This window comes from Pan troglodytes, chromosome 11 (genome assembly GCF_028858775.2).
Source record: "Pan troglodytes isolate AG18354 chromosome 11, NHGRI_mPanTro3-v2.0_pri, whole genome shotgun sequence".
NCBI classification, from domain to species: Eukaryota; Metazoa; Chordata; class Mammalia; order Primates; family Hominidae; genus Pan; species Pan troglodytes.
Window position 1 is genome coordinate 44,734,652 of NC_072409.2, and position 126,843 is coordinate 44,861,494.

General features: G+C 50.7%; 1 protein-coding gene across 6 annotated transcripts; it reads right to left on the reverse strand.

Moving 5' to 3' along the window:
* Positions 1-16,891: 16,891 nt before the first annotated feature.
* On the reverse strand, positions 16,892-120,854 carry PHF2 (PHD finger protein 2). 6 transcript variants are annotated; one of them, XM_016961190.4, is made up of 22 exons: positions 120,566-120,854; positions 66,131-66,216; positions 59,652-59,766; positions 50,393-50,553; positions 46,961-47,102; positions 42,808-42,994; positions 41,598-41,760; positions 40,143-40,230; positions 39,569-39,675; positions 37,929-38,020; positions 36,565-36,654; positions 35,605-35,973; positions 33,123-33,242; positions 32,512-32,630; positions 30,279-30,457; positions 30,083-30,153; positions 28,902-29,062; positions 22,626-22,903; positions 21,466-21,561; positions 20,697-20,806; positions 19,508-19,892; positions 16,892-18,883 (listed from the first exon to the last, which is right to left on the reverse strand). In XM_016961190.4, the coding sequence occupies exons 1-22, from the start codon at positions 120,661-120,663 to the stop codon at positions 18,795-18,797; spliced, it is 3,306 nt and encodes a 1,101-aa protein (XP_016816679.2). In that variant the 5' UTR covers positions 120,664-120,854; the 3' UTR covers positions 16,892-18,794. The 6 variants fall into 6 exon arrangements, 5 of the variants coding, with proteins under 5 accessions (XP_016816679.2, XP_024201529.1, XP_063643733.1 ...); XM_024345761.3 differs by having other exon boundaries at positions 28,902-29,065; positions 120,566-120,738; XM_063787663.1 differs by having other exon boundaries at positions 41,598-41,655; positions 120,566-120,731.
* Between the last annotated feature and the right edge of the window lie 5,989 nt (positions 120,855-126,843).

Below are 126,843 nucleotides of genomic sequence, written 5' to 3' on the forward strand. Positions count from 1 at the left end.
AAATTTATCCCTGTGGCTGTGCATATCAGCAGTTCATTCCTTTTCGTTGCTGAGTAGTATTCCATTGTATGAATGTATCTGAGTTTGTTTATCCATTTACCTGTTGCTAGATTTTCGGGCTGTTTCCAGTTAAAGGAACGTAAAGCTGCTATGGCCAGGTCCTATGTGGCCATAACCTTAGATGGTGCTTATGGTAAGTACATGTTTAACTTGATAAGCAAATACCAAAATGTTTCACCCAGTGGGGAGCATTTTATACTGCTACCTGCTGTGTGAGAGTTCCAGTGGCTCCACATTTTCTTTAACACATGGTCACTCACTTTAATTTTAGTCATTCTAGTGGAAATGTAGTGAGTGGCACCTCATTACAGTTTTAATTTGCATTTCCACAGTAAATAATGCCAAGCATCTTATCATGTGATTATTGGCCATTTGAATATCCTCATTTTGAAGGGTCTTTCAAACATTTTCCCCCATTTTTATTGTGTTTTTTTGTCTTCTATTGAATTTTAAGAGTTCTTTATGTATTTCCAACAATATATTCCGTTTAGATTTTTTCCTCCAAAGTGTGGTGCCTTTTTCAACTTTTTATTTTGAAATAATTGTAGACTCAAAACAATTTGCAAAAAATAAAATGTATGGGGAGGTCCTATACACCCTTCACCCAACCTTGCCCAATGAAAACATATTGCATAACAGGAGTACAATATCAAAATCAGGAAATTGACATTGGTAAAATCCACGGGACCTATTCAGATTTCTCCTGTTATGCATGCACTAATTTGTGTATGTGTGTGTGTGTGTGTGTCAGTATAGTTCTGCGCAGTTTTATCATGTGTAGCTTTATGTAACCATCATCAGAATCAGGATCCTTAACTACACCATCTCCAAAGACTCCCTCATCCCAGTCCTATTATCCACAGCCCTAACCCTGGGCAACCTCTCATTTGTTCTCCATCGCTGTAATCGTTATTTAATGAATATTATATGAAAGGAATCACACAGTCTGTGTCCTTTTAAAACTAGCTTTTTTGTTGCTCAGCATAGTTCCCTGGATTAATTCACATTTCTGGTGCATCAATACTCATTCCTTTTTATCACCAAGTTGCACGCATGGTGTGGATGTACCTCTGCATTTCGACATTCACTTGTTGAAGGTCAGTTGGGCCTTTTCAAGATTTTGGCTATTACAATGAAAGCTGATATGAAAGTAGCTGTTCATTTCTCTGGGATTAATGCCTAAGGATTTATCTCTGGGATACATTTCTTCTCAGATAAATGCAATTTCTGGGTCCTCTAGTAAATCCATTTATAGGCTTAAAAGGAACTGCCAAAGTACTTTCCAGAATGGCTGCACCAGGAATGAATGAGTGATCCGCTTTATCTGCATCCTCACAGCATTTGGTGTGGTCACTATTTTCTATTTTAGCTGTTCTGATAGGTGTGTAATAATATCCCATTGTGGGTCTAATGTGCATTTTCCAAATGGCTAGTGATGAGCATTTTTTCGCTTGCTCATTTGCCATCTGCATATCACCTTCGGAAAAAGTCTGTTCAAGCATTTTGCCAATTTTCTGATGAGATTGTTTCTACTGTTAGGTTTTGAGAGGTTTTCGATCCTAGTCCTTTGTCAGATATGTGGCTTGCAGACATTTTCTCATGGATTGTGGCTTCTTTTTATCCTCTTAATGGGTCTTTCACAGAGGAGCAAAAGTATTTATTTTTTATTAATTTTTCTTTTTTGGATTGTTATTTTGGTATCAAGTCTAAGATCCTTTTTATTAGTCTAATCCTAAATATTTTATTCTATATTTTCATCTAAAAGTCATTTAGTTTTACATTTTACACTTAAAACTATGAGCCATTTTGAGTAAATATTTTTGTAAGGTGTGAGGCTTGTTTTGTCTATGAATGTTTAATTGCTCCAACACCATTTATTGGAAAAGCTGTTCTTTCTCCACCATATTACTTTTGCACCGTTGTCAAAAACCAGTTGGCTGTACTTGTGTGGGTCTTTCTGGGATCTCTGTTGTATTCCATTGATCTGTGTGCCCGTCCCTCCAACAGCACCATGCTGTCTTCATCACTGTAGCTGTGGAGTAAACCTTCATATTAAGTACAGTGATTCCTCTCACTTTATTCCTCTTCCACCAAACTGCTTTAGCTAATTATATTATGGATAGTGGGCTAGGACTGCCATAACAAAGTACCACCAACTCAGTGGCTTAAACAACAGAAATGTACTGTCTCATATTTCTAGAGGATGAATGTCTGAGATCAGGGTGCCGGCAGGGTTGGTTCCTTCAAAGGCCTGAGGGAGAATCTGTTCCGGGCCTCTCCCTTTGGCTTATAGATGGTGGTCTTCATCTTTCCTTGGTGTTCTTCCTGTGTGTGTGTCTGTCTCCAAGTTTCCCCTTGTTATAAGGACACCAGACACATTAAATTAGGGCCCACCCTAATAACCTTAATTTAATTTGATTACCTCTGTAAAGACCCTGTCTCCAAATAAGGTCATGTTCGGAGGTACTGGGGGTTAAGATGTCAACACATGAATTTGAGAGAACACAAACATTACTTTAAGTCTTGTGCTTTTCCATATACATTTTGCAATAAGTTTCTCTATGTCTACCAAATGCCTTCTTGGGATTTTGATATGAATTGCATTAAACCTATAGATCAGTTTGGAAAGAACTGACTTCTTTACCATGTTGAGTATTTCAATTCATGAACATGGTATGACTCTCCACTTATTTAGGTCTTCTTTGATTTATTTTATCAACATTTTGTAATTGTCAGTGCTTCAGACCCTGTACATGCTTTGTTATGTTTATACCTAAGTATTTAATTTTCTTTGGAGTGAGTAAAAAATGGCAGTGTAGTTTTAAGTTTCAGTTTCCAGATGTTCACTGTTAGTATATAGAAACACAATCGACTTTTGTATAGTGATCTTTTATCCTTCAACCTTGCTGAACTCACTATTTCTAAGAGTTTTTGTTTTGTTTTGTTTTGTTTTGTTTTATAGATTCCTCTGGATTTTCTACATAAACAATCATGTCATCTGCAATGGGAACAGTTTCATTTCTTCCTCTACAATCTATCTGCTTTTTTTCCTCCTTGCCTCATCACAGTAGCTAGAACATCGAGTACTGTGTGAAATAACAGTGGTGATGCAAATATCTTTTCCTTGTTCCCAAACTCAGAGGGAAAACATTCAGTCTTTCACCATTAAGTATAGTATTAGCTATAGGGTTTTTGCAGATTTTTTTAGCGAGTTGAGGGAGTTCCTCTCTGCTCCTAGTTTGCTTAGGTTTTGCTTCTTATGAATTGTTATTGGATTTTGTCAAAAGCTTTTTCTGCATCAATTGATATAATTATATTTTTCTTCTTTAACCTGTTGATATGGTAGATTGTATTGATTTATTTTTAAATATTGGACCAGCCTTATATACCTGGAATAAATCCTACTTGATCATAGCGTAATTTGTTTTATACTGCTGGATTTTATTTCCTTCTATTTTGTTGAGGACCTTTTAAATCTAAGTTCATGAGAAGTATTGGTCTGTCATTTTCTTTTCTTGTAATGTCTCTGTCTGGTTTTGGTATCGGGATAATGGTGTCCTCATAGAATGAGTTAGAAAGTGTTTCTTCCTCTTTCATTTTCTGAAATAAATTATGTAGAAATGGTGCTAATTAAGTGTTTGCTAGAATTTTCCAGTGAACCATCTTGGCCTGAAGATTTCTTTTTTTAGAGCTTTAAAATGATCAATTCAATTTATTTAATGGCAATAAGACTATTCAGTTTGCCTTATTCATCTGATTGAATTTTGGTTACTTGTGATATTTGAGAAATTGGTCCATTTCTTCTAAGTTATCAAATTTATGAGCATGGAGTTGTTTACAGTATTCTCTTATCACACGTTAAATGGTTGCCGAGTCTCTTAGGATATTCCCTCTTGGTATTGGTGATTTGAGTCTTCCTGGTGTTGGTGATTTGGGTCTTCTGTCTGTTTATCTTAGGTTTTTTTAAGAAGATTATCAACTTTAATAATTTTTTAAAATTAATTTTATATATTATTTTTCTGTTTCCAGTTGCACCAATTTATGCTCTTATCTATATTATCTCCTTCAGATTGCTTTGGAGATATTTTGCTATTCTCTTTCTGATTTCTTGAGGTATGAATGTTGTCTTAGTCTGTTCAGGCTTCTATAACAAAAATACCATAGACAGAGTAGCTGAAACAAGAAACATTTATTTCTCACAGCTCTGGAGGCTTGGAAGCCTAAGATCAATTTGCTGGCAGATTCAGTGTCTGGTGAGGTCCCACTTCCTGATTCACAGACTGCCAGTTACTCATTGTATCCTCACACAATGGAAAGCAGCAAGAGAATGCTCTGTTTCCTTTTATAAGGGCACTAGTCACATTCACAAGGGTCCTACACTCCTGAACTAATCACCTCACAATGATCACACCTACTAATATCATCACATTGAGAGTTAGGAGTTCAACATACGAATTTTGAAGAGACACAAGCATTTAGTCCATTACAAATACAGATTATGGTTTTGAGAACTTTCCCTATTTTAATATAAGCATTTAATGCTATAAATTTCCCTCTCAGCATGGCTTTTGCTGCATACCACAAATTTTGATATGCATTTTTTTTTTTTTTTTTGAGATGGAGTCTCACCCTGTGGCCCAGGCTGGAATGCTGTGGTGCGATCTCGGCTCACTGCAACCTCCGCCTCCTGGGTTCAAGCAATTCTCTTGCCCCAGCCTCCCAAGTAGCTGGGATTACAGGCGCACGCCACTACACCCAGCTAATTTTTGTAGACATGGGGTTTCACTATGTTGGTCAGGATGGTCTCAAACTCTTGACCGTGTGATCCACCTGCCTCAGCCTCCCAAAGTGCTGGGATTACAGGCGTGAGCCACCGAACCCAGCTGATATGCATTTTAATTTTTACTCAGTTCTATTTATTATTGATTTTTCTTTGAGACCTCCTTTTTGCCCCCATGGATTATTTAGAAATGTGTTGTTTACTTTCCAAGTGTTTGGAGATGTTCCTTTTGTGTTTACCCTCTTGATTTCTAAGTGATCATTGATTAAATCACTGACTGTTGATTAAATCAAAATTGTCAGAGAACATTCCTTGTATGATTTCAACTTTTTAAAATTTGTTAAGGTTTGTTTTATGGCCCAAGTCTATCTTGGTAAATGTCATGGCTATTTGAAAAGAATGTGCATTCTTCTGTTGTTCAGTGGATTGTTCTTTCAGTTGCTAAGAGTTGAGTGTTTAAGTCTTAACCATAATTGTGGATTTCTCTCTTTCTCCTTTCAGCTTTATCAGTTTTTGCTTCATGTACTTTGAAGCTCTGTTGTTTAGTGCATAAATATTAGGATTGCTATATCTTCCGGATCAAATGATGCTTCTATCATTACGTCCCTCTTTGTTCCCAGATATTATCGTTTTTCTAAATTCTACTTTATGTGATATAATTGTAGCCACTTATTCTTTTCTCTTAAATTAATGCTTGCAATGCATATCTCTCCATTCTTTTACTTTCACTTAGCTATATAATTTTGTTTGAAGTGAGTCTTTTGATGACAGCCTGTAGTTGAAGCATGTTTTAGTCACACTGCCAGTCTCTGCCTTTAATTGATGTATTTAGACCATTTACATTTATAGCAATTATTGACATGTTAGGGCTTAAGTCTGTTACTTTATTATTATTTTCTATTTGTTACTTTTGGCTTTTTATTCCTCTATTTTTTTTTTTTGCCTTTCTGTGTGTTACGTGAACATTTTTGAGAGTTCCATTCTGATTTATTTTTAATGATTTTTAATAATATAGCTCTGTATAGTATACTTAGTGATTGTTCTAGATATTACCATGTACATACATTATTTATTTGCAATCTAGTGGTGCAGATGTTTTACCAATCTGAGTAATTTCTAGAAATCTTACTTCCACTTAGACTTCATTTATAGTCTCAACTTTCAAAATATAATGTTCCTAATTATTTCCTCTACATATATTGAACACCATATCTGAGGATACTATTACCTTTTTTCAACCACAAAATATGATTAAAGAAACTCTTTTGAAGAATTTACTTCTATTTTTAACTATTTCATTTACTTCTATTTTTGTCTTTTTAATTTTTATCTATTTTGTTGTTGTTCTTTCCTTTCTAAAGGTCCCAGTATTCTTGTTATTATTTTCTTCTTTGCTATTTTTTTAAGAGTGGATGTATTAGCAAAAAGTTATCTTAGTGTTTGATCATCTGAGAGTGTCTTTATTTCCTCTTCATTCATGAAAGATAGTTTCACTAAGTACAGGATTTGGGGTTGACAGCTCTTTTCTTTCACTTGAAAACTGTTGCACCACTTCCTTCTGAACTCCATGGTTTCAGATGAAGAATCTGCTGTTATTTGAATTGGTGCTCCTTTGTAGGTGATGTGCCATTTCTCAGACTTTTTTCAAAAAGACATTGTCTTTGTAACTTTCATAAGTTTAAATGTAATGTGTCTTGGTTGGTGTGGATTTCTTTAGGTTTATCCTATTTGAAATTCATTTAGCTTCTTCTATCTGTAGGTTTATAGCTTTCCCATGGCTTACCTTTTAATTTTTTTATTAGAAACTTACAAAAAAATGTATTTTGAAGTCCAGCTTGTCAATTTTTTTATTTTATGTTTTGTTCTTTTTGTGTTCAGTCTAAGAAGCCTTTGCCTATACAAGTTTATTAAGATTTCTCCTATGTTTTCTTCTAGAAAATGTATTGCTTTAACATTTAAGTTTAGGCCTTGAATCCCTTTGGCCTTAATTTTTGTGTATTGTATGAGTTAAGAGTAAAAGTTCACTTTTTTGCCCTTAGGCAGATATCTAGTTTTCCAGCATCATTTGTTGAACAGACATTCCTTTTCCATATTGAGATGCCCTCATACCTTTGTTAAAACTCAATTAACCATATGCATGTGAATTAATTTCTGAATATTCCATTCATTTGCATTTTTCTTTATCTACTACACTGTTTTATTTACCCAGCTAATAAGAAGTCTTTATAACTTTATATTCACTCTTGACATCAACCAGTGTAGTCCTCCAAGTTTGTTCTTTTGGAAAATTATTTGTTTTGGATGTTCTAGGTCCTTCATATTTCTATGTCAATATCTTTCAATTTCTATCAAAAATATTGCCAAGATTGAAATGCAATAAGTGAATAGATTGGTTTGGGGGAAATAAAATCTTAAAAATAGTGACTCTTCCAATTTGTAAACACACTTTGTCTGTCCGTTTAAAGCCTTCTTCAGTTTCTCTCGACAGTTTTGGTAGTTTTTAGGGTATAGGCTTTGCAAATATTTTTGTTAAATTCATCCCAAAATATTTCATCTTTATTATGCTATTATAAAAAGTATTGCTTTATAATTCCATATTCCATTTGTTCATTGCTAGCCTATAGAAATACAATTGACTTTTTAGTATTGAACTTGTATTCTATAACCTTGATAAACTGGCTTTTGCCAATCTTTCCAGTCTTATTACTTTTTCTCTTTGCCTCCTCCTTTGGCCATTACACACAAAACTGATTCATGCTCCAGGTCTTTGCTCAAAACAGTTCCAGTAGCTCTTTACTAGATTCCTGAGGAATTTCTACAAATATAATAATGCCATCTGTGAGTGCCATCTAAAATGTATTTTATAATTTATTTTTCTTGCCTTATTACATTGGCTAAGTACAAAGCTGAATAGAAGTGCTAAGAGTGGATATTCTTACTTCAATTCTGTTCTTGGGGGAAAGTGTTCAGTCTCCTTACCACAAAGTATGCATCGATGCCCTTTATCAGGCTGAGGACATTCCCTTCTAATTCTACATTTCTGGAAACTTTTGTCTTGAATGGGTATTCAGTTTTATTGAGTGATTTTTAGTCATATGGTTTCCTTCTTTATTCTCTTAGTGTGGTTACACTGATTGATTTGAGATAAACATCACTTCAACATGATGTATTATCCTTTGTATATATTGTTGGATTTAGTTTTCTAGTATTTTGTGGAGAATCTGTGACTGCATACATAAGAAATGTAAGTGTATAGTTTTCTTTGTAATTTATTTTTAATGCCTATAATTTTGATACCAGGGTAATGCTGGCCTTGTAAAATGAGAGGTTTTGCCTCGTCCTCTATTTTCTGAAAGAGTTTATATACCATATCTTTATAAAATGTTGGAAGACATTTAATTATGAATTCAATTTTAATATGGCAAGAGCTAATCAGATTTTCTATTTTTGCATCAGTTTTGGTTACTTGTGCTTTTCAAGGAATTTTTCCATCTAATTCATCAAACTTATTTGTATAAGCTTGATCCTAATACTCACTTGTTATTCTTTTAATGCCTGCGGGATCTGTAGTAATGGCCACTCTTCTGTTTGTGATAATAGTAATTTGTGCCTTCTACATTTTTTTCTTAATCTTTCTAGCTAGAGGTTTATCAATGTTGTGGATCTTTTCAAAGAACCCATTTTTTGTTTCATTGATTTTCTCTTTTGCTTTTCTATTTTCTGTTTCTTTGATTTTTCACATGATTAATTTAAAATTAAATAAAATTTAAAATTTTGTTCCACAGATCTACTCAATTTTGAAAAAAGAGAAAAAAATTAAATTCATAACTTAGTCACACTAGTCACATTTCAAGTGCTTGATGGCACGATATGAACATTTCTGTCATTGCAGAGTGTTCTACTGGATGGTCCCGCTCTGGGGAATGGGAGGTCTGTTCCTCAGTTGGTTTCATTTCTCTTAGCTAGGCATTTTCTCCAAGCTTCCCAGGATTTATAGGAGGACAGGTGGCTCTCAAATCTATGCTGTCCTCTTCACGACTCTGGCCTTGGCCCCAGCTCAAGACTTGTTAACCACCTCCCTTCTTCTTGGTCCCTCAACCCTTACCATCTGTTCCCACTTCTGCTTCTCGAAGGAGCTTCTAACTCAGTAATCCACCCTGAAGCATCCTGCTCAAATCTCAATGCTCTCATTACCTGGACTTCCACAGGGCTTCCTAGTGGGGGAGGATCTGTCTCTCCCACAAGCCTGAAGTATGATTGCTTTTGGATGGGCCATGAGAACACCCATGTCACTTGGTGTCACTTGGCCTCAATTGCCTACTATACTGCCAGGGGATGGGGGCCATAGACAATAGCTGACAGCCTCAGAGCTGTGTTCCTACTTCTCTTTGGTTTGGTCTATGGCCTCGGACCCAGAGCTAAGACTGAGGCCAGAGGGGAAATCTTTTCTCCAGGCCCCATCCCTAAGGCTGGCCCAGGAAGGCAGCTTCCAATTCGCAGTCTAGCTGAGTTTGGGCTGAGCACCCAGGATAGACATAGGCACCCTCAGAGGAGTATGGGATGGAGGGCCAGAGGCCACTTGTCTGGCACGGGCTGTGGTTGGGCAATCCCAAGCCTTGCCCTCTGCCATCTAGACTTCCAGGAGCCCCTGGCCTGCCTGGTTAGGCCAGCCAAGCCCACTGTGGTAGAGGTGGCCAGACCCAGCCCCCTGCTACCTGACCATGCCCCTGACTGCCTGCCTGTGCACCCTCAGGCCATGAATCTCTGGGGTCTCGGAGGAGGCAACAGCGATAACCACAGACCCCAGAAGGGCCACTTGGATACATTGTGTGTCCTAATCCACATCTGCAGGGCCAAGCTCAATGCAGCTCCTTCCTCCATCCCCACCTGCCCCAGGACCCTGTGCAGCCTGGGGCCCAGCCCCTGCCCCATACACGTCGCACTTCTCCAGCAGCCTGGCCAGTCGCCAGACCTGCCCCCTGTCCTTCCCTGCTCTCACTCTGGACCCTACTGTGCACTCATGGGTACCTCTGCCTGGAGCCCCTTCCTCTGACACTCTCTTTCCCCACCTGGAATCACAGTCTCTTCTTGTCAGACTCCATTCTGGCACTTCCTCTTCTAAAATTCCCTGTGTGCCCCTCCTTACCTTGGTCTCCAATCCTTTTCTCCTCCAGGGTCCCTGGCCATTCCTTTCACCTTGCTACCCACTGACCACTGAGGCCCTTACCTGCCCAGGAGCTGGGGCTCCCCAAGGGGAAGACCACAGCTGGCTCACCACTGTGGCCCCAGCGCCAGCTAACATGAGGTCAAATGGAGACCATCCTCAGGGGTGAAATGGGCCTGGGGAGGCCTGATGACTGCGCAAAGGATGCCCTGCTGGGGCTGTGAGAGTTGTAGTACAAAACAATGGAGGACACAGAGTGTCAGGATCCTGTAACAGTGAAGAGCCACAGATGGTGGTTGAGCAGGAAAGTGACCAGAGGAAATACTGTTTCAAAGCTGAATTTGGAGCAATAAAGAAGGGAATCAGGAGACCTAGACAGGGCAGGGCTGGTGTAGGGGGTCCTGGGAGATTGCACACCCCCCCCACCCCATGACCCGCCCCAGAGTGAAGTGGAGAGCTAAGCCCAGAGAATGTCTGCATTGAGCTGGGGGAAAAGGGAGGGTTTGACCAGGAGATCGCACCCCTCCTCCCTGAACAGGGAAAGTGGATGCAGCCTGAGGTCATCAACAGCCTTCAGGTTTGCTTCATGGGTTTGCAGCTCATCAATCCAAGGAGGACAATAAGGATCTGGTAGATTGGGAACATATTCCGGCATTGCACCTGGAAACCCTGGACAAGCAGAGTCCAGACATTGATTAAACTTTTACACCGGGAAAATCCCATCCGCAGGGAAAGTAATTTCTGTGTATTTATGTGCCACAAATACCTGGATACCAACGGGGAATATATCAGGGCGATCCCAGTGCTCTGCAGCAAATTACAATACATCCCAGTGGAGCAGAGCTGCGTGGTTTAAAAAGTAAATAATAAGGAAACAGGACTGTCTTTTTCCCCAGATTTAAAGGTGAAATAAATGGCTTTTTTGAGCAATGATAATAATCCCAGTAAAACATCTGACACTGAGCTAAGGTGGCTTACCTCTGTAATCCTGATGGCACTGGAAGGTAAGATGATTGTCCCCACTGGGGGCCCTGCCAGCCCAGGGAGCAGAGCAGAGATGCCGATGGCCCCCTGGAGGCACAGACATGTAGTTTTCCTAAACTCTAACAGAAAGGAGCCCAAGACGGAAGGAAGGAAATACAAATGTACTCCTGGGCATGTCGCAGACCAAAGCTTCCTCTACCAAATATGTGGGTCACTGCACATTTATGTAAGATTTCCCTTTGACAAGTGGACAAAACCTCACATTGGTGTACACACATGGTACTCCTGATTCTAGACAACACATGGACAAAATCCTTCCTCTTCTGGATAAAAAGATATAGGTAACAACATGGAGGTGGCCTCACACACTTATTAAATCAGCCACAATGAGCAGAAATCACCCAGCACCACAGTGGGCTGCTCCCAGGCAGGGTGTGCTGACAAGAGGGCTCTGTGGAGCTGCCGGCCCCTTTGGCAGCCCACCCTTCCCAACCAGGCAGCCTGAGAGACTTGTCCCCAAGAGCACACCAGGCAGGTGGAATCGTGGCACACCAGGCCCTCGATTCTCATTCTCACAAGACCCTCAGGAAACCAGGGGTATTGCTGTATTTTACAGGCAGGAAGTCAAGGCCCCAGGTCATACAGTGGGCAAAGGCAGCACCAGGACCTCCACCACCCACATCAGCACCAGAAGTGGGGTGCACGCTCTCTTTCTGCTCCTGCCTGCAAAGCCGGCGCGTCCATTGTTTGGTAAATGCAGTTTGCAGGGGACAAGGAGGATTCTGATTTTGGAATAGCACTGGCTGGACAGTGGGGCCCAGGGCCCAGCCTGGCCGGCGGGAGGACGATTAATGACAAGGATCCTACTTGGAGGCCGGGCAAGAGCCCAGCCAGCACCGGGTGTTTACAGCTCGCTCGTCTGTTTGGGGCCTGCAAATCCGTGTCAGATGTTAATGGAACAGCATCATTTTTCTACCGAGGTGGCATCGCTGGGGTTGTTTGGATGAGGCAACGGTGGGACTCGGCCTGGAAGAGGGTTCAAGGGCAATGGGTGGCTCAATGGGGCAGCTGGGGCTTGCCAGGGGGCATCCGTCAGGCATCCACAGCCCAGCTGGGCCCCTGAGGGCACCCCACTTTGCACCCCAGTCACCACAGCCAGTCCCTCTGGCCACAGGGCTCTGCAGACAAAAACTTTAAGTTGCGGCCAAAAAAAAAAAAATTTACTGCAAAATGTGAGAAAGAACCGAAAACTGGAAATCAGTAAGTGTTTAAGCATCAGTACAGGCCTAAGGTCCAGGACGTGGTTTCCCCTGCACCTCCTACTGTGCTTCAGTGCCAGGTCCACCCACGGAAGCTCTCGGGCCAGGCCTGGTCGCCCAAGGCAGCGCTGCAGGCCATCACCACTCTCGATAAGGCCTAGAGGGCAGAAGTCAAGGCCTGGGTGAGGACACCTCTCCCCTGCCTCAGCTCCAGTGGGAACCTCCCCTGCCCCTCTGGGTGGAGGCAGCCTTGCCGTCAGCAAGGCAGAGGGAAAAAAAGAGGCCCAGAGAAGGAAAGTGACCTGCCCAAGGTCACACAGTGAGCAAGACCCTCTGAGCAGGGCTTGCAGAAGGGTAGAAGAGTGCTCCACAAGGGGCTGTTGGGAAGTGGGGGGGCACACAGGGAAGCGTGGGCCCTGGAGCAACTCTATGTGGGTCAGCGCCATCACCCCCACTCTGGAGATGAGGAGGCTGAGGCTGTCCTCCAAGGCCACACAGCCAGGCTGGGCAAGGACCTGCCAAGGGCTTGAGGGGATGAAGCCTCCCTCTAACCCTGGCCCTGCTGGCTCTCAGTGCCCTCTCCTCACCTAACTGCCTCCTGGCTCTTCCCCAGCAAGCTGGCTCCTGCCTGAGGGCCTTGGCACAGGCTGTCCCCTCTGCTCACACTCTTCTCTCAGGCTTTCAAGGCTCTGCTCAAAGGCCCCCCAGGCCAGACTGTCTAAGCCTGCCCAGCCCATGACCCAGCCCTGTTCCCTCCATGGGCCGGGGCTTAGGGAGCATGCTAAGTGGTCAGCCAGCCAGAGGAAAGCTTGTAGTGCCCTGCATAGCACACAGTAGGTGCTCAGGAACTGTGACCGCACTGGCCACAGGGTCACTGGACAAGACCAGCGGTATTGGACCCGGATATCTGAGACCTTCCGTCTGAGTACTTATGTCACCGTCACCACTGGGAATTATTATTAAGGAGACTGTTTTCGCGAAGACTGGAACACAGCTTGGATTTTAAAATCAGCAACATCTCTCTCTCTCTTTTTAACCCTGTACCGTAAGCCCTCTCAACTCTCCCTTCCACACTACCCTCCAGCCTCTTGATACTGCGAACAAGGAGGGCAGAGACCCTTGGCAGCCATATGTCTTTGACAAGACCTGCCTCAGTGTCACCATCCACAAATCAGGCTCCTTGCCCAGGGCTGTGCAGAGTCTGGGATGGGCACAGAGCTCAGGCTAGGCTGGGGCAGGCAGGGGAAAGAGACCTGCCTATCTAGGGGAAAGGGGTGGGCCACTTTGCAGCCCGTAAAGAGAGAGCCGCTGTGGAGACAGCGCTGGTGCCCCTTAGATGAGCTCCGAGCTACACCCTGCTCTTCCACTGGCTCAGGCCCTCGCTGCAGCCATACACCTCAGGGCCTTTGCTCCTGCACCTCCCCTTGCCCCACACCCACAGCCCTCCTTCCGCAGGCCTTGCAAGCTGCCTCCTGGCTGCTGGCTGCAGAATGTCTCTCTGCAGGTCTCACTTATAAGCCCAAAGGCCCTGGAGCTGACCTGCTTGGACGTAAATTCCTGCTCTAGCAGCTGAGAGACTCTGTGCCTCAGTTTCTTCATCAGTAAAATAGAGACGCTCAGGGGATCTCCCTTGGGGGGCGACTGTGAAGCATGAACAAGGTAACAGAGCACATGTGCATCAACGACTAAGCTGAGCTGATTTTTACTGTCGCCTTCCTTCCCAGCACTCACAGCATGCTTGTTTTGTTGTTGTTGTTGTTTGTTGTTGTTGTTGTTGTTGTTTTGGCCCATAGTTACCATCACGCCTGCCATTAGCCCTTAAGTCCCAGCACCCGCCCCAGCCCCAGGCACTAAATAACCTCACACAATTGTCCTCCTTGTTCCCGGCCCTGCCCTGCCCCCCGGTGGTTATTCTGGGTATGGCCCCAAAGGTTCGCAAATTGAACCCTGTTTTGCCAACTGCAGGTTCAGGGACCGGCTCTGGGTCCAGCCGGGGCCAAAGGATGTGGGCACATATATAGGCAGGACCCTGCAGAATAGACTGACCTGGCCGAGTTTCTGAGCTCCCCACCAGGCGTGGAGATGATGGGCACATGGCAGGGGCAGGGGAAGAGTCCCTTGCCTCTGGCCAACCAGCAGCAGGCTGTAGTCCTGGAGAGCTCACTCCACCTGCTCCCGAACTGCGGGGCTCCCCAAGGGCCTGACGCATCCCTCCACTGTGAGGGTGGCCCCAGGGCCCTGCTCTGAGCCGCTGCAGACTCTCCTTTCTGTTCAGCCCACAGGGCCCATGTCTGACAACCCCAGGGTCTTGCTGCCTGCCTCTACCTCTGCTCATGTTGCTAGAAACATCACTTTCTATGGTCAGCTCCAGGGGCCCCTGGAGACCTGCCCTTCCCACCTGGAGGCATGTCTCCCCCACACGCTGTCCTGTGGTCCTGTGATCCTGTGGTCCAGGCAGCAGGTGTGGGTCCCGCTCTACCGTGAGCAGCGGGTGCCTCTTCTGAACCTCGGTGGACTCCTGGGCAGAACTGGCTGATGATAACACCTGCCCCAGGTTGTCAGTCATGGTGAAGTCTGGGGCAGGTTCTCCACACAGTCTCGGACACACAGTAGCCACTCAGTAAACAACTGTGGAATCCAGCGAGCTTTGGAGGGCGGGACCGGGGGCAGTTTGCTTGTGTGTGTTCACTGCACTGCGCACTGACCTTGCTCAGGTCAAGCTGGGCAGGCTGCAGGGACAGACAGGCCTGAATCTCAGAGGCGTGACCCACAAAGTCCGCTGCTGGTCGGCAGCTCCCTCCCAGACCTCACCCTCCCAACTTCACTGTCATAGGGCAGTCAGCACCGACACCAAGGTTAGGGGAAGAGCCACAGCTAGGGGCATGCTTGGGGCCACATGGGCCCCTGGCCTCCCGGCTGCAGGCACACACCCAGAGATGCATGTCCAGGTCTGTGTGCCGCACACCTGGGCAGGATCCTTGCATGACACTTGGCTCACAGGCTGCCTGGCACTCAGTGGGGGCTGGGCTCGAGACACCGGGCAGGCCCGAGTGCAGCACAGGGCGGAGCCTGGGCTCCAGGAGATGCTGGGCAGCCGCAGAAGCCCCTTCCAGGGCCCAGGGTGCTCAGCTCCTGTGAGTCCTAACAGCAGTGCTTGGTGGGGGTGGACCCAACTAGCACCCAGACAGCTCCACCAAGATCCAGATGCTGGGCCCAGGGGGCCGGCCAGACTGAGGGTGGTTGGAGCTCCAGAGCCCGGGCCTGAAGGGCACTGCACACTTTATCTCAGTGGCTGCGGGGCTGAAGGTGCAGGGACTCCTGGGGGAACCACAGGACAGTCTCTAGCTGGACCTGGCAAGGACAGGCCAGCTTCCCAGGCAGCCTGGGGGTGTGCAGAGGATACCCAGCTCTTGTGGAGTCCAGCGGAGTGGCTCAGGCTGTGGGAGTGCCCACAGCCCAGGGGCATCCAAAATGCCTGGCAGCCTGGGCAGCCCCAGCATGGGTCCCAGGCATCACCTGGGGGCAGCACTGGGACCCCGCCCTATCCTGGGGAGCCCCCAGGTCCTGGAGGGGTTCCTCCTGGGGGCTCGACCACCATGCCTGGTGGGAGCATCCCCCGGAGCACCCAGCAGGGACTGGAGGAAACAAAGCTCAGAGCGAGAAAGGACTTGCCCAAGGGCAGCCTTGGGTTAGTTTCCTGTGCCACATGACAAACTGCATGGAGTGAATGACCACAGGCCTGCGGGTTGACAAAACCCCTAGAATCTTGCAGTGGTGGGTCAGACACCCAGCACGGCAGAGCCCTCTGCTCAGGGTCTACTGGAGATCCTGCTTCCTCAGGGTGTTGGCAGCCACGGCCGACCCTGCTCAGCAACCTGCAAGCTGAGCAACCTTGGGTGACCCAGGCCAAACTTGTCTCCAGCTTATCCCACTCCCAGCTCCCATCCCAGGGCAAGACCCCATGTGTGGGGGCCTGGGCCAGTCCAGCCGTCATCACACCCCTTGATTCTCAGCATCTGCCTGCCCAAATGGCCCGAGGTTATTCGTGTTTCTTCAATAAACGCCAAATGGCCTGTTTATCCGTGGTCCTCAACATTGTCACCAGCACCTCCACGCATGCACCCCCACCAACAGACTGACCCAGGCCTCACCTGTGTCCCAGCAGCCCTGCCTGCCACACATCACGAGCAGCGACCCCACCCCTGCGCTCAGCACCCTCCCTGGGCTTGCACCATTTGAGTGCCTCTGTCAGGTAAGGGCTGTTCCTGGTAGTTAGCTGTAATCACATCAGACTTAGGCTAGAACCGTGCAAGGGACTGAATGCTTCTGGGTGTGCATCCGTGCTGGGGTGCACATGTGTGTGCCTACTGGACTCAGCCAAACACCATACCCTTGAGTCCAAAAGAAGGTTCTAGAGGCTTCCCAAGGACATCCTCAGGGCTGGGACTGACAAACGCTGCTGCCACCCCTGCAGCCCCCGAGGGTCTCTTCTGTCCACTCCTGCCAGCCAGCTTGGGGTGCTGTGTGTGATTTGGCTGAGCAACCCGAAGCTTTCCATGAGGAATGCAGGTGGCTGGAGCCTCCCCACCACCCTCACTGCCAGGGTGAACAACTACAGTCGAGGCAGAAATGACACAGACATGGTTCTGTACAAAACCTGAAATATTTTTACTTTTTTAAAACTTTGATCTAAGTTGCCTTAGACCTCATGGACTCGATACAAGAGTAATATGAATTGGGAAATAAAACACTTTAATAGCCACGATAAACTTTGTTAGAAATGTACATGTTGCCAAAATAATAATAATAAAATTAAAAAAAAGAGAGAGAGAGAACAGCTTGATGTCCAGGTTAGATTATATAAATGTTCAACAAGGGCAGGGTAAAGGAAACTTTAAAAACACCAGTTCTGAATAAGCCTGGGGCCCCGCGAGACTCCCCGTCTCCCACCCAGCCTCGGGCCCTAGGGACTGCGTCCCTCCAAACAGGACAAGTGGGAGTGGATAAGGCCTCCACCAAGCTGCCTCTCCCCGTGGACAAAACATCCAGGTAATGGGTATATAAACAAAGCTCATAAGAAATGTACAAATATAAAAAGCTACAAACATTAATAAATTACAGCATCACAAAACACGGAAACACTTCACAAGGTGCTAGTAAAATAACTGTATCCCCCAATCCCCTCATCATACAAGGAAAACAAAGAGCTGGTATTAAAGTTGAAGATTCATCTTCAAAATGTGTCTGAAATAGATCTTTTGTGTACTATTTGCTTCTGTAAAGACAGAGTGTAAGGCTGCACAGACATCACTTGTTTTTCAGGCAATACCTTAGTTCTTAAAAGAAAAAAAAATAATAATAAAAGGAAAGGAGAAGGAAAAAGCATCAGAACCCAACTGTCCATCTGACTCAGCAAAAAACTTGTATAAATGTTAATGAAGAACTCTATAGAAAGAAATTCCTAAAGATACTTTTACTCTTATAAAAAAGAAGTTATTTAAAAAGCTATTTACACGCTACATTCTATGAAAAATATGCTTCAGGAAATACATCTAAAATTAAAATACAGGATTGCCTGAGAAACAAATCCAGCCCCTCCGTGTCGATGGTGGACACACCATCCAGGTACGACCCATGCAGGCGACACCACACGCTGACACGGGAGAACAGAGAAGTGCCAACTGTAAGTCCTCGGGCCGCCTGGCCGCTGTCCCTGCCCCTGCCCTGCCAGTCCCAGGGCAGGGGTGCCTTGGCTGAGAAGTGCTTCTCCAGAGTGTGGCCAGCAGGGCAAGACGGTCCCTGCCACATGGCTTAGCCTGGGCCTCCCAGACCCCAAGATGTGGCTGAGCCCTTGCCCTTTCCTGGGGACCCCACAATGGCTCCCCTGCCCGCTAACACACCAACCCAGCTGCCAGTCTTAGCTGCCCCCAAGAAATGCTCCTGGGCATTCAGGCTGAACACCCACCATCCTGCTGCCACCTGCCAACCAGAAAGCTCGGGGCAGACCCTTCCTCACCCGCCGAGCACTGTCTGGACTTGGCTGAGAATCACTCAGGAAGAGAAGGGGGGACATAAACATCCCACTTGCTCCTCCTCTTTCTGTGTTCTTTGCCTTTTTTTTTAAGCCCCTGGAGGCTGCCAGCCTGTGGCCAGCTCTGACTCTGGGGCTGGTGAGCATTGGCTCACTCTGCCTTCCTTGAAGGACTCATGCTCTCAGCAGAGCTGCAGAGGCCCTGCAATCACACCCACGCTCAGGGGGCCTGAAGGCTGTCCTTAAAGTGGAATAAGCGGTCCTCAAACTTGCAGGGCCGCTTTTCTGGGACAGGTCACTCTTAGCAACTTGAGAAAAGACGTCCATTTTCAAATTGAGGGGCCACGCTGGGCTCGCTCTGCCGGCTGAAGGGACAGACGCTTGTTGGGGAGATGGCAGCCGGGAAGAGGCAAGGCCCTCCCTGGTGAGGCAGCTCGGCACCCTCCTGGGAGGCAGATGTTTTCGCGGGGCTCCGGGGGTCCTGAGCGGAGCAGAAGGATCCTGGCTTTCCAAATCTTAAAGGAGTAGTTTCCCGTTCCGATGAATTTTCAAAATTTTCCCAAGCCTCTGCTTGGCGGTCGCCATGCCCTTTTTCGTACGTTTTCCTAGGGGAGTCGGGGAGGGGACACAAAAAGGGAAGGTAAGCTAGATGGCAAGGGGCGTGGCATGCCGGTGGGGGGGAGGGTCCCGCTGACACTAAGGGGCAGCCTGCAGTCCCCCATCTGTAAAATGGGCCTATGAAGCCCCAGCTCCGAGCTCAGCACCCTTCAGGAGTCCGGGATCACTGGCAAAGCCTCCGCCTCAGAGGCCGTGTCCTCAAGGGGCCCTGGCAGGTAGGATGGACATGGGCTTGGGGATGGCATTATGAGGAGGACATGAGGATGCCTGGGCACCACCCCCAGTAACAAGGCCAGGAGCCACTGCCAGCACCCCGTGCTGCATCACTCAGTCTCCACAGCTGGCCGGCCCCACGGCTGGGGTGCAGGGGTGCAGGCAGATCAGGGGCTGAGCACGCCCACTGAGCAGAAGGATGAAAGCACACGTCCTGTACTGTGGGATACGCTCACACAAAGATGCAACCAACTTGGACCACAGCACCCTGCCACCCAAGGCCCAGGAGCCCTCCCAATGTGCTGCCCTCTACCATGGGCCGAGTCTGCATGTCTGGGGCTGCCCATGGGGGCAGGCAGGGCAGGCGGGCTGCAGGCTCCCTCCAGCAGGCACAGTACCTTTGGCAGCGGTGTTGTTGTTTGGAGACGATGCGGAGGGCCGCCTCTGTGTGAGAAAGACCCCAGGGGCCATGGGCTGGGAGGCGCGGCCAGCCTGGGCCCCGGTGAAGGCGCCAGCGGCTGTGTACTCATGGTCCGCCAGGCTGCTGCTATGCGACTCAGGCGGGGGCTCTGGCGAGCTGCCCTCCTGCGAGGCCTGGCTGCTGGCCGTGCTGGTGGAGGCCGGGGTGGTGGAGGCCGGTGTGGTGGAGGCAGGGGTGGTAGAGGCTGGCGTGGTGGAGGTGGAGGTGGTGCCGGCAGAGATGGAGGTGGAGGTGGAAGGGGAGGTGGTGTTAGGAGTCAGCTTCCTCTTGGCACTCTTTTTTTTCTTGCTTTTCTGCTCCTCCTTTGAACAAAACATGCAGGGCAGCCTCAGACGCACAGCCCACTTGGACCAACAGAGCAGGGAGCTCCCGGCATGGCCTTGCCAGGGGCCCTTGAGCACAGCAGGGCTGGGCAGCAGGGGCCTGAGGCCTGACTCTGGGCCGCCGGGGGCACAGGATGCACAGGGACAGGGCGCCAGCACCCACAGCAGCTGCCTGGCCTCCCTGTCAGTGTGAGTTAACCTAGCAGTTGAGCCTGTAGGATGGCACTCCTACCCCATCACCCCAATCAGTGGCCATATACATCTCCCAGTTCTGGAAGAATATTCACTTTGATCCTAATAACTTCCTTGTGTGCCCAGATGAGGTTGGGCCTGGTTGGGAGGGTATGTGAGGCTCTAGGACCCTCCATTTCTGAGCTGGGAGGAGCTAAAGGTGGGAGATGAGATTTTTAGGAGCATGTAGAGACAGAACACCTCATTTCCCAACTGAGGACAACTCAAAAACACCCGCGTGATGGGGGGAGGGGAAGGGGAGCTCCCTCCAAGCTGCTGTTGTACCAGAGAGTAGCCCAGCCTTGGCACGAATAGGGCTGTCCAGTGTCAGGGCCCCAGTCGTCAATTCCTAGCTCCCCCAGACCCCACACGGGGAATTTAGGGCCTGGAGGAATAGGGCACTCTCTAATCAAATGTCCCCAAGCCTGTGACCACCCCTGGCTCAGTGGGTCTGTGTATGGGGTGGAGAAACAGGTGCCTTGGGGAACCTGAGCCCACCAGGTGGGGGAAGCAGGGACCTGGCTGCCGTGTGTCCTTCTCGCTCCTCCTCACCTGCTGGGACAACTTAGCTGCAGCAGCCGCCAGCCCAGTCTCGATGGAAGCCACTCGTGTACCCTCACGCACAGGCCTGTCCTGTCTTGGCACCGATGGGCCGACCCTTGCTGTGGAAAAGAAGGGCCAGCCCCCTCAAGCTGTGGGCCACAGCCTGTCCACCCCTCCTGGTTTGGGGCTACGCTGCCCCCACCCCAGCCTGTCCCCCTGGCCAGGCAGGCCTAAGCACAGGGATTCCTGGCTGTGAAGCTGCCTCACAATAGGGCAGGGTCAGCTGCCCCACCCAAGGGGGAAGATGCCACAGTGGGGTCTGCATGGGGCAGAGCCCAGGAGGCCCAGCAACATCAGAGAGTCTGGGCAGGCGGGTGAGGGTAATGTGGAAGGTGGACAAGGCCTCACCCCACTGGCTGCCCCAGCAGGTGTCCCTCAGCCACCATCAAGTGGGTGCCTCCGGTACAAAGGTGACCCTCACAGAGCTGCCCATTGAGGAAGAAACCAGAGAGGAGCCGGCCAGAGGAGTGAGGGCTTTTGAGTTGGGGCTGTGTAGAAGCACATCTGGGCTCCCAGGCCCCCAGAAGCAAAGCAGAAGTGAAGCCCACGGCACTCCTGCAAGCAGCTGACCAACCCCAGCGGGACGGGCTGCCCAGCCCTCAGGATAGGACAGGTGCAGAGCTGAGCCCACATTCTCAGGGGCTGGAGGGACCACAGACAAAGTCACAGCTTCCACACTGGGTGTCAGGTGGACCCCCTACCCCTGTCCCAGCACTACCTGTTGGGCTGTAGGGAGCGTCGTCTGAGCCTTTCCTTTTCTTCGACCGGGACTTAAAGATGGGGTTGTCTTCATCTGACTCCAGTGAGGGGTAAACTAGAGGGAGGCAGAGGGAAGGCGTGGCCCGCTGAGTGCAGGGCAGGTCCACGGAGGAGGGCGGGGGGGTACAGGTGGCTGCAGACCTTCCTCGCCAGCAACCCCAGGGCCTACACTAAGGCCTGCCACGCTGTGTCACTGTCAGCTGTGATGGAAGCTGCCCATGGTGAGGACACCCCAGGCATGGGCACAGGCCCCAGAGATTATCCAGAGGGGCAGAGACTCTCCAGACAAGAAGGCACCTGCATCTACCTGCCCAGCCTCATCTGTGCAGCCTAGCCCCAGTGCCTGCAAGCCCCTGGCCTCTAAGGGCTGCCCTCCGTACATCTGTTCACGGAGCTTGAGATCCCCAGAGGCCCCACCTGGAGGAAGCTACAGCAGAGAGTGGGGGACCAGGGAAGGATGGGACCCCACAATCAAACTAGGGCATCTCAGTTCCTGCAAGAGAAACACTTTGAGGCTCCAGGAAAGGTTCTGTTTGGTGAAAACTCCTCACAACTCCTTCTGTTGCTATGAAAAGGGAAAACGTCTAACGTCCATGGAGGGTGGGCTCTGACAGCCCCCACCCTGCCTGGCGGGTCTAGGTGGAGGGGACATTGTAGGGCATGACCTGTGGCTGGTGGGGAGCTGCCCCAACACGGTGAGGCGGTGACCCTGTGACCCTCAAAAGCCAAGTGCCACCCTACACTCACTGCAGGTTGTGGTCCTTCAACCTCCGGGGCCTGTCGAGGAATGCCCAGGACCCAAGGTTCAGGAGGAAGCAAGATGGCGCCCGGTGCCACACACCTCCAGAGCCCAGAAAACAGGAGTTCACTTTGCTGTCATTCTGTTTGTCAAACTAGAGTAGGCCCCACCACGAAGCCCAAGCCTGTCCACCAGATGTGGGCCCCGGCCAGTCTCGCTCACAGGAGGGTCTCCCGGGACAGCAGTCAGAGGCCGAGGGTTTTGCTGAGCTGAGGCCTGCTGTAACTTGGAGAGCTGCATGTTTATGCTACTGTCTCCATTCTCAGCCAGGCCTTCTAGGGCTGAGCATGGGCCCTGCCCCACGCAGGAGTGACACTCACCGTAGTCTGAGTCCTTGAAGCAGGCATCCAGGTGGTCCTGCTCTTCCTCGTAGTCGTCCAGGTCGACACTGTTCTTGGCAGCCCTCTTCAGCAGTCGTTTGCCTGCACTCTTGCCACTGCCACCCCCATTCTTCCGGGCACCATGGGCAGCCAGCGAGCTCCCCTTGGCCTGGCCAGCGCCCCACGTGGTCTGCAGGCAGGAGTCGGAGGCCTGCAGGTTGGCCATGGACAGCATTCCCTGAATGGCTTCCTGTGTGCTGGGGGAGGCCGGGGGCTGGCTAGGGGCACAGAGAGACAGGCACTCAGCCCAGTGCTCTTGGCCTGCAGCCCAGGCACTTAAACAACAGCCTATGGCCTGCACGAACTCCTGCACAAACTCCTGGCCCAGGTGGCAGGCAGAAGGCGTGGAGCAGAGAGGGTGGCAGTGAGCTGATGACTTCTCCCTTGGAAGAGGCCAGCCACTCCCCTCATCCAGCTCTGCTCATCCACCCATACGCCACAGGGAGGGCTGGAGGCCTAGAGACAGAGATGGGCATGGAGAGGAGACGGAAGACAGCAGATGGGAAGGAGGGTCCAGACCCTCATATGGTCACGCACTGGTCTCTCACACCTTAAAGCCAGCAAGCCGACTCAGTGACCTTCCTCCTGCACCCCAGCCACTCTGTGTACCCCCTCGGTCCACCCTGTGCCTCTCTCCCAACTACAAAACTAGCCCTGGGCATTCCTTACCCCACTTTGTAGGGAACCTTCCCATGTGTCACCCTGAGATGGGGCAGCGTAGCCCACTCCCTCCCATGGCACACGCTTTCCCCAGTGACCTGCAACTTCTCTCCACACCCACACCTGTACCCACACCTGCATCTGCACCTACACCCATACATGCATCTACACCTGCACCTACTCCTATACCCATACGTGCATCTACACCTGTACCTACCCTCACACCTGCACCTGCATCTACACCTGTACCTCCAACCACACCTGCATCTACACCTGTACCTACCTCCACCCCTGCACTTGCATCTACACCTGTTCCTACACCTACACCCATACATGCATCTACACCTGTACCTACTCCTATACCCATACCTGCATCTACACCTGCACCTACTCCTATACCCATACGTGCATCTACACCTGTACCTACCCTCACACCTGCACCTGCATCTACACCTGTACCTCCAACCACACCTGCATCTACACCTGTACCTACCTCCACCCCTGCACTTGCATCTACACCTGTTCCTACACCTACACCCATACATGCATCTACACCTGTACCTACTCCTATACCCATACCTGCATCTACACCTGTACCTACTCCTATACCCATACCTGCATCTACACCTGTACCTACTCCTATACCCATACCTGCATCTACACCTGTACCTACTCCTATACCCATACCTGCATCTACACCTGTACCTCCAACCACACCTGCATCTACACCTGTACCTACCTCCACCCCCGCACCTGCATCTACACCTGTGCCTACACCCATACCCACACCTCCATCTACACTGGTGCCTACACCTACACCCGTACCTGCATCTACACCTATACCTACCCCCACACCTGCACCCACACCCGCATCTGCACCTGTACCTACACCCATACCTGCATGTACACCTGTGCCTACTCCCACACTCACACCTGTGCCTACTCCCACACCCACACCTGCATCTACACCTGTACCTACTCCCACACCCACACCTGCACCTGCACCTGTGCCTACTGCCACACCCACACCTGCACCTACACCTGTGCCTACTCCCACACTCACACCTGCATCTACACCTGACCCTACTCCCACACCCACATCTGCTTCTACACCTGTACCTACATCCACACCCACACCTGCATCTACACCTGACCCTACTCCCACACCCACATCTGCATCTACACCTGTACCTACATCCACACCCACACCTGCATCTACACCTGACCCTACTCCCACACCCACAGCTGCATCTACACCTGTACCTACATCCACACCCACATCTGCATCTGCACCTGTGCCTACTCCCACACCCGCACCTGCACCTACACCTGTGCCTACTCCCACACCCACACCTGCATCTACACCTGTGCCTACTGCCACACGCACACCTGCATCTACACCTGTGCCTACTCCCACACTCACATCTGCATCTACACCTGTGCCTACTCCCACACCCACATCTGCATCTACACCTGTGCCTGCTCCCACACACCTGCAACTACACCTGTGCCTACTCCCACACCCACAGCTGCATCTACACCTGTGCCTACTCCCACACCCACACCTGCATCTGCACCTGTGCCTACTCCCACACCCACAGCTGCATCTACACCTGTACCTACTCCCGCACCTACATCCACACCTGCATCTGCACCTACACCTACCCCCACACATGTACCCCCACCTGCGTCTACACCTGCACCTACCCCCACCCTGCACCCCCACCTGCATCTACACCTGCACCTACCCCCACACCTGCACCCACCTGAACATAGACCTGCAGCTGCATCTGCACCTGAACAGACACAGCTGCACCTCAGCTCAGTCCAAGTTCACCCACTTCTGGCAGGCTCCACACAGACTCCCAGGCTTTCTCTTTGCCCTGTCCGCACCCCCGCTGCCCTCAGCTTCAGGTGGCCCCTCCCATAGCGCCCAGCCTGTCTCGCATCCGCATCCTCCTCCTCTGCCCCATGCCTATGCACACACCTCCTCCTGTCTACACTGGCTCCCCTCCTTCCAGAAGAATCTTCTGAGACACCCAGTGTGTGATCAGCCTGTCTAGGCTCACAGAGTGGTGAAATGGGGTGACCACTGTCATCCCACAGAACCAGGGGCTTGGTGCTGCTGGACAGCAAGGACCCCCAAGGCCAAGTCCTGGGCTCCTTGGGGACCTCCCTGCCAGGCCCTCCCATGGGTTGCAGCCCTGGCCTCTTCACAGGGCCCTGCCCCACCGCCCACAACCCCCTGCAGCCAGGACCCTCACCTGTCTGTGCACCAGAACTACCTGGGAAGCTTTATAAATGTCAAGGCCCAGGCCCCACCCAGAAACTCTGAGTCAGGGGCCTGCCCTGGGCTCCAGATGCTGTATGTAGCCAGGACAGGTGCCCCAGGCTTCCCCACCACTCACGTTGTCCAGCCCAGCAGGTACACCCTGCAACGTCCCTTTCTAGTCCTCACCCCTGCCCACTTCCCTGTGGCCCAAACCTGGCCCCAGGACAAGGCAGCCCACCCCACCTTACAGGGGAGGCCCAGCCACACCTGTCACTGCATCTAGCCACTCCTGGGCCCATACTTGGGGCACACAGGGTGCCTGCCGTCCTCTCCCTCTGCTCCCTGGACCTGCCCCTTCAGGACTCTTGCATCAGCATCACTGTCTCTCGAGCTGCCCATCCCCTCTCCACCACTTCCCAGAAGCACTGGAGGCACTTTCAGTAAAACCATTCAGATGAGAGGGGCTGGGAAGCCTGTGGCTGTGAGCACATCCAGGCACTGTAATGGGGGCTTGTATACCCAGAACCCCTTGCCAGAGACAGCACACATGTGAGACAAGAAGGAAGAGGCCAATACAGTGGCAGGCGGGCCACCCAGCTCTGCATGCCTGTGCCCACCTCTGTTACCAGACACAGAGACTGAGGCACCCAGGGCAATGGCCCCACCAGGACCAGTCCTGGTTCAGAAGCAAGAGGGCTCCCAAGACTGAGGCTCTGCTACAGCAGGACAGGGAGAGGAAGCTGCCACAGGGAGCCCAGACACAGAGGGAGTCCTAGGGCTGGTGAGGCAACTTGGACAAAAGTTACCCATGCTGGACAGTGCTGAGGCCCGAACCCACTGCTCTCTGAGGGTCCGGCAGACTCAGGAAGATGCCCAGTGCCGGGGCAGGCGCCCTCACTGCAGCCCTCACCAATGCCACCTCCCAGGCCCTGTCTGAGACACACTGGACTGCGTTGCATTTTGGGTTTCACAGGGACTGAACAGGATTGAGGTGTGAAAGCCACAACAATGGGAAATCAAGCATGGTCAGCCTCAAGCACTCCTCAGAAGGCACTGCCGGGAGCTGCCCCCACAGTGCCAGGACCACACTGCCCCTGCCACACAAGCTGCAGCACTGAAGGCCTGCCTAAGTGAGCGCAGTCACTCCTGCCCTCACTGACATCTCCGCAGAAACAGGCTCTCCCAGCCCCAGCTCAGGAGCCAGCCAGAGCACGCAGCTTGCCCTGCATCCTCTGGCAGGCCCTGCCCCGACCCCTCAACTGGCCTGCAAGGCCCAGACAGACTGGAGGGCGGGGGCCTGCACCTAGCCACGGGGGGGTGGGGGGTGGCCAGGGACACCCACTACGAGGGTCCATGCCATGCCGTCTGGGCAACCCAAGAGGGTGAGGACTGCATGCCCAGGTCCCGCAGGGTTGCTGGTGAATCAATGAGCAACGTCTAACTAGTTGGCATGGAAAATAATACTTTTAATCCACCAATTATCATACTCAAATCCTTTCCTTTTCCCCCAGCAATAAACACTGAGCAAACTATCCACAATAAATTAACATATTTTCCTCCATTTTCTTCAGCAGTTTTTTCCAAGCAGCCGATACTTAAAACAGAGCAAATAGACCATCAAAAACTGACCTACGCTCCAAATGGGAGACTTTGGGAGAGGAACTGCCTGCAGCGGGCTGAGGGGGGCCGGCGGCCTCAGTGGCCCCTAGCAGGCACATGTGCACGTGCACACTGCTCCGAGGCACGGGCTAGTTGTGCGGGGCGGGGAAGCTCTGGGTCTTTTGTTATCAGTGTGTCCACAGATGGGCTGCCCCACTCCTGGGCTCAGATTCACAGCCGGGAGCCCAGGACACAGCGCCCCCTCACAGACCTGAGCACAAAACCCTCCCCACCTCTGTCCCCATCTCCACTCCCCCTGCAAGTCCCAGGTGCCCACAATAAAGCACCTGGTGGCCCCCAGGCTTTTGGCCCTGTCTGCCCTCATCTTGGGTGGCCTCAGACACCCCCCACCCCCAGGAACCCCAGGCCTCTCCATGGACCTCGGGAGGGGCCTAGGGTGTTTAGGGGCCTCTCCTGCCCCTGAGGCCAGTCACTGAGGTGTCAGCTAGTGCATACTTCTTCCCAGAAGACAGGCATCCCCCAAAGAGCTGTGTGAAGCACCACAGCCTCCGACAGGGAGGAGGAGCTCACAGCCAGGTTTCATCCCCAGCCACAAGCACATCTCTGCAGCAAGGGGCTTAACATGGACAGGAACCACCTAGTGCCAAGCAGGAAATCTGTCCCCTAAGGCACTATGGAAGCCTCCTGTCATGCTTCACTCCCATTAAAATAAAAGCACCTTACAGCTGGCTTTCTGATCAATATTACATGAACATAATATTGCATGTAAAATAGTAATATATGAAAGAAAGTATGGCCAATTGATTTAGCAAAAGCTCTTTTCAATCAAGCCCTTAATCTACCTTGCCCAAGCCCCCCATCTGTCTAAAAGCAGGCCTCCACCTGCCCACTGAACAAGCTTGGGGCTGTGTGGAGCAGCTAGCAGCATGGCCCTGGGTTGCCCATGGATTCTGGAAACCACAGAGTCTCTGAGGCACATCTTGGGAACTGAGCAGGACCCAAGCACAGGCTCCATCTTCCTCAATCCAAATCACTGCTGGACAAGGGACCAGCCGCACACACCCAGATATCACTGCCCAGCATCAGTCAACCCCCCAGGACCCCCAAGCTCAGGTTCTGCAATCAGGCAGATGGAAATTCTGGGCCTGCCTCTGCTGCTTCCTAGCAGTGTGGCCACGTGCAAGTATAAGCCCTCAGAGCCTCGGTTTCCCCATCTGTGCAATGGGAATCTGCAGCTGTCAAGAAGACCAGGAGGGCTGTGCTCCCCATGGCAGCTGCAGCCCCCGACATGGGCCCAGGGGCACCATGGAGGGGGCTACACCTCTGCCCCCTGAGTTACCCGTCTGTAGTACATGTGGAAATTCCCAAAAGATTTCCACGTGAAAAAAAAAACAGTCTCGGCACATAAAATTGAAAACCTGTGGTTCTGAATTTACCCGAAAAATTAAAAGAAAAAGAAGCCCTTGATTGAAAGCAAAGCCCCAGTGGGACGAACCAGTCCGGCATCTGTACCCTGAGGTGTGCCCTTCTGCCCAGGCCCAGGGGCGGCTCAGCACTGGCTCCAGCTGTGCGTCTGCCTCGCAGGCTCCCACCATCATGGCTGAGGGCCAGCCCTGGGCCTGCCTGGTCCCCGCTCTTGGGTGCTGCTGGGTGGTGGGGCCCACCTGCTGGGGTTATACTCCAGCGCGCCGACCTCCTCACTGGCCTGCAGCAGGTCCAAGATGCCAGCTGCCGAGCTCCCGCTCTCCTTCTTGACTCTGGCATTGCGGCCGGGCTTGGTGTCTGTGTCGATGTGCAGCGAACCCTCGTCCGAGGAGTCATCACTCTGCTGCGCGAGGGACAGGGCTTCGGTCAGGGGAGGGTCTGGCCATCAAAGTGGCCTGGGAGTTGGGAGGAGGATACTTTTTCCCTTCAGGGACTAAACTAGGTTTTTTAACATTTTTATTTATTTTATTTTTATTTTTATTTATTTATTTAGTTTTGAGATGGAGTCTCGCTCTGTCGCCCAGGCTGGAGTGCAGTGGTGCAATCTTGGCTCACTGCAAGCTCCGCCTCCTGGGTTCACACCAGTCTCCTGCCTCAGCCTCCCAAGTAGCTGGGACTACAGGCTCACTCGCTCGGCTAATTTTTTGTATTTTTAGTAGAGATGGGGTTTCACCATGTTAGCCAGGATGGTCTCAATCTCCTGACCTTGTGATCCACCCACCTCAGCCACCCAAAGTGCTGGGATTACAGGTGTGAGCTCTGCGCCCAGCCAGTTTTTTAACATTTTTAAAGAGCCGCTGCCCTTCTAATGAACATTGCTGGGGTCAGACAGAGGCCCCTGGAGCCGATGGGCTGGATGGCCAACACACGGACACACAGGGCAGACGTGGGTGCCAAAGCTCTCTCAGAACCACAAAGGACCAAACTGTCTTCGCACTGTGCACCATGTTCACAGAGGAACTCTGGTTCAAAGGAACCCTTACACAAGACAGCCCCAGTGTGTAACACATGTAAAGAGACACCGCCATGGTTGGAAGGAGAGGCGGGGGCAGGGCCTGCAGCCCCAGAGGGACCTCAGGCTGGAGGAAAGCAGTTAATACACTAGATCCCAATAACCTCCCCCGGCATGAGGCTCAGTGGGGACACACCCCTCGCACGCCCAGGCAGAGATGACCACTGTGTCTTAGAGTTGGATGTGACCTTAGAACACTCATGAAAGGGTGGGGTGAGGGTAAGGGGCCCCTTCGCCATCTCATGCAGAAACACCCCCAGAGACCGCCCTGGAGTCACTCAAACCATGGCCTTGGGGACTGCCCAGAGATGCCCCCCGAGACTGAGGGGGGCCTGTAAGGCAGCTCACCTTGTACGCTGCCGAGTCCAGCTTTGGCTTCGTGACAGGGGTGGGCAGCACAGCCTTCTTATCCAACAAGACTGAAAGCACAGCAGATGGCAGTCCAGCGGGAGGCCTTGCGGGGAGCCAGCCACCCTGGGAAGACCTCTCCGGGGTGGGATGGGCCTCTCCCACACCCCTCCCCCAACACCCCCTCCCAACTCACAGGACAAGTCCCTTTTCGGGGCGTTTTTCTTCCTCCTGATGGGAAACTCGTCGATCTTGAGCTCACCGTCGTCCGACACGTACTCATACTCATCCCGCACGGGCTTGGGCTTGTCCTCCTTGAAGTTCTGCAAGGCCCCGAACACACCAGGGCTCGTCGGGGGCCTGAGAGCCTTGGAGCTAGGGCAGAAGCGAGTGGGTCAGCAGCATCCACATAGCCCCACGGCCAGCGGACAGGTAGGACCTCCCGAGGGGTCCTCTGCCAGGGCCGCGGCAGGATGGCCTCCAGGAGGCAGGTGACGTTGCCACTATTTGAATTTCCATCCGAAGAAGCCTCAGGCCCAGTTGAGATGGGAGGAGCGTAGAGGGCCCAAGCCTCTGCAGACAGGAGGCCAGGCTGGGCCTTCAGTCCCCACTGTGGGAAGCTATCTGCCCACAGGAGGGGACACTCTCCAACCCCATGGCCTCCTACACAATGCTGTGCCTCCCCACACACCACATTCAGGCAGAGAGAGCCCTTCCCCAGGCAGTTTAGATGCTCAAGACAGTGACCCCCAACTGTCCCAGGGCCACTGGACAAGCTTCAGCCCTGCCTCGGGCCTGCCTAGGAATCCTGGCACATGCTGAATTGGTCTTTAACCGGAAAAGGATCCAAGTTTCCTGGTTTTTTTCTCCATAGCTATGTTGGAAAAATAAACTCAGGGCCAGGGCTACAGGATAGATGTAACAGTCTAAGAAACAGTGTGTAATTTGTCTCCCTGCCTGGGTGATGGAGGACTACTTCAGAGCTTGGCCTGCAAGCAGCTCCAGCCTTTGCCTTCCCAGGGGTTTGAGGACAGGTTTCTCTCTATATAGTAGCAGGGACAACAGGCTGAGGCAGAAAAGTCTGGAACTTCAAACAGACACAGCTCCAATTCTGAGCAAATGGAAGTGCAGACACCTGGATACAGTGCCTAGGTGAGGCGGCTTCCAATGCTCTAAGTGAAGGGGTGGTGAGCCCGCTGCCTTACGGGCTGGGCCACAGAACACACATGTCCACAGGCTAGAGTCACACCGCTCTTTCTCATCTCTATCGTCAACTCCCTAGCACCGTCACAGAGTGAATGCCGTTTAATAGCTTCCCAGGAACCTAGAAGCAGAGCTTCAGATAAAGCAAGTGACACGCCCAGGGCCATGAAGCTGGGCAGCCACAGGACCCCGCAGACCTGCCCCTTGGCTGAACGGCCTCGCGTGTTGCCCTGAGCTCCCTGACACTCACAAGACTCTGCCTGGGCACTGCTCCCTTTCTCCACCACCCAGAAAGAGGCCTTCTCCTCTCATCTCTTCAATGAGGAAACTACAACCCGGCCAAGTTAATCAGTGGCTGCTGCAGAAAAGTGGCCGCCCCTCCTGCTGGGACCTGTCTGACTCCGGCCAGGCCTGGGGCCTCAGCAGGTGACATGTCCCACGCACCGGGAGCACACACAGGCCCAAGTGTTGCCGCTGGAACCATGAGGCTCTCGAGGTTGCCACCGGGCTCACAGCCCTCCGCACCCCTTGCCTCACCCCGAGGCTCATCCAGCATGCCCACACCACCCAAACACACCCCCTAATCTCTGCTCAGTGCCATCTCCAGGAGGCCCTCCTGACTCCCAGGTGGGTCACGTTCTCAGCACCCAGGGTCCCATGTTGGGTTCACACCAGGCCCTCCCCACTGGCCACCGGGCTCTGAGAGCCAGGACCCTGTCCCCCATGCACGTCCTCAGCACCAGCTCACAAGAGCCACACATCTAACACTCATGGAGTCCCACGGCCTCCCTCCCTGCCTGGGGGGCCATCCCTCACTGCAGGCTGGCTGTATCTTCCAGCCCAGCCCCAGCCAGGCATGTCTGCTTCCTCACACCCACACTACAGGTGGAGCGTGGTGGGAGGCAGGGATGTGGCTCTGCTGGTGTCTAGGCCTGATGAAGACGTGCCAGGAACAGGGCTGCAATCAGTGAGGTCAGCAGCTCAGAGGGAGAGGAGTCCCCAGAGGTGTGTCAGCCAAAGGCTGTGTGTGTATGGGGTATGTGTTGTGCAGTGTGTGTGGTTGTGTGTGATGCAGTGTGTGGGGTGTGTGTGTGAGATGCAGAGTGCATGCACAGTGTGTGTGTAATGTGTGTGTGGTATAAGGCAGTGGGTGTGATGCAGTATGTATGGTGTGTGTGATGTCGGTTACGCGCGAGGTCACCCCTCCCATCCAGGCACTCACATACCCGAGGAGTTTCTTGTTGGAGAAAGAAAAAGAGAACTTATTGTCTTTGTTTCCAGCTAGAGGCGACTTCTCTAGCTTCTGCTCCTCTTCCATCTTCAGTAAGGAGTCAGGTTTGCTGTTCTGAAAAGCAAGACCAGGGCCGTCCCTGAGCCCCACACAGAAGTGGGGGGTCAGGACCCCAACTAGTGTCAGTGAGAAGAGGCAGCTACTGGGAACACGACTAAGGAAAGTCACCCATAGCTCTGGTGGCCACCCGGGCCACTGCGGGGTGCTCAGGGGCCTGCACCCCATGGACTCAGTGCCTCGATGTTGCCTGACCCCCATGGAGTGGGAATGAAAACCAGTGTGTGGACCGTGAAGGGAAACACTGTCAACATACAGGGTGTACATTCAACCTCTTGCATCCCAACCAACTCAGAGGAAGATGTAGTCCATGGGTGGTCACACACACCTCAGACCCACATAAGCACACCCCACAGCACTGCCTACTCAGGACAAGCAGACACATGTCTGCACATTCCTTCACACACACAGGGCCTCACAGATTCACCTCTGCTCACACTCACCAAGCTGACACACACACATGTGTGCATGCATATGTGCACTTCTCACCTTGTACTTCCACTTGGCCTCTGACTTGCTCTTGGTTTGCTCTCGAATTTCCAGCCTCTCCACATCATTCTGCATGTGAACCACATCTTTGTTGGGCACACTCAGGACACTCTTTGTGGCCTAGAAAAAAGGGCTGCTGTGACCCAGAGGCAGACATAGAGGGCTGGTGGGACTCCCTTGAGCCACAGATTCCCTGTCTTCTTCTGGCCCATGTGCTTGCAGCTCAAGCCTCCATCCATCTACCCATCCACGCATCCATTCACCCACCCATCGATGTACCCATTCACCCACCCATCCATCCATCCATTTATTCATTCATTCGTTCATCCATCCATCCGTTCATTCATCTGCCAACCCATTCATCCATTCATTCATCCCGTTCATTCATCCACCAATCCATCCATCCACTCACCCATTCGTTCATTCATCCATCCATGCACCATGCATTTGTTCATCCATCCATCCATCCATCCATCCGCCCACCCATCCATCCATTCGTTCATCCCATTCATCCACCCACCCATTCATCCATCCACGCATCCATTTATTTATCCATCTACCCATCCATTTATCCATCCATCCATTTTTTCATCTATCCTTCCATCCATCCATCCACTCATCCATTTATCCATCTCCCCATCCACTCATCCATTCATCCATCCATCCATTTGTTCATTCATTAATTCATCCACCCATCCACTCACTCAATCATCCACCCATTCATCCATCTACCCATCCATTCATTTATCCATCGATCAGTCCATTCACCCACCTATCCACCCAGCCATTTGTTCATCTATCCATCCATGTATCTGCTCATCCATTCATTCATCCATCTATTCATTCCTCTATCCATCCATCCATCTATTCATTCCTCTGTCTATCCATCCATCCATTCATTCATCCATTTATTCATCCACCCACCCATTTGTTCATCCATCCATTCATCCACCCAACCAACCATCCATCCACTCATCCATCCACTCACCATTTGTTGATTCATTCATCATCCACCCATCCATCCATTCATTTATCCACCCATCCATTTGTTTGTTCATCCACCTTTCCATCCATTCATCTATCCATCCATTTATTCATCCATCCATCCATTTTTTCATTCATCTATCCATCTACCCATCCATTCCATCCATCCATCCATTTGCTCATCCATCCATCCATTTATTCATCAATCCATCCATCCACCCACCCAACCATCCAACCATTCTTTCATCTATCCACCCATGCATCCATTCATCTATCCATCTACCCATCCATCTTATGCACTCATCCATCCATCTACCCACTCATCCATCCATCCCTTCATTATTCCATCCATCCATCCATTCATCCATTCATTCATCTACCCATTCATTCATTATTCCATTCATCTACCCACCCATTCATTTATTCGTCCTTCCATCCATCCATCCACCCATTCACCCATCCATCCATTTATTCATCCATCCATCCACCCTTCCATCAATTCGTTCATGTAGCCATCTAGTCATTCATCTATTCATCCATTCGTTAATCCATTCAACCATCCATCTATCCAGCCATTCACTGATTCATTCATTCATCCATCTGTCTGTTCATCCATTCATCCATCCATTCATCCACCTATTCATTCATTCACCCATTCATCCAGCCATTTAGCCATCCATTCATTTGCTCATGCATTCATTCATGCTTGCCCTGAGAAAGAGAACACAAAAGTGTCCCACTACACCCCTGTGATGCCGGCCCTGAAGTTTCCTGGCCCCCAGGAAGCAGGTAACGACCTCCTCCTGGCAGAAACTCACACTCAATGGTGCTTCAGGGGTTCATGGTCCCTGAAGCCCAGACCTAAGATCCTCTAGTCAGAGTGGGTCTTTAGGGCTGGGCCCATCTCTTCACTGTCCACAGGGGCTCAGACTATCAGGGCAACCCTGCTCTTGTCCTCACCCCTGAACCCCCTCCCCTCCAATGGCATTCTCCCTGTTGTTTCTGCACAGACACCTCATCTACCTTCAGGTTTCAACCTCAATGTCTTGGCCCCAGGGAGGACCCAGGGCTTCTTTGTCCCCTGGCAACTGCTCATCTGGCTAGGAAACCTAAACTAGACATCCCCTCCTGGAAAACCACCATGCCTCCTCCACCAGGTGGCCCTCTTGGGTGCCACCTCTGCCACAGCACACACACATTGTGTTGCCTTCCTCAGTGAGGGCCCCTCTTCAGGCCCACTGCTCTGTGGCTTGTTGGGCAAAGCCTGTCCACTCTGGGGGGTCTGGGCCTGGATGCTGCAGGACTGGGTCAGGACCAGGCAAGGAAGTGCATCTTCTGGGCATACAAGCCCACAGCAAGAGCCCAGACCCCCACATCTTCTCAGGGGCCCCTGGGGAACAAGGACAATGGGCCCTAGCTGTCTCCATGGGACTGGCCCACAAGAGATGCTGCAGCACCTCTGGTGATAAGGTGGGGAGTCAGGGTGAGGGGGTCCCACCTTGCCCTTCTTGGGCGGCTCCATCTTGGTCAGTGCCTCCTTGGTGTGGGCTTCGAGCAGGTCCAGGTTGGGGATGGTGGGTGAGGCTGACTCCCGGGACTTCTTCCCTTTCTTCTTGCCTCCATCTTTGAGCTTCAGCGTTTTGGGGGGCCTTGGGGGCTTAGGGGGCTTCGGGGGCTTGGGGATTTTGGACGGCTTGGGCATCTTCACAGTTTTGGGAGTCTTTTTTTTGGACACTTTCTCCAGGAGGGATTGAGGCGGGGTGGCCTCAATGGGAGATGGGGGCTCTTCCTTCTCCCGGTCCCCGTCACACACCTCATCTGACGAGGCGACAGTATTCACTTCCGGTCGGACGGCTTTGGAGGCATTCTGGGATACAGAAAGGAGAGGGTCACATGCTGCTTCTGCCAAACTGTGGCCCAGAACGGTCTACACACCAGGATGCTGGAGACACTCACTGCCAGGCTGGCGGGGAACTATCAGCCCAGAAAGGCTCAGCTACCCCACACCATCATGTGACACACTCACACCCAACCCATGCTATTGTGTGACACACTCACACCTGCGACATGCCATGAGTCACTTGCTCTCCCCAAGGCTCTTCTGTCCTACCCCAGCACAGCGGCTGAGGGCTCATCCAGGAACACACAAGCTGGGACTGCAGGGGCTGAGTCAGGGGCTCCTCCCACAGAGTGCCCTCCCCATGGGAGTTTCAGAGAGGCTGGTGCCATTTCTCAGTCCCTACACACTCACACCAGGACACAGACCCAGCCAGAGACCTAGGACCCTGAGCCCTCACAAAGGCAAGCTTGCCCAGGAAAGGGCAAGGAGGACCATCTGGGGCACTGGCCTTCCCAGACCTGGCAGCTCTGTGTTAGGCTGGCCCCTGGACCCAGAGAAAGACAGGTGGGCCCTCCCCAATCCCCAGGGGTCCAGCCCAGCACCTGGACACGGCCCCACCTCACTGAGCCGGATCTCTTTGGCCAGGTCTTTGATTAGCTGTGAAGGTTTGAAGTGCTCCGGGAGCTCATCCTCATGCTCTGCCAAAGCCTGCAGGACAACCGGACCCAGGGTCAGCACCAGACACCTCCCGTGGCCCTGACTTACCCCTGCATTCTTGCAGGCTGTCGCCTGACTGCCGAGCCACTCAGATGAGCATGAGGCGAGGGGCTTCCAAGCCAAACTCTGCCCTGGCAAGAGGTCTCTGCTGTGAGCCCCCATCAATAGGTGGACAAACCAAGTACCAGAGAGGACAAGCTTGCCTGAGGCCACCACCAGCAGGCTATGGAATGGACATGGGTCCCATCCCTTCTTCCTGGTCAGAGGCCACTCCACCCAGCCATATGGCTAAGGTGAGGTGGCAGGGGCGCCCTGGACTGCCCTGGGCCTTGAGGCCTGACGGAGGTGGTGGCTGCAGGATGGCCCTGGGAGTGCACTGGCTGCCTCTCCTGCCTGGCCCACCCATGAGAAAGGCAGGCTACACATGGTATTCCCTGCAGCCTGTATTCCCTGAAGGCTTCCTGTAAATCTCCACTGGCCTTCTCTGGCCTGGGAGAGGGTCCTCCTCCCTCAAGAGTGGGCATAGTACCTCTGCACAATGAGCCCAGTAGGAAACACTGTCCCAGAGGGTGCTCGAGGCTGGGCCAGACCTTCCCCTCCCTTCTGTAGCCAAAACCAAGGGAAGATGCTAAGCAACACAGTAAGTGGCTTCTGTGGGGGCGCGCACAGCATGGTCATCGGGAAGAGTCACAGGGAGGGGCTGCCCGGGTCACAGAGCAAGGTGGCTGGGGTGCTGCACCTGCAATCAGGCAGCTTAGCTTCTGAGCTGATGCCAGGGCCAGCCAGGAGGAGCCGACAGGGTGTCCCCAGCACTCCCTGTCCTGGGGCCAGCCACTCCCCCAGTCCTTCCCTGCCCCCACCAGGTTCCAGGCCTTTCTGTGCTCACACAGTGTCATCCCACCATAGGCCATCTGTCCCCCACCCACAGACCCACCTTCCTCCCAGGACACACCAGCACCTGCTCACCCTCCTCCCACCAACTTGTGACTAAGCTGTGAGCCCCTGATGGAGGGGGCTCTGCATCTATATCTGTCCTCCCCCAGCCCTCAGGTGGCCCAATCAGTGGACAGCAGGGGACGGACCCATGGGGTGTCTGGGGCAAAGGCACACCCCAGGCCAAGCCAGGCAGGGGAGCACCACCGTCCTTCCCAGGCTGGATCTCACTGAAGCAGGACAAGTCCTGGACATTGCTGCTGGGTCTCCGGGGAGGTCCTCCCGCCTGTCACTGCTCTCCTGCCCTAGGGCATTTGTGACATGATTCCTACCTGCTTCTTCGTCCACGATCGGAAAGCACCATTGAGAATTTTAGCTCCTTGGACTAGATGTGGGGGCAGCTGCTTCCCAGATTTGTGAGAGCCTGGGAAGGAGACACTGGGTGAGGTGGGTGGGTGCCCGCTGCCCACAGGTGCCTTCATGCCCAGCCACATAGCCAGACCGGGGGATGCCAGGTCCAGCCTTCCAGAGGTCTCCCTCCGCCCATGGCCACCAGCTCAACTGCCAACAGTTCCTCTTGGAACCTGGGGGCGCCCATCCTCCTGGTGGCCTGCCCTGCTTGAGGAAAGATTGGCCCTCCCACCATCCTCCCACTGTCTCACCCTCCAGGCCCCTAACACAGGCTGCCTGGCTCTCCTCACTCTGCCCAATACCCCAGCCCTACCTGAGCAAGGGGACACAGTCAAGCCAGGACCCAGGCCACAGGCTGTCCATGGGCCCAACCAGGCATCCCCAAGCATCTCTTCCCACCTCATGGCGCCCCTTAGCACAGTGTAGGGACCAACTACATTTCAGCTGGGAGGTGTGCTCCTGCTGTGGGCCTCCCCTCCCTCTTCCCATTGAAGAGGGCTCCAGGGCTCCAGGGCTCTGACGCACCAGGACCATGGCAGCTCCCTGGGTCCTCTCAGTCCTGGGGGCCAACTGAACTGTCGTCCACTCAGAGAGGGAGGGCCAGGCAGAGAGGATATGGCCACAGTGGCCTAGCTGGCCAGTAGTCAGGCTGGCCCTGTGGTGTGGCTTCCCAGGTGCTGCCCTGATCCCTGCCTCCCTGGCACCAGTCCCCTGAGGGCAGGGTTAGACTCCCATCTTGGGCACTTCCTTCTGCCAGAGTCAAGCTCAGGGCTCCAAATTTGGGGAACAGTGGGAAAATCTTACCGAAACCTGGCCAGCCATGACTAAGGACCATTTTACCTTCTCAAACTAGGGCCAGAGTACAAAGGGTCTGCATAAAAGAGCTCTTGGCCGCTATTAGAACCAAAAAAGAGCAACTAAGAGCAACCACACTGAGAAAGGAAATCACGCATAAATGCAAACTCTCCTGCAGGCTCCCTCACGCTGCTGGGCAATCTGGAGGCCTGGACAGGGTGGTGGCTGGCAGGAGCCACCTGCTCTCATCTCTGAGGGTGTGGCCAGGCAGGACCTGGGACAGAAAAGGGCGGCCCGGGGATGCCAAAGTGCATCCACAGAGGGCCACCGAGCCACAAGCCTGCCTCACGGTCCAGTTGCCAGGCCCCTGAGGGAGCCTAAGGGGACCCAGAACCCACTCGCACCCACTCCTCAGCTGGTGACAGAGCCAGGGCTCCACCTTCCCAATGGAGGCAAGTGTGGAGGGTGGAGCAGGTGTGATTGATACCTGCACTGAGGCCATGCACACTCACCCCTCTCAACCCACAGCCCAGTGTTCGTTCTAAAACAAGGGACAGTCCAATCGGAAGGAGAGGCCCAGCCTGTTCAATCTAGTCCTGCATTATACAGATGGGGAAACTGAGCCCCAGGGGTCTGAGTCCCAAGAGAACTTGCTCAGGCCACAGGAAGGCGGCACTCACACCCAGACAGTCAGCCCTGACCAGGTCTGGCTGCCCCCACAGCCAAGAGCCCCAGGCTTGGACGCCCACCCCGGAGTGACCAGTACCTTTGAATGCCTCCAGCAGGTGCTTCCCCATGTACCAGCACGCAGTTTCAAAGTTGGGAAACTGAGTCAGGCTGCCCAGTTTCAACCTCCTTTCCACTTCATATGCTCTAGAAGCCACCAAAGAGCAGTTCTCAGTGCACTGACCATCAAGCAGGCGACGCTGGGCATCAATCCAGGCCCCAGACACACCAGCTCAGGCCTCCCCACTGGGCCCTGCATAGCTAAGGAGGACCAGGGGAAAACTGCCCTGGTGGCTGCAGACCTCGGGGCCCATGGGAGTTCTGTCAGTGCCCAAGAAGAGAAGGCAGCAGCCTTTTAAGCAACCCCAACCCCACCAAGGGCAACTACAACCGTCCAGCAGCCAGGTCCCTTGAGGAGCCGGCCTGCATGAACCCAGGGCCCACCTCCTCCTTCCCTCCACATCACAAAGAGGCCCACCGAGGCTGACGGTCATGTCCAGGCCACCCACAGGCGGGCTGTGCCAGGACTCAGCCCAAGGCATCCAGCACCGACCCAGCTAGAGGGAGGACGCTGCTCTGCGGAGCCCGAGGGCAGACAGCGCGGCAGGCACTACCTCATCTGCATCTCCACGCTCAGGCTGTGGAGGAAATGTCCCGCGAAGGCCAGGCAGTCCACAGGGGTGAGTGTGGCATAGATCCAGCCTGGGAGAGAGACAGGAGTGGCTGGTGCCCCACCTTGCTCCCATGAACGGGCTTCTCATGGCTCTAGATCAGGGAGCGGCGGAGACCAGCACAGGCCTTTCCCGGCCCAGCCCAGGCTCCAGCTCAGGCTCCAGCTCCTGCCCGCCTACACCTTGGTGCCCTGTCCGCCTCTGCGGCTTCACCAGCAGCCTGGGGCCTCCCTGGGAGAAGCTCTCTGGCTCTGGCCCAACCCCAGCCTCCATGGAAGGGGGTCAGGGGAGAGGCTGTGTCTGAGACAGCACAGACTAGTCAGTCCAGCCCTGCACAGACAGGGAAACCAAGGCCCAGAGCTGAGGGGACTCACTCAGACCACTTGAGGGGGCAGTACTCAGACAGAGAGAGGAAGCCCCAGTCTGTGTCCAGCTACCTGGCCTCCCAACCACACTCAGGAGCAGGAGACAAGGCTGGGGCAGCTGCATCGCGGCTGGGACTGGTCCCCAGGTTATCCTCGGAGACAGAGCCTGGGCCAGACCCTGGGAAATCCACAACTCTTTCCTAAATAGCTGCGACTATGAGGAAGCCAACGGAGGGAGGAGGGACCCAGAGATTACAGAAGATTCTGAGCCTTATAAATCATTAAAATATGAGGGCCTCAGTTTGATACTTATTTAAAATGAAAAAAAAAAACCAACCCTATAAAACGATTTAAAAATCTGAACACCAATTGGCTATTTGATGATACCAGGGAAATGCTGTTAATTGTTCATTTTTCAAGGTGTGACAACAATATTACAGCTATGTTACTTAGAAGGAAAGGAAGCCCTTCAGAAATAGTGGAATATTTAATGAAACAGAGGAATGTCTGGGATTTGTTCTAACGTCATCTAGGGGCACACAGTGGCTCATGACGGGCCTTCTCCTTCAGCACAGACTCAAAATGCCCCCTACTATTGTCTTAATTAGCAGCTAGCGCCCTCCTCCCTCGCTGGCTCTGATGTCGTGGCTGCTGTCTCCACACAAGGCTCTCTGAGCTGGGTCTCCAGCCATGGGCTCGGTCATAGTGAGCCCAGCCAGGATGAGAAGGCGGGTGACTGGCTGCGCAGCTCCAAGGTGGCCTCGGTGGTGAGGAGTGCCCATGCTGACAAGACAACACAAGCCCCATTGCTGGCCCCTCTGCAGGGACTGGGCTGGGGTGGCGGTAAGCTCCGGACAAGGGAGCTGCCCAGTTTCAACCTCCTTTCCACTTCATATGCTCAGGACAAGGGAGTAGGCATGCCAGGGATGCCGAAGAGACCCCATGGTGGGGACACGGTCCAAGGGACAGGGCAGTAAGCTTGATGAGGGCCGGCAAGCCCTAGTACATGGTCCCCAAAGCTGCCCGCACTCACCTGAGGGGATGAAGAGGGTCTGGCCCTGCTTGACGATGCACTTGTAGCATTTGTCGACCTGGTCAGCAAAGAACATCTCGCTGTGGTTAGAGGCAGACCGCCAGCGCTCATACAGGGAGATGTTGGCCGAGGCCGGCCTGATGAGATAGAAGGTCTTCTCCCCCTGCCAAGAGAGCCTGTTGGCAGAGCCGCCCATACTGGGATGCGGGGGTCGGGGGTGCAAGTGACAGGTCCTAACGTGAAAAGTACCCTGCCCAGGTCCATGACTCCTGCCTGCAACACTGAGGGCACAGGTGCTTTGCAATTCAGAAATGTGCATGTTAGGAAGGTTCTGGGTATCTGGGCCCTCCGCACAGTTAAGAGCTAAAGCCCATAATCCCACATTACATTGTTTCGAGGCACTACAAATGGTGTGGGTGCCCAGGCTGCAAATAAAGCTGCAAATGACTGTCAAAAGCATTCCAGGTAGCTCCACTCTTGAGAGCCACTTGGATCTCAGGCTGGGTCAAATGATGCCACTGTGTCCCAGGCAGTCTTATGGCAGGCCCCAGGAGGGGTTCTGCACCAGGAGCAGTGAGACCCCTGTCTTACTGCAATGGGGCCAAGGCAGGTTCTGAGGATGCCCCAGTGACTTGCTCAAGGCCTCCCAGAGGTGGGATCAGCATGTGCACCTGCCCGCCCCCAGATCCAGGTCCAGCTGGTCTGAAGAAGCTCAGTTAGCAGCTGGGGGAGCCCACAGCTTAGGGTTTCCTTTGTTTCTGTTGCTATTTACGTCTCATTTTTCTTCTGGCTTCCCTCTCTCAGCCTCGATGATGAGGCTCCTAGCCTTCCCTGCCCACTCAGATGCCCCTATCCTGCCCACTGGCTCCTGTGCGGGGCCCTGGCTATGGCTGGCCCCTCTTCCAGGATGTTTTTGCAACATTCCCCTTTTTCCTCTAAGTGCATGGTCACCCGGTGGCCTCACCCAATTGTTAACGAGCCTGAATCCCATCAGAACAAGGAGACACTCATGCAGTTCTCTGGTCCCACATGCACCCCTGCCCCTCCACCCAGAGATGTCTCCAGAGGCCTCCTGTCCCAGGGATGGACAGTCCAGGGGCCCTCTGGGGAGTCACATCCTGGCCAGTCAGGGCTTGTGGGGACTGCAGACAATCCTGCAGATGGGTCATGGCCATGGCAAGGCAGAGGTGCCCCGAGGGGCGTGGCTCACCTTGAGCACGTGGTACCAGGCAGAGGCGCCCCCAGAGTCGATGTGGAAGTCGGTGTAACTGTCCTTCACGCAGATTAGGCAGTACTTGGTCACTTTGGGCTTGGCCAGCAATGCATCATCTGGCCAGTAGTTTTCTACCCATGACAGTTTCTTCACAATGTCAGGTGGCTCCACGAAGCTGGACATTCTAGGGGTGGGAGAGGAAGGTGGTGAGGGAACCTGGGACTCCCTTTTTTATTTCCCCTGCAGTGGGAAACATGTTCTGTGAGGCATGTCCCACGCTCTCTCACCACCTGCGGGCCACGGGTCACAGCTCCCATTTCACAGAGGAGCAAACAGGATCACAGAGGGCGGAATGAGCCCAGGCGCTGGCTGTGGCCCTGGCAGGAGACTGGGTCTGACGCTGGCCTCCACCCCCAGAAGATAATGAGAAGGCCCCAAAACCATCTACCCCTGAGAGGGAACCTCCTTTCCTGGGAACTGGAAAGCGAGTCTTTCCAGACTGGCCACGTGCCATGTGCTGTGGCACACTGGGCTGAAGCATAGATATCATTTCTCACACTCAGCCCGGCACCTCTGGCGTCACCTGGATAACAGCCACTGCTCTCCAGAGCTGACAACAGGGTGCCCACGACCCCTGGCCACGTCAAGTCACTGTCAAATCCAGCCAATTCATATCCAGGGAAGATAGGGAGATGCAGAGGCAGCCTTCGATTCAATGACATGTCACTGTCCTGGATAAAATGTGTTAAATTTCATCAAAAATGTCAAACTAGGCTGGGCACGTTGGCTCACATCTGTAATCTCAGCACTTTGGGAGGCCGAGGTGGGCGGACCACGAACTCAGGTGTTCGAGACCAGCCTGGCCAACATGGTGAAACACTGTCTCTACCAAAAATATAAAAACTAGCTGGGCATGGTGGCATGCCTGTAATCCCAGCTACTTGGGAGACTAAGCCAGGAGAATCACTTGAACCCAGGAGGCAGAGGTTACAGTGAGCCAAAATCACCCCCACTGCCCTCCAGCCTGGGCAACAGAGTGAGACTCCATCTCCAAAAAAAAAAAAAAAAAAAAAAGTCAAGCTCAACAGCACCTGTGCAGTGACATTTCAGCTGCCACTAAGAACCAGATCTGGGGGTTCTTGCTGCCTCCAGGAAGACAGGGTCTGTCATGTCTCTGTCATCCCATCTGCAAGTGCTGTTGTCTCTACTCGAAGGCCACACCAACCTAGACAAGTTGTCCCCGGACAAGACTGTCACAAATCACAAGCAGAGTCCTGCCGCCCTAATCCCACCAGCCTCAGTCACAGACCTCACCTTTAAATCTCCAGCACGTTCCAAACTAGCACCCTTCTCCATCCTCCAGGAGTCCTCATTGCCCCCATTCATACCCACTGCCAACCTCTGAAACCTCAGCAGTCTGGGCACATCACGGCCCACAGGAGAGGGTTCCCTGCCACAAGGGCCCTCATGACCCATCTCCAGCCATGTCCTTCAAACACCACACACCACAGGGGGCCAGGCTGTCCCTGCCTCCCACCACAGCCTCAAACGTCCTTCTTTCCCTTGCTTGGCCTGTTTAGGTGCAAGCCACACCTTTCTCTGAGTTGGCGGGAGGAGGTCCTCAAAGCCCCCATGGACACGCAAGGCCACCATGAGCAAGAGTCCAGATGTGACATGTATCTGAATTACCAGCAGTGGGAACATCACCCTAGACCTGCCACAGAGCAGGCATCTCTCCGGTCTGGGGGAACATTGGTCACTGTGGGCACCCCCGAGGCAGCAGGCCCCAAGAGCTACCCCAGACAGCCCATGGTGTCAGGCCTAACCTTACCTGCTTGGCCAACATCCCTGGGGACAGACTTAATGATGAAGCAGAGCCCACTCCATGGACCCGACCCAAGCCCATGTGAAGGCTCTGGTAGGTAAGTGCCCAACAAAAGTTGCAAACAACCCCCTAATGATCCATGGACTGGGCCAGTGGAAACAGGAGGCAAAGGGGTGGCCCTGAAAGGCCCAACAGAAAACCACAGGCCAAAGTACCATCTCTCCCTAGCTCCATAACCTAGACATCTCTCTGTGAGAACCCCTCAACCCAGGCAGGGCAGTAAATTAAGTTGATGGAGACATGACTCAGTTATGTTGTTTGGTACCAAAGCAATACATACCACTTTCTCTGGTACCATAACCCACTCCATTTCCCTTTTTGTCTTTGCTGTTAGGAAGCTCAACCAAAATGAATGCCCATTACCTTTTTTTTTTTTTTTTTTTAATTTTTAAAATAAAGACAGGATCCTGCTTTGTTGCCCAGGCTGGTTGCAAACTCTTGGCCTCAAGTGATCCTCCTACCTCAGCCTCCCAAAGTCTTGGGATTACAGGCATGAGCCACCATGCACAACCATATTACCTTTTTGTGGCTCTTGGCATAGTTTTGTATTCTCTTTCTTGGTTTTAGATAATTCTTTTGTTTCTCCCTACCTGCCCCTTTGCACGTGTTATGTGCTTTCAGGAAGTAGGCATGACGGAAACGATGAAGACTAAAGCCATCCTTAGCCACCCGTGCCTTACGGTGAGTGAGTGTTCTGGATCTTTCCCAGGGGCCAGCTGGAGGGCAGAGGTGATGTGATGGAGAGGGGGTGAGGGGTGGATCCAGGGCAGGCACTGACCACACCCAAGCTGACAGCCTGCGGGGAGAACAAGGTCAGAGCCACAAAGTGCAGGGCCAGCATCTCTGCCACCAGGAAGCCAGGCTGGTGTAGGTCAGCCCTGACAGAGGATGCCCCACCCAGTGACCACAGGGCTGACGACAACTAGTGCCAGGAACTCAGGGGGACCGGGCCAACCAAGGTGTATCTGTGTGGGGCCTGCCCTGCCTGGAAAGCAGGGAGGCAGGTCACAGCAGCCGCCCCTGCAGGATCTCATGTGTGTGAGTGTAGGCGTCTACATGGGTGTGTGCAGGTGTTAGTAACTGTGCCAGGGATGCGGGTGTTAGGAGTATGAGTGTGCCAGTGAGTTAGTATCTCAGTGTGTCAGGGATGTGTGTGTGTCATAAGCGTGTCATGAGTCTATTGTTGTGTTTGAGTGTGTCAGTGTCTGTGTATGAGTGTGCCAAGTGTGTCCATGAATACCCGTGGGTGTATCGCATGTCTATGTCATGTGAGTGTGTCGGTGTGTTGTGAACGTGTCACAGGTGTGTTGGCGAGTGTGTCCATGTGTGAGTGTACCCTGTGTTGGTGAGTGCTAAGTGTGTATCCATGTGTCTGCTAGTGTGTCGTGTCTATGAATGTGTCATGAGTACGTCCATGGGCGAGTGTCAGTGTGTTGTGAATGTGTCTTGTGTTGGCGAGTGTGTCCGTGTGAGTGTACCACGTGTTGGTGAGTACTGAGTGTGTGTCATGTGTGTCCATGTGTCCACTAGTGTGTCATGTCTATGAATGTGTCATGAGTATGTCTATGAGTGTTGGTGTGTTGTGTCACGAGTGTGTTGACAAGTGTGTCCATGAGTGTGACTGCACCACACGTTGGTGTCTGTGAGTAGGTATGAGTGTGTCATGACTGCAGGTGTGTGACATATCTATGGGTGAGCATGTCATGGGTATGTCCATGAGCGAATGTGAGGGTCAGAGTGTCATGAATGTCTCATGCATTGGAGTGTCCATGAGTCAGTGTGAGTGTCATGAGTGTGTCCACGAGTGGGTGTCACGAGTGTTGGTGTGTCCATGAGTGTGAATGTTGTGTGTCCAGAAGTGGGTGTGTCATAGATGTGTCTGAGTGTGTCATGAGTGTGTGCATTCTGGAAAAAACTACACATTGTTACCAATGGTTCTCTCTGAGGAGTGGGATGGGCAGGGCCAAGACCAGAGGAGGCTTTGCCTTTTTGCTCCTTATTTTTGTTTGAATTGTTCTCAATACGTCACCTTCATACTTTAAAAGAGAAACAGTCAGCTGTGGGCCAGTCTTATTTTAAAAAAAAAAAAAAAAAAGGAAAAAAGGAAAAAATTTAAAAGAGAGAAACAGGAAAAATCAGTGTGTGCCATGTGCAGTATTCCAGACTCTGATACCTTCGACCTGTGCTTCTCAGGCGACTACCAAGGACGGCACAGCGCCCCTGCCCCAACCCCAGCCCCCACACCCCCAGGGTGGTAGCACTCACCGGGTGTCAGAGAACTCGAGGTTGGTGACGTTGAGGACCCGCTTGCGGTTGGTGCTGTAGTAATAGTCCACAAACTCCTTCAGCTTCATCTTGCAGTCCTTCTGCTTGGTGACATCTGTCACATCCACACTCCGCTCCGGCCCTGGGGAGGTGGTGGGAGGAGCTTGAGCACCCTGGGAAGGTGGCACAGCCTCCCTGAGGCCAGGACGTGTGGAGTGGACACACACTCTTAGCTGCCCTCACACACAGCAGGAGCTGCCAGGGGCTGGATGCGGAGGCTCTAGGTGCCAACGTCGAGCTTCACCTGCCTGCTTTTCCCCTGGCTCAACTCTGACCACTCCTCTGACCTGGTGATGCTGTGAGGCGGCCAGGTCACAGGCCTCAGCGACGGTGGCCAGATTAGCAAATAAAAACACAGGATGCCTGGCCTGCCTGAATTTCAGATGAACAGCAAATACATTTTAGTGTTATGTTCCAAGTAATTCATGAGACATACCTACATTTTAAAAATTAAGCTATCAAAACCCCTGCATTTCTAGGGCACCAATTCATTACTCTGAGAATTGGCAGACTGATAAAGGGAAAAGCCTTTTCTGTAGTTGACAAAGAAAAGTTCAGGATAACCAGATGAGCTGAGGAGGAAAATTTCTTTATAAAAGACCCATGACTGATAGAGGGAGGAGGACAGAATTGCCAGTCGCCCTTTGCAATAGTTCTCCATGGCTGCTCTGACCACAAACTGCAAGGCCATGGGGTTTAGTGTGGACAGATGAGGTGGGTGCCGGGGCCACTGGCCTTGTCTGCATCACTGCAAGAGTGTGGCCAGGCACAACAGGCCTTCCCACAGGTGAAAGCACTCCCACCCAGAGGGAGTCCTACCAAACACTTGAAGGCAAGTCAAGCAAGCCTCTAACCACGAGTTTATAGGAAACACCCGGGACAGAGAGACCTGCTCAGCAACACCACTGGGACGCTGGCAACCAAATCCTGGATGTGGGACATTCTGCAGGACCAACATGGCCTTCTCTCCAACAAACCAACAGGATAGAACGAAATGGGGCTGTCAGAAGAAAAGAGACTTCAGGGATATAAAAACCAAATGCAATGTGGGGGTCTCATTTGGATTCCACAGCCAAATGTAAAAAGGCACTTTTGAGGCAACTGGGAAGAATTAAACTGGGTCTTATGCGCTACCAAGGAATTACTGTTAATATTATCGAGTGCGATGATGGAATTGTGATTATATATTTTTTAAATTGTCTGCTAGAGCTATGTACTAGAATTTTTATGGGTAAAATGATGTATATAAAAAGAATTTTTTTTTTTTTTTTTGAGATGAAATCTCATTCTTTCGCCCAGGCTGGAGTGCAGTGGCACGATCTTGGCTCACTGCAACCTCCACCTCCTGGATTCAGGCGATTCTTCTGCCTCAGCCTCCCGAGGAGCTGGGACTACAGGTGCCACCACCACACCTGGCTAATTTCTGTATTTTTAGTAGAGACGGGGTTTTGCCATGTTGGCCAGGCTGGTCTCGAACTCCTGGCCTCAAGAAATCCACCCACCTCAGCCTCCTAAAGTGCTGGGATTACAGGCGTGAGCTACCATGCCTGATCAGAATTCCTTTTAAAATACTACAAAGAGAACAAAAAAGTGGGGAAACGGAAAACTGGCTGAAAGCTGGTGGCTTTTGTTTCTGGTGCTGAGTGCATGAGGGCTTACTGTTTCTCTAATTTTGTGTGTATTTAAAAAGTTCCATCATAAAAAAAAAATTAAGAGGAAAAAGAAAGACATAGAAGCAATACGAACGACGAACCATCTCCTCCCTGCTTCTGCAGGGACAGCTGTAGAGGGAACACGGCCAGGGGAAAAACCAGGCCCCACCCGCATGATTAGGTGAGCCCAGGGCCTTGGTGGCAGGGCAGGACCCAGCTCTCAGAGCTGTGGAAGGGAGGAAATTAGCTCCTACATGGGAAGAGCTTAGAAAAATGCCTGGCACTAGGCAGGCCCTCACTATATATTAGCTGTTATCCTGTGTGCACCATGCCAGGGTCTGGGAAGGTGAGAAAGAGCACTGGCCTGGCAAGCATGAACATTACAGTTGGGGTACACAAGGCTGCCTGACCAGCATTGTGCAGCAAGACAGAAACAGCCCACCTGATGGCCACGGCCCCCTCTCAGGCAAACCTGCGGTAAATCCAAGCACAGGCGAGACCAGGGGCTGGATCCCGGCTCAGGGCAGGATCAGCCACAGAGCTAGTGCCACAGCTCCAACTATGTCCAGCCTGCCCTCCTCCTCAGTAAGAACCCCACAGAATCAGCCCCTTTGCATGGACACCCAACACCCTCACCCCAGGTCCCGGGACGAGCACTTTCTAGCCCCTCTTCCGAGATGTCTGACAGCTACCAGGGTGCTCGCTCTTCCTCTTCACGACGAGTTTGGGAGCCCAGTCTCGGTAGCCCCAGGGTGGCCATGTGGCTCCCGAGAAAAGCTGTGGCCCCAGCCCCCTGCTGAAATTGAACTTGATGGCCTCCTGGTGGGTGCCCCTATGTGCCCAGAGGCTTGCACAGGTGACCTCATTTCACCTCCAGCACACACCCCACGAGGGGTGCACAGAGGAAGAGAGTGAGCCTCAGAGTGGTGGGGCCAGTCATCTAGGAAGCCCCAGCACTGAGAGGCCAGTGTGCCTGCCTGCCCACCTTCTGTCCTGGGGGTTTGCCCGTTCAGGGTTTTTCCTCCTCGTGCCGGCCACCCAGGCATCCCCCATGAGCACCTTGAAGCCCTGCAACCATGTGGGCCTCCATGCTTGGCCATGTGGCCACTGGCCTGTCAGCGTCACTGCTAGGTGTGCTGGCCTCTCCCTGCCACTGCCTCTTGAACGGCACCCCCACAGGTGCTTCCTCTACCCACAAGTGCCCACCTAACCCCAGTAGCTCTGGAGCTGCAAGGGGACATGAAATGGGTGCTGCTGATGGCAATGGCACTGGCTAGAACCCAGACGGAATCCAGACAAGGAGATTCTGGTGCCGTGGGGGCAGGTCATGGTACAGATGAGGAAGGCCAGGCCCCTAATCAGGCAGCCAGGATGGGAACATGGGCCCACACCACCAGGGCCTCCCAGGCATGGCAGTGTCATGTAGCACCCACAGTAATGCAATTCATAGCTGCCAGAATCAAAGGGTCTCCCAGACCAGCCCCTACTTTGCAGTCAGAGTATCTGGGAGGGCAAGGGACCTGCCAGGTCATATGTCATCTCAGTGGGACGCAGGGTCTGAACTAAGAGCACCAGGAACAGAGTACGGTGAGCCTTGAGGCTCCACTGCTCACGGCACACATGGACACAGCCAGGGCGTGGGGAAACAGCATGCACAGTGGTGAGTGTCCCAGCACTCCCAGCTCCAGCCCCAGAGCACTGTGAAGGGGATGGCGCTTACCCACGTAGTTCTCGACGTCACTGACATAGAACGTGGGGGCCGGGACAGCCAGACCCAGCCCGTCTTTCTTAGGGACGAGGATGGGCTCGGTGAAGCCGTGCTCCTCCATGTAGCCCAGCGTGAGCTGACTTCCTGGCACACGGGCCACCACGTCTTCAGCACTGCAGGGAAGCACAGGTCAGAGGCCACATTGGGCCCGAGGCCTCCTGCACCGGGACAGGTGTGGACAGGGCCTTGGCGCTGGAGAGGCGAGCCTGGGTCTGGGCACCCACCTCCCACAGCCACAGGAGGAGGCCTGGCCGTGGTGCCACAAATGGGACCATAGAGCAGCCAGGGCAGATGCCGCGCTGACTCCAGAACCCCACTGTTTGGGGGAGCAGGGACATGGGGTCTCACGTGTCACATGGAAATGTCAAGAGGTGACAAGGGCCTGTCCTTCCCAACAAGACAGAGAGGCAGGAGGCGCCTGGGCCTGAGCAAGGTCGCTCCCAACCACTGGCACCCGGGCTGACCCATAGGTGAGGACGGGGGTAGCTCCTCCGCTGCACCTCCCATGCACCCCTTCTCGGCTAGGTGCCTCCCCACGGCAGGGCCACCGAATCACAGCTCAGGAACAAGAGCCACTAAGACGGCTCTGATATTGGGAAGGCCTTGGACAAAGCCATGTGGAGAGGACAGGGGTGAAAACCAGGTCTCCTTCTGTCTCTCTCTCGCCCTGCCTAGCCTGTCCCCACATTCCTGCCCAGAGGAAGCAGCAGAGGGGCAGGGCCAGGAGGAGGCCCCTGGCTGGCAAGATGAACGGCATGTGCGGTGTCAACCAAAGGACCCGGACAAGAGCATCCTGTCCTGGCCTGCTCCCTACTAGACATGGCCACCACCACAGGGCCAGAGGCAGATGAGAGGGGCCCACAGGCAAAGGGGAAAAATGACTTTGGCAGAGCACTGACACACCCTAGGAATCCTTCCAGGGACATGAGGCCCAGGGGAAGTGTGGTCTGCCCAAGGCCATACAGCTGGACCCAGAGCCCTCAGCCCCAGCCCACGCCCCAGGCTGCCTCCTGCTCCTTGAGAGGCCCCTGGGCAGCTGTGGTCCACAGGGCCCGCTAGAACAGCCTCTGTTTGGTGATCCTGGGGACATGCTTCTATGGGATGGGCACAGTTGTGAGCAGCGCTGGGGAGGAGGACAGCAGGGAACAGGGGAAAGAGCACCCTGCAAGACAGGGCCAAGGGGAGGAGTGCACCACCCAAGGCCTCTGACGCGGACAGACAGTGGCAGGTGTGGGAATGACAGGAGCCGCAGCTGGAGGGCTCCCGCTGCACACCAGAAGCACTGGGAGCCGCCAGAATTCTTTGCACAGCAGCAGCACTGGGAGCTGCTGGAATTTTTTTTTTTTGAGACGGAGTTTCTCTCTTGTTGCCCAGCCTGGAGTGCAATGGCGTGATCTTGGCTCACCGCAACCTCTGCCTCCCAGGTTTTAAGCAATTCTCCTGCCTCAGCCTCCTGAGTAGCTGGGATTACAGGCATGTGCCACCATGCCTGGCTAATTTTGTACTTTTAGTAGAGACGGGGTTTCACCATATTGGTCAGGCTGGTCTCGAACTCCCGACCTCAGGTGATCCACCCACCTCGGCCTTCCAAAGTGCTGGGATTACAGGCGTGAGCCACCGCGCCCAGCCGAGCCTCCGGAATTCTAAGCAGGGCAGTGGTGTAGTCTGCGGGTTGGCCATTGCTGTGCAGACAGTGGCCTGCAGCAGGGCAGAGTGGGGGCACAGAGAGCATCAGGAGGCTCAGGGCACCATGCCTGGACTAGGGGGCAGGGAAAGGGCCAAGGGGGTTCAGGAGATCAGTAAGTCTGGTGATAGCTGAGAAAGTGGGAGGGAACAGGAAGAGGCAAATATGGACGGCCAGGAGACTGTTGTGAGTGGTGGGGGCAGAGGCGGGGCCATTTACAGAGGGCCCACGGTGGAGGGGCAGGAGCTGGGGACAGGTACAGATCTGATCTGGGGACACATGTGGTCTAAGATACCTGTCAGATTCTCCAGGGATGTGCCAGTTGGATAGACAGGCCACAAGCTCAGAAGAGCTAAAGAGGTTGTGGAGCTGAGTCCCCAGAAAAGCCTCAAGGAGAGCAGTTAACAGGACAGGAAGCAGGCAGGTAGGAGGAAATCCATCCCCAACAAAGGACAAGACTTCAAGGATCTAGAGGGCTGCAATGCCTAATTTTGCCAAGAGGGCAGTTAAGATTAGAACTGAAGAATGTCCACGGGCTTTGACCACATGGGAATAGCGTTAAGGATAAACCAGGGGGGACTAGACGGTGAGGAAGAAGAAAGAATGTGTACAGGCAACCATGTGGGAAGCTCGAGGCATACAGACCATGCAAAGGAAGCTCTGAAAGCAACAGGGAAGGCCTCCCATCCACCTGGGCCACAGGCAGAAAATTGTCCTTGATGAATCCCAACACCAATGTCCTAGCAGTGAGAGTTCCAAACTTGCACTAAACCCATCGGTTGGGAACCCCAAACTGGATCTGGAACTAATCTTGTGAAAACCATAAGACCTTAGCAAAAGGCAAACACAAACCGTCTTGTAGGTGGACAGCAGCCAAGGACATACTAGTCCCAATGGAATGGGACCCCTCTGAAGCACCATGCCCCACAGAAGGAGGTGAACCACCAAGAGGGTCAGTCAATAGACACACCAGTCAAAAGAGATCACCAGAACTGAGGATAATAGAACAACCGAAAAGAGATTTGAAAATAAATATACTCAACACATTCAGAAGGAAATCAAGAGGATGCGGCAAGGCACAGGGATGTATTAAAAAAGAAAAAAGACCAGGCAACACTGAAAAGGAAATTTATAGAAATTTTAGAAATAAAAAATACAATGATCAAAATTTTTTAAACTCAATGGATGCACTAAACAGTAGATGGCTGAAAAAATAGTAAATTTGAAGAAAAATTTTTAAATGATACAGAGAATACAGAAGAAATGCTACTAAAAGAGAAAACAGAGTATTTTTCAGAATTGACATGTGACTCTCCAAATTAAAGAGGCTTACTGGGTTCTAAGCAGAATAAACAAAAACAAATGTACATCTAGAGGCAATATCGTACACTCATGTACTGAGTACATCAAACAATATAAAGAAACAGCAACTAGACTAACAACAGATATCTCATTAGCAAGAGATGTCAAAAGACAATAAAATACCTTTCAAAGAATTAAAGAAAAACAGCTTTCACTCTAGAACTTTAGATCCATTTTAGAATATTAGAATCATGTAAGAATAAAGACAGTCATTGTCAGACAAGACAGTATATATTTTCATAAGCCTTTGCTGAAATAACTAAAAGATATAATTCTATAAGAAGGAAATCAAACTTAGAAGAAAGGTGTGGGATTCAAGAAACAATGGAAAACTAATCTACAGATTCCACATAATCCCTATCAAAATCCCAGCTGACTTCTTTGCAGAAATTGACAAACTAAACTTGGAATGCTGAATAAAAATGCAAAGCACTCAGATGACCAAAACAGTCTTTTAAAAAAACAATGCTGGAAGACCCTTCCCAACCTCAAAATTCAATACGAAGCTCCTACAGTCAAGATGGTGGTACTGTCATAAGAAAAGATATACAGAGGAATGGAATACACTTAAGTGCCCAGAAATATATCCTTACACCCACAATCAACTGCTTTTCAATGAGAGTGCCAAAACAGTTCAATGGGGAGAGGCCAGTCTTTTCAATAAATGTTGCTAGGAAAAGTTGATATCCATATGCAAAAGAATAAAGTTCTTCCTACCTCAGATAGTATACAAAAATTCAATCAAAATGAGTCAAAGACCTAAATATAAAAGCTTAAACTATGAAACTCACAGAAGAAAACAAAGGCATAAATCTTCAAGATCTTGGATTAGGCAATGATTTATCAGCAGTGATACCAAAAGCACAAGCAATAAAAGGAAAAAAGAGGTAAGTTAGACTTCACTAAAATTAAAAACTTTGGTGCTTCAAATGACGCTGTCAAGAAACTACAAAGACAACACAGAATGGCAGAAAGTGTCTGGTAAGGACAAGTATCTAGAATATGTAAAGAATTCTTACAACTCAAAAATAAAACAACAGATAACCCAATGAATTTAAGGTGGCTAAAATAATGTGGAATTGTTCTTCTGGTTTCAGCTCCAACATGTGAAGAGTTTGGATGTTGTCACTCCCCTCTTCCCCACAAGAAAAAGGCTGAACAAACAGAAAATCAACAACTTTTCTTATATTCATCAGAGAATTGAGCTCATAGGGCAAACAACCAACCACCCAAAATCTGAGGAGACAGAAAATCATAGCTGAGATCGCCTTACCTGAAGCGGAAGCTGCTGGAGGCAGTGACCTGTAGGAACACTTAAGTGATAACTTCTGTCAAACTGCCAAAAGTTAAGTGTAGATCAGTTTAGGAGTTAAAAACTCCTTAATCCGGCAGAAGGATGGAAATAGAATCTATTTTTAAATACATCCAGAGTGTTGTTCTCCATAACAAAAGTCTGCTCCCCTGTATCAGACTCTACTGGACATGGGGAAAGCATTTGGCGACCTCCAGCCCCCACTAACCTTCCTGTCTCAGATAAGGAGAGAAAAATTAAAAAGGCTGAGAAATGCTCCTAATGATCACAGCCCAGAGACTCTACAAAATTGAGATTTAATCCTGAAATTATAGAACACTTCCCCTCCCCAAAACCTACCACCATACATCAGTATAATAATAGCTGACTATAACTGAGAGAGCTGCAGACACAGACTCTGTTTAATATGAAATTCTTAGGAAAACCCAAAGAAACCAGGAGAAAAACAAACAAACAAACTAGAAGAAGCTGACATCTCTGGCACCTAGAGCTATAGCAAATTTAACACAGCCCAGGTCCTACTCAGATTAACATAAAACCTCACACTAAATCCTAATTACCTCAATTCCTATTACACAATACATCGTGTCCAGCTTTCACAAGAAATTTTAAGCCTGCTAAATGGCAAGAAAAACTGTAGTCTGAAGAGACAAAGCAAGCATCCGAAGAAGACTCAGACATAGCACAGATTTCTGAATTATCAGACAGGAAATTTAAAATAACTAGGATTAGTATGTTAGCTACACTAATGGGAAAAGCTGACAACATGTAAGAACATATGGGTAATGTAAACAGAGAAATGGAAATTAAGACAGAGCCAAAAGAAAGGCTACAAATTAAAAAACAATAATAAAAGTAGCAAAAATGAAGGATGCCTTTGATGGGCTCATCAGTAGACTAGACATGGCCAAGAAAAGAACCAGTAAGCTTGAAGTTATATCAATAAAAATTTCCAACCTGAAATCCAAGCAGAACAAAGAAGCATGTGGGTGGGGGTCAAGGGGAGGCGCAGAATATCCAAGAAATGTAGAAGAACTACTACAAACAGCCTAATGTGCATATTGAGAATATAAAAAGGAAGAGAAAATGCAGTAGAATAAATATTTATTTGAATTAATAATGGCTGAGAATTTTCTAAAATTAATGGCAGACATGAAACCAAAGATCCAAAAAGCTTAGACCACATAAAGGAGGATAAATGCCAAAAATTCTGCACCTAGGCATATCATATTTGAACTGCAAAAAAAAACCCAAAGACCAAGCAACTATCTTGAAAGAAGTCAGATGAGCGAGGTCAACTTCCAGCATGACAATGAAATGCTGAAAATTATTTAAAAAACAATTATTCAGAGCCTCTGGAAATGGTCCCAAGACCAAACAGCAAATGAAGAAACATCTATTTAAGAAAATCTCCAAAAACTCAGTAAGAACAGTCTGTGATATTTGGACCAAGACTGCTCCCTCCATTCACATTCAGAGCTCAGAGGTGGACACTCCACTCCCAAGTGCTGCAGCCAAAAACACAGGCTTCGTCCCCACCGGCTCCCAGCTAGAGAGCTTTCTTCTTGGGAGAGCAGGACTTCCACTTCTCATTCTGCCCCAGCTGCCTGTTGCTGAGTTTACGTCTGCAGCAAGTAATGCCAAGAGGTGGGGGCTGCCTTCTTGCATCCAGCTCTGACTAGTGAAACTGAAGCTCTCCCTTGGGTGTGGCATGCTGATAGTGCTGAGGGGGGCCCTGACCACCCTCACCTTGCCACTTCTATTCAAGGTGATATTGGAGGTTCTTGGGAGAGCAATTAGGTAAGAAAAATAAATACAGGTCACCTAGATGGGAAAGGAAGAAGTCATACTATCTCAATTTGCAAATGACATGGTCATATGTATATATAAAGTACTAAGGAACCCTCTAAAAAAAAACTATTAGAACTAATAAACTAGTTCAGCAGGGTTGCAAGATACAAGATCAACATATAAAAATCAATTGTATTTCTACACGCTATCAATGAACAATCTGAAAATTAAGAAAACGATTCTATTGACAAGAGCACCAAAAAGAATAAAATACTTCAGAATATATTTAACCGAGGAAATGTAAAACTTATACTCTGAAAACTATAAATAATTCTTGAAAGAAACTTAAAAGATCAAAATAAATGGAAAAGTAACCATGTTCACAGCTTAGAAGTTTTAACATTGTTAAGATGGAAATACCTGCAGAGTGATCTACAGATTGAAAGCAATTACTTTCAAAATCCCAGCTGACTTCCTTGTAAAAATTGACAAGCTGACCTTAAAATTCATATGACATACAAGAGACCTAGAATGATCAAAACAAACTTGAAAAAGAAAAACAAACTTGGCCAGGCACGGTGGCTCACGCTTGTAATCCCAGCACTTTGGGAGGCCGAGGTGGGCATATCACAAGGTCAGGAGTTTGAGACCATCCTGGCCAACATGGTGAAACCCTGTCTCTACTAAAACTACAAAAAATTAGCCAGACGTGGTAGTGCACGCCTGTAGTCCCAGCTACTTAGGAGGCTGAGGCAGAAGAATCACTTGAACCCGGGAGGTGGAGGTTGCAGTAAGCCAAGATCATGCTACTGTACTCCAGCCTGGGTGACAGAGTGAGACTCTGTCTCAAAAAAAAGAAAAGAACAAACTTGGAAGACTTATACTTCCTGATTTCAAAACTTACTATAAATTACTATAGTAATTAAGACTGTGTGGTACTGGCATAAGCAGAGATATAGATTAGTGGAATAGAATTGAATATCAGAAACAAACACATCTATGGCCAATTGAGTTTGATAAGGGTGCCAAGACTGTTTACTAGCAAAAGAATAGTTTTTTCAACCAATGGTACTGGGACAAATGAAGAGCTGCATGCAAAAAAAATGAAGTTCAATCCTTACCTCACACCATATACAAAAATAAGCTCAAAATGTATCAAAGAACAAACTGTATGTGCTAAAACTACAAAACTTTTAGAAGAAAATATATCAATAAATCTTCATGACTTTGGATTTGGCAATGGATTCTCAGATATGCAACAAAAGCACAACAAAAAAAAATAGATTAATTGGACTTTATCAAAATTAAAAACTTTTCTACTTCAAATGGCACTATCAAGAAAGTAAAAAGACAACCCACAGAATAGGAGAGAGTATTTTGAAATCATATATCAGGTAATGGGGCTTGTATCTAGAATGTATTATATATGAAACTTTTAAACTCAATAATTTAAAAAAAGCAAAAAAATTAAAAATGGGCAAAGGACCTGAATAGTCATTTTTCCAAGGAAGATATACAAGGATCAACAAGCTCATGAAAAGATGCTCAACATCACTAATCACTAGAGAAATGAAAATCAAAAAATAAGATACCAGTTCATACCCACTTGCATGGCTAGAATCAAGTTAAGTCAGATAATAACAAGTTCTAGTGAGGATGTGAAGAAATGGAGACCCTCATACCCTGCTGGTGGGAAGGTAAAACGGGGAACCTGCTTTGGAAAACAGTCTGACAGTTCTTCAAACAGTTAAACAGAGAGTTACCATATGACCCAGCAATTCCACTCCTAAAACAATAAAAGCATATGTCCACATAAAAACTTGTATAAAAATGTTTATGGCACAATTATTCATAGTAGACAAAAAGTGGAAACAACGCAAATGATCATCACCTGATGAATGGATAGACAGAGTACCTATGTGGAATATCTATATGATGAAATATCATTCAGCCTCAAAAAAGGAGTGAGGTGCTAACACATGCCACAGCACAGACGACCCTTGAACGCACTCTGCTAAATGAAAGAGGCCAGTCTTGTTGTAGAGCTCCATTTATATGAAGCAAATCTACAGAAACAAGAAAGCGGATTAGTAGTTGCTAAAGACAGCTGGGAGGGGGGATGAGAAGACAGGGATGATGTATAAAGGTTATGGGATTTATTTTGGGGGTGATGAAAATGTCCCAAAATCAAGTGATGTGCACATATCTGTGAATACAGTAAAATCCACCGAACTGCACACTTTAAATGGGTGAACTGTATTATTTGTATTTTATCTCAATAAAGGTCAGAAAAGAAAAAATAAAGAAGCCAGGAAAAAAACACCTTACCCAGAGAGGGGTCAGAACAAGAGTTCCATTGGATTTTGCATTAGAAATCACACATGCAAGAAGGGAGTTGGAATTTAAAATGTCAAAAGAAAAAAAACCCGCCAACTTAGGATTCTGTGTCCAGCGGAATTATCCTTCAAAAGTGAGGGAGAAATAAAGGCTGTGTGACAAACAGAAACTGACTCCAGCTCATGAACGGCTGCAGGGCAGCTCAGAGGTGCCTCCCCTAAACAGCTCCTTTCTCACCAGGAGCCGCTCCCGGCTGTGTCCTTCCTGTGGCCAGAATTCTGTCCTCTGCCCTCATGCAGAAAAAGAGTGTGGGCACTGGGGGTCTCTGAGAAGGAGACATGAGGACAATGCCTGCCTGGGCCATGGGAGCATGCTTGTGGGCAGAGGAAGGTCTGGGAGCCAAGGGCTCAGGAGAGTGCCTGGCATGTGCTGGGCATACTCAGGTTGGGAGAGAGGTCCCTTCCACCCAGCGGGAGAAAGGTCACCAATACTTGTCCCCCACCCCCAGGGAAGTGCTGACCAAGGGAAGGAGAGGTCGGCCCATTTGCAGGGAGCTTTGGGTTGCTGGTGCAGGCTATGCTGCCTCCAGGAGACAGGCTTCCTGCTTCCTGCTTTCCAGCAAGGATAGCAAAGGAAGCCCCCAGCAATGGATAGCGGGACAAGGGACGGAGAGAGTGTGCATCCCCTGGCTGCAGGTGGTGGAGCATACAGGAAGGCCAGCCCACCTGGGAAAGGTCCGGCTCCGCAGCTCCTTGATGAAGAGCTGGCTGCCATTCTGCACGGGCTTGACGTCAGGCGCTTGCCCCGGGCCGTGTTTGTGCCAGGTCCGCTTCTTCTTTACTGTGGAGGAGACCGGAAGCAAGGTCGGTCACACAGCGCAGCCCCAGCAGGGCTCCACAACTTCCCCTAAGAACCTTGGCCCACCCAGCCTACTAACAACTCCCAGCATTGCTGGGCTCATGCTCACCTCTCAAGACTGATGACACCCCCACCCTGCCATGCACATAGGGAGGAGTCAACCCCCCACCTCGACCTCGTGTCCTCTCCCATCCCACACCTCACCATGGATGGCACCAGTGTCCTCCATTCCCTGACCCAGAAGCTGGGGTCTCCCAGGACCCCTCCTCATTCAGGCCCTGAGTCTGCAGAGACCACCAGAGAGGCACCTCCTGAAAAGGTCCTCAGCCACGGTTTGGCCTCACCATCCCATGGCTTCCACAGCTGGACTCTGTCACCTCCCTACTGGGACCTCCATCGCCCCAACTGCCACAGCCACAGACAGGGAGGGGCAGGTCAGGTCCCACCATCTTGTTCCGTCTGCTCCCCACCTCCCCAGGTGGTGCACATCCCCACTCCTCTGTGCTGGCCACACTCCAGCCCTCCCCTGACCACCGCCAACCCTGGGCCTGTCTACCCCACCTACTTCCTCACACTGCCCAGGTCACACCTTCTCCTGGGGCACGAGGTACACACACCTTGGACTTTTTACATGTGCATGTGAGCACATGTGCACACATTCCTAGTGGACTATGCGCCCATGCAACAATGCAGGCACACACATATGTACATATACATGCACACACCCCTACTGGACCACAAGCCCTATGCGCACACACACACCTCTACTGGACTTCAAGTCCCTGAGGGGAGGGAAGCAATTTCCTCTCCACCCCGCTAAGTCCCTAGCTCCCAGCCTTGTATTCAACCAGGCAGAGAAGAGCAGCTGGGGTAAGGGAGGCCACTGGGGCATGGAGATGCCCTCCTCGGGGGCTGCTTGGCTGAGTCTGACACAGGCTGACCCTTGAGCAGTGAAGGGACTGAATTCAAGAGCAGAGCCAGGCAGGGCCCGTATTGTGCCCTTCCTTCACAGACAAAGGCAAGGTGGGGGGCGCAGGGGATGGGGGCCTTAGAAGGCCATGTGTCATCCTCCTGAGTCTCGGTGGTTGTGGGGACAAAGGGAGCTAATGACCACCCAGTGACAATGCCTGTCTCTGAGCAGGATCTGCTACCAACACGAAGGAGAAGGGCTGGGTGGGGCTGGGACCTTTTATTTGCAAAGAATCTTCGCATTGTGTTCAATCTCCCTGCCCACAATTCAAGTGGACATTATGGAAACTTGGCAAAATCCGACAGAGTCAAGGCCAGAAGCCAGGACTTCTGAGGGAACCATCGGGCACAGATGAGCAACAAACAGGGTTCAAATCTGTTTTGGCCAATCCTCTTCCAGCTGTGTGACCTTGGGCAAATTACTTGACAGCTCTGTGCCTCGTCTTTACTAGAGAAAGGCTCACACGGGCCTTGTGGGGTGGCTGTGGGATGTAGGTTGGCACATGCACAGTGTCTGCTCCAGACTCTGCTGGGCCTTTTCTCAGGGCAAAGCCACCTGGTGCGGTAGGTGCTTGTTCACGGGCAGAACACACTCACAGGCTGGCTTGGTGCTCCTAACAGACCCTGGGCTCATCCCTGTGTGTCCCCTATGCCCAGTACTGGGCCCAGCACACAGTGGGCACAGGGGGAGTGTCTGCAAGCAGATGAAGTCTCCCATCCTTGTCACACTGGCTGCTCAGCTTCAGAGCAACTTGGAAGGAGAGGTGGATGCATCTGCCTTCATAACTATCAACAGAGAAGGCTCAGTTCAGCCCATGCTCCTGCCCTCTTGGTGCCAGCCTGAGCCAGGCAATGCCAGGGCCACAGATAGCTCCAACCTGCCCTCCTGTTGCAGTTTGCAAGCACTCACTGAGTATCTTGGCTCCGTGCAAGGCTGGGGGTGCTGGAGCAGGTGTTACCCAAGCTATAGATGCTTGGGAGCCCCTGCTTCTTAAAAGCTGAGATGGGAAGGGGGCCAAGGCCGGCCCTAGAGGTGTGTGTGCTGAGATGTTCAGCCCAGAGGGTAAAGGAGTTGGAAAAAAGACACCCCCAATGACAGCCCAGACCCTCCTGACCCCCCAACAATCTTAAGCCTCAGTGACTGTGAATACCATCACCCTCCTGCTGGGCCTGCTACTACCTGGGGAGGTGTGGATATCAAGGGAGCAAGGGGCTCCAGAGTTCACAAAGTGCCTTCCCTGCCTTGGAAGGCCTTGTGGAAATGGAGGCAGTTATATCTACTCCATGGGGGAGCCAAGTGGGACCTAGGGAGGAAACTTCCAGAGCTGAGCTTTCTGCACCAAGCAGAGCTCCCTGCCTGCCCTTAGGTCACCACCTGTGAGGAACACCGAGTGTGGGCAGGGCTCCAAGGAGAGGCTGCAATGAAGGTCCAGGACAGCGGCGGCTCAGGCAGGAGCGTGAGGCAGCCCCGTGGTTATGCAGCAGCAGTGACATTGCAGCTGGGAGAGGCCTCAGGGCTGGCTGAGGAGATCAAAGAAAAGGAGGCAGCCCACAGAGACAGGGTGCCACGGAGGGGAGCCAGCAGGGTCCCAGCACGGCTGGCAGGGTGGGGGCATCCTCCCCGTCACCTGTCTGCATGGTCATTATTTCACCAATTGCACTCCTGTCCAAGGACGCTCACTGAGGCCAGGGGACCCCGGCTACACCTGCGTACCTCCTCTCTCGTGGGGCGGGGCCCTTACTTCACAGATGAAGCAACTGAGGCCAGAGATGTGGGGCCGTGCCAAGGTCACCAGCAAAGGTACACAGGGGGCAAGGAGGTCTACTGCCCCTCCTGCTGCACCAGCATGGGGCGCCCTGTCCCAGAGCCACATGCGGGGCATGATGACAGCGCCCCTGTGACAACACACCCACTGAGACAACTCCTGAGCAGAGTCACCCCAACCCCACAGGGCAGGGCGGGATGAGGAAAGTCAGTTCAATAAGAAAACTGACTGTGTATAAGTCAGGAGCTGCAATTCAGGGCCGCTTCTAACCACTATGTGGCTTCCTCATCAGATGGGGATGCGTTCCCGAGTTCCTGGCCAGGTACCTTGGGACACCCTGTACCAAATCTGTGTCAGTCAGGTAAACCTGTGGGCCTATGGCCCCTGCCCACAGGCCATGGCCAAAATCAGCTCAAGGGACATATTGGAACGGGGAGGGACCCTGCAATCCCCACCACTGTGGCTTTCAAAAAGAGGGGACAAACTGTGAGGACCAGGCCTCAGGCGCAGCTCGCTCTGGGAACCCTGAGCAGCCCCCATCCCCACCCGCAGGCTAGGGTGGCAGGAGCAGGACAGGTGGAGGCAGGTTCAAGGCCTCCAGAGGTTCCCAGCACTGGCTTAGAGCTTCTCCAGGGACACAGAGTGGCCCTCTTATCCCCAGTGTGCCTTGGTGTGCAAGGCGTGCCTGGAGTAAATGCAAAGACCAACTGGGGCATCATAGACAGCCTCTGGGCACAGTGTACACTCACTTCAAATCTGAGCATGCACACTGGTGGAAGGTGCTAGAACTGTGTACCTTTGTCCCTGATGGAGCACACATCCTTCAGTAACAACTGAAAATCTGCTTCACAGAATTTATATAGCACATTCAGCACATAGATGTGTGCATGCACACACATACATACAGCTGTGGACTGAATATCCGTCCCACCAAAATTTATCTGTTGAAATCCTGACCCCTAAGGTGATGATTTTATGAGGTGGGGCCTTTGGGAGGTTATGAGGTCATAAGGGTAAAGCCCTCCTGAATGGGATTAGTGTCCTTATAAAAGAGACCCCAGAAAGCTGCCTCCTTCCTTCCACCATATGAGGACATGGCAAGAGGGCACTGTCTATGAACCAGAAGCAGGCCCTCACCACACACTGAATCAGCCAGCACCTTGATCTTGGACTTCCAGCCTCCAGAACTGTAAGAAATACATTTTCTATTACTTAAGCCCTCCAGTCTGTGGTATTTTGTTACGGCAGCCTGAACAGAGTATGACATACACACAAGCACATGCACACACACATACACATGCACAATATGTAAGCATACATGTACATGCACACACACATGTGTACAGCCAGGCAGGGGCTGGGGGTCCCACCATCTGCAACCTCAGCACTGTCTGCTAGTCTAGAATGTCTCTCCCTGGGCAGCTGGCCGTAGGAGACAGGAAGGGGAGCCTGCACTGAGGTTTTAGCTGCAATCAAGGGCGGGTTGGGACACCAGGCCTCTGCCCAAACTCCCTGCAGGGACAGGGGCAGGGTCTGGGTGAGGCAGGCACACAGGGCTCCCATGGCAGGTGGGCTGTTTCTGGGGATGTCTGGGGACATTAGAGAAATCAAAACTGTGTGCTCACCAATATGTGAAACCTGCCCGGCCCCAGCACCACACCATTGCTCTACCCCAGCCCCAACTCATGCAAGAGCCCCCAAGCAAGGACCCCTTGAAATGTATGCTGACTATCAGAAGAGGCCCCTGGCCCAAGGGTTTCTGACACTTTCTTTTCTACCAGTCTGAAAGCCTCTTCTCAAGTGATGCACACGTGTACCTCCCACACAAAAGCAACGCCACCCCAGCATCCTCCCAAGCCCCCCAACTCAGGTAGGACCTGAGAGGGTCCTACCCCCCAGGAAAGCACCTCCTGGGGTATCCTGGCTCCAACCCTACTCTGCTCTGACACCTGCCCCCTAGGCCCCATGGGGCAGCCCCAGGTCCCCACTGGAAGCTCAGCCCTGTTTGTGTCATTCCTGTCGTAAAGACAGCTTGGCCCTGAGCTTTCTGGGTGGGCTCATTGAGGTGCCAGAAGCATGAGGATGCCCCGCTGGGCTGATCCTTCCTACCCTTTATCTGTTTTTGAGCAATAACCAGATGATAGGTTAATGAGCTTGCCATAGGCAGATGCATTCTGAGCATAAATGCAGCCAACTACTGGGGACCAGGAGTAAGAAGGCAATTTAGGAATCCCAGAACCTCCCCACAGGCAAACTATCAGCCTGAAAGTTCAGGAAGAGCTGCTAGCTGCTAGCTTCTCCTCATTACCCGCTTGCATATTTGTTGAGGCTGTGCTGGGGATAGGGTCGAGACCTGAAACACATGCAGCCCCCACCGCTGTCCAGCAATAGACAGGAGAAAAGCATTCAGGCCTTGGGAGAGGCCAAGAAAGAGCAGCCAGGTCCTCAGAGTAGTGAGACCCAGCATCACCAGCTGCCAGGCCAGGCCTCCAAGGCTCCCTCGACCCAGCCTCAGCTCACAGAACAGGGGTGCTGGAGCCCCTTCCACCTATTGCCTGCATCCTCCCTCTGCCCCTACTGATTTCATAGGACTCATCCCACAGGGGTCCGGGGGTCTGGTGCTTCAGCTTGCAACTTGGCACTGGGAGGGGTCTCCCTTTGAAGGGGAGTGACTCAGACTGGCTGTGACCTGGAGCCAGATGCATTTCCTGCCCCACCTTGTCCAGGGCTCAGGTCAGCAGAGATGTGATCAGCTGACCCAGCCAGGGCCCATGTCCAGCCTGCAGATTCTGTGAGCACCCAAGACCCTCCAGTGAAGTGGAAACCAGAGGCCACATTAACACACGCACACCCATATCCATACCATCTGTCCTGTCTACAGGCCACACCCCTCCCGAGTCCTTGCAGACCACCACACAGCTCCCCCTCTGCAACCAGGGCTGAGGCTTGGAGCTCAAGGCTCATATAACCTCCAGCTCACCTGGCTGAACCTGCACAGTGTGAGCCAAGCCTGTACCCCAGGACCCAGCACACCTGAAAGGGCCAAGAAGAAAACGAAGCCTCAGCCCTTAGGACACACAAACAGCAGGTTGTGTGGGAAAGGCAAGGGCCCTCCAAGATTCTCTGCAGAGGAGGAGGTGGGTGGCATGAGGCGGGGCTGAAAAAGGAGGGGAGGACAGAGCCCACCAACAATGCACGTGCCCAGAAAACAGACAGGCTGGGCCCCCCATGTAGCAGTGGCTGGCTGGGCCGGGCTAGGCTGGGGGCCCCTAGAAAACCCCCGCATCACCATTTATCCAGGTCCCCAAGTCCGTGTCCCCCTAACTCAGGCTGGCCTGGCCTCTCGCTAGGCCTCAGAAGGCCCTCTGAGTCTTTGCACAGCTGCCTCTGCCAGCGGGAGCTGATCAGGAGGGGCTACAGTGGGCCTAGTGAGGCTACAGGGGACAGTAAGCTAGGCTGGCAGGGTCCCCAGGCCTAGACACTACTCAGGGCGTTTTGCCCCCAGCAACCCAGGGCCCAGGCCCAGCAGAGACCTCACCCTCCACGCAGCCCAGGCAGGGTGGATGCTGCTCTCTTCCGCAAGAGATGGCCGCTTGGGCTGCGGTACTTACAGGTGGACTTCCCATGGGTTTTCTCACAGTTTGGGCAGTGGTATATGTCGATGTCGGGCGCCTCCTCCTCTTCCACCCCAACACAGCTGAAACGAGACGAAATAGACCATTACCTAGGCATTCAGCACCCCCTCAAGCACTTTCCATCTGCGAGGCTCTAGGGAGAATCCCTGCTCATTGTCTGGGAACCTGGGCCAGATGGAGCACAGCTGTGCAGGGACAGTGTTCTACTAGGAAAACAGGGTGGAGGGAAAGAGCTGCAGAGATGTCCTCCTGGAAAGGCCTCTGCAGCCTGGACCTAGATACAGCGTCTGGATACGCCCCACCATGAGGACCCAATGAATAGGCCATCTACCAAGCCTGCCTGGGTGAGGGTCACCAATGCCCCGTCACCCAGGGGGCAGGGAAGGAAGAGGGGTTCTCAGAGCCAGGCTGTCCCCATCACTTCACCAGGGGTAACCTGAGGGGGCAGAAAACACCTGAGGCAGCTCAGAGCCCCTCCTGTGGGCCATACCATAGCCACCCATCCAGCTCATCCTCATGGGGGCCAAGAAGAGGCCTACCAGCCTGGCCTTAGGACATGTCCAGGACTCCAGACATCATGACCACTCTTTCCTCATTCCCTCCCTGGAGTTCCTCCAGACCCCTTGCAAACCTGCTTGGAGATTTAGAACAAGAGAGAGCCACCTCCTATGCAGATGGTCGGGCTATAGGCCTTAAGCCATTTGAGGAATGAACACAAAGAGTATCAAAGGACACAACCTAAGACATCAATAAACTTCTACAGAAGCTAACCCAGCAAAATGGAAATGCTTTGTTTTATTCTGATACTTTTTTTAGTTAAAAGTGACATGAGGCCAGGCACGGTGGCTCATGTCTGTAATCCCAGCACTTTGAGAGGCCGAGGTGGGCGGATCACTTGAGGTCAGGAGTTCGAGATCAGCCTGGCCAACATGGTGAAACCCTGTCTGTAATAAAAATACAAAAAAAATTAGCCGGAGCACAGTGGCACACACTGTAATCCCAGCTATTCGGGAGGCTGAGGTGGGAGTATTGTTTGAGCCTGGAAGGCAGAGGTTGCAGTGAGCCGAGATTGCACCACTGCACTCCAGCCTGGGCAACAGAATGAGACTCCATCTCAAACAAAAAAAAAAGTGACGTGAGAATGGGCATCTGTAACATGTAAAGAAGCCCCCAAGACTAAATAAGAACACAGTGGATAATGGGCAGGACACAGGTCCAGACAACTCCCACAAGAAGAATGCAGCAAACAAATTGGAAAATACTTCAACATCTTCCTCTAGTGAGCAAATGCATGTAAATAAAACTGACCAGTAAATTTAAAAATGGACATTCCCCCCAAGTAGCCCCAGAATGTCGCCATAGCAGGGGGTCAGGGCAGCAAGCTACCTGGAATGGAAGCTATAGATGTGCATGAAGCAGACTGTTTTTACTCAGGGCAAACAAAAAAATGAACATAAAGACACTGTTGACCTTAAGGAAATAAAAAAGGATTATAACAGAATACTATGAAAAATTATAGGTCAATAAATTACATAACCTGGATGAAATGGAGAAATGCTCAGAAGCACACAAACTGCCAAAACTGACTCAAAAAGAAACAGAACATTTGAACAGACCTGTAACAAGTAAAAAGATTAAATCAGTAATCAAAAAACCTCCCCCAAAAAGAAAATCCCAGAAACCACCACTAGTGAATTCTATCAAACATTTAAAGAAGAATAACACCAATCCTTCTTAAACTTTTTCAGAAAATAGAAGAGGGGGGAACATTTCCTAAGCATTACCCTGAGCCCAAAGCCAGACAGAGACACTATAAGAAAACTACAGACCAGTATCTCTAATGAATATTGATGTAAAAATCCTCAACAAAACACCAGTAAATAAAGTCTAGGAGCATATTAAGGGGACGGTGCACCATGACCAAGTGGGATTTATCACAGGAATGCAAGGACGGTTCAGTACATGAAAATAAATCAGTGCTTCAACACCTAAAGCATCAAGTCTGACTGCAAGAAGAAAAAGATGCAACCCTGGGGCTCTGTCCTGGAGGATGGGACAGCAGAAGCTGTGCTTCTCTTTCCTTCACCCTGGAGGACAGATCTCACCAAGTGGGTAAAATACAAGAAGGAGCAGGGCTCACCTGGCTCTTTCTCCTGAGCTGGCACAGCCCTCTGCCTCATTCCTATGTTCCCATCTCTCCCAATCCTTCCCCAATTCCCCATCCTCCCCAAGACACATTACACCATATTAACACAATGATGAAAAATCCTACATGACCATCTCAATTGATACAGAAAAAGCACTCAACAAAATCCTTTCATGATAAAAATACTCTACAAACTAGGAATAGAGGGGAACTTCTTCAACATGATGAAAGCCATGGATGAAAAATCCACAGCAAACATTGTATACAATGGTGAAAGACTGAAAGCTTTTCCCATAAGATGAGGAGCAAAATAGGATGCCTATTGTTGCCACTTCTGTTTAACACAGTACTGGAAGTTCTAGCCAGAGCAATTAGGCAAAAAAAAAAAAAAAAAAAAAAAAAAATCCTGAAATAAAAGGAGTCTGAATTAGAAAGGAAGATATAAAATTACCTTTATTTGCATATGACATAATCCTACATATAGAAAACTCTAAAGGAATTCATACACAGAAAAACTTTCTATACCTAACAAATAAATTCAGAAGTTGTAGGTGCAAAAACAACACACAAAAACCAGTTGGATTTCTACACACTAGCAATGAATAATCTGAAAATAAAATCAAGAAAGCAATTACCATTATAATACCATCAAAAATAACAAAATATTAATATGTAGGAATAAATTTAACCTAGGAGATGCAAGACTTGTATACTGCTGAAAGAGGTCTTAAAGGATACAAAGAAATGGAAATATATTCCATGTGGATGAACTGCAAGACTTAATAGTGTTAAGACGGCAATACTACCTAAAGGAATCTACAGATTCAATGCAATCCCTATCAAAATCCCAACAACTTTGTTTACAGAAATGGAAAAGCTAAGAAAACGTACACTTCCTCATTTAAAACTTACTACAAAGCTATGATAAAACAGTGTGGCACTGGCATAAGGATAGACATATAGATCAAGGGAATAGAACTAAAACCTCAGAAATAAACCCATACTTCAACAGCCAACTGATTTTTGACAAGGGTTCCTAGACCATGCAATGGAGAAGGAATAATCTCTTCAACAAATGGTGCTAAGGCAAGTGGACATCCACATGCAAAGGAATGAAGTTGGATGTCTACCTCACACCACATACAAAAATTAACTAGAAATGGATTGGCAACCTAAATATGAGCTAAAATTATAAACCTTTTAGAAGAAAACATAGGAGTAAATCTTCATGACACTGAATTTGACAATAGATTCCTAGGTATGACACCAAAAGCATGAACAACAAAAGAAAAAATTGCTAATTTGGATTCCATCAAAATTAAAAACTTTTTTGCCTTAAAGGACACTATCAACAGAGTAAGAAGGCAAGTGAGAAAGTACTTGCAAACCATAAATAAGACAAGGGTATGGCATCCACAACATATAAAGAACTATTACAGTTCAACAATAAAAAGACAAACAATCCAATTAATAAACAGGTAAAGGACTTTGAACAGACATTTCTTCAAAGAAATATGCAAATGGACAACAAGCACATGAAAAGAAGCTCAACATTCTCAGTCATTAAGGAAATTAAAATCAAAACTACAGTAAGATATCACTTCACACCCACTAGGATGGCTACAATTTTTTTTGTTGTTTTTGAGATGGAGTCTTGCTCCCATCGCCCAGGTTGGAATGCAGTGGCATGATCTCAGCTCACTGCAACCTCTGCCTCCCAGATTCAAGCAGTTCCCCTGTCTCAGCCTCCCGAGTAGCTGGGACTACAGGTGCCTGCCATCACGCCTGGCTAATTTTTGTATTTTCAGTAGAGATGGGGTTTCACCTTGTTGGTCAGGCTGGTCTCAAACTCCTTACCTCAGATGATCCACCCACCTTGGCCTCCCAAAGTGCTGGGATTATAGGCATGAGCCACCACGCCCGGCCAATTTTTTTTTTAAAGTAAGTGTTGGAGAGGATGTGGAGAAATCATAACCCTCTTACATCAATGGTAGAAACGCAAGCACTGTGGAGAAAAATTTGATGTTTCCTCAGAAAATTAAACATAGAATTACAATGTGACCCAGCAATTCCACTGACAGATACATACCCAAAAGAATTAAGAATAGGTACTGTGTATTGTGGCTCATGCCTGTAATCCCAGCACTTTGGGAGGCCAAGGTGGGCAGACCACTTGAAGTCAGGAGTTTGAGACCAGCCTGACCAACATGGCAAAACCCTGGCTCCACCAAAAATACAAAAATTAGCTGGGCATGGTGACACACACCTGTGGCCCTAGCTACTCAGGAAGCTGAGGCATGAGAATCACTTGAACCCAGGAAGCAGAGGTTGCAGTGAGCCGAGACTGTACCACTGCACTCAAGCCTGGCCAATAAAGCAAGACTCTGTCTCCAAAAAAAAAAAAAAAAAAAAAAAAAAAGGTACTCAAACAAATCCTTGTACATAAATGTTCCTAACAGTATTATTCACAATAACCAAAAAGTGGAAATTGCCCAAATGTCCACTGACAGATGAATGGATAAACAAAAAGTAGTCTGTATATACAATGGAATATTATTCAGCCTTAAAAAGGAATGAGGTCCTGATACATCCTACAATGTGGATGAATCTTGAAGGCATTATACTAAATGAAAGAAGCATGACACATGAGGACTAATGCTGTATGATTCCACTCACATGAAATGATAATATGTTTACAATAGGTATATCCATGGAGACAAAAAGCTGACTAGTGGTGCCAGAGGGTGGGAGGAGAGAGGAATGAGGAGTTACTGTTTAGTGGGTGTGGAGTTTCCTTTGGAAATTAAAATATTTTGAAGCTAGATAGAGGCAATGGTTGCATAGCATTGTGAATTTACTAAGTACCACTGAATTGTTCATTTTAAAACAATTAATATTATGCTATGTGAATTTTAACTCAATAAAAGAGAAAAAAAGAACCTGGCCCTGTGAGAGTGACAACATCATCATCTCCATCACCACCATCACCATCACTAACATTGCCACACCATCATTATCATCATCACCTCAACCACTATCATCACCACCACCATCATCATCATCATCATCACCATCACCATCACCGCCACACCATCATTATCATCATCACCTCAACCACCATCATCATTATCATTACCATCACTATCACCAACACACCATCATCATCATCATCTCTACCACCATCGCCACCACCACCATCATCATCATCACCATCACCACCAACACCATCACCAACATTGCCACACCATCATTATCATCATCTCAACCACTATCATCATCACAACGACCGTCGTCATCACCAACATCGCCACACCATCATTATCATCATTATCATTTCAACCACTATCATCATCACCACCATCACCGTTGTCATCACCATCACCATCATCACCACCATCACCGTTGTCATCACCATCACCACCATCACCATCACCATCACCGCCACACCATCATCATCATCATCATCTCAACCACTATAATCACCATTACCAACATTGCCACACCATCATTACCATCATCACCTCCACCCTCATCACCATCATTTTCATCACCATCACCAACAATGCTACACCATCATTATCATCTCAATCACCATCATCATCCTCACCAAGATTATCATCACCATCACCTTCACCATCACCATCACCATCACCACCATCACAAACTCCATCATCACTAACTCTGGCTGAGCACTCACTCTGAGACAGGCAGCATGCTAAGAACTCTAAGAGCATTATTTTCCAACAACCCTGCAATAATGGGAATTCTTATTATTAGCCTTATTTACCACAATAGGGAAATTGAGGTAGGTATGAGAGGTTAAGTGCCTGCCCAGACACAGAATAGTCTCCCTATTCATTCACTAAGGATAGTACTGTCCTTGCCCTTGGGGCATTTACAGATGCAAAGGAAGCCAGGCAAAGAGATGGGTGGGCCTGGCCCGGAGTGAACACTCGTTAGACAGTGAGCTGTTACTGCTAGTGCCCAGTGTATCAGACTAACCCTGCAAGGCCACCAGGGTCTTGGGCCCTAGACGAGTGTTCTGTTCCACAGCCACCACAGTCCTGAGTTCTGGGAACAGAGCATGAAGCCCAGAAAAAGATCTTGGCAAATTGTTTTTGAAAATATAAAGTTCACTCTATCTTAGAATACAAGCTAAAGTCAAGTCCACACACTCCAAAGAGTCAAGTGTAAAAGAAAAGCCATCAAAAGCACAACATGAGGGAATATTTTTCTGCTCTCAGGGTGCAAAGTGAGAGCATCTTTATAATGAAACAAAGAAAAATTGGAAAGGAAACTCAGAAAGAACATTGATGAATGAAAATTATGCTCCAAAATACCAAAACAAACTTTAAAATGCACAGTGTTAATATTCTTCCTTCATAAAGTTTATAAGGGTGTCTGCCCAATAGAAGCAAAGGCCCAAAGCCAGGAACAGGACCAGGGCATAGCACTATGGCATGTGAAGAAGAGCTCAGCACAGAGGAGGGCAGGACAGGGCTAGAAAACGTCACGTGCACTCACTACAGTGCCACATATACCTCAGGTTCTCATCAGTGACACCAAGTATCAGCCACATGCAAAGACTTGTGGGACCAGATGAGCTGGGAGCTGAAGACAGTCCCTTCAGCACCATCATTACTCACTTCAAGCATACATGTTATAATACATTGCCCTGTAGCTGGTTGAGCTCTTGCAGCCCAGAAATTAGACCCAGAATCCACATTGCACATCAGACCCTACATCCATGTGAGACCCCAAATCCACATCCACAGCCACAACCACACTCCATGTCCATGCCCACATACACAGTCACACCCATGCCCCATGTCCACACCCTCACCTGGCCCCTGGCTGCTCCAGGCTGTGCCCTCACTGCAGCATCTGGAGCAGATGAAGGCACAGGACAGGCTACACCAACCTGATCTGATTCTGCCACCATCCCAGCAGGGCCCTTGCACACACATGGCCCATCACACACACCTGCCTGTCAGGCCTTTATGGGTTGGTGCTGACCCTCAGGCAGAAGGTCAGAGGTCAGACCACCAAACTCAGAGTAGAACAGACAGACAGACTCGGGGCTTAGTTAGCAGGGCCAGCACTCCCTGGAACATGCCGGTTCTGGGGACAAGACTTGGGGTGAGGGGCTAGAGACACCAGGATCCTCACAGGGCCTTTGGACAGGAGCCCCCTGAAGGATTCACTCTCCAGGCTGGAGGTCAGAAGTCCAAATGGGTCTCACCGGGCTAAAATCAAGGCGTGGGCAAGGGCAGCTCCCTCTGGAAGCTCTAGGGAGAATTTGTTCCCACCTCCTCCAGTTCCTAGAGGCCATCTGCACTCCCTGGCTCCTGGCCCCTTCCATGTTCAAAGCCAGTGATGGCCAGCCGAGCTCTCACAGACGTTGCCCTGACTCAACCCTCCTCCCCTCCTAAGGACCACTGTGATGACGCTGCAGCTGCTGGGTCATCCAGGACAGTCTCCCCATCCACAGCTGGCTGAACAGCCCCAACTCCATCCACAGCTTCCCTTCCTCCCCTCTTGCAATGCTACTTAAAGTTGCAGGATTAGGACATGGGTGACAGCGGGGGCTGTTATTCTGCCGACCGAGCTAAGAAACACACCTCAGGGTGACCTCAGGCTCGGTGTATGGACAGGCTGGCTGGGCCTTGACCAGACCCCAAGCCCAAACTGAAGCCCACATGAGGCCCCAGCAGTGCCTGTGAATGTAAGGAAGTCCTAGTCTCCTCAAACTCCATCCCTCTGGCCACCCAGGCCTCACCCCTCCCTGTGATATAGCAGGGACAAGGTGACAACAGCCATGGTGAGCCAGTGACTCCGCACAGGAAGGACAAGCCATGGCTAGGAGCTGCACCCACAGCTTGGACCACCTTGGTGCATGGAAAGGACCCCAAATGCCCCAGGTGGTTGGGCACGTCCCCAATGAACAACATCCTTTTAATAGTCCAGGGGTCGGTGCACCACAAGAGCTGAAGGGCTCTCCAGACCTCGGCTCTAAGGGTGCAGAGGGAACTGCCCTGTCCAAAGGCCACATGGGAGTTAGAGCTGCAGTCAGTCAACAAGGATGGAAATCAACATGTCCTTAAAATACACCTCCCCACCAAGAATCAGGCTCCTCAGCTCTGGATGTTGGCACGGGGTCCTGGATCCTGGGGGCAGACAGCACAAGCCTACTTTACAGGGGGGAAGGCCGAGGCTCAGGGGTCACAAGAACGTGCACGGCCAGCACAAGGACTCAGAGGCACAAAGGTCAGGTGGGGATCCGGTCCTCACACCTGGCCCCGCCCTCCATAACGTGCCCACCTGTGTGGCTCCAGGCTCTGGGCCAGTGTCCACTTTAGGACGCTCTGCCCTGGCACAGCCAATCCACTTGCACAAGGAGGGGCCCCTTGTGGGCTTCCTCCTTCCAGCACCACCCACCCCTGGGCCATCTGCTGGGAGGATGAACTGGGTGGCATAGGTGAAAGGCCTCACCTTGGCCAGGACAGCTGCCTTGGTCAGTCATTTACTGCTTTGTGCAGGAGACCCCAAGAGACTGAGAGAAAAGAGAGGTGGTCATGGTGGGAGGGTCCTTCTGCTGCCCAAAAGAAGCTCAGAGAACCAAAGGCCTCAGCACCCCCTCACCACCTAGGTGCCTGGGCCAGAGGCAGGGGCTGCATCCAGGGCCCGCCCACCAGGGTTGTGGGGGGTGACCACTGGGCTGCCCCTCCTCCCCCAAGGCTGAAGGAAGTAGACCCTCCACAGGGATCCAGGCCAGATCCCCTGCTAGCACCGACCCTACATCTGCATCGCTGCTCCAACCCCTACCGCCTATGCCACCAACCCCGACAGTGGCCACTTGGCAGGTGAAACTAAGTCTCAGGGCATTCAGCCTGGCTCTGCCACTAGCTGAGGCTATATGCCAAGGAGACAGCACCTAACGAGGATCCAGGGCTTCGATTGTGCAAGCTTCAGCACAGTGAGCTCCATCAGGGGCCATCCTGTCCTCACAGAAGAGACTGCCGACACTGGGCATTTATTTTATTGTACCAGAATTAGGGCTTTCTAAATGCCCCCTAAGAAATTATTCAGAAAATTGGCAAAACGAAAAATAAGAGGAGAATAATAACTACAGAAAAATGGAAAATATTTTCCTCACACTAAAGCCAGGAGCATAAGATACTGAGAATCTGAAGAAGACTAGGTAACACCAAAACAGTTACAGCATCCCAAGGCCATGTCAGCAGATGGCTTCATTATTTCAGAGACAAAAACAAGCACACGCGTCTCATTAACAAAAAACCAACCTCAACCCCTCACTAATGCAGAGTGGGCAATTCCCAGATATCCACGTGCTTGTGGCCTGTGTCCACTCTGCCCTCTGCAGGAAGCCCATCGTGGGCCACCTGAGAGGCAAGCAGCCACATCTTGCTGACTTCAAAGGTTGTCGCCCATGGGGACAGTGCTGGCTCACAGGAGCTGAGCTCACAAAGGATCCCCCAGCCAGGCCCACTCGTCCACCTATGTCCTGCAGACAGGCCCTTGTGCCTCACCTGCTGCCCCTGCCCCAGCGTGGGGATGCATCCCAGGACACAGACAGAGGCTCCATGAGGACCCAGATGTGGGGAAGTGGGTGAGGACGGTCCTCACAGAACCAGGGCCCCAGACTCAGACCTTTCAGAAGACAGAAGGTGGGCCTCTCCCTCCTGGGAACAGGAGCTGGAGCCCTCTGCAGGCCGCTGGCCACCCAGCCTTGTACACTCCCAGGCTGGGCCCTGCAGGTCTGTCCCGGGAGCCCACCCACATCTGCAGAAAGAGCAGATCACAGGCTGCTTGTGGTCAGGTGAGCCAGGACTGCAGAATCCGAGGGAGAGCAGGGCATTTGGCTGAGCTGAAGCCCAGGGACGCCTTCTAAGGCTGTGCTAAGCAGGGCTTCTGCTTCTCCAAAAACTCACGGCAGACCAGACCAGGAGAAAACCCAGGAGCTGAGAGAGGCGGTGCCTGGCCACACACAGACCTCAGAGGCCACCAGGGGCACAAATGTCACCCCAGGACCTTAGTATTAAACAGAACATCAACAAAAAGGCAAAGTTGGCCAGCCCCTTTCCCTTTTTAACCCTGGCTAAGAGCAGCACCTCCTGAGTTTCTTCCTGCGACAACAGAAGCTTGTTGGCCGAAGTGCAAACTTCAGGGGCCGCAACAGGCCCACCAGGGCTGGGTAGCAGGCATAGAGCACGGGCCACGGGGTGCCACCAGCAGGTATGGAGCACGGGCCACCAGGAACCACCAGCAGGCGTGGAGCACAGGCCACCGGGGGCTACCAGCAGGCGTGGAGCACAGGCCACTGGGGGCCATCTGAGCACCAGCCTGGTGAAGGCCCGCATCCACCACCCCACGAATCGCCTTCTTGGCCTCCACACTCCACCCTGAGGACACTTGGAATGCTCAGCCTCGTACAGGCAAGGTCAGCGGAGCAAAGTGCCAGCCCAGGACGCCAGCCCAGGACGCCGAATCAGGCCCTCTGAGCAAGTCCTCCTCGGCCAGTGAGGATCAAGTCGCCTGGTCCCTAAGAGATGGGCTCCAACGAGAGCAGTGTTTCCACCCACTCACAGGCCCAAGGGTCTGTGTCTCAGCTTGTGACCTCCCAGGAGCCAGGAGATGGCTGGGCAGGGGTCTCGTAAAGGCACACTGAGGGAAAGGGTAGGGCAAGGACCAAGGACAGACCCAGGCCTCAGAGCTACAAAAGAGAAGCGGAGAACATCCGCCTGAGCCAGTGAGGCCTGGGGGTGATCCACCTCTGCACAGGCAAGCGAGGTCTGCAGACCCCCAGTGTACCACATGGTGGGCAAGGACAGGCAGCTGCCTGTGAGCAGCTGGAAGAGGACTCAGACCCACAGGGAAGTGAACAAGCACTAGAGTGAGGCCTGGGACCTGGCTTAGCACACATACAAACTCACACACCACACATGCAGACACACATACACAAACACACCACACACATGCAGACACACCACACACACACAACACACACACACAACACACATGCGGACACATGCCACACACAAACACACAATACACACACAGACACAACACACATGCAGAGATACATACACACACTACACACAGACACAAACATGCACACACACCACACATGCAGACACACATACACATCACACAGACACACATACATACCCCAAACACGCAAACACACCACACATATGCAGACACAAATACACACGCAGACACATACACCCCACAGACACACACACATCACACACAGACACAAACACGCCACACATGCACACAGAAATATAAAACATACATACAGACACACACCACACACATGCAGACACAGACACACCCACCACACATGCAAACACACAACACACACACACCACACACACGCAGACACACAAACACCACACACGCAGCCACACACATTACACACACAGGCACACAGGTACACATACACACACCACACCTCCAGGCACACACACATACCACACATCCAGACACACACACAAAACACACATGCAAACACAAAACAGACACATGCACACACACATCACACATACCACATATGCAAACACACACGGAAACACACACAAACATATGCAAACACAGAGACACACGAACACCACACACAGGCACACACACACACCACACACATCACACATGCAGACACCACTCATACACAGAAATACACAGATACAAACACAAACACATGCAGACACACAAACACAGGCATACACACACACATACACACAGGTGTGCAAGCGCAGAGTGCTGTGTGACCAGGATGCTATTAATATTACAATTTTTAAAAATAAAGTAGATCTTTACATACTGACATGGTAAGATACCAAAAATATATTGTTAAGTGAAGAACATCATGTTTTAGAAGAATGCGTATGGTACAATTCCTTTTGGTGGAAAACCCAAAACAAAATATGTGTGCGTATGTGCATGTGTTTCTATGTCCATATCTATGCACATGCATGTGTGTGCACCCATGTGTATATGTGTGCACTGTGTGTGTGTGCTTGTATGCCCGTTTGTGTGTGCACGTGTATGCAGGCAGACGTACATTGCCATGTGTATGCGTGCGTATGTGTGTCCATGTCTGTGTGCATCTGTCTATGCATCTGCCCACGAGTGTGTCATGTGTGCGTGGTTCAGTCCACCACACTCACCTTGCCCCTGGGGGGCCCCAGTGGTGAGAATGGGGTGGAGGGCTGTGTGTTCAAGTGGCACAGGTGCAACAGCTGCATTAGCTCACTTGCCAACCAGATGAGGCCATGCTGGCTATTGGATTCATGTGAGCCAACTGTGACCCCAGCTTCCCCAAACTGAGTCAACTCCAAAGAAGTTTAAAGCTAATTTAGTGCCCAAAGCCCAATAACTAGAAAGATAATAGAAATTTCAAACACAGAGGTGAGTGGGTGTGGCAGTGATGAGACACTGCAGTGACTGACTGTCAACTTGATTGGATTGAAGGATGCAAAGTATTGATCCTGGATGTGTCTGTGAGGATGTTGCCAAAGGAGATTAACATTTGAGTCAGTGGGCTGGGAAAGGCAGACCCACCCTTAATCTGTGTGGGCACCATCTAATCAGCTGCCAGTGTGTGGCTGGAATATAAAGCAGGGAGACAAACCTGAAAAGACTAGACTTGGCCTAGCCTCCCAGCCTACATCTTTCTCCCGTGCTGGATCCTTCCTGCCCTCGAACACTGGACTCCACATTCTTCAGTTTTAGGACTCGGATGGCTTTCCTTGCTCCTCAGCTTGCAGATGGCCTATTGTGGGACCTTGTGATCGTGTGAGTTAACACTTAATAAACATATACATATCTATTAGTTCTGTCCCTCTAGAGAACCCTAACTAATAAAGACACCACAGGAAACGGCCAAGAAAAAGAAAGCTGAAAGGCTTCGGGGGCGGGGAGTGTAGAATTCAGATGCTTCCAGAGGCCCCACAATTGCCTCTTGGGATCTCTAAAGAAGCCTGTCTACTCTCTAAGAAAGTAGCCTGCTCCCCGCAAAACCTGAGTTCTCTCCCAGGTGCTTCTCTGGCTGCCTAAGATCCTCAGGCAAGGGCAGCCCCAGAGGGGAAGCGACTCTTCTGAGCTCTTCCCATAGGAATCCTTGTTCTGCAGACAGGACACAGTGGCTTTCTCACGGGTGACATGGAATTCTGACCCCAAGCATGCCAGTGCTTGCTAGCCCTGCTCATGGAGCTGCGGCCCTGCTGCAGGCTACAGGGTGCAGCCTCCCATGAGGACTTGAGTGGGCTAGGGGTTGCCTTCAGGGGAGCTGGAGGGTCCAGCACAGAAGCCCGGCCAGGAATGACCGACACCTGGCCCTGGCCCCTGGCTCAGACACCCTCCGACCATGCCACCCTCCAGACCATGCCAAGCCTGGAATGATCTCCCGAACAGCACAACCGGATTGCATTCCTGGTTTCTTCTGTTGTAGTTAAGAACATTCATTTAATGTAAACCATAATTTTTGAACCTAATTTTGACATTTAAAAAAAAAATTGGCTGGGTGCAGTGGCTCATACCTGTAATCCCAGTACTTTGGGAGGCCGAGGTGGGTGGATCACCTGAGGTCAGGAGTTCAAGACTAGCCTGGCCAACATGGAGAAACCCCGTCTCTACTAAAAACGCAAAATCAGCCAGGTGTAGTGGCACACGCCTATAATCCCAACTACTTGGGATGCTGCAGCAGGAGAAATCACTTGAACCCAGGAGGCAGAGGTTGCGGTGAGCCGAGATTGAGCCATTGCACTCCAGCTCCAGCATGGGCAACAGAGCGAAACTCTGTTTCAGAAAAAAAAAAAAAATTATAGGAGAAACATCAAATTAAAAAAAGAAGTGGCCTCTTTCACTCCCAGAGGTGAGGCAGACAGGCAGAGCCTTCACCTTACTTTGCCGCCCTCTGCAGCATCTGGCACAGGGTTCAAGGCACACTGTCAGAGCTCAGTTGGTGTCAGGCACACATTCAAGCTAGAAATGTCCCTCTGGCAAGGCTTATCTTTTGATAATACAAATCCACAATGCAGGTGGGGCTGCAGGGCAGGCACTCTTACCCTTCTAATCAGGGGACTAACTTGGGAAGGAGTTTCCTGAACCCCAGCTGTATGTATCAAAAGCTTTAAAAAGATTTGCACCCTTCAGGCCAGAATTCCACATCGACAAATCTATTTTAAGGCAAAATGTACATATGCACACAAAGATTCATGTTAATGTGGTTTCTCCCACGGTTATTTAAAATAGCAAAAATTAGGAACAACACACATCTCCAGCCAGTAAGGGTCAGGTAACCAGGGCATGATGTGCTCCTGTGATGGGAGTATTACACAGCCATTAAACAATGGGTTGTACAAGTCTTTTAGTTTAGAAGTTTAGAGTCTAGGCAGACACTAAAAACTACAGCCCTTTTCCCTGGTGCTAGGCAATGGCCATGTCTTTCTTCCCTTATACTTTCCTGTGGTTTCCTAAATCACAGAAAATGAGCATGTATTCCTTTTATAACAAGCAACAAAAGTCCTGCTTTATTTTTAAAACCAGAACGGCCCCCGACAGCTCCCTTCCCAGCTCATCTCTTCCTGGCTTTCCTGTGTCCTGGTCCCCTGCAGAGAAGGCCTCCTGAACCATCCACCCTGGAAGGAGGCTGAGGACCCCTGTCTCCAAACCAGTGGGCAGATGGATTACTGCTGTTTGGAGTCCCCCAGGTGTCTCACAAGGAACCTGTGGGGAGGAGGGAAGAGGTCAAGTGTCAAGGAGCTAACAGGATGACAAGGGCAGGGCTCCCAGCACAGCACATGAGGCATCACCTGCAGCCTGTGACACCCAGTGCACGCAGAAACCCTGGGCAATGATTGCCACCAACAATTGTGGGACCACAAGAGGTACTCAACGTCAGTGAGTCTCAGACTCCTTCTCTGCAGAGTGGATCATCATATCTAGTAGAAGGTCAATGACAGAAATACTGGAGGGATTGTATGTACCATGCCTACCACAGTGCCTGGCACATAGCTGGTGGCTGTAAAGATAGTTTACTGCTTGCCATAGTTATTATCACCATCATCATCGTCATCATCATCACTGTCACCATCATTACTATCACCATCATCACCATCACCATCATTGCTATCATCACCATCACCATCATCACTATCACTATCACACATCATCACCATCACCATCATTACTATCATCACCATCACCAATCATCACCATCATCACCATCACCATCACCATCACTATCACCATCACCATCACTATCACCATCATCATCACCATCGCCATCATCATCACCATTACTATCACCATCACCATCACTATCACCATCACCATCATCATCGCCATCACCATCACCATCTTTATTACCATCACCATCACTACCATCACCACCATCACTGTCACCATCATCGCCATCATCATCACTATCACCATCATCACCATCACCATCATTACTATCATCACCATCATCACCATTACCGTCATCACTATCATCACTACCACCATCATCATCACCATTGCCATCATCACCATCGCCATTACTATCACCATCACCACCATCACCATCATTACCATCACCATCACTACCATCACCATTACTGTCACCATCATCACCATCATCATTACTATCACCATCACCACCATCGTCATTACCACCACCATCACTATCATTACCATCATCATCCTCGCCACCACCATCATCACTTTTTTTTGCTGGGCTGATGGACCATGACCCTAGCTTTCATTTCTGGCAGGGAGTAGCTGAGAAAGTGCAACACTCCATGGACAGAAAAAACAGAATCTCCATGGAAAGAATGTTGACATTTCATTTCTCTTCCCAAGTGTGCTATGTCCACTCCTCCAGGACTGCGAGCTGAAGAGACCCCAGCTCAGCCCCTTCCTGTCTTTAAACAAAGGATGGAGGGGCTGGGCAGCCTCTGTCCAGCTGGGCTGTGCCCCCACTTCACCCAAAGTTTCTTCCTCCCAAGTCATGATGCCTTCATTTGCACTTCTCTGTGCTTCTCTTCAGCAGGAGGGGCAGCCAGAGGGAACAGAAGCTAGCTGGGAACAGAAGCCACAGGGGAAACAGAAGTCACTGGGGTATAGAAGCCAAGAGGGAAATAAAGCTGGGCCAGTAGGCAGGAGGGGAGCCTCACCACCCTCTATGTCTGCCCCGGGGACACTGCTCCAGGAATCTGGAAAATGCCCTGCTGCTGGGTGAGGAAGTGAGGTCCACCCTGTGCTGCTTAAAGAGCCTGTGCTGCTTTAACTTCTCAATTTGTCACAATCCACAAAACAAGTGGGTGACCACCCTGTAAGCCAAAGTCACTCACTCTAGAGGGAGGTGGCCATGGTCTGAGGTAGAGGGCAAGTCCTGACACCTTGTGCCTCTCCCGTTGGCAGCCTCGGGGCAGGTAACTCAGTGCCTTCCTTCATCCAGAGAGGGGACAATGCACCACCTACTCCACAGGCACTTGAGAGGATTAAACAGCAAGAAAGGGATGTGTAGAGGCAGCAGCACCAGGTCCACCCGGCAGCCAGGAGGAGAGGGGCCAGCCCAGGAGCTGACAACCCATAGAGACTTCTGGTCTGACAATGTGGGCCAGGTGTGGTGGCTCATGCCTGTAATCTCAGTGCTCTGGGATGCTGAGGTGGTATCCTTGATACTTGAGCCTAGGAGTTTGAAACCAGTCTTGGCAACACAATAAGACCCTCTCTACAAAAAATATAAAAATTAGCCAGCCATGGTAGCATATGCCTGTAAATCCCAGCTACTCAGGAGGCTGAAGCAGGAGGATCAAGGAGTTCCTTGCTTGAGCCCAGGAGTTTGAGGCTGCAGTGAGTTATGATTGCTCTACTGCACTCCAGTCTGGGATACAGGGTGAGACTCCATCTCAACAAAAAAAAAAAAAAAAGAAAAAGAAAAAGAAAATCAGAACCCCAATCCCCACCGGGACCTACTGAGTCAGAACCTGTTCCTAAAGACAAGCCAGGCCTGGGCACCACTGCAGCAGAGCCTGTTTTAGGGCCCTTGGCCAACCCTAAGTGTCCCATCACTAATTACCCAGGGTTCCCCATGACCCATCAGGGCTATAACTTCTGTTACAGGGACCACAGAATCCCATCTAGAGGAGCAGCCCAAATGTGTGGCTAAAGTCCCAGAGCTGCCTTCCTGCAGGCATCTTTGTATGCGGCCACAGAGTCTATGCTGAGGTGCTGCCTTGGACCCGCTTCTCAGGGAATTCACTTCTCAACTACATTTCTAGAATATATTTGCTCAAAGAAAACCCCAAACATGACCGATGGGAATCACATACAGAGCAGAGCCACCTGAACTGTGGAGGTAAGTCACTTACCCTGGACAAGCCCTGGTTACTCAGCTCTCAGACAAAGTGCTTTGCCAGGCACATCTCAATAGCCCCAGACAGCTAAAGCTCTGTGACCAGGAAGCCTAGGGGCCTGGCACCAGCTGTGCTCGCTTATAGAGGAAGTGGGGAAGCCGTGAAGTTCCCATCAGCACCATCGCTCCACGTGAAGGGTGCAATTAGAGAGAAGTCCCCCATCTGTGAGCAAACAAGAGCATGTCAGGGCTGGCTATGGCATGGGCCTCAGAGGAGAACCGGCCCTTCTCACAACCCCACAGAGACACTGGTGGGTGGGGGACACCCCTCCCGGGGCCCTGCAAGAGTCTGCTGCAGCCAACCTTGTGGATACAAAAATCAAAACAATTCAGGACAATACCATAGATTCCTATTATTCTGAAAAACATCAAGACTCAAAATAAATGCTTGCTTGCAAATGAGTCATATGTACCTAAAGGAAACCTCCATCTACTTCTGAAATGCATGTGAAGGATGTAGTATACAATACAAAAATTCATTTTCCAAATCACAAAATGAAAACGTATCTGCCTGACTAGTGATTTTGTGACTTTAAGTAAACAGTTTATATAAAAGGCCACACAAACTGCTTTTTACCATATGAGAAGCTGTGCAATGTCACTTGTAGTAAGAAATGGAACTTGCAACTGCAATAAGATTTCTCACCTATCAGGCTAGCAAAGGTCAAAGGTGGGTGACCTTTAGGGTGTGCCTCACATGTTCCTGCTGCCACAGACCAACAAGCATTCTCCCATATTCTTGGCAAAAACACACATTAGTAAAAACTTCTTGGGTAGGAGCTGTTGGTATTTTAGACACAGACACCTGTTACACGTCCTCTCCCCATAGATACGTGGATCATGTGTATTCACTGCAGCAGCAAGATTAGAGCCAAGCTAAGTGTCCATTCTTGGGAGACTGAGAGGAATATTCTGAAGTGCCAAGAAGTACAAATCCTGTATTTGCTGATCTGGAACAATTTCCAGGATGTATATTGTTCAGCAAAGAGCACAAGTTGCAGAAGAGTATAGAGATACACTTTTTTGTGTGTGGAAGATTGAAGGAAATCCATAAATATGCCCCTCTGTAATCAGAATGTTCAGGAAAGACACACAGGCCCTTGATTGCAGTGGCCATGTCTGGAGAGGCCACACTTTGGTGGCTGTGCTCAGCAGGGAGAGAGGGCAAGCTTCTCACTGGAGACAAATTTTTTATTATTGAATATTTTCCTATGTATATATATTGCTACCCATCAAGGACTTTAAAGAATATTTTTAATCCTGGTGAGGCACAGTGGCTCATGCCTATAATCCCAGCACTTCAGGAAGCCGAGGCTGGAAGATGGCTTGAGTCCAGGAGTTCAGGACCAGCATGGGCAATATTGCAAGACCCCATCTCTACAAAAAATAAAAATAAAAAAGAGCCAGGCATAGTTGCATACACCTGTAGTCCTAGCTACTCTGGAGGCTGAGGTGGGAGGGTTGCTTGAGCCCAGGAGTTCGAAGCTACAGTGAGCTATGACCACAACACTGCACTCCATCCTGGGTGACAGAGCAAGACCCTGTATTAAAAAATAAAAGGAATATTTTTAATCCAAACAAACTGCTTTGATTCAAATCAGAGCTATTTTAATTTAAAATTTTATAACTGACTTTAAAAAGAATACTCTTTTTTTTTTTTTTTTGAGACAGAGTTTTGCTCTTGTTGCCCAGGCTGGAGTGCAATGGCATGATCTCGGCTCACTGCAATGTCCACCTCCTGGGTTCAAGCGATTCTTCTGCCTCAGGCTCCTGAGTAGCTGGGATTACAGGCACACACCACCACGCCTGTCTAGTTTTGTATTTTTAGTAGAGATGGGGTTTCACCATGTCGGTCAGGCTGGTTGTGAACTCCTGACCTCAGGTGATCCACCCACCTCAGCCTCCCAAAGTGCTGGGATTACAGGCGTTGAGCCACCGCACCCAGCCAAGAATACTCTTCTGACTCTCAAAAATAAATCTGTATAGAATGCAAGTCAAAAAAAGGGATGACACGTACAGAACTTCCAGAGAAAGTTGCTAGAAGCAGGCAAGAACTTGAGGCTATCACATTATCCGAAAGAAGACTGAACAGAAGCCCATCCTGCCCAATCTTCTGATCTGTGAAACAAGGACACGAAAGCCAGGAGTGGAGACTGAGTTTGCCACAGCACTTTCAGTCCTTCAATAATCACTGCCTGGCACTGCTGCAGGAGGCCCAATGCACAGGGAGAAGTCTTCTCTAAGACCATCCTAGGGAAATGTACAGACCAAAACAAAAGAGGCCCCAGAAGTCACATTTCTCCAAATAGGAAGCAGGGGGGCAAGCATATACAGATACTCCAGGTGACCTCCTCTGGATGGTAGTGTATAAGGGAACAGTCTTTTTGTTTTCCAATTTTTTTTACTACAAAACATTATAAAGTACAATAAAAGCAAAATAAAACAAAACAAAACAAAAAACAACCTACACAGTCTGAAAAGACAAAGCAAACATGAGAACTAGACCCAGAGATGGCACTGATGTTGCAATGATCAGATCACAAATTTATTATTAATATGCTAAAGTCTGTAATAAAGCCTGCAAGGATAGGTGATGTAAGCTGAGAGATTGAGACACTAAGAAAGAATCAAAAGGAAATGCTAGAAATAAAAAACACTGTAATAGAACTGAAGAATGCCTCTGAAGGGCTCATCAATAGACTGGACCCAGCCAAGGAAAGAATCAGAGAGCCTGAAGATATGCCAATAGAAACTTCCCAAACTGAGGCATAAAGACAAAAAGGAACAAAAATGACAAAACAATATTCAAGAACTATGGGTTAATTACAAAAGGTGTAACAACATGTAATAGGAATACCAGAAGGAGAAGAAAAAGAGAAAGGAATAGAGGATATATCTGAAATAATAACAGCTCAGGATTTTCCAAAATTAATAACAGCAAGCAAACCACAGATCCAGGAAGCTCAAAAGATACCAAGCAGGATATAAGCCTCCCCCCAAAAAAAATCTACACCTAGGCATATCACATTGAAACTGCAAAAAAAAAATCAAACACAAAAAGAATATCTTGAAAAAAGTCAGGGAGGTCAGGCGCGGTGGCTCACACCTGTAATTCTAGCACTTTGGGAGGCCAAGGCAGGCAGATCACGAGGTCAAGAGTTCAAGACCAACCTCGCCAACATGGTGAAACCCCATCTCTACTAAAAATGCAAAAATTAGTTGGCTGTGGTGGCACATGCCTGTAATCCCAGCTACTTGGGAGGCTGAGGCAGGAGAATTGCCTCAACCCAGGAGGTTGCAGTGAGCTAAGATTGTACCCCTGCACTCTAGACTGGGTGACAGAGCAAGACTCCATCTCGAAAAAAAATAAGAAAATAAAAAAGAAAAATGTCAGGGAATGGGCTAAAAACACCTTACCTACAGAGAAGCAAGGACAGAATTGCGCTTGGACTTCTCCTCAGAAGTCATGCAAGCAAGAAGAGTGGGGAGTAAAACATTCAAAGTGTTGAAAGAAAAAAAAAAAACCAACCTAGAATTCTGTATCCAGCAAAATTATCCTTCAAAAGTGAAGGAGAAATAAAGTCTATCAGACAAACAACAGTTCAGAAAATTTGTCACCAGTAAATCTGCCTTGCAAGAAATGTTAAAAGAACTTCAGAGAGAAGGAAAATGATATAGATCAGAAATTAGAATCTGTAGAAAGAAAGGGAGAGTATTAGGGAAGTAACAAGTGAGGATAAAATAAAAACTTTTTTCTTATTCTTGATCTAGCAGACAAGTTTGTTCACCAATAATAATAGCAACAATGTACTTCATGACTACTTCATGACTACAGTTTATGAGTAAGTGAATAACAATAATATTTCAAGGTATGGGAGGGAATAATTAGGAATACTATTTCTTGCTCTACCCATAGAGTGCTAAGTATTTGAAAGAGGACTTGGATTAGTCATAACGTATATCGCACATTTTAAAACAACCACTAAAAAAAAGTTTTTTAAAAAAGCGTTATTGATATGCTGAGAGGAGAAAAAAATGGGATCACATCGAATGCTCAATTAAAGCCAGAGAAGGCATAAAAAAGATTAGACAAAAAGAAAAAAACAAAACAAATAACAGGAGCAATAAACAGGAAACAGTAACAAATACGGTATATATTAATCCAACTACACAAATAACCACTTTAAATATCAATGGTCCTAAATATAACAACTAAAAAGCAGACACTGTTAGAGTGGATTAAAAAACAAATAAATAAAATTTAAAAAAACAAGGACCAACTATGTTGTCTAACAGAAACCAACTTAAAATATAAAGACACACATTAAAAGTAAAAGGATGAAACAACACTATGCCCACAAATTCAATAGCCTAGACAAAACAGACCAATTCCTCAAAAGATATACTCTGTCAAAACTCACACAAGAAGAAACAGAAATCTGACTAGGTCTATAACTATTAAAGAAATTGAATAATTAATAACCTTCCAAAACATAAAGCACCAGGCTCAGACAGAACCCACTGGTGAATTCCACCAACATTAAAGGAATAAATTATATCAACTTTCTACAGTCTCTTTCAGATGATAGAAGCAGAGGGAATAATACTAAAACCAAACACATCACAAGAAAAAAAAAAAACTACCAATCAATATTTCTCATGCAAAAATTCTCCCAAAAACCAACGATGTACAAAAATAATAATTATTATTATTATTATGAGACAGTGTCTCAATCTATTGCCCAGGCTAGAGTACAGTGGCGCAATCACAGCCCACTGCAGACTCAAACTCCTAGGCTCAAGCAATCCCCTCACCTTAGCCTCCCGAGTAGCTAGGATTACAGGATTACTTGAAGCTTTCCCACTGAGATCAGGAAAAAGGCAAGGATGTCCCTCTCACCAGTTTTCCAACACTGTCCTGGAAGTTCTAGCTAATACAATAAGGTAAGACAAGACCAAAAAAGAACTCCTGGATTAATAATCCATCTTTCCTCCTTCCTTTCCTTTCTTTCCTTCCTCCTTTCCTTTTCTTTCTCTCTCTCTCATCTCCCTCCGTCTCTCTCTCATCTCTTTCCCTCTCTCTCTCTCTCTCATCTCTTTCCCTCTCTCTCTCTCTCTCATCTCTTTCCCTCTCTCTCTCTCATCTCTTTCCCTCTCTCTCTCTCCATTACATGCTGCTATGGTCTGATTAATAAGCAATTATATAGCAAGGATGCAGGAATACAAGATTGATATACAAGTCAATTGCTTTCTTATTTACCAGAAATGAACACTTGGAATTTGAAATTAAAAACATGGTATCATTTACATTCAAAATAAAATAATTAGATATAAATATAACAAAATATGTAGATCAAAGAATTAAATAAATGGAGAGATATTCCATGTTCATGGATAGGCAGAGTAAGTATTGACAAGATGCCAGTTCTTCCCAATTTGATCTACACATTTAGCACAATCCTAATCAATATCCCAGGCCAGGCACAGTGGCTCACACCTGTAATCCCAACATTTTGAGAGGCCGAGGTGGGCAGATCACTTGAGTCCAGGAGTTTGAGACCAGCCTGGGCAACATGGTGAAACCCTCTCCCTACCAAAAAAAAAAAAAAAAAAAAAATTAGCCAGGCATGTTGGTGCATGGCCTGTAGTCCCAGCTACTCGGGAGGCTGAGGTGGGAGGATCGCTTGAACCCAGGAGGTAGAGGTTGCAGTGAGCCGAGATCACACCACTGCACTCCAGCCTGGGTGACAGAGTGAGACCCTGCCTCAAAACAAACAAAAAACAACAACAACAACAACAACAAAAAACCCAGCAAGTTATTTTGTGGATATTGACAAATTGATTCTGAAGTTCACATGGAGAAGTAAAGGACCCATAATAGCCAACACAATAGTGATGGAGAAAAACAAAGTCAGAGGACTGACACTCCATGACTTTGAGGCCTCCTATGAAGCTACAGTAATCAAGACAGTGTGGTGTTCGTGAAAGAATGTACTTTAATGGGACAGATTAATGGGACAGAATACAGAGCCAGAAAGAGGCCCACACAAATACAGTCAACCAATCTTAGAAAAAGGAACAAAAGCAATACAATGGAGACAAAACAGTCTGATCAACAAATGGTGCTCTAACAGACATCCAAATGCAAAAAAAGAAAAAGAAAGTGAATCAACACAGATCTTACTCATTTCACAAAAAACAACTTTAAATCACAGACCTAAATGTAAAATGCAAAATCATGAATCTCCTAGAAGGTAACAGGAGAAAATCTAGATGGCCTTCAGTTTGGTAATAAACTTTTAGATGCAACACCAAGCACATGATCCATGAAGAAAAAATTGTTAAGTTGGACTTCATTAAAATTAAAAACTTCTGCTGTGCAAAAGACACTGTTAAGAAAGTAAAAAAGACAAGCCACAGACTGGGAGAAAATATTTTCAAAATATGTTCTGTTAAAGGATTGTTATCCAAAGTATGCAAAGAACTCAACAATAAGAAAACAACCCAATTACAAATTGGGCCAAATAACTAAACAAACACTTCACTAAAGAAGATATACGGATAGCAAATAAGTACATGAAAAGATGTTCCACATTATATTTCATCAGGGAAATGCAAATTAAAACAACAATGAGCTCCTATTATGTAAGGCCAAAATCCAGAACACAGACAACACCAAATGCTGACAAGGATGTAGAGCAACAGGAACTCTCATTCATTGCTGGTGGGGATGCAAAATGGTACAGCCACTATGGAAGACGGTTTGGTGGTTTCTTATAAAACCACACAGGCTGGGCATGGTGGCGCCCAGCCTGTAATCCTAGCACTTTGGGAAGCTGAGGCAGGTGGATTGCTTGAGCTCAGGAGTTCAAGACCAGCCTGGGCAACGTGGCAAAACCCCATCTCTACAAAAAATACAAAAATTAGCTGAGCACGGTGGCAGAGTCTCAGCTACTTACTTAGGAGGCTGGGGTGGGACGCTGGCTTGACCCCAGGAGGTGGAGGTTGCAGTGAGCTGAGATCACGCCACTGCACTCCAGCCCGGGCAACAGAGCCAGACCCTGTTGAAAAAAAAGAAAAAAAACCCAAAACTAAACACACTCTTACCAAATGATCCAGCAATCATTATACTCCTTGGTATCTACCCAAAGGAGCTGAAAACATGTCTACACAGAAAAACTTGCACATGGATGTTTATAGCAGCTTTATTCATAATTGCCAAAATTTGGAAGCAACCAAGATGCCCTTCAGTAGGTGAATGGATAAATAAACTGTGGTACATCCAGACAATGAAATATCACTCAGTGCTAAAAAGAACTATCAGGTCATGAAAAAAACATGAAGAGTCTTAAATGTATATTACTAAGTAAAAGAAGCCCATGTGAAAAGCCGACATACTACGTGATTTCTACTATATGACATTCTGCAAAAGGCAAAGCTACGGAGACAGTAAAGTAGACAGAATGTCTACTACATGACATTCTGCAAAAGGCAAAGATATGGAGACAGTAAAAAGATCAGTGGTTATCAGAGGTTTGGGGGTACTGGGAGGGATGGATAGGCAGAGCACAGAGGACTTTGGATGAAACTCTTCTGTATTACATTGCAATGGTGGATACATTTTAATGGTGTATATTACATTGTAATGGTTTGACTTTACAGTCAAAACCCATAGAAGGCCAGTCACAGTGGCTCAGGCCTGTAATCCCAGCACTTTGGGAGACTGAGGTGGGAGGACTGCTTGAGTCCAGCCATTAGAGGTTACAGTGAGCTCTAATCACACCACTGCACTCCAGCCAGGGCAACAGAGCAAGACCCTGTTTCAAAAAAATGTATAAAATAAAAACGTACAACACAAAAAGTAAATACTAGTGTAAACTACAGACTTTGTTAATCAGTATGTATCAATACTGGCTCATCAATCATAATAAATATACTACATTAATGCAAGACGCTATGAATGGGGAAATCGGGGAGGAGTTATGTGGGAACTCTCGATCTTTTCACTCTGTCTTACTGTAAATCTAAAATTGTTCTAAAAACTTAAGTCTATTAAAAATAAATCACGTAGAAGAAGTTCTGTGTGCATGTCTACATGCTTCCTAAAGGAAAGATTCTGGGGAAATGTGGGGTCATCAGTGGTCATGGGTGGGAATGCTAAGACATAAAGGGAAGAACTACCCAGATGGGAAAATCTCATGAAGGAAATGCTAAAAAAAAAGGCTCAGAATTCAAGGATTCTATCTCAGGTATTACTTAAAATAACAATGGGCATGCAAATGGATGAGCACTAGAATATAAGAAATTCTGGGCCAGGCACGGTGGCCCAGCACTTTGGGAGGCCAAGGCAGGCGGATCACAAGGTCAGGAGATCGAGGCCATCCTGGCTAACACAGTGAAACCCTGTCTCTACTAAAAATACAAAAAATTAGCCAGGCGTGGTGGTGGGCGCCTGTAGTCCCAATTACTCGGGAGACTGAGGCAGGAGAATGGCGTGAACCCGGGAGGCGGAGCTTGCAGTGAGCCGAGATCGCGCCACTGCACTCCAGCCTGGGCGACAGAGCGAGACTCCGTCTCAAAAAAAAAAAAAAAAGAAAGAAAATAAAGAAATTCTGTTTCTTGAATTCAGGAGATCATGAACCATGCTGCTATGGAATCTCAGAATCCTCTAAATCCTCTACGAATATAAAGAAGTCTCACTCTCCGTCTCAAAAAAAAAAAAAGAAGTCTCGCTAAATTTAACAGCAAGGCCTCCTGCCCCTGCCAGAGCCCATTCCTCCTCCAGGGCTCCTCCCACACCCAGGAGTCGAGAGCCAACTCACTCACTCGGTCCCCGGCACCTGCACTATGCCACCCTTGCCCAGACCTCAGCCCTGCAGGCCTCTTCCCTACCACACATCAACCTGTTTTTCCCATCTCAGAGGGGCGTCCCCATCTCGGAATCCCCTCTGTGCCTCCCTGCGCTCCCCCATCTGTTTCCAGAGTTAGAAGCTGGGACTCTGCCCAACTCAGCAGAGATGCTCACTTTGACAGTCCAGGAGAGGCCAATGGGCACACACTCCCGTCTCCTGACTCCAGCAATAGGCTGCTGGGGCCAGAACCAGGCTTCAGGCTGGGGGATCTGGAGGTGGCCAAGCAGAGCCAGCCCCAAGGCCTCAGACTGAAGGTGAGCATTTAAGGAGAATGCACTGTATCAGGGCACACAGAACCCTATGGGGATGCCATGGGAGAGAGGAATGCCTCTGGGAGGAGGCGATGCTGGGGCTGGTCCTGACAGCTGAATGAGGCTTCCCCAGGTAGGTAGGTGTGCAGATGAGGGGCGCTACCAGGCAAAGAAAGGTGAATGTGCACCTTGAGGTGGCTCTGGCAGTGATGTAGGGTAGCACCCAGCATGTCCTGACAGCAGATTGAGGTCAGATCCCCCTTGAATCTGCAGATGACGGGTGTCCCAGGCCCCATAAGGTCTGCATCGTGGGTGAATGTTCCACAACTGGACTTAAGCAGGGAGAGGCTAGAGACAGAGATCAGCAGCTGTAGGTCCCAAGGTGAGGGCTGGCCCAGAGGGGAACAGTGACCCCAGCAGTGTGTCCTACAGGAGTCCAGAGCCAGCATTACTTTGGGAAGACCATGAGCTTCTCAAAAATAACCACAACAACATAGACCGTGTCCACTGCTTGTCAATGCCCTAAACTCTGTCGCCGGAAATGCCAGCCTTCCCTGCCGTAGACACCCACAGCTAAGTCAGGGTCGGGAGGGCAGCGTGCAGTCACTGGCCTCTCCTGGGCCATCCAAGTGCCTCTGACCCTGGGGTCTTTTCTCAGACCGGGATCACAGAAAGCAAGTGTCTAGGTTGGCCTTTGATCCTCCTGTCCACATAGCCTACTGAGGCAGAGCCCAGCCCTCGGCACCAACACGGAATCCACAAGATTCATGGCATGAACGTGATCATCCAGCCCAGCAACCGCTGAAGCCCCAGGGCCCTGAGAGGAAAGGGCAGACCTGGTCACCCACTACATTTCTCGGCCCCCACCTCCGCGCCCCCCTCCCAGTCCAAGCAACTCAGCGGTTCCCTTGCTTCACAGCATTCACCTCTGCCCTGCTGTATCCTGAGACCCCTTGGTAGGGCTCCCAGCCTCGGGCTCTGGGAGAGCCAGAAGGTTCCATTCTTCATGCAGGCCTCACCAGTCTGCCCTGAGCTAGGCCACACCTAAGTGACCCTTTGAGGGGCAACATCACAACAAATGAGCTATAACACTCGACTACAATCCTTTGACCAAATAACCTTACTCCTGGCAATCTGCCCCCAAGAATGAGTCCAGAGAATCTAAAAAGATGCTTCTGGCATTTCCCATGCACCCGAGGTCCCAGGTGGCAGAGATGTCCACACAGCTAGGACCCAGGCATAACCATGAGCTTGCTGGGAAAAAAAAAATTCAAAACAGGGAACTGCACATTCACACACACTAGAAAAAAATGATCAAAGTTAATAAACAAGAACCTCTAGGAGGCCAGGTGTGGTGGCTCACACCTGTAATCCCAGCACTTTGGGAGGCCGAGGTGGGTGGATTGCCAGAGCTCAGGAGTTCGAGACCAGCCTGGGCAACACGGTAAAACCCAATCTCAACTAAATTACAAAAATTAGCCAGGCGTGGCGGTGTGTGCCTGTAATCCCAGCTACTCAGGAGGCTGAGACAGGAGAATCACTCGAACCCGGGAGGCAGAGGTTGCAGTGAGCCGAGATCGTGCCATTGCACTCCAGCCTGGGTGACAGAGCAAGATTCCATCTCAAAAAAAAAAAAAAAAAAAAAAGAATCTCTAGGAATGCAAAATGACTTTAAAATGCAAAACTCAACGAACAATTTACATACTCAACGAACAATTTACATACTTTTGTTCGATAGTTCCACCACCTTCAGAGAACTCGTGAACTGGAAGAGAGATCTGAAGAAACAACCCAGGCTGGGACACAGAGAAGCAGGTAGAGGATGAGAAAGCCCAGTTAGGAGCCACTGGGATGGAAGAAGAAGGACAGGTGAAAAAGAGCTCCAGAGAGGAGGACAGATGGCCGTGTGATGGTGTGGAATTGACAGAAGGCTGGCCACCCCCACCCCACCCTACCACCCCCGCACTCCCATCCTTGGGCGTGAGATCCCCATGAGAAAACCTGCACACTCACAGGGCTCCCTTCCATTTCCACAAGCCACAAGCCTCCTCCCATTGCTTGTCACCCTCATCAGGGACCCTGGCTGCTCTGCCCGTGGAGCTCCAGGAAATTAATGAGCCACTGATTCCTCCAGGGACAGGGGTGCCTAAACACAGCCCTCAGCACCAGCAAGCAATCCACGAGATTCATAGGGGCTCTGCACACACCTTCCCAAGACCTTGCTGAGGCCCTCCCTGCACACTGAGCCATCCCCTGGTCTTCCCTGGGACCACGGAGACACCCTCGCAGCAGTGGGTCAGCCTGGGGGTGCCAACCATCCTGCCAACCACACAGAGCCCTCCCAAAATGCCAATCTAAAACGTTTGCTTAAGTCCACCACTGGCTAATTCCTCCTCTTTTATTTATCAAATAAAGACACTGAAGGGAAAAAAAGACTAGGCCCTCTTAGGTGTGTTTTCCACCTGCCACAGCCTATTTGCAAACTTAGCACTACTGTAGTGTCTGACATTCCTTCCCTCTCAAGTCCGAACCAACCTTAACTATTTTATAAAGTTATGCTACTTACAATGTCCCTTTCTGACACAGTTGCTACTGGGGGCCCTCAAGAGGCTCCCACCGTGGGCTGGAGTCCCTGGCTGTATATGTGCAGACAGCCAAACCTGGGTGGGCCCCGGCCAATCTGCACGGTTTCAGTAGATGGGAATGCAAAGCTCTGTACACTCTTGAACACAAATAGCAGGGGAAGTAAGGATACTATGCCTTTTTTTCTCCTAGGGGATGTAAGTACTCACGGGACAAAGTCATTTGTGCTAATTAATAAAAACTACAGAAGGAAACCCTTACACCACCATAGCACAACGGAAGGCTATTCAGTTATTGCAAGAGAATTCTATCATTCTCTGAAGTCACTCTTAACATTTATAAATCCAGAAATACAAACTTAAAGTTAATTGTTCCTTGAATGTGGTGGACAAGCACCTGCAATAGGAGGCTCAGATCATCTATGGCAACCCCACACTGAACACACCAGATCCGGTCCAGTCCGGAAGCTAAGCAGGATCAGGCCTGGTTAGACTTTGAATGAGAGGCTGGCCTCCCCATAGCGCAGCAGAGCAGCAGTCCCCTTCAGGGCAGGGTCTGGGTGTGGCTGCTTGGGCCGAGCTCCCCTCCCCCAGTGCCAGCTGCTTCCTGCCACAGCATGGAGCTTGTGTTACCATTTACCCAGCCCTACCACATGCCAGGGCCACCATCCCACAACCTGCAAGATGGCTGTGTCATCTGCATTTTACAGGTGAGCAGGAAGAGGCTGAGAGAGGTGAAGAGCTCACTCTGGTCACACCTGAGGTGGCTGAGCAGATCTGAATTGCAAAGCTGTCCCAAGCTACAAGAGCTTGCAAAGCTGTCCCACACTGCAATACCGTCCCATGTTGGGCCTTTCCCCCTCAAAGCAGTGTGGCTAAGGTAATGTGGGTCCCCACAGATAAGGACAGGCATCGGACTGGGAGATCACAAAGACGCAGCTCTGGACACTGAGTGCCCTGCCCTCCAAGAGCTGCCTCTTCCCCTTGGAAGAAATGTGAGGTGCCTAACACTTAGGACCAGGGCCTCCAGCAGACTGTCAGGGTGACACACACACACACAGACACACATCCACACACACCCCCATGCACCACACCACATACCACACACACATGCACATATGCTACAGACACACACTACACAAACTGCACACACCACACACATTCACACACATTACACACATACCACACACATACTACACACATACAGACCACACAGACACAAACATCATACACATGCCACACACCACCCACAAGCACAGCAGGGACCTCCTCTCACCTGGCCACGCAGGCTGCATGGAGCTGGGGGCCAGGGGAATCCCCGGGTTTGTTCCTGGGCAGCATGAGGGCCGTGGATGTCCTATCTTTCTTGGCCTCAACGTCTTCATTGATAAAGACAAAGGGCTGGTCTCCACCTGGGTGGCCAGACTCAGCAAACAAAACCACAGGACACCCAGTCAGACGAGTTTCAGATCAATGGAACTGGGAGCGCGGCTGGGCATCATGTATACACCTGGCCCCACCGGCGCCTCTAAATCCCTTTCGTGCTCTGAATCCCCCTTGCAGCAAGCAGCTCACATGTGAAATGAGGCGCTGGACCACATCAGCCCTCATGGTGGCATGTTATGGTTTAGTGAAGTCCAGGAAAGGTGAAACTCACAGGTAACCACCGAATATCTTGGCTGAGAGGCCAGTCCCCCATGAGCTGCTTCACCGGCATTTGTTCCTGGTTTTGAAACACTGGAATTCAGGCAGTGAGTGTGGCATGCTCTTTGGCTTGTTTTCTAAAATCACTGTTTCCAACCTCCACGCACTCCATCTCCTCGCACCACCTCTGCCACTGTCATTTGGAATTTGTCAGGAACCCCCTGCCTGGATCCCAATGGGGTCCCACTTCTTGGGCTTGCTGGAGCAACAGGAGCTGGCCTGTGGTAATTGAGAGGGGAGAGCAGCCCACAACGTGGTGGCAGGGCAACCTCCCAGTGGGCACAGCCACTATCCAGCCAGGCCAGTGCCACCTAATCCCTGCCTATCATTGCTCCTTGAAGATGAAGACGATGACGGTAAAAACAAACACAGCAGCAGCCCGAGGTCCAGCAGGCCTTCCTCGGAACCCACCCTGGAGAGCCCCTGCAGGTGCATGCAATAGGCCACCTGGTATTTCCCCATCTCCCTGCAGAGGGTCCCTGGGATACCATGAAAGCCACACCCATGGAGATGGACACGGGGCTAGCTCGCTGAGACCTGTGTTGGACACAAGAAACAGGCTGCTGAGCAACAGTGCAATAAATGACATCATGTCTGAGAGGCACGCACAGTACAAAACAATGCTGCTTCCAAGGGCGCACATGGACATACCAGCCACGTCAAAAGGTGGGGCTCAGTGGGAAGCCCATAACGGTGTGGAGGCCAACAGGAAGGGAGGGGCTTACAGGATGTGGTGATGGGCTTCTTAGGGAAATGCATTCCTGTATGAGCTGGAGGTGATTAAAATGAAAATTTTAAAGAAACAAGGGCCTCCATGTGAGCCCTGCCCTGCCTGCCTTGTGTCAGCAGCCTGGGATGCAGACTGAGGAAAAATGGTCAAAGTACGGCCTCATCCCAGCCCCAGGCCCCGTGGATGCCCCTCCTCAGTGGGGCCTGCCAGGGTGAACCCCCGCCCTGATACTCACGAACAACCTCTTGGGAGGGTGGGGGGCTGACAGAATGCCTGCACCATGCCTGCTATTAGCAGGTGATGGGACAAGGGTGGCTCAGAGGCCAGGACTATCATGGACACAACCCACTTCTGACGGGGGTTGGCAGCTTTGTTTTCTCAAAACTGCCACTTATGGAAGGGTACATCCAGCCCCCCGGGGCCCCGTGGACTGACGGCCCAACAAACACCCAATGTCCCTCTGGACTGCCATCCTCTGGTAGGATGGGAGCCAAGGTCCTGATGATGAGCGCAGTGGCAGGGTTCCCGCAGCACGGCCCTCTTCACTGGCTGGGAGTGAATCGTGATTAAATGCTAAGTCTGATGCTCACTTGTCAAAATAACCCGTCCACAGTGTGCTGCATGCCTGGCGTGAGTTGGGCTTTTCCTGTCTCCCCTTAGAGGCATCTGGACTTCTCAAGCCCCATCCCTGGGGTGTCACCAGGCAGATGGCAGGCCTCCCCCCAAGGGGCCTGAGGAGCTGCAGGGGCAGGCCTGCCAGCCTCCACCCCAGCTGGGGACCATTCAGCCAGAACAAAACGCACTCGGCCGGCCCATAAAGCCCACTGATGGCCAGCTGAGCTGGCAGAGGTGCCCCCAATGTGCCATGTTGACCTGAGGACCCCTGCCCATCAGAGTGACCCCAGAGTGCCCAGAGGAGTAGAGGTGTCAGGCCAAGATGCTCTCCTGGGGAGGAGGAGGGATTTGGAAATTAAAGGAAGATCTGAGAGGAAGAGGGGAGAGTTCTTTAAAAATCCCCCAATCTTGGCTATAAGATACTTCCCAACACTGTTCTCAAAAGGGAGGCTGGAAGAACCCACAAATGTAAGGGGCACATGAAAAGGTGCTCAGCAGCAAGGTGACTGCAGTGCCACATAGGCCTAAGGGTAGGTTCCAGCCTCATGGGGATGAGCCTCCCTCACCTCAGGACTACACCAGGCTCCTCCCTGGCAGTAAAACACTCAACCACACCTGTCCTGAAACTCAAGCCGAGCAGCCAAGCCATAGCCATGCTGTGGACCAATGTCCCACTGCCTGCCCCCAATGCCACTCCCAACCCCGCTTCCTGCCCCACAGCCTGCCTGATTCCAGGGCCCTACACTCTCAACCAGGTCAGCCCACCATGCTCTCCTTTCCTGACAGAGAGCAGGTGGGAGGCTACCTGCACAGTCTCCCTCCAAGCCCAGTGGCCCAAGGGTCTGCATGGTCTCTGCAGCTCAGCCTCCCACTTCTCAGAGCTAAAGGGTGTGGAGTCCCAGAAGCAAAGAGAAGCTAAGACCAAAGACCCTGAATGCCTGACCCTCCTGCAGCCTAGCCAGATTCCATGGCCAGGCACTCTTTTTAAGATTTTTTAAAACTTGGCAGAGGCGCGATGGCTCACACCTGTAATCCCAGCACTTTGGGAGGCTGAGGCAGGCGGACCATGAGGTCAAGAGATCGAGACCATCCTGGCTAACACGGTGAAACCCCGTCTCTACTAAAAATATAAAAATTAGCTGGGTGTGGTGGCGGGCACCTGTAGTCCCAGCTACTCGGGAGGCTGAGGCTGGAGAATGGCACGAACTGGGGAGGCAGAGCTGGCAGTGAGCTGAGATCGCGCCACTGCACTCCGGCACGGGAGACAGCGAGACTCTGTCTCAAAAAAAAAAAAAAAAATTAGCTGGGCGTGGTGGCGCGTGCCTGCAGTCCCAGCTACTCAGGAGACTGAGGCAGGAGAATCGCTTGAACCCAGGAGACAGAGGTTGCAGTGAGCCAAGATTGCACCATTGCACTCCAGCCCGGGCAACAGAGCAAGACTGTCTCAAAACAAAAAACAGAAAACAAAAAAAAAAAACGGCAGAAACACTGAGGCATGAAGGTGCAATTTGCCTGACTCTGCCCAGAGACACATGCTCAGCTGCATGCATCAACACCTTCCTGGGAAGCAAGCTCCCTAGGCACACAGGAGGCCAGTGATGATGAAGCCCTCCAGCACCACACAGCCTCTCTTCCTGCTACAAAAAGGAGTAGCACTCGAGCCCTGCCCCTCCCGACTCCCAGTCCTCTGAAGGTTCTGGGTGCTGGCTCTCCCACTAGGATAAACCTGGCCCACCAAGAAGCGCACCATATTCAAGAAGGGCAGGTTTTTAGGGCTGAGACACCACAGTACACACCAGCTGGCCAGTGCGCACGCATTTCTTCATTCATTCAAGCACTCCTTCATTCCTTCAAGCATCCATGGAGCCTTGATCCCTGGTGCTGAATTTGGGCTAAATGAAAAATGCAGAGGCCCCAATGAAGCTTCAGTCAGTTCCACTCCTCCAGCTGCCATCCAGGTGATATGCAGCTTGCCCTCCACTGGTGGGCACAGGGGGTCCCAACAGAAACAGGGAAACCTCCTCCTAACTCACAGCTGTGCAGAGTATCATACTGGACTGAGGTCAGCTTCCCAGGACAGCCCCCACTCCATGCGGCCTGCCTCATATGCCCCTAGACCCAGCACACAGGAGAGGAGGAGCCAGCTTAACCAGAGAGGCCAAGAGCAGTGGAGCCGGGAGGGCAGTTCGCCCATGAGGACAGACCGTGGGTAAGCCACCAACTGGGAAATGCCCCATCCTGCTGGTGGCCACAGACGTAAGAATTCAAAGACTAGTTATCAAACCTGAAAGAGTACAGTATCACCAGTGCCTGTGAGACAGAAGTAAAACTAACATTAACACAACCCTTATAAATTTGCCCGCTCAGGGATTATAGAGAAAATGGATTAACATCAGGATGTTGACTTTTTGTTTCATGAAATCCACCTCAGGAAATCCAGGTCTAGCATCCTCAGGGAAGTTCCATCAAGAGGAAGGCATCTCTGGTTACGCACATATTTACCTGCAAACCAGCTATGTATACACACATATGCCCAGTGGGCGCATGCACAGCCGCACTCATCCTTGTTCACAGAAGATGCGAATCTCGATCTGTGTATAAAGTGTGTCTGCACATGCAGAGAGGAGCCATGCACAACGCTCAGACATATGTGCAGGCATTCCAGACACAGCTTTGGGCCAATGAGTGGTCACACAATGAAGACAACTAGGAAATATCTTCTGTGACTCCAAATCCTAAATTTCTTCAGGTTTACATTATATTTTCAGAAATTCCTTACCGTCATTCCTAAAGTAGATTCAACTGAAAGCGGCTCCTCATATTGTAGCATCAGGCTTCCCTACTCTCTACCTCCAGGTGAAGAGTATCTGTAAGTATCTGAGCATCCACAGATAATCACACAGCATCCCTAAGTATCTAAGTACATGTAAGTAATCATTTAGTGTCTATAATTACCCAAGTATCTGTTAGTAATAATTTGGCATCAGTAGGTACCCAAGTATGTGTAAGTAATTATTTAGTATCTATAAATACCTGAATAGTTATGACTAATCATTTCTCATCTGTATTTGGGTACCTGCAAGTAATCATTTAGCATCTGTAAGTACCCCTTTATAGATAAGCACCCAAATGCCTGTTAGTAATTATTTAGCATTTATAAGTACCCAAGTATCTGTAAGTATTCCTTTAGTATTTGTAAGTACCTGAGTACCTGCTGGTGATTGTTTGGCATCTGTAAGTGCCTAAGTAACTATAAGTATTCCTTTAAAGCCTGTGCAGGAAGAATCTCCATTCTTCAAATGAAGATACATAATTCCTTCAGAATGATATTAGGCTGGTGCAAAAGTAATTGCCATTAAAACCAATAGCAAAAACCACAATTACTTTTGTACCAACCTAATAACATCTTCAGACTGGAACTTAGGCTGGTCTGTGTCCTCAGCCTGTGTGGACTAAGGCTGGTGTCCACTGGGCTCTCCTCAGCGGTCCTACCTTCTGTCAAACCCCCATGTACCTTGCAATCCACATGTTTTAGGCACAAGGTCCCAATGTGCTCTCCCACTGATGCTGTCACTGGGAGCAGTGACTGGGAGCTTAGCTGCCAATCAGCAGGAGGGCAGTGCCAGAGGAAGCTCAGTTCACACAGCCTGTGGGGTCCTCTGCAGGTGTCCACAAGCTGGGATCCCCACTTGCAGTAGACACTTGGGGTGAGGAAGTACACCCAATGACAGCTGTGACATGCCCTGCTGCTCTGGGAAGTGGTGGCTGCTCCTGGTGCCATGGGAGGCCCATCCCTGACCCAAGAGTCAGGAACCTATCAGCCTGAAGAGGCTGGGAACAGGAGCTGCCCCGACCTGGAATGTTCCCAAAGCAGGGGAGGGGCTGACTGGGCGGGGCCCTTTTCAACTGAAAACTCTTACCTGCAGGCTCAAGGTCAATGGCCTGTCCACCCACAGGGGCCCTCGGGTAGCTCTGGCCAACACAGGCAGATAGGCTGCAGACCAAGCTAATGTGCATTGTGCATTAATGGAGGGGGGGGGTCACATGAGAAGAGGGGGTGTGCTGGAAGGGCAGATATCTCCGGAAGGGTGAGGTGTCCTCACCCACCACAGCTCCTTCAGGGAGGCCTGGGGCCAATTGCTGTGCAGCAGAGAGAGCTACCCAAGCCCCAGTGTCTATAAAACCCACAGTCCATAAAATCCGTAAAACAGGAGGCCAGGCAATATGACCTCTAAACCCTGATGGTCTTACTCCCTTGCTTACTTTATATCTGATTATAAAAGTATTACCCTCTTGGAAAACAAATTGGAATGTATAGAAAAGTACAAAAGTGGTAGGAAAAACGTAATCTTAACCTTTAACATGTTGGCGTATTCCCTCCTAGACCGTCTTCCATTTTAATTGGTTGACACCAGCCATCACATTATGTGTGTAGTGTTTCATTTAATATCATCATAAAGATATCCCCATAGCATTAAAGCCTTGCTGTAAACATCACTGTTGACAACTGCATAATTTCCGATTTACGTGAGGACATTGTCATTTGCCTAGTCATCCCAACTTCATCATTCAACAGTGTAGAATTCTTGATAAATTAAATAAATATCTAAAATATTCATTCTTTATATACTTTTAAATTTGTTACGGTGGATTTTTAACAGATATTACAGATAAAGGGCATGGTCTCTTTAAAAAATCCAAAGCAGGTTTTGGAGCATACTCCAGTGGTTTCTAAGGAAACCAATTGTATGCAGATGTAGAGCAAATATCTCCTTTGGGAGTTCTGGGAATTACAGCCTTCAATCTGGATAAAAGCCTCAGAGACACAAGACAAATTTGACCAGAGAGCAAATGTAGTCCGAGGTCATATTAACAGAAATAGGAACTCTAGACTAAGGGAGGTGAGGGTCCTGTCCTCAGCCCCCACCATACCCTGGAGGGTAATTAATGACCTGGCAGGTGCCTTGGGTCCAGGGGGTGCAGCCCTCAGGGGTCAGCTTTGGAATAGAAAATGGAAATAAAGGCGGCTCTCCCAACAACTCCAGGGAAGGGGGTGCTGCCATGTCCCATCCTGCTGGAACAGTTTAGCATCTGTTCTTAGTCCTTTTTTTTTTCTTTTTTCCTTTTTTTTTTTTGGCATAAAGGACAAGAAAAGCAAAGATTAGGATGTGGAAACCTGGATGGGCAAAAGCAGCTTGAGGCCCTCCCTCCAAGGACCTCTGGATGTGCCCTGCCCTAGACTTCTTGAGGGTACAGCTGCAGGGCCTGGGGCCTGGATTAGGACAGAGCTGTGGTCCTCCAGTTGGAGAGGGAGTCTGGGGCTATGAGGCTGGGATGGTACCAGCTAGGGCCTCTCTAGCAATACTTCTAACAACAGCCAGGTGGACTGTGAGCCAAGGTGCAAGGCCACGTGCTGGTGCTTGGCCCCCTCTGTCTGCAGCTCCTGAGCCACTCAGAACATCAGTGTTCACATCTATAAAACGGGGACACAACCTGGCTCACCGGATGAACTGCAGGTGGCAGACATCAGCTCAGATACCCCAGTTACACCTCAGGTCACTGGCACCAAGAGAAGAAAGGACAGACAACAGCACGCTTTGGCTCGGGAAAGAGCCTCTGAACACTGAGCGACAGAGACTCACCAAGCAACCACAAGCATTAAGTCTTGTCCCTAAGCTCCACCCAGCAGGCGGGATATTCCAGGAACTGCCATGAAACACTCTCTTACCAAGCAATTGGTAAAACTTACAGGTTGCCAAGTGTTGCTAGGGGAACTTCACCAAGAACCTATGGCTTAAATCACTAGGCAAAGGATGCAGATAATTTTAAACAGGTCAGTGATGGGGGCAATGCTGCTGCTCTCCCCAAATGAGAAAAGAATGGGCCCGCCCTGAGTGTTGTGTCTGCCTGGGATCACCCCGCTGCTCCCACAGTGGGGACCAGCAGCCCCTGCAGAGGTAACTATCTTCCCAGGGATCCCCCAGGAGTTTGAGAAAAAGACCCTGAGATCCCAGCAGGCCAGGAACAGAAGTGTGGCCCCAGTGAAAAAGGGCTCCTGGGAGGTGCACACTGAGAGCCCCTGGCCCTGCCACCCATTACAAGGTGGCAGGACTGGGGACCTCCAAGAATGGGGACCAAGGTGTCCCTGGTTAAGGCAGAATTACAATGACCCCTGGGTAAAGAGTGAAATGCACAAACACCAGAGCAGGCAGGAAGCAGAGTGGGCGCTGAGCAGCTGGGGAAGGAGCTGGCTCTCCCAGCAATGCCCTCGGGCAGGTATGTATTCACAGCCCAGAGCCTCAAGGCCTCTGCAGGTAAGCAGCCAGACTAGGAGCAGGCCACACAGCTAGGTCCCTGAACAATGGCCAAGCATCTGGGGGTGAGGTCCCTGTGGGGCACTGGGCTCTTGACGGATGCTCTCTCGGGCTTCTTCCTCTGACTCCCTTGCTAGGGAAGCTGTGACGTAGATTATCACTCATCAAGGCCAGAGGCAGAGGGGATCCCTGCACTCAGACATGTAGGCCAGGACACCCCACCCACACGGACCCTGCCCAGGGTCTGGGGTCTTCCTAGGATCGAAGCTGAATTCTGTTACAGTGATTTCATTCAGAGAAAAAAATTCAGTGTAAGGGAAAGAATAGGTCAAGGGAGGAAGCAGGGACTCTGGTCCCCACCCTGCCCCTAACTCACTGTGCAGCTTCAGTTTCCCACTTGTGAAAAGAGAGGCTTGCTCCCTGAGACGCCCCCAGTCCACATGTCCTACTCACATGGTGTGCAGAGGCAGGTGCCCGTGCAGCAAGGCCACGGTACAGCCTGCTCCTGAACAGGTGCCTAGCCCAATCCCAAACTGTTCTACTAGACTTGGCTTTTAACAGAGACGAGTTCAGAAGACTAATTTCATTACGTCTTCCTTTCCAAAGAGTAGTTTAAAATCTAATAAAATAATACACATTTGGCATCTAGAAGAAACTATGATCAGGAAAAAGCATCTGTGGCCATAAATGGTTATCACAGACACGGTCAGGGCCAGACAAATGTCGGTGGGGAGAGGGGTGCTGGGACCCTGAGTCCCAGCAGACTGTGAGTGAGCATGGGTCACAGGAGGCACGGCTGCTGGCCCCCATGACAGGGCCTCACCCACCACATGTCTGCTGAGTGATGTTGGATCCCTCGGAGGGTCACAGCAGTCTGCCACCTAACCAGGCCAAGTATGGCCCCGGAGCTGTTGGGATGTCCACACTCAAGTTGGGGAGCCACCCAGAGGTGTGTGAAGGCATCTGGGGAGAAGCAGCCCCTCAAAGGAACACAAATCATAAAGGGATATTCAAATCTCAGCAGTGCTGCTCAGGTGTGCCAGGGCCATAGGACAAAGGGGAGTCAGAAAACACCACCGCAACCAGAGGGGCTGAGGAGACGTGAGGACCAGCCCATGGCCTCCGGGGTGGTCCCTTCAGGGGAAGGATGCTGCAGGGAGGACTGTGGCCCCAACAAGCCTGCAGCCTCCTTGGTGGGAATGGACACTGGCTCCTGCCACGGAGATGTAAGATGTGCACATTCAGGAACACTGGCCGGGGTATGTGGAGATGCTTGGTACCATGTTTACAACTTTTCTGTAAATCTAAAACAATTCTAAAATTAAAAGTTTATGGGGAAAATAAAGCAAATGAGGCTTGGCCTCACAACAAGAGTCAAACAAAGAGGGGTATTTAGGAAACAGATGAGCTTTCCACCTCTGTGGACTGAGCATCCAGGAAGCACCTGCCCTGGAGTTCTGTGGGGCTCCACCAGCTCTGGGGCAGGAGTGGGAGAGAGTGGAAGGGCCTGCTCCCAGCCTATCAAAGTGGGGTGCCCTTCTCATATCTGACTTCTCAGGGAAAACCTGCTTTTCTATCTTCATTAGAAAGTACCAGGGCTACTGACACAACTCTACAACTCTAGGGAGGAAAGGATTTAAAAGTGAGTGAACTCAATAATTAGATAACTGCACATTAAACCATAGTGAGGTATTCTTTTTCACCTTTCTGGTTGAATTGACAAAGATCAAAGGCTCAGAAAATGTGTTGCCCAGTGTGTAGAGAAATCAGTACAACCAATCTGACGATTTTAAAATCCGAAATGCTATATCCTTCAGCCCAGCAACTTTACTTATTTGAATATATCCAGCAGATACACATGCATACATGCACAAAAACATAAAGACCAGGATAGCCAGGGAGCAACACCGCAGTGGCCTCGGATGAGAAATGAGCTACATGCCAACCAGGGGAAGCAGAAGTGCAGGAGGAGCATGTTTGCTGGAGCCCCAGCAGTCGAGAGTGAGGACCCAGGGTCACTGCAGAATCACATTCACAGCGCGCTGCTGTTTGTGTGGAGAGAGGGAAAGGGGGTGGCTGTGGAAACATGAGACATCACTGGAGCTGGGAGTCTGCTCCAGAGAGAAGAACGGGGAGACAGGGGAGAGGCATGCATTCCACTGCATTTCTTTCGAATTCTCACTCTTTTTAAAATTTTTCTTACCATGTGCTAATGTTCTGTTTGCAAAATAAATTCAACCAAACAATTTCAAATGAATAAATGTAGCTGATGCCTTATCAAAATAAATAAATATAAGAAAAGACAGGTGGGTCACTGAGTTTAATTTCCAAGTGATAAAGACACAATACATTCAACAGGTTAGTCATTTCTTGCCCTCAACTGGGTATAACTGTGTCCCCAGGAGACAGTTGGCAATTTCTGGAGACACTCTGGCTTGTCAAATGTGGGCGTGGGGCAAGCGGCAAGGTGCTCCTGGCACCTGCTGGGTGGAGACCAGGACTCAACATCTACAGCGCACAGAAAGCCCCTACACAAAGAATTCTCTAGCCCAGACGTCAGCCGTGCAGAGGCTGAGAAATCCCGCCCACCACACACACAGTTTCCCTACACAGTGTCTGCTGTGGGGCCAGTTTCAATTATTAGAAAGGTTTCCCTCAAACTGAACCCAAATCTGCCTGCTTATAAAGCTTCCTGCTCCAAACTTTCAGTGAGCACTTGGTTCCTTCCCAGGACTGTTATTGGGACAGCTGCTTTGTAGAAGGAACTAGAGAAAGAGACATATCAGGACATGACTAAGCCTCAGAATCCCTGGACCTTGAGGGTCCCGGGAAAGCGGCTTCACCTTCCTGCTGCCTCCAAGGTCCCTCTCTTCTTCACTTGATGGAGTAAAGGATGGCCCTTCAAGTGGCCAGAGGGACTTCCCTAAACATAAATACCATCAGGTCACTCCTGGCATTGCCTTCAGGGCCACGAACAGAGACTTCATAGGGTGTTTTTTGTTTGTTTGTTTGTTTTTGAGACAGAGTCTCACTCTGTTGCCCAGGTTGGAGTGCAGTGGCGCAGTTCCGGCTCACTGCAACTTCTGCCTTCCAGGTTCAAGTGATTCTCCTGCCTCAGCCTCCCGAGAAGCTAGGATTACAGGCACCCACCACCACGCTCAGCTAATTTTTTGTATGTTTAGTACAGACAGGGTTTCACCAGGTTGGCTAGGCTGGTCTCGAACTCCTGACCTTGTGATCCGCCTGCCTCAGCCTCCCAAAGTGCTGGGATTACAGGTGTGAGCCACCGTGCCCAGCCCATAAAGTGTTTTTCTGGGGGGCAGGGAGTGCATGGCAGGGGAGTGGGGAGGGCAGCTTCAGTAAGGCTGGGCTCATCCTCTGAGTCCCACAGACTCGCGCCTCTCAGGTACAGGCTCCCTCCAGGTCTATGCCCTCTGACCTCCAAAGAGAGTTATTCTCATTGCTGGCTTAACTTTAAGAAGGGCTGTGTCTGGCCTGAGGAATCATTTCCCACAGCCCCCAGGCTAGAACGGACCTCTCACCCTAGCTGACTCCAGAGCTCACCTGGAGCTGCTCCCCTCTATCCCGCAGTCCCATGGTCCCCAACACAATGCCACCAGGCACAAAGACAGAACCATCTTTATCCAGATGTACACCTGCGACAGGAAAGTGACCTGCCTGCCTAGGGCCACACAGTGCAGGACACAGGCCCTGCCCCCAGAGCATCTGGTCAAGCACTGAGATAAACAGGTCTGCAGAGCTGTGGTTCTGCCCCCAGCTGCTGCTCAGAGACAGGGAGAGATGTGCAGTGGCCGCCCAGACCCACAGACACACGACAGTCCAGGCACCCAGCCCACTGTCATGGGGGCCTCCAGGGAGGTGACCCTGTGCTGCTTCTTTACCTGCCCACCCCGCCACACAGCCACCTCCTTCACCAGGATCCAAGTCACATGCCTTCACAGTGAGCAGGTGGCACAGACGGCCAATGGCAGGGCCAAGGGCTACCCAGCAGACAGTGGGCCCATGCTGCTGGAGAACGGACGGTCAGTGAGGCCAATGGGCAGCTCCAGGGACAGTTGGGCACTAGGTGGACCAGAGGGCTGGCTACACAGACACAGGCTGGGATCATGAGAGTCACATAACAACACTGTCCCATGAGAACCTCCAGACCAAATAGCAGCTAGTGCTTCCACCCTCCAACTGGCACTGGGGGAGCTCGGGCAGAAGCAGTGCCTGGCAGGCAGGGTGGTAGGGTTAGACACCCTCCGGTCCAGCCCTCCCACCCCTCAGAGCTCCTCCATCCCTCACCTGGGGCTCCTCCATCATCTCTCACCCAGGACTCCTCCATCATCCCTCACCCGGGGCTCCTCCATCATCCCTCACCTGGGGCTCCTCCATCCACTATCTGGGACCCCTCCATCATCCCTCACCCGGGGCTTCTCCATCCACCATCTGGGACTCCTCCATCATCCCTCACCTGGGGCTCCTCCATCATCCCTCACCCGGAGCTCCTCCATCATCCCTCACCCGGGGCTCCTCCATCCACCATCTGGGACTCCCCCATCATCCCTCACCCGGGGCTCCTCCGTCATCCCTCACCCGGGGCTCCTCCATCATCCCTCACCCGGGGCTCCTCCATCATCCCTCACCCGGGGCTCCTCCATCCACCATCTGGGACTCCTCCATCATCCCTCACCCGGGGCTCCTCCATCATCCCTCACCCGGGGCTCCCCCATCATCCCTCACCCGGGGCTCCCCCATCATCCCTCACCCGGGGCTCCTCCATCATCCCTCACCCGGGGCTCCTCCATCATCCCTCACCCGGGGCTCCTCCATCCCTCACCCGGGGCTCCTCCATCCCTCACCCGGGGCTCCTCCGTCATCCCTCACCCGGGGCTCCTCCGTCATCCCTCACCTGGGGCTCCTCCGTCATCCCTCACCCGAGGCTCCTCCATCCCTCACCCGGGGCTCCTCCGTCATCCCTCACCCGGGGCTCCTCCGTCGTCCCTTACCGGGGCTCCTCCGTCATCCCTCACCTGGGACTCCTCCATCGTCCCTCACCTGGGGCTCCTCCATCCCTCACCCAGGGCTCCTCCATCCCTCATCCAGGGCTCCTCCGTCATCCCTCTCCTGGGATTTCTCCATCCCTCACCTGGGGCTCCTCCATCCCTCACCTGAGGCTCCTCCGTCCCTCACCCAGGGCTCTTCCATCATCCCTCACCCAGGGCTCTTCCATCATCCCTCAACCAGGGCTCCTCCGTCATCCCTCAACCAGGGCTCCTCCGTCATCCCTCACCCAGGGCTCCTCCGTCATCCCTCACCCAGGGCTCTTCCATCATCCCTCACCCAGGGCTCCTCTGTCATCCCTCACCCGGGGCTCCTCTGTCCCTCACCCGAGGCTCCTCCATCCCTCACCCAGGGCTCTGCCAGCCCCTAACTAGTCTCTGGCCTCTCTCCATCTTGCCCTATACTCCATGCCTCCCACAGAACTCTGAAAGAACTTCATAGACTGCAAACTAAAGAATGTTGTGCCTTGTCCTCATCTTCCTGCACTGGGGCCAAAATGTAACTCCCACCCATGGCCAACAGGCCAAGGTGCCTCCCTAACCATATCTCCCCTCATTCGGGGGGCCAGCCACATGCTGCCCCTCACCCCACACAGTGCAGTCTGTTGTCACCCCAATCTGCTCTGGCACAGACTCGCAGGCGGCTGGTGATGAGGGCCATGCCACCCCAACCCTGTCCCCCAGCACTAGCTTCAGGGGCCGTGCAGTCTTCCTCACTGCTGCCCATGCCTAGAACAGAGCCTGGTCTCCCCTGGTGTTCAGGAAACGTCACCAGCTAGATGGATAGACTGAGGGACGTGCTCGCTCATGAGCAAGGAACCAAGCCCAGTCGTGGCAAACCTCTTGACTCCTAGTACAGCTCATGCTGGATTCCCAGGCCCTTTTGAGACTCAGGATTCCTCATGTGTGACATGCAGAGCTGCCAAGCACAGCCAGGAGTGGCACAAAAACCTCACAGACTGTTCCCATCCGGCCTGTACGTTGGCTGGCATGGGAGGAGTGGGTGCTGCTGGCCGGCTGCTGGCCCTCCCCCAGCTGGCTTCTCCTGAGTAGCCCCTCCATCCAAAGCCCACCAGGGAGCTGCTGCAAGGAACAGGGTGGCATCCAGAAGTGCCCAGTGCTGGGTGCAAACAGTGGAGAAAACCTCTCCCTGCCTGGCTGCTTCTGCACACCTCTGCTATGTGCTGCTGGGCAGTGGTCGCCACAGTGCCTCCCACTTCCAAGGAGAGATTCCACAAGCACCAAGGGCAACTAATCTTCATGTTTGGCTGACTCCAGCCAAGGAAGGTTTAGTGAGACTCCCCACTGCTTCCCACTTGAGCCTGTGTGTGCTGCTTCATGCGGGGCCATGGGGTCCCTCTCCCCGGGTTCAGTGAGCCCTCCCAAAGCCCCACTTCACCCCTTCTCCAGGCAATGTGCAGAAGACTAGCTAAGGCTGCAGTTTCTATACTGTTCCAGGATACCAAGTGTCTCAGGACTCCAGGCCTCAGTCTCTCCTTCAGGGAAATGGGCCTGAACCCCTAAATCAGTCTGCACCATTGCTCCAGCAAAAGCAGGTCAGCCCAGACCTGCTGGTGAGGTGGAACCTGGCAGGGAAGGGCCTTAAGCTCCACTTGACGCTGCCTTCCCACCAGGCCCCATGTTCTTGGTTAGTGCTTCCCAACTACTCTTTCCAATGGCCCAAGCTTTCCCGGAGATTCATACACAGAATACGCCTTGATGGGGTTTTATAAGGGGAAGGGTAAAATAAGGGACAAAATCACAAAGCTACAATAAGATCTTAGTGATCTGGAATTGTGGGGTGAAGGTGCTGGGGTCAGGGTTCAATGCCTGAGTCTGGCAGCCCCAGGGGTGGGTGTATCAGTCCCCAGGTCAGATCCTGGTCCCAGAGCACTCTCCAAGGCCAATCAGATCCTCATGTTTGTCCAATACTATGGCCTTGCGCCCTACCCATGGCATGTCAGGAACAAGAATGAACAAGGGCTTTACACATGCTCTCCACCTAAGCAGAACCATCCACTTAATGCATGGAGATCAATGAGGCCACGTGCTGCCCACACAGAGCGGCTGGCACTGCTCCATAACTGTGCTTGCTGTCCCTACTCTAGGAATCCAGAACCCTGGCCTTGCTCCACAAAAGGATCCTCAGCAGTGAAGCATGTAGCCAAAAAGATAGCCCCTGGGGAGGATGGCGGTCAGGGAAAGGAGATGGAGACCCACACAAGAGGACCCCATACACAATATGAGAGAAGTCTTACACATGTATGGAAAACGCCTAGTTCGACATCTGATGCAAAAATACTTATGGTTAAAAAAGAAGACAGCAACCCTCCTTCGCAAGCATGCAGGCATGCACTGGGCACACAGCAGCACATGCATGAACACAGAGAGCATGCCAGGGGTGGGCAGCACCCTGCACATGTACAGTTCTGTAAATTCAGTCACCACACATTAAAAGGTGATTACAAAAAAAGATAAAAGTGCCATCAATGAACAATCTGAAAAAGAAGTTAAGAAAATAATACCACTTACCATAGCGTCCAAAAGAATAAAACATCTAGGAATAAATGTAACTGAGTCGGTGAAAGACTTGTAAACCAACAACTATAAAACACTGCTGAAAGAAACTAAAGAAGACACAAATAAGTGAAAAGGTATCCCACGTTCATGGATCAAAAGACTTAATACTATTAAGATGACAAAGCAATCTACAGGCTGAACACAATCCCTATCAAAATTCCAAGAGCGGTTTTTTTGCAGAAATGGAAAAGCCAATCCTCAAATTCATATGGAATGCAAGGAGCCCAAAATAGCCAAAACAACAGTGAAAAAGAATATAAAATCAGAGGACTCATACTTTCTGCTTTCAAAACTTACTACAACTTTGCAGTAATCAAAGCAGTGTGGTACTGGCATAAGGAGACATATATAGACCAATGGAATAGAACTGAGAGTCCAGAAATAAACCCCTGTGTATACGGTCAAAAGATTTTTGGCCAGGGTGCCAAGATCATTCAACCGAGAAAGAATAGTCATCAACAAATGATGCTGAGACAACTGGATATCCAGCTTCAAAAGAATAAAGCTGGACTCCTACCTTCCATCATTACAAAAATAAACAGAAGATGGATCAAAAACCTAAGATAAGAGCTAAAACTATAAAACTCTTAAAGGAAATCGCAGAAGTAAACCTGTAATTATAATCTTGGATTGTACAGGCAATGAAATCTTAGAAATGGCACGAAAAGCACAAGCAACAAAACAAAAAAGAGATAAACCAGACTTTATTAAAGTTAAAAACTTTTGTGCATCAGTAGTCATTATCAAGAAAGTGAAATGACAACCCACAAAATGGAAAAATGTATTTGCAACTCATGTATCTGATAAGGATACAGCACTTAGGCTGGGCGCAGTAGCTCATGCCTGTAATCCCAGCACTTTGGGAGGCCAAGGCAGGCAGATCACCTGAGGTCGAGAGTTCAAGACCAGCCTGACCAACATGGAGAAACTCCATCTCTACTAAAAATGCAAAATTAGCCAGGCGTGGTGATGCATGCCTGTAATCCCAGTTACTCAGGAGGCTGAGACAGGAGAATCACTTGAACCGGGGAGGCAGAGGTTGCGGTGAGCTGAGATCACGCCATTGTACTGCAGCCTGGGCAACAAGGGCAAAACTCCGTCTCAAAAAAAAAAAAAAAGAAAAAAGAAAAAAAAGGATACAGTATCTAGACTATATAAAGAACTCTTACACTCCAGCAATAAAACGACAAGCAATCCAATGTAAAAGTGGGCAAAGGCCTTGAGTAGACATTTGTCCAAAGAAGATATACCAATGGCCAACAAGCATGTGAAGGCTGTTCAACATCATTGGTCAGTAGAGAAATGCTAGCCAAAAACATAAGGAAATCCCACTTTATACCCACTAGAATGGCTTTAATTTAAAAAAAAAATTAGGAAAACAAGTGTTGGTGAGGATGTGTGGAGAAATTGGAACGTTGCTGAGGAGAATTTAAAATAATGCAGCCCCTGTGGAAAACAGTTTGCCAGTTACTCAAAAAGTTAAACATAGAGTTACCATATGATCTGGCAATTCCATTCCCAAGTATATATCCAAAATAACTGAAAACAGGTGTTCAAACAAATATTTATACACAAATGTTTATAGCAGCACCATATACAACAGCCATAGGTGGAAAGAACCCAGATGCCCATACACTGATGAATGGATAAACTGTGGTCTATCCACACAATGAAATATTATTCAGCCATAAAAATCAATGAAACACAGACACATGATACAATGTGGATGAACCTCAAAAATATTGTGCTAAGTGAAAGAAGTCAGACACAAAAAGTTACATATTGTATGATTCTATTCATATGAAATAGTAAATATCCAGAATAGACACACCTATAGAGACAGAAAGCAGACTGCTAGTTGTCAGGGGCTAGTGGGAGGAAGAAAGGGCAGTGACTACTTATTGGATACCGGGTTTACTTTAGGAGTGAGGAAGATGTTTGGGAACTAGATAAAGGTGGTGGTTGCTAAACACTATGAAGACACTAAATGCCACTCAACTTCACACTTTCAAATGGTTAATTTTATATGAATTTCACCTCAATTTTTAAAAAAGGTAAAAGGCTCGTTTCCCCATGTGCACATTTCTAGCTAAATATTTTCAATAAAAGCAAACATTCTGGCAATTAAGATGAGGCTCACACCAAATTGCTTCCTTCAAGACACGCCTCCTTCGGAAAGCTTTGATAGACAGGGACAGATACCACAAAGATTTTTCAGTTCCTATGCTTTGAGATCCAAACCACTGGCTAGAATTCTAAATATGTTCATATGTTCTTCTGTGAGTGACCCAGCACTATGGTGGCGGGGGGGTCCAGGAGAAAAGTAAACAGGTCCTGTACCCTAAAGCATAGAAGCCAAGTCCCATTCTGGACCTCACAGCTAGGGCCACCTACCTGCCACAGAGCCAAAAAGCTGAGAATCAAGGTTGGCAGAAGTTAGGGGACAGAGAAGGAGAGATGCAGAGAGGGAGGCACTACAGCGAGAGACCCTGAGAGACACTGGGCATATTCAGACCCAGGAGGGAGCTGCTGCAGTCAGCTGCTTGGACAGGGAAGCACCTCCCATCCCCTAGCTCAGTATGTGGCCTTCCTCTGTGACTACATTTCCGTCCGTGTTACACTGCTGAAACCATGGACACGAGCAGTTATCAGCCCCGGTATTTGCTCAGGCCCTTGAGCCAGAATAACCTAAGCCAGGTGCCACCTCCTCACCTGCACCCTCTGGGAGGTGAGTGTGTCCACCTGCTGCAGCTCAGAGTGCACCTGATGAAGCCAGAGACCTGTGTGTGACAGAGGCTCTGGCTGCTTCTGTGTCCATGCTGGGAATGAAGGTGACAGGGTGACCCACACTATCTGCCCCTCGCAGTCAACGTGGGAACCAAACATGATGAATGAAAAACCCCTATGGCATTAAACCCCGACTGAATGTTAGCTTCCGCAGCACAATCAGGCCCATCTGTTATTTAAAAAAACCAAGAGATGGACTTTGTTTTACCCACACCCTGAATTTCAAAAGTGAGATTCTCCCAGAGAACTGTGTCATGGAACACTATTTTCTGGCCCACACTTGCTCCCACCAGAAAAACTCACTCTTTTAGAAGGACCTGGCACATGTCGAGGCACTACAGGGACAGCCATAAAAGAGGATGCCTGGGGGTGGCAGCGTCCACCCAAATCTCTGCCCAGATTTTAGGGTATCTGTGGCCACACTGCACCCAAGCAGCCCCAAACAAACGTGGGCTGCAGTCCAGAAGTTCAGATCAAGCACACTTCCAGTCAAATATTAAGTATATTCAATAATAGCAAACATTCTGACAATTAAGATGAAGCTCCTTGCTTCCTTCAAGACACACCTCCTTTGGAAAGCATCGACAGAGAGGGATGTCTACTTTACCCTCTAGAAGCTGGCCTGACATTCTTCCCACCTCCTCCAGAACTCTCAAAACTCACACAGGGGGAGAATTCCTTGTTTTAAAATAATTTATTCCTAAACACATCACAACAACATCTCCATGAGGAGAGCCCCTTCCCCCAGTACTCCCCGGCATTTGAGGTTCTAGGATTTAACTGTCAGTTCTGATCACCCAGATTTGACCCACGGCAGGACCTCCTTCCCTCTCGCACACACACTCCACTGGCCAACAACAGAGCTGGCCTGCAGGGCGAGGCCACAGCCCCGCGTGGTGTTCCCAGGTAGCCCCTGAACATGGCTCTGCCTCAAGAAGCTTAAGACTGGGTGGGCACAATGAGAGCCCAGAAAGGCCAACTCCGTCCCTAGGGAGATGGACACAGAGACAGGGCCCTGAGGAGGAGGGCAGGCTGAGCCCAGACAGACAGACGGACACGGAGGAATTGGAGGGAGCCATGCCAGGCAAGTCTTGTCCACTCTACCTTCTGAGCACTTCCAGAATGTGACCCTTCTACCGACCCCAGTCCTCACTCCCCACCCCCTGGGTACACATGCAGGGTGACAGTCACCTCCTCACTGGCTCCCTGCCCCTAACCTTCTCCCAACCTCTCCCCACAGCAACATGCAACACGGGGGACAGTCAAAACCTCAGTCCACTCCCGCCCCTCCTCTGCTGAGACACTCCCCCTCCAGGGTGGCTGCCACCAATCTGAGAAGCTGCCTGGCTAACCCCTGGGCCCTCACAGCCAGCTCTGAACTCCGTACAGAATACAAGCCCAACAAATATTTACTGAGGTACGAATGAAATGTCTGTCACTTAAGTGACCTGAACAGCTTTCAATTTCTTTCAAGTCAGTTTTACTGATTACACCTCCAAAAACCCTTCCAGTCCAATAGAACAAGCAGCTGAAAGAGGGCCAGAAAGCTACAGGTTAAGGATGTTTAAAACTTTAACAGAAGCATTCCTGCTTCCCAGAGATTTAAATTATTCAAAGTAAGTTGGTGACAAAGTGAGATGCCAGCTCACTTTGCAGGCAGGGGTGGAGGGCATGGGGCCTGGTCTCCATCCTCCAGTTGGAAGGCACAGGCACAAGGGAACACAGTGTACGGCCCAAGTGGCTTTATGTAAGAGTGGGATCCCTAAGAGGAGAGGACAGGTCCTCCTCAGTGCCGGTGCAGAGCCACACATCCCCACCAAATGAGGCAGACAAGACACCTCCGAAGGCAACCGGCCTCCAGCGGCCTCCTGCCAGGTCCTGCCACAAAAATCCATCCCTCCCAGGTCAAAGCCCACATTCTGGGACAGCACTCCAGTCGGTGCCGTGAAGAAGGGCTGGGCTGACGAGGATCCCCACCCCAGGAGTGATGAGCCACGGTCAAGATGCGGCCGGAGGAGGAATCTTGGGAGAACTTGGTGAAGGGACAGCTCAAGTATGGCACACACATCCCAAGGACAGAGGGGGGCTTAAAAGGAGGGCCTGTTTCCCCGACCTCTGCTCCACACTTCCCTCCAGTGAATGCAGGATGCACGACCCCAAGGATAGAACACAACGATTCTCCCTCCCCATGGCGAACATTCTCCCCAACCCAGGCCAGCGGGGCAGCCCCACCCACCAGGGCAAGAACACTGGGAGGGATGCTCAGAGTCCCTGAGTAGGGAAACACCCTAGAAGCAAGTTCTGGCCCCAAATGGCCAAAGCTCTATCCCAAACAAGTTCTCGGCTGCCGCCAAAGCTGCCAAGAGCAAAGACGCAGCCACCGCGAGTGTAGCTGATGACTTAGAGACCCTCTCTCCAATTCTCCCCAAAACGGGGCTGGCTGGAGGAATGTGATGTGGCCACAGGTGGGACAGACAGGCGTTTTACTCTAACAGTTGTGTGTTTATTTTTATAGTTACTGTGTATGGTAAGTTACAGTAATGTTCTATTTCAGGGAATGATACGAAGTTTCCTTTTAAAAGCAATATTTTCGAGAGTAAGGAGACATGAGGATTAAATGCAAGGTGGGATCCGAGAACAGAAAAACGACATTAAGTGGGGAACACTGGTTAAATACATTTGAATAAAGCCTGTAGTTTAGTCAGCAGCCCGGCACCAGCATTAACTCCTTCATTCTGGTACTGGTCCCATGGCTGGGTAAGATGTTCACTGCAGGGAAAGGGAGAGAAGGATACAGGGAAACTGTACCATTTTTGGAACTCTTTTGTAAGTCTAAAGTCCCCTCAAAATAAAAAGTTTAAAAGTATTCAAACTTTTAAAAAGAGAGTTGAAATGTTAAATAGGAAGTAAATCACAGTACAGGCGGTACGAAGATCAGGAAAGAACCACCGAGGCCATACGAGACTATCTGGAGGTCGAGAAACCCCGGGGTCTGGTCACACACATTCATTTTACTGATGAGAAAAGAAAAGTGATGCTGAGAGACCAAAGGATTTGCCCAGGGCTGTGAGAGCTGTACCAACCCCACCAACCCCTGACGCCTGTCCTCCCCATCACACACCTGCCCAGAACCATTGGGGAGCAGGCACACCCAGAGGCTTTCTCCCCGTAGGGTTCACTTTGGCAGATGACCCTTGGTTAGATGCAGGAGAAAATGACTTTCATGGCCGAGGGAAAGCACAGCTCCTTTCAGACCCCACGGCCACCCCAAATAGGTGAGAATAAATCTGTGCTGATCAACTGCCTGTACTGGATTCAATCAGAGACCTCAAATAAGAAAAAAAGGAGCTAGAGCCTCCCCAGACATCCCCCTTTTGGGGATTTTTTGCATGGGCCAATACAGCAAATGACACCAACCAGCTCTCAGGCCAGCTCTCAGCCCCTGTCGCCTGCCTGCCCCTCATTCCTGGAGTTTTTCCCTTGGCCTCGAAGTCTAGTTCAGAACTAGCCTTCCCTTCCCAGAGGGTCCCCTAAGCAGCGAGACAAAGGTCTTCTCGCGTTCTCTCACTCTCCCTACTCTGGGCCCCGAGTGTGGGCAGCAGCCAGGAGCTGACACAGGTGCCCAGAAGGTTCTGTAGCGGAGTGACTGTGCTCGCCAGGTCAGGGCTCCGGTGGAGATGGGGGAGAAGGCAGAGGCCCCACCACTTTCAGGGCTTTTCAGGGCCAGCTGCTCAGCATCCCTGGACATGAGGAGCCTTAGAGGCTCTCACTCACTTTGGCCCGGCCATGAACTTCTCAATGGCTGCCAGTTGAGGGTGTGCATGTCAGCCCTGTTCTGGGCAGAGCCCGGTGTTCACACTCAGTCTCCCTTGCTCTAAGAGGCTTCCACAGCCCTGGGCATACCCAGGAAGGCAGCCCAGATTTCCGTGGGCATCCCCACCCCACAGAGTCCCAGGCCCTTCTAACAGCAGGGAGGTAGGACTCAGGACTGGGGCTGACAGACATAGCAGGCCCTGTCACATCCCAGCCACCCAGGTCCCCACATGTAAACTGGCAGGACTGGACTCGGGGCCACAGCCCACTCTTAAGCGCCACTGACCAGTCTTGAAGACCCAGGCTTAGAACCTGCAGGAGGATCTCCTCTCTGGAAGGAGAATCCCGGACCACCCACCACCACACACCCCTCTCTTTTCCCCGGCTGCTTGCTGCCGGTGGTTTGGGACTGGAGCCCCAGAGGGCATACAGCCCTGGCCAGCCCCGGGTCCAAACACATCCCACAGGCAAAGTCAGATGCAAGAGAACCTGTTGGAGCAGTTTGGGCAACACTATCACCTCCTCTTCCTCCTCCTCCATTTACTTCTTGGTGGGAAGGGACCTGCCCTAGGCATGGGGCCAGGTCATGGCCATCGGCAAGGGCCAAGAGGGCGGGGGTTTTCAGTGTCTCCAAGCGTTACCTCCTTCCCCCCTCCCCATCTTCCTTAGGGAGCATAAAATCATGTCAAAACCGGCGTTCCTGCCGGGAACGGAGAGGAGAGAAACGGGGAAAGCTGAAGGCCAGGGAGGAGGTGGCAAAGCCACAACAAACCCCCCTTACCCAACTCACAGACACTATTCTGTCACTGCACTCCTGCCTGCGGACCTTCAGGCCTGCCGGGTCTAGTTGCTCCGCGGGGGTCCGGGAGGGGTCCTGCCCTCGGGGACAAGGTCCGAGGGAGCTCGCCGGCCACGGCGGAGGGTGGGCGCGCCGGCTGCCACCTCGCCGGAGCCCCCACGGTCTCCCCAGCCCTGCCGGAGTCGGAGCCCGCCACTCGCACCTCTCCCGGGACCCGCGCCGGGCTGCGCGCCCGCTTCTCCCGGCCCGGCCAGCCCCGAGCCCGCCCGGGGAAAGTTCCTGCAACTTCGCAGGGGGGAGGCGGCGGGGGCTCCGGGCCTCGGCCTCCCTCCGGATGCCCGGCCTCTGCGGCCGCCGCGACCCAGCTGACAGGCGGCCCGGCCCGGGCCTGGAGCCCCAACTTCCCCGCGCCCCGAGCCCCGAGCCCACCTCCCGGCCCGCGGGCCTCGCTTTGTGCGCGGCGGCCAGGGGCGCCCAGCGCGGGCCCCGGGCTTGGCGCCCCCGCCCTGGGCACAAAAGGGCGCGCGGCCCGGCACGGCCCAGCCCCGACCCGGGCGCCCGGAATGCGGCGGCGGCGGCGGCCCGTCCCCGAGCCGGGCCTGCGGGCGCGCAGCCGGGGGCGCGGGGCTCGGTCGGGCAAGGTGGCCGGGCCGGGCCGGGCCGAGCCGAGCAGCCGCCGCGCGCTCACCTGCCGTGGAACCAGTCCTTGCAGGCGTCGCACTCGATCATGAAGCGGGTAACGTCGTAGGGGAGCCGGCAGACGCAGTACACGGGCACCGTCGCCATGTTGCCGCGCCGCGCCGCCGCTCGGCCCCGCCGCTGCGCTGCCCGGGTCGGTCCGGGCCGGGCCGGGGGCCGGGCCGCGCGGGGGCGGCGGGGGCGGCGGGGCGCAGGCGGCGCCGCGGCCGGGAGGGGACGGGGACGGGGGCGCACGACAGCCCCCCGCGCGCGCTCCCGGCCAGGCGCGTCCACACAATGCCGGGCGCGCTGGCTGGAGGGGCCGCGCCGGGAGCCGCCCGCCGGCCCGCGGGGCTCAGGGCGCTAGTGTGCGCGGGGGACGGGCCGCGCGCGGGACACAAAAGGGAATGGACGCGCGGGGGCGGCGGGCGGGGAGCCGCGGCCCCACCGAAGGGACCCCCGGCCGCCGAGCGGCCTCTACGTCAGCGCCCCGGGTGGCGCCGCCTCCGCCCGCCGGCCTGGGCCGCCGCTCCCGCCGCCGGGAAGGCGGGCTGGGGAACCCTGCGGGGGAGAAGGTGGGTTGGGGGACCCTGCCGGGGAAGAAGACGGCCGGGGGGGACCCTGCCGGGAGAGAAGGCGGGTGGGGGGATCTCGAAGGTGGAAGATAGGCCGAGAAGGGCCCCCAAGGCTGAAGGTAGACCCAGGGGTCCGCGGGCGCGAAGGTGAGCTGGGGGAGCCTTGAGACTGAAAGTGGGGTGGCACCCCGGGGAGAAGGTGGGCGGGGCCCCGGGGATAAGATGAGCTGGGGGAACCCGGGCAAGGCAGAAGGAGAGACGCGGGGTGCGGGAGTGGAGCCCGCAGGAGAGCCTTCCTAGTCTAGAAGGCCGACAAGCAAATACTTGGCCCTAACTTTCTTCTGACCCCCACCACGGTGGGGGTGTTCCTCCTCCTCGGCCGCGCTGCCTCCCTCCGTTCCCCACTGAGTTTCTGGTTGGGACACCACTTCCCCTTTCCCCTCATTCTCGGCTGGGGACTGCCGCCTCCCTCGCAGGATCCCGCGGACTTCCCTGATGCTCAGCCCCAGAGGAAGGGGACAGAAGCCCGGGCCGGGAGTGCGCTGGCACGGGCTGGTCAGCTCTGTCAAGAGAGAGCTCCCTGGCATTTGAGCCCCCCAGGCCCGTGACCTAAGGGGCCGGGCTGATCAGCTCTGTCAAGAGAGAGCTCCCTGGCATTTGAGCCCCCCAGGCCCGTGACCTAAGGGGCGAGGAGTATGGGAACCCTGGCCCCCGTGTCCAGGGAACTGAGCCCCCACGGTGGGGAGGAGAAGCGGAGGTGCGCTCTGAGGGGTCACTTGCACGCGTTCTAGAGGAGGACTTCCCTGCCCCGCCAGCGCTGCATCCTTGGGGCATCCGCGCTGGGCAGGGGCCACATCCCTGCCCGCCCTTCCTCCCTCACCCTCTTTCTCTCCCCATCCTCCCTCAGCAAAATCCGCATCGTGCTGGGAAATGCGGGCCACCCCTGCTCGGAATTCCAGAATCTCCGGACAGGAAACCTGGCCCAGTCTCCTAGCAGCATCCATGACAAGGCTCCTTAGCCCCTCGGCCCCTCACCATCACCGCCCACCTGCAGCTGCCAAGGGGCCGTTTGCTCCACGGCAGGCGGCTCAATTAAGGTCCTTCCTCCTACTGAGCCAAAATCTACCCTCAGAGTCAGCCACCCACCCCCAACAAGTGACCCCGTGGATACAGACTCAGGGCAGTGCCCAAAGCACTGGGCACTGGGGAAGGGGGCAGGGGGAGAAGTAGCTGGCCATAGAGGGAGAGGAAAGAGCAGGAGACCCCCAGCTCCCACACCTCTGGGCTGGCCAGGATGGCCTGCAATAGGCCTTCCTACCTGAATTCCGGTTGTCACTGGTTCCCTTCCTCCTGGGTGAAAGCCTGGATTTTTTTTTTCTTTTTTTACATACTGAAGTTCTGGGAAAGAAGTAACTCTTAAGCCGTTGTCTACTATTATATAGATAGAATGCTCAGCCTGAAGGTTGAGAGCCCAAAAGGAGGGTTTCAGGTGAGTTGTGCCCACTTCCTTGATAGATACACTCTCCCTCACCCTTACAGCAGTACTAAAGTAGCCAGGTGAGCAGTGCCCAAATGAAGCTGGAAACTTCTAGAGGCTGCTGTGGTGCAGGGGAAGCTGCCCTGATGTGGGCATCCCCCCATCCCTTAACACTCCTATTAGCCTGTTTACAAACAGTGACAGTAGTTAGCCAACATTTAGCAAATGCTTTTACCAGGACAGTGCCCTGGGCTCAGTTCTTCACGAGGTTTTACCAGTACCTAACCAGATGTTTGTAAGCGCTTAGCAAATTCCTGGGTCATGATGGCTATTACTGCATACTCAGGACTCTCCTTTGGTGCCTTTAGGTATTGGTATTAGTGCCATTTCACAGAAGTGAAAACTGAGGCGCTAAGCAATTAAACATCCAGCCAGACAGAGGATGTCAGCTCCCTGGTGAGAGGGCAGAGGTTGGGAGCCAGTGAGGAGCCCTCGGCTGGTCTCCAAGTCTTGGGCCTGTGCTCCCTGCCCCACAGCCACCGCACAGAATGTGTCTGGAGAAGCTCGGCCTCCCTGCTAGTCGTTCAGGGGTGTCCACCCCACCCACCTCCCAGCCCTGCCCTTCAGATGGTCTCCTGTGCCCACCTGTACCTCCTGTGCCCACCAGATACATTCCTTTTGTTCAAAGCCCTTCCATGGCTGCCTGCCATCTATGGGATAAAACAAGTGTCATCAGAAGCCCACAAGCTCCCTCTGTTTGGCTTCTCCCTATGGCTTCCCCTTTCTTTTTGTTTTTTTCTTTTTCTTTTTTTTTTTTTTTGAAATGGAGTTTCACTCTTGTTGCCCAGGCTGGAGTGCAGTGGCACGATCTCGGCTCACTGCAACCTCCGCCTCCCTGGTTCAAGTGATTCTCCTGCCTCAGCCTCCCGAGTAGCTGGGATTACAGGCATGTGCCACCACACCTGCCTAATTTTGTATTTTTAGTAGAGAAGGGGTTTCTCCATGTTGGTCAGGCTGGTCTCAAACTCCTGACCTCAGGTGATCCACCCACCTCCACCTCACAAAGTGCTGGGATTTCAGGCATGAGCCACCGCGCCCAGCTGACTTCCCCTTTCTTTTCTCCATCTCCTTCAGGACACGCACCTCCCCACTCCTCCCTCCTTCCCTCCTTCTCTCTCACTCCTCTACTGAGGTATTTATTGAGCATCTACTGTGTCCTGAGCAGTGTTGTAGACACTGGGGACTCAGCAGAGTCTCAGCTCTGTTGGAGTTCACATTGGAATAAAGGGAGACAGTCAATACATACATCAATGCATACAAGATGATTGGGGAGAAAGAAGGGCACTGGCTAGAGGGACACCCCCCTGAGAAGGTGAGCTGGGGGCAAAGGCCAGGATAGGACTGCTCACAGAGGGTAAGGACCATAGCGAACTCACTCTTGCTTGGTGGTAAGGAGGGAAAGGCCCCAGAGAGGAGGACGGTGGCCTTGGAAATTCAGGTAGCATCTTACTGCCTCCCGCACCTCATTGCCTTTGGCCCCAAACTCAATGGCCTCCTCTGCTTAGTAGTTAGCCAACTACTAACTGCCTCAACTACTAACTGCCCGGTGCCTCAATGCCTGCCCACCACACCCTCCATGTTGCCCAGGGCTCAGCTGCACTTCAGCACTTAGGAGGCTATGCCAGTGTCAAGATGTCCCTACCCGTAACCTCAGTCAGACTGGCATTGTGCAGGTGCAGCGTGAGTGGGTTCACAAGCTCCAGGGCCTCCATGCACCTGCACCCTGGTGCTGCAATGACAGTGCCGCTGCAGCATGGATGTGTTTTATTCCCCTTCCTACCCAGCCATCAGCATAGCCTGCTCCAGGGCCTGTGGTTCACACATTCACTAAACGTGTTGAGTGCAAGTGCAGGTTTTTTGGCAAAATTGGGGTTACATATACATGATATAAACCTTACCATTTTAACCATTTTTAATGCACAGTTTGGTGGTATTAAGTACATTCACACTATTGTGCAACCACCACCACCATCCATCTCCAGAAAATTTGCCACGGTCCCCAGTGGAAACTCTGTCCCTTATAACACCACGCCCCTCCTCCCCCAGCCCCTGGCGGCCACCATTTGCTTTTTGTCTCTATGAATTGGACTCCTCTAGGTATCTTATATACGTGGAATCACACACTATTTGTCCTTTTGTGACCAGTTTATTTCACTTAACATAATGTCCTCAAGTTTCATGCCTACTGTAGCATGGGTCAGAACTTGCTTCCTTTTTAAGACTGAATAATATTCCCATTGTATGTATGTACCACACTTTGTTTCTCCATTCATCTGCCAGTGGATACTTGGGTGGCATCCATCCTTTGGCTGTTGTGAATAATGCTGCTATGAACGTTAGCGTGCAAATAACTGTTGGAGTCCCTGCTTTCACTTCTTTTGGGTATATATCCAGAAGTAGAACTGCTGGATCACATGGTGATTCAATTTTTGTATTTTTTGAGGAACTGCCATACCATTTTCCACAGTGGCTATACTATTTTGCATTCCCACCAGGAATGAAAAAGAGTTCCAGTTACTCCACATCTACATCAACACTTATTATTTTCTGTTTTGTTTTTTTAAAGACTATTTTGGCTACTTGGGGTCTCTTGAGATTCCATGTTTTCTAGAATGGATTTTTCCTTTAGAAAATTTATTTCTGCAAGGAAACAATGTTGGGATTTTCATAAGGATTGCAGTAAATCTGTAGATTGCTTTTAAGAGATTGACCTTTTAACAATAAGTCTTATAATCCACAGACACAGGCTGTCTTTTCATTTATTTGTCTCTTTTTAAATTGCTTTGAGCAAAGTTTGGTAGTTTTCCATTTTCAGTGTACAAGTTTTTTGTCTCCTTGACTAAGTTTATTCCTGAGTATTTTATTCTTTTTGATGCTATTATAAATGGATTTTTTTTCATAATTTCCTTTTTAGATTTTTTTTTTTTTTTTTTTTTTTTTGGAGGCAGAGTCTTGCTGTGTCACCCAGGCTGGAGTGCAGTGGCATGATCTCGGCTCACTGCAGCCTCCACCTGTGAGACTCAGGTGATTCTCCTGCCTCAGCTTCCCAAGTAGCTGGGATAACAGGCATGTGCCACCACACCTGACTAATTTTTGTATTTTTAGTAGACACAGGGTTTCACCATGTTGGCCAGACTGGCCTCGAACTCTTGACCTCAGGCCATCCGCCTCCCTCCGCCTTCCAAAGTGCTGGGATTACAGGTGTGAGCCACTGCACCTGGCTGTTTTAAGATTGTTCATTGTTAGTGTATGGAAACAAAACTAATTTTCATATGTTGATTTTGTATCTTGCTCTTTGCCAAATTCATAGGTTTTGGAGTGGTTTTATGTCTGTGGACTCTTTAGGGTTCCTATATCTTGATGATCTTACATGATGATATAAGATCATGTCATCTGTGAACAGATAATTTTACTTCTTTTCCAATTTGGATGCCTTTTTTTTTTTTTTTTTCTTTTCCTTTTTCTTGTGTAATTGCTCTGGCTAGGACTTCCAGTACTATGTTGAATAGAAGTAGGGAGAGTGGGCATCCTTGCCTTCTTCCTCATCTTACAGAAAATACTTTCAGCTTTTCACCATTGAGTAGGATTTTAGCTGTCAGCTTTTCACATATGGCCTTTACTATGTTGAGGAACTTTCCTTCTATTCCTAGTGTATTTAATTTTTTAATCAAGAAAGGGTGTTGAATTTTGTTAAATGCTTTTTCTACATTAATTGAGATGACCATGTAGGTTCTTATTGCTCATTCTGTTAACATGTGTATTACATTGATTGATTTTTGGATGCTGAACCATCCTTGCATTCTGGGAATAAATCCCACTTGTTCATGGCGTATGATCCTTTTAATATGCCACGAATTCAGTTTGCAAGTATTTTGTTGAGGATTTTGGCATCAATATTCATAAGGAATATTGGTCTGTAGTGTTCTTCTAGTATCTTTGTCTGGCTTTGGTATCATGGTAATCATGGCCTTATCAAAAGAGCTTGAAAGTATTCCCTCCTCTTCAATTTTCTGTAAGAGTTTGAAAAGGACTGGTGTTAATTTTTCTTTAAATGTTTTGTACAATTCACCAGTGTAGCCATCTGTTCCTGGACTTTTCTTTGTTGTGAGGTTTTTGATTAGTGATCCAATCTCCTTACTAGTTGTAGGTCTGTTGAGATTTTTTGTTTCTTCATCA

Bases quoted from the DNA above. Each gene is read 5' to 3' on its own strand.
- PHF2 (XM_024345761.3), bottom strand. From the start codon at position 120,663: ATGGCGACGGTGCCCGTGTACTGCGTCTGCCGGCTCCCCTACGACGTT. The intron at 21,562-22,625 runs GTGAGTGTCACT...GCCTCCCTCTAG, and splicing joins CTTCAAGGACTCAGACTACG to TTTACCCCTCACTGGAGTCA. The intron at 20,807-21,465 runs GTAGTGCTGGGA...TCTTTTCCACAG, and splicing joins CGCTCCCTACAGCCCAACAG to CAAGGGTCGGCCCATCGGTG.